The sequence below is a fragment of the Solanum dulcamara genome, chromosome 12 (genome assembly GCF_947179165.1).
Source record: "Solanum dulcamara chromosome 12, daSolDulc1.2, whole genome shotgun sequence".
NCBI lineage: Eukaryota > Viridiplantae > Streptophyta > Magnoliopsida > Solanales > Solanaceae > Solanum > Solanum dulcamara.
Window position 1 is genome coordinate 62,349,831 of NC_077248.1, and position 133,876 is coordinate 62,483,706.

General features: G+C 33.8%; 7 protein-coding genes and 1 pseudogene across 12 annotated transcripts; 4 read left to right on the top strand and 4 right to left on the bottom strand.

Annotated features, from left to right (window-relative positions):
- Positions 1-1,947: 1,947 nt before the first annotated feature.
- LOC129875912 (putative pentatricopeptide repeat-containing protein At5g08490) lies at positions 1,948-14,261 on the bottom strand. 6 transcript variants are annotated; one of them, XR_008763239.1, is made up of 10 exons: positions 14,143-14,191; positions 13,969-14,037; positions 10,814-10,934; positions 10,666-10,717; positions 9,013-9,182; positions 5,267-5,330; positions 4,559-4,768; positions 2,978-3,065; positions 2,798-2,897; positions 2,234-2,394 (listed from the first exon to the last, which is right to left on the bottom strand). XR_008763239.1 is itself a non-coding variant. In XM_055951150.1 (2 exons), exon 2 carries the CDS (start codon positions 13,717-13,719, stop codon positions 11,155-11,157), a length of 2,565 nt encoding a protein of 854 aa, XP_055807125.1. In that variant the 5' UTR covers positions 13,720-14,037; positions 14,143-14,200; the 3' UTR covers positions 11,067-11,154. The 6 variants fall into 6 exon arrangements, 1 of the variants encoding a protein (XP_055807125.1); XR_008763240.1 differs by lacking the exon at positions 13,969-14,037 and having other exon boundaries at positions 14,191-14,261; XR_008763237.1 differs by having other exon boundaries at positions 11,100-14,177.
- A 24,008-nt stretch (positions 14,262-38,269) lies between these two features.
- LOC129877433 (plasma membrane-associated cation-binding protein 1-like) lies at positions 38,270-41,955 on the top strand. The gene is made up of 5 exons (XM_055952930.1): positions 38,270-38,412; positions 39,136-39,287; positions 39,854-39,943; positions 40,488-40,572; positions 41,309-41,955. Exons 2-5 carry the CDS (start codon positions 39,177-39,179, stop codon positions 41,686-41,688), a joined length of 666 nt encoding a protein of 221 aa, XP_055808905.1. The 5' UTR covers positions 38,270-38,412; positions 39,136-39,176; the 3' UTR covers positions 41,689-41,955.
- A 3,882-nt stretch (positions 41,956-45,837) lies between these two features.
- Positions 45,838-54,144, bottom strand: LOC129876117 (oxygen-dependent coproporphyrinogen-III oxidase, chloroplastic). Its single transcript, XM_055951441.1, has 8 exons — positions 53,510-54,144; positions 52,345-52,420; positions 48,893-48,987; positions 48,350-48,433; positions 47,028-47,115; positions 46,509-46,633; positions 46,313-46,411; positions 45,838-46,200 (listed from the first exon to the last, which is right to left on the bottom strand). Exons 1-8 carry the CDS (start codon positions 54,062-54,064, stop codon positions 46,129-46,131), a joined length of 1,194 nt encoding a protein of 397 aa, XP_055807416.1. The 5' UTR covers positions 54,065-54,144; the 3' UTR covers positions 45,838-46,128.
- Positions 54,145-56,922: 2,778 nt separating this feature from the next.
- On the top strand, positions 56,923-63,542 carry LOC129877170 (jasmonate-induced oxygenase 4). Its single transcript, XM_055952658.1, has 3 exons — positions 56,923-57,593; positions 59,907-60,228; positions 63,205-63,542. Exons 1-3 carry the CDS (start codon positions 57,136-57,138, stop codon positions 63,427-63,429), a joined length of 1,005 nt encoding a protein of 334 aa, XP_055808633.1. The 5' UTR covers positions 56,923-57,135; the 3' UTR covers positions 63,430-63,542.
- Positions 63,543-70,646: 7,104 nt separating this feature from the next.
- Positions 70,647-71,104, top strand: LOC129875821 (ribosomal protein S12, mitochondrial-like). The gene is made up of 2 exons (XM_055951050.1): positions 70,647-70,655; positions 70,790-71,104. Exons 1-2 carry the CDS (start codon positions 70,647-70,649, stop codon positions 71,102-71,104), a joined length of 324 nt encoding a protein of 107 aa, XP_055807025.1.
- Positions 71,105-90,273: 19,169 nt separating this feature from the next.
- On the top strand, positions 90,274-106,792 carry LOC129877487 (endoribonuclease Dicer homolog 1). The gene is made up of 21 exons (XM_055952997.1): positions 90,274-90,522; positions 90,615-91,644; positions 91,729-91,842; positions 92,997-93,207; positions 93,472-93,866; positions 93,960-94,188; positions 97,375-97,547; positions 97,632-97,754; positions 99,064-99,224; positions 99,315-99,548; positions 99,624-99,774; positions 99,845-100,027; positions 102,809-102,970; positions 103,082-103,177; positions 103,274-103,899; positions 104,169-104,269; positions 104,353-104,552; positions 104,630-105,556; positions 105,667-105,831; positions 105,927-106,294; positions 106,420-106,792. The coding sequence occupies exons 2-21, from the start codon at positions 90,697-90,699 to the stop codon at positions 106,607-106,609; spliced, it is 5,757 nt and encodes a 1,918-aa protein (XP_055808972.1). The 5' UTR covers positions 90,274-90,522; positions 90,615-90,696; the 3' UTR covers positions 106,610-106,792.
- Positions 106,793-122,961: 16,169 nt separating this feature from the next.
- On the bottom strand, positions 122,962-126,313 carry LOC129876603 (probably inactive receptor-like protein kinase At2g46850). The gene is made up of 3 exons (XM_055952078.1): positions 124,871-126,313; positions 124,596-124,679; positions 122,962-124,242 (listed from the first exon to the last, which is right to left on the bottom strand). The coding sequence occupies exons 1-3, from the start codon at positions 125,622-125,624 to the stop codon at positions 123,158-123,160; spliced, it is 1,923 nt and encodes a 640-aa protein (XP_055808053.1). The 5' UTR covers positions 125,625-126,313; the 3' UTR covers positions 122,962-123,157.
- A 2,962-nt stretch (positions 126,314-129,275) lies between these two features.
- LOC129875823 (uncharacterized) lies at positions 129,276-129,880 on the bottom strand (annotated as a pseudogene).
- Between the last annotated feature and the right edge of the window lie 3,996 nt (positions 129,881-133,876).

The window sequence follows — 133,876 nt, forward strand, 5'->3', positions numbered from 1 at the left end:
TTTAAAATAATAAAAAAATATCATAAAAAGAAAGAGGAAAGAAAAACTAAAATAAGATTTTGATACTATTAATTAGGAGATTGATAACAATCAAAATAGTATCCAATAAAATGGAAAAAATCAAGGATTGATATATCTGACCATTTATAAAACACTAAATTTAAGAAAAAAATATATTGTTATTTAATTACTTAATAAAATATAATCAATTAATTTATAAATGAAAACTAGAGTCCTGATTGAATAGTAACTCGGTATTACCATTAATACATTTATTACCTTTTTTCTTTAATCCGTTTATTAATAAATTAATTATTGCATTATATTTTAAAATTTGTTATAATTTGATAGAGTTTTACTGCTACAACTTGAAACTTATAAAATTTTGTTATAACTCGAAATATAATATCTTAATAATGACATTTCGAAAATTTTCACTTCCATTATTTACCTTGAGGAAACTATTTTGTTCATATTTGACTTTGTACAGTCATTTTTAATTATTATTAGTCATTTTATGTTGAAAAATGGATAGTGCTGAAGAATAAATAGATATAAAATAATAAATTATCTCTTTCAAACTGAACAATTAAAAGTAAATATTTATTTTGTATTATAAAGGACAAGTAAAAATAGAGCATTTGGTTATATCTAAAAGAAACAAGTTTATCCACATTTGGAAATACACCTAGTAGGGCTGTACAGGGCAAATCGATAAACCGCACCAAACCGACAAATCGAACCAAATCGGAAAAAAAACCGACTAGTGGTTTGGTTTGACTTGGTTTGGTGTTTGGAAAAAAAAACCCGACCATTATAGGGTTAGTTTGATTTTAACTAAAAAAAGTCAAACCGACCCGATTATAGATATACTACTTTTAAATTATGTTATACATAAAAATATTTATTAAAATGTAATTTATAAATATTTTTTAAAATTTTTTCATAATTTTTGTTTTCTTTCTTATATTTAGATTTGGACTTGAGAAGTCCATCTAAATAATATACAAAAAAAGCTCATCTTATAAAGTTATATTATAAAGTTAAAACTCCAAATAGTGTTTTGCCTCCATCTTATATGTTGATATTTTGTACTAGAACTCTTTTTAAGAAGCACTGTTCTGTGCTTTTTATTAGATACTATGAAAAACCTGAGAAACCCGAAAAAACCCGAAAAACCCGATAAAAATTGATATCGAAAAACCCGACTTTTATTGGTTTGGTTTGGTTTATAGATTTAATAACCCGACACAAATGGTTTGGTTTGGTTTGTAAAAAATCCGAACCAACCCGATCCATGTACACCCCTAACACCTAGCTTGGGAAAGCAAGATATATACATGTATGTGTGTTGAAAGTCCTCCAAGGAAACATGCATTCAAGTTTTAAAAATTTGAACCCAATAAACATAGAGCCTAAACCCAAAACTAGGTATTGAACTTTGTTCTTTAAACACCACGATGAACAAATATTTAGAGCTTCACGTGGTTGGGGAACTAGTTACTCTAGAATTAGTTATCTTAAGATTGTTATTCCATTCTCGAAGTGAGATAAAAATAACACTACAATTCAAGGATAAGTTATCTCATAATTTTATCCCAATCAAACATAGAATAAACTCATCATAAAATTAATTCCGAAATTAATTATCCCCCATACCAAACAAGAATTTGTGCTCAATTTATGCCACATTGATTTTCCGTCTCTATTACGAGATCACCGGGCAAAACTCCAATAACATATGCTCTACTTTGTTATGTGTTTTAAAGTTATATACCCGTCAAATATGGATGGATTGAAAACCAATCTAACATAAAATGGTTAAAAATTCAACCCGCTCATATTTATATGAGTAAAAGTAAATTGGGTGACATAATGAGTTGGGTAAAAGTTGGATCGACCCATATTCTCACAAGTAAATGACAGTGTACTTTAGAATTCAATATCCAGATAAAACTTCAGTAATTTGATAACCAATTATATACCTAACTAGAGCATATATTTTTTCATACATACAGCTAATGATTGTTGTGTTTTTCCTCCTTGTCTCCTTTGTTGCATGTCTACTATTAAATTGAAATATATGTGGTACAAATAAGCATATAGTTTCATCAATCACTATGATACACATAAATTAGGAGGTCCCAATGCACTCATGGCCAGATCAATCTGCCCATTTTCCACAAGTGGAAAGCATATAAATCATTGACTTCAATATTATTCTTCACTGTCATCAAAGAAAATTAAATGGAGGTCAAAGATAGAAAACAATAAGGCAGGCTTCCAAAGAAGAACTACAATTAAGTAAAGAAGATTGCCTGTCATAAAGTTGAAAAGCCCTTTAGAGTCTCTTGCTTCTGCAGATAACATATTGGTCCAGATGTGGCTTGAGAACTACAAGACGCACAAGAGGAGAGACTGTTGCTTCAGTACCAATATATATAAATATCGAAATTCTCTATATATGACATGTCTAAAATGCAATGGAAATGAACTAATATCAGGTTACATTTGCATCGTGCCTTAAACTAACACTCGATCAAATTGCAGATTTGGCTCATTTAGTAGAACATTTTGTTGTTGCACCCTCGTAGTCCATAGAAAATTTAATTAATTTGGACCTTTTATTACGTCTAGATGCATTTTTGCTTTTTGGCATGGATCTTGGGAACTCTTAGCTAAACAAGGAGATGGATAAACCCAAACACGCATACAGAAATGCATACCAAGGTGGTTGGGAAAGACACTAGAACAGACTTTATTTCGATCTAAGTTGTAAGGAGTACTGGAAGCCTACCATGTCCATCTGCCAAACTCAGTGAAGATTACTTCAGATTAGACTCGAAACCAGGAGGCAGCTTTGCTAATTTAGATGTTGCTCCATGTCGTCAATGCACCTATCACCACAGGTAACTAATGTTAAATACTTTACTTGGGTAGTCATTGCATGTTTAAAACAATATAGAGAGATAATCACCTTCACCTGCCATCAAATTTCTGTTCTTGTTTAGATAAATGATACCACAACTAGGTAGCTTTTGTATATGAAATGCATAGTTTTCAATCTGCAGTCAAATTTTCATTACGAAGTATGTGAAGATGGATAAAACTGTAGAGAGATACAGAGAACTGAGGTTCCATCATATGCAAATAGAAATAACACTTTTTTTTTGAGAAGATAACATTTGTATATTTATATAAAGACCCAAAAAACTGTGTAGTTCCCCTTTATTACAGATTACAAAAATATAAAGCATCTGATCTGTCTTTCTCAAAAAAAAAAAGCATCTGATCCTGTGTCATCTCACAAGGCTTCTAATTCATCAAGGATTGATTCATGATCTACTAAACCTATTCCTTTACACCAAAAATAGAACAGCCCTAAGGACTTCATCTTAATCTTCTGGAAATGGTCAGCTTTATCTTCAAAACATATCTTTGGTTTCTCTCTTCCCAAACTGTCTACCAAAAAAATGAATTGCATTACTGCCTTCTCTATTCCAGCATGCTAGCACATCAGCTATCTTACTTGGCATGGTCCAGAGAATCCCCCTGAAGTTTAGGAACATCCTCCATAGTTGTTCAGTCAGTTTACAGTGTAAGAACAGATGATTGATTGTCTCAGCTTTCTTCGCACATAACAAACTGGAACATAAATGATGACCTCTCTTACAAAGATTGTCCTGTGTGAGTGCTTTTCCTCTAGCTAGTAGACAGGTAAAACAAGATACTTTATATGAAATTTTGACTTTCCATATCATCTTCCAAGGCCAACACCCAATCTGATTGGTGGAAAGATTGAATTCTTCGTAGCCTGATCTGACTGAGAATATTCCTTCATTATTTCCTTGCCACTTGATGCGATCCTCAGAAGTTGTGATTCCTGTAAAAAGCTCTAGATTTTTGAGAAACTCTGTCAACCTATCAATTTCCCAATCATTCAAGCATCTTCTAAAGATCAAATTCCATCATTGGTTGCTCCATACCTCCCCAATTGTTGCCTGTTGTTGTTGAGATAAAATATGGAGATCTGGAAAGAGTTGTTTCAAAGCTCCTTGACCTAGCCATTTATCCTCCCAAAAGTATATCTTCATGTCATTTCCAACTTTAAAGCTTACCTTGTTCATGAGTTTAGGCCACAAGTTCCTGATTGATTTCCACAGACTAACCCCATAAGGACCCTCCACAGTCTTGGTTGTCCATTTACCTTCCATGTCATACTTTCCCTTAATCACCTCTTTCCATAATGATTCTTCATGACTAACAAGTCTCCATAGCCACTTCAACATCAAACTTTGATTTTGGGATTTCAAATTTTTGATGCCTAATCCCCCTTCCTTCTTGCTGACTGCCGTAGATGGCACTCGAACAAGCCCTCTGATGCAAAAACTCAGTTCTTTCTCAGCGCTTTTTGATTACAACATCTCCCCCTTAGGATCATTCGTCCTCGAATGATGACCAAACTAAGAATTTACACAAGGCACGAATGCAATGCAAGGAATGAAATAATCAAACACTCAAAAAGACACCAACTCTGAGATGGGAAAAGAAGTATTACCTTCAACATCAACACTAGGAGGAACGAATAGATGCGGGTATTTAGCTTTCATATCTTCTTCGGCATCCCATGTAGCCTCTTCAGCAAATTGATTCCTTCACAACACTTTGACTGAAGCGACCGCTTTGGTCCTCAACTTGGGAACCTGACGATCAAGGATTTGAACCGGAATCTCCTCATAAGACAAGCTACCTTTCACACCAATATTTTCTGTAGGAATAATGAGCTAAGGATCTCCCAAACACTTCTTAAGCATAGAAATATGAAACACTTCTTAATCATAGAAATGTGAAACACAGGATGAACGGCTGCTAACTCTAATGGTATCTCTAACTCATAAGCTACATTACTGTCACGACCCAAGCCTAGGCCAGACGTGACACGGCAAATGAGGAATTCGGGAATACCTCACCCAAGCTTCTTAGCATTCATTTAGCCTTTCAGAGGTAGTGACAAAAATTAAACCAGCGGAAAACAGGGGGAAAGAGGGACTAAGAGTAAACATCATAATGAGAATCATAATAGTCAAGCTTTAACTTACATAAGTCCAACAATACCTCTATCTTTAGATTTGAAGGGGGTTAAGACAAGTCCCTAGCTCACCCTCAATCAAAATCAAATGAAATGTCGTAATAAATGTCTAAAGACCTCGTCGTATCATAAGCTAGAAAGATAAGGGAGTAACATTCTCGAAACATGGGAACTCACCCAATAGTAGCCTTCAACGATCCCTACTAGCCACGTGGAGGAGAATAAGGAGGAACGCCGGTCCCTACATGGTGATATTACGTAGGCAAAAGAGTATGCGTTGGTACTTTAAATGTACTAAGTATGTAGGCATGCAATATACAATGAACAACATTAAAGCAATATAAGGTAAAGTACATGAGTAGATGCATGCATGAGACATCAAGTAAATAACATTTGAAACTTTCATTTGTAAGAAGATAACTATAACCGACATTAAGACTATGTGAGCTATAACATAGAATTCAATGCAACCCCCTACATTAGAAGGGGAGACTACTTGCCAAGGGTAGAACTCCATCAACATTCATTACTTTAACATTAAATGGGCATTTGTGGATCCACTAGCCTAGCCTACAAGGGCTCATATGTTGGCACATAGTTAATGAAACAAGAGGTTGCTACTAGAATTCCTTTACCGAACCCCCACCTCAAGCCCCATTCGTTGCTAAATCAAATCCCACAGAATAATATATCATATTAACATAAACATACATATATTTTGAGACATCAAATCATCATTCGGTAGAATAGCTCCTTAAAACCTATAGTGATTCAAATATGCAAGAATTGTCCTTTCGCATAAAGAATCCATTACTTCGGGTGGGAAGGCCCCACACCAACATTCATTCTTTCATTCAAAGACTCCTGTGACCTTAAACATTGACTTTCATAAACATTTAAATGGAGTCTATAACCTTAAAATCATACTTTCATGAAAATAGAATGAAACTAGGTGGGTTCATGCCAAATCAACTTTCCAACGTATACATATTTAAAAATCATGCAGAAATACCATGTAATTCATTAATTAAAATAATGTTTTAAACAACCCACCATGAATCTCAAGAATCTTCAAGGAACTAATACTTGTAATCAATCCATCCATGCATTTGAAATCACATTGCATCAAAATAGACCAATAATCAATGGTTATATCATGATTCATGTGTATTAACAGAAATTAGGGTAACCCATAAGAATTCTTACTTGAAATCAAGGACTTAGTTTGAAAAGGGGTTTTGGGCTCCATGGGTGGAAGAACCCATAGATAAAAACCCGCATACCTTGGTCAATTTGAGTTGAGATTGAAAGGAGAACTTGATCTTGAGGAACCCTAGAAATCAGCTTGGGAATGGAGGAAACCTTGAGAGAATTCTGGGGAGGAAAGGGTTTTGTGTAGGGGAGTTAATGTGAGAATGAGAGGTTTGGGAAAGCTTAGGGTCATTACATAAGGTAGATTTTTGTCCCAAAACAACCACATTTTACTGATAAAACATAGGAAAGGGCTAAAATGACGTTTTTGAAACTTGCCGAAACGTACCCTATGATTGGTCCTTACGAATCGTAGGTCCTTCTACGACTCGTAAGGACTCGTCCTGCAAGGTCTGAGAAACCCTTGAGGACTGAGTCTCTGAAGTTTCTCTACGACTCGTTCTTACGAGTCGTCGACTTGATTACGAGTCGTACACTCGAGTCGTTCTGCAGGCCCTGAAAACCTGCAAAACTTAAGTCTCTAAAGTTCTTTGACGAGTCATTTCTACGACCCGTCTTGTCTTCTACGAGTCGTAACCTTGACTCGTGGACTCGGTTCCTTCTCTTAATTGATTTCCAGCCTCAACATAAGCCCTACGAGTCACTCCTACGACCCGTAGGAGTTTCTACGACTAGTAGGTTGAGTCGTAGAACTCCAATCCTGCCCACTTTCCAAAGTTTTTCCTTCGTTTCGACTTTTCGACTTACGGGGTCTTACAATTACCAACTCTCTCTCAAGATGTTCCCAGGGATTGGAAGTAATGACATCATATATGTAGGCAGAGCAACAAGAACTGAATTGATCAAAATCAGTCTACCACCCAGTGAGAGATATTGATTCCTCCAGCTTGTTAGATTCTTTTCAATTTTCTCCAGGACCACATTCCATATTCCTATTTACTTACTTATGGCCCAAGGGCATCCACAAATATATTGTTGGTAATTCTCCTATTCTACCTCCAAGAATGTCAGCCAAGGATCCTTGAATCTGGTTTACCCTATTAACTGGATATATAAAGCTTTTGGTCCAGTTAATATGTAAACCAGAAGTAGCTTCAGACAAATTAAATATTACCCTCAATATAGTCACCTGTTCAGAATTGGCCTCACAAAATACAACAGTATTATCAGCATATTGTAGATGTGAAATCTCCAACTCGCTGTCAGAACTCGATTTCACCTTGAATCTCCTTATCCATCTGTTTACCTGAGCAGTCCACAGCAAGTCAGGTAACCCCTCCATGGAAATGATAAAAAGGGAAGATATAGAGGATCTACTTGTCTCAAGCCCCTCTGAGATTGAAAAAATCCAGCTGGTGAACCATTGATCAATATCGAGAATTTGACTGTACTGATTTAGTACTTAATCCAGCTTACCCATCTACCACTAAATCCCAACTTCCTCAAAGTGTACAGTAGGTAATTCCAGTTTAAGTGATATGCCTTTTCTTCGTCGTCACCATCACCCCTAACCATTAGTCTCGCCCAAAGAAAAATTCCATTCTTGCTTCTAGTTACTTTCACCCCCAAGAAGTATTCCAGTTATTCCAAGTCTTTCGTGTGAAACTTATTATGCAAAAAGGACTTGAGAGAAGAAATTCATGCACAATCACTTCCTTTACGAACAATATCATCGACATATACAATAAGAAAACCAGTTCCAGTTGTTGATTGCTTGTAGAAGACTGAATGATCACATTTGCTCTTTTTCAAATCCAAACTCTTGAACTACCTCGCTAAATTTTTCAAACCAAGCTTAGGGACTTTGCTTCAAGCCATACAAGGACTTCTTTTCAAATGACAGACCTTTCCATGCTCCCCTTGAGCAACAAAACCAGATGATTGCTCCATATACACCTATTCATGATCACCATGAAGGAATTGAATGCATTCTTAATATCCAACTAGTGCAAAGGTCAATTCTCAATTATCAAAAGGAGCTAGAGAAATGAACAAGCAGACAGAAGTGAGTTTGGATGCCAGGGAGAAGGTGTGAATAATCCAACCCATAAGTTTGTGCATACCCTTTGGCCACAAGTCTGGCCACAGAGCCATATGGATTAACTTTGACCATGAAGACCCACTGCTTTCTTTCCACTAGGTAAATCCACTAAATCCCAATTGTGATTTCCCCCAAGGCATGTATTCCCTCGAGCATTGCTTTAGACCATTTAGAATTATTCAAAGCCTCCTTCATTGTTTTGGGTACAAATGGAGTCTAGAGATGCAATCAAAGATCTAGACGCAGGGGATAAACAGTAACTAAGGAAAGAAATAAAAGAGATTCCTAGAAATCTGCTATCTATACATGGATTATGTACAGTATTTAAGAAAGAGTATGTTCATTCTCTAAAAATTATCAACAACAACATACCCAGTGAAATCCCACAAGTGAGGTCTGGGGAGGATAGGATGTATGCAGACCTTACCACTACTTCATGGAGATAGAGATGCTGTTTTCGAAAGACCCTCAGCTCAAAAGTCACAGTCTCAAGTAAGAGAGAAAAACAATATATATAGCATAATGGCAAAAAACGAAAAGCGATGCAAATTTTACCAGACAAGAAAAATAACGATAACAAAGTAATGTGATAATCAAAGGCAATAACAACACAACTATAACTTAAAAGAGCTCTTTTAAAACTATATAAGTAGATGGTAGACTGGCATACCAGTATCATGACTATAGCTCCTTCCAGAATTAAACTTTGCCTCTATCAAGAGGTCAAAATAAAGTATCTTGAAAGGCTACCTTTTGGAGACAGTTCGTAAGTATGATCTTAGTAGAAACAGGGTTCTACCAACTCAGTAGCTTTGGTATGTGAAATGCATAGTTTTCAATCTGCAGTCAAATGTTCATTTTGAAACAAGTGAAGATGAGATAAAGCTTTACCAAATAATTACATTCAGGAGTTTATACTATGTGTTTGATTCTATAAGAACAACTAACTCTGCATGTTTAAGTATGCCGGGTGGGACCAACATCTCCAACAGCACTCTTACCATTGGTCTCGGGCATATCCAAACAATTGATAACTTTGCAGATAAATAGAAGGCACTTCACTTTAACATCACCTGCAGTGTATTGTGTTCTAGGAATTTTCAGACCTCCTGTTTATGTTACTCAGGCTCTTTGTTTGTCTTGGGCTCTTGTTAAACATGTGTCTATGGTATAACAGGTATTGGTACTTCTAATATCCTCCAGAATACCTTAATACTTGCTAGGAATTAGACACCTCCCATATATATCATCCAAAATGAGTCCAGTTACATATGCTACAGTTTCATGATGAGGCAATGCTTGACAACATAATCATATCTACAAGAGTAGAACCATCGTAATAAACTTATCTAAGTCATTTCAATTTTCAATTTTTCTAGTCTCCCATCATACCAGCTTCAACTGTAGATCACTCTCCTCTTAATTAAGAATCCCTCCTCAGCTAAACAAGAAGGTTTCTTCTTTAAGGTTCCAAACCTCCATGCTTAATGAACTTGATTAGAGTAAAGACAAGCTTAAAATATACACTACACAAATTTCAGAACTGCCCCAATTGGGTAAATATGTGATGTTGTAGTCCTATAAAGAGCCAAGATAAAGTTAATAAAAAAATCCTCACATATAGGTCATCTTCTCACTACACTGCTCGTGACCAATATTCAACATGTATTACTAGTGACCTAGAGAAAAAGCACCAAATTCACGAGTTCATATTTTGCCCATGTCAGCTTATCTGCATTAGACATTCTAAATTCTGCCACTTGCATTCTCCATTATGTGATTATTTCAGTGATGACCATCTCATTTAAAAGCTTAAGTTGTTAGAGAGAGCACATTTTTATTTACTTTATTATGTCTTGAACACACCCGCACATGCAGGCTTGATTTTCCTTTATAAGCCAAGCACGTAGAAATTCTTCGTATGATAATGGTGACGATGAGACTTGAATCCATGACCTATGTTTGCTCTGGTATCACTTTAAGGTGTGTGACAATCTCATCTAAAAGCTTAAACTTTTAGATAGAGTATATTTTTATTAAGTTAATTGTGTGTAGAACAATAATCTTATCAAGAAGAAAAATGGTAAGAACAGGATTACAGTGCTTGATAATGAACAGATGAACCCTGAATTCACAACATTCTCAGGAAAAAAAAAAAACTCTAGCTCAGCCTTTCCAACACAAAGGAAAAGCAAAATCACACAACTATAGACAAAATGATCAAATAGTTATTTAATTTTCTCATCAGCCATAACTCAAAACTTGAATTGCCCTATCCATCCTTCCATCATAGCATAAAGAGTAAAAAAGCACTAAATCCTACCTCAAACTGCTACAAACGAATCGTCTTCTCCATTGGACACTGGAGCTACGTTCTGGAGTTAAATAAAAGCAATGCCAGGAAAAGAAGACCAGGAATTGGGTAAGTCAGAGAAGTGGCAGCTAATAAAAGTCTTGATTAGATAGCTTACGGTGAGATCAGATTCTCCTTTAAAAAAATGAAAAGAGTATAAATGCTCAACCAGTGAGAAGACACTTGCATGCCAATGTCACGCTTTGACCTCTCTGGGAAGAACAGTGTACCGAACTGATCTGCAGTTTGCATTAGTATAAAATGTTAACATAGCTGGCCAAAACTTTGAGAAAATCTCTATGCATATCAGACTTTCTAAATTAAGGGATGCCTATTGGACAATGAAAAGAAATTCCACCATACAAATATCAAAAACTGCAAACAAAGATGGACCACTTTCTTACATAATGTAGTGATACAGTAGCTCAGTGTTACTTCACATGAGCAAAATATTACGAGCTATAAGTCATACTCATATAGCTCTTTGATTTGTTCATCTAAGACTATTAATGTTTCATATATCAGTCTTCTCTGTCGGTGAGAATAGTCACCAGCAGCAAATACACTTTTCTTCCTTTCCACTTCAATCCAACTGCAACCAACTGGCTTCTTAAGATCTCTCATTTTCATAGACCTTCTTATCTCTAAGACGTCATCCCATCTAGCATTTGCAGCATACAGATTTGACATGACTATATAATTCCCGATATCATTAGCATTAACATGAAACAGGTGATCTGCCGCAGCACAGGCCATATCAACCTCCTGATGGATTTTACAGGCACCCAGAAGTGTTCCCCATATATCCGCATCAGCTTGAAAGGGCATCTGGGTCACAAAGGAAAATGCATCTTTAATTCCACCTCCACGTGCAAGTAGATCCACCACACAGGCATAATGCTCCATGCTAGGTTTGATTTGATGCATCTTTTCCATTGAATCAAAGATCTTTAACCCTTCATCCACAAGGCCAGCATGACTACAAGCAGATAGCACTGTAGTTATTATAACATGATCTGGTTTAAAGTCCAGCTCAAGCATATGATAGAATATCCCAAGTGCTTCTACTCCCATTCCATGCATAGCATACCCTCCAACCATTGCAGTAAACATTACAAGATCTTTGACAGGATATGATTGGAAAAGCTTGTATGCATATCCTAGAGTAGCACATTTAGAATAAACATCTATGAGAGCCCCAATCAGATAAACATCATCTAGAAAAGCCTTCATCACATATGCATGGCACTGCTTTAGCAAGTTGCTTGAGGCCATTTGAGCACAAACTGGAAGGAGGCTCAAAATGGACATGGCATCAGGCCTCATTTTGTGATGCTGTAACTCGGTAAACAGACTCACTGCTTGATCAGGACAATCATTTTCAGCATAAGCTTTCACCATCAGATTCCACGAGGTAAGATCCCTCTCGGTCATCCTCTTGAATATGCCATGTGCATCTTCATGCAGACCATAATTCACAAACCCTGAGATCATTGAGTTGCATGTGATTACATTCTTGCTTCCTGATAAGCTCTCAAATATTCTGTTTGCATATTTCAAATTGCAACACTTCGCATATGCATCAAGTAAGGCATTAGCGAGAGTAGGATCATTATATCTTAACAAGATACCAGATCTTACTGAAAAACCATGTGCTTCTTTAACCTTATCCATTCTGGAAATGTTAGCAAAATAGCGCACCACAGCCAATAATGTGATGGAGTCAGCTTTCATCCCCTCTCTAAACATATCCTTTAACAAGAATATAAATTCTTCGTGAAGTTGGTTTTCTGCTAAAGCATCAAGCATAGCGTTCCATGATATCAAGTCTTTATTAGAAGTCAATGAAAATATGTGACATGCCTCTTTGATGTTTCCACATTTTGCATAAAAGCTTATAAGGGCATTAATCACAGAGATATCCCGATGGAGGAAACTATGACGAATTACATACCCATGGATCTGCTTCCCGATCAAAACATTATTGAGCTGTGGACATACTGGAAGAATGCTCATAAGAGTAACAGAGTCTGGTCCACTCATCTCCTCTTTAGTGAATTTACGGAAAAACTCCAGTGTCTTCAACCATTTACCATTTGCTGCATAGCCAGCAATTATTGAGTTCCACGATACCAGATCTTTACTTTTCATATTCCGGAACAAAGTCTCTGCTCCTTCAAAATTCCCAACCCTCAAGTAGCAGCTCAAAAGAGCATTGATAACAGTAGCTTCTGACAACAACTCAGCCCGTCGCAAAACATAACAATGCATCTGCCTTCCCAAGTGGTAACCATCTATCCCTCCTAAACTAGGATAGGTAGGAATAATATTAGCAATTGTCGCATAATTAGGTAGAACAGAACCTCTCAACATCAACCTAAACAATTCAAACGCCCTATTTGTAAGCTTATTCGCTATCAAACCTGCAATCATTGCATTCCATGAAACAACATCTTTGTCATAAATTCCACAAAAAGTAGCTTCCGCATCTAAAACATTCCCAGATTTCGCATACATGGATACAAAAGCATTTCCTACCAGCGTCTTACAATCCAACCCATGCTTCACCGCATAACAATGAACACTTTTTCCAGCACCCAAAGCTCCAGAGCGAGCAATCACAGGAATAACAATAGCAAGAGTAACAGAACTTGGCTTAGGATAATGTGCTCTTTGCATTGAATTAAACAACCTTTCCATCTCCATTACATGTAATGGCGAACAAGCAAAGCCAGACAACATAATATTCCATATCACTATATCACTACATTTAATCCTACCGAAAAGTTTTTGACATTCATCAAGATCTTTACATTTAGCATACATATTAAGCAAAGCTTTTATAACAAATTGACAAGAATGATGACCTAACTTAATAACAGAACTATGTAAAGCTTTCCCCAACACTCCATCTGATATGGTAGCACAACATTTGAGTACATTTGCCAAGATTTGGTAATCAGCAGCAAAAACTGTTGGATTTTGTAATTTTCGGACAAGGCTAGAAAGTAGTTCATTCTTCATGATTAAAAAAACCCACTTTCAAAATCCATAGAAAGTTATCATTCTTCGCGGATTATCCCCAAATATCATCAACGTTAACACTCAAACTGTACCAACTCATAGGGTCTACGGTTTCGGCCGAACCAGTAGGTTATACATTGATTATGTAATTTCGAATTCATTAACTTAAAAACGAAGAACCCATAAACTTCAAATCCCGACTCTTTCAGCAATCAATGAAGAGAAAAGAGAGAGAAGGAAGGAACTTACAGAGAGGAGGTAACTAGAAAAGCATGGAGCCGGGAAGAAACTAAATAGATGAATTAAGTCGAATTTTAACTTCAAAAAAAAAAATCCATCATTATTATTAATTTGATTTGATATTAACAAAAAAAAAAATCAAATAGAATCCAAACCAAATCATAATAATACAACAACACTAACCAAACCTAAGATTTGAAGTTTTGGAGGCACTCCATGAGAAATTCTTACCCATTGCTTCAACTCTTCGTTTTGTATTTTAATAATTAGTGGTGTAGGAATTAATTTCATGTTTGTATATTGTAGTAAGAGATAATGCAAATACTTGGATTTTGATTATTATCCTATGTTTTTGTATTAATTAAATGTTTGTTATTTGATATAATAAATAAATGTGCTCTTTAACTTGATCTTAATTAATATCTACGTCTTTTATTTTAGGTGTGCACAAATTTGACACTTAAACTATTCAAAAATTAAACAAGTAGATACACAAATTTTATGTAGCGTCCTATATGGTAATTCAAATCCTACATAATATCCTACTTGTGTTATGTTACATAGAACACGTGTATCTACTTGTTCAATTTGATACAAATTTAAGTGTCTAATTATGCACACCCAAAATTGACATAGATATCAACTGAAACCAAGTTAAATGACACATTTATATATTATGCCTTGTTATTAGATGAAGGAGTCTTTGTTTCTTTAATTAGTCTTGTTCTTAATATTTTCAGAGAGATTTATAAATCGTATGATTTGTCCATTTACTTCAATATAAGCTCAAGAAAAGTAAATAGAGGTTCAATAAAAATTTGGAACGTAAATTCTCATATAATAAATTCAAGCTAGAGATACGAGAACTGCTCGTAGTTATAGTCGTTTATTCTTAATGCTCATAATTAAACTAGAGATAGTCAATTAAGTACTCTTGTTAGTGTGTGGGAAGAGATAACATAGAATCATTATTCGAGGTAAAATACTTGAGTTATGATTAATTAGTTGTGAATAGTTATATGCAATGGATTATTTCTTGATATAATTCATTTCCCTATTTTCCATATTCTCTTGTTTTCTTTTGCTTGTGAACTCATGGATCACTTTACTCGCTTTCTAGTTAGTTTTATCTTTGTTAGTTTTTAAATCATAAATCAAATGTTGAAAAATGTTTGGCTTAGCTTAGTTAGTGATAAACCTCCTACTTTCTTAAGTGTCTTTCATTATTTTTTGCAGAATTCGACCTTAATTCATAGTTGTATGTATAAATTATATTATGACGATCGTATACAGTTTCTTTTTAAGGAGTGAATACACTCATATACAATATTATACGCTACTATACAAAAATTGATTACATTTTCTTCCTTAAATCCAAGCATCATATCCATCCAAAACACCTCAAAAATTATATCAAATCACCCTAAGTTTCCGATTTAGTTTTTCTCAAACTATAACAATGATTTCCTATAGAGTTTTTACGAGCTACACCCCTAGCAAAAGTTTCTTTTATCTTTCATAAGGACCAACAAAAACAGAAAGGGGGCAAAAAATCTTCCAAAACACATTCACTTTATTTCGTTTTGCTTTTAGAACCACACCTTTTTTTTATTTCAATTTTTGCCATGGAAAGAACAATAAAGAATGCAGAGGAAGAAAACGACTCTATTGAGTTGTTGGGCTAATAGATAAAAGTAAATTTCAATTTATAGAAATCGGGCCAAATTAGGTAAGAAGGTAAAATATGGACGAATTTGGATAGCATTATTGTCTCAACTGGCAGAAAGTGTAATTATCTCATCTTTTCTTTTATTATTTAAATTGTTGAAGCGCAAAAATTATAGACCGTCAATTTTAGGAAAAAAATTTAAAACCACATCAAAATAGGAGTATTCGTGTGAATGACCCATTAGCAACCACCCAATGAGATCCTCTATCCATGTGGGCTAACCTGGTCTAGTCCAATTCGAATTGGCCCGGTTAAACTGGGCACTCGTCAAAAGTTAGTAATTGATAATTTAAACTCCAAACTTATAAAGTTCGGTCCAATATGATAATTACATATTAAATTTGGCATCGGCTCGATTGTAAAAAATTTGGCTCTTTGTGAGCCTATCTTAATCCAATCATCAACTGTAAAAAAGAGCATTTAACATTATTTAATTTTATATGATAATCACAACATTATAAGTCATAAGTTAACAACAACAACAACCCAGTGAAATTCCTACAATGTGGGGTTTGAGGAGGGTAAAGTGTACGCAGATTTTACTCCTACCAAGATAAGACGATTGTTTTCGAGAGACCTTCGACTCAAAAAAGACATAAAAAGAAATCAATTAAGTCATAACTCATATTTTTACAGATATTTTACACCATTACATACACACAATCACATAGAGAGAGTGCATGAGAAAGACATATCACATACTCACATTTTTCTTTTTTCTCACACACCTCACCCATGTGATCAGGACTGAACCAAAATTATGAAATTACTTCTAAATATTGTATAATTCATTAAAACTTTCAATTCGGCTCGATAATTTAATTTTAGGTGATTTATGTCCACCCTTAATATCCCAACATCATTGGAAAGTGAATAAATATTCAATTTTAGGGCGTAGTCGAAGTTTATAAACTTTGTGAGCTTAGTCATTTCATAATAACTCCAGAAATTTTAAATCGATCAATCGAAGAATACAAGCAGAAGTGCGATGTATATCAATGTATATTCCATTGTATATTTATATGTCCCACCCATATATCCGTATTTATCTCCATTGTATATCTGTGTATCACACGTACATATGTGATACCATGAAATTTTATATATGATATACATTTTATATACACGTAATACACATTATTGCAGTAATGCTTTCCACGTCAATTTTAGATATGATTTTTTTTGCTTCAAACCAGTCTAAATTACTTTTAATCTTCCTCAAATTTTGTATATAACTTCGTCTACGTGTTTCCAACGAATTCCAACTATACTAACTCATAAACAATTATTAAGCTTCATTTAAAGTCAATAATTTTGTGTTATCAACGAACTGTGGCAAAATCAATAATTTTATTAAAAGTATTTAAGATTATATATATTTAAAGTAATATTTACCTATATATTTAATATAATTTTATATATACACAATATAAATTTTTGAAAAAAAAATATACTTCAACTTAAATAACTATCCTTCACTGTATATGGCTACGCCACACCGGCCAACAGTAAAATACCTCTAAGTTGCTTCATAGTAGGAATAGGTCACAGGAGTAGTAATTACATTTTCTTAGGATCTAAATAAGTTGCAGCTCCTGCTTTTAGGTGTATAATATAATGAGCTTATTTAAATTATCGTTTACGTTCCACCTCTTATAGTATTTGTCTGAATTATATATAAATATTTTAATATTTTTTTGCTTGTGTATCAAATATAAGTCTTTATGTGCATCCATTTGTGGTTATGTGCTTGCCATACAGTTGGAATAAATTTATTAATTATGATAACATCAATAACCAAATGATTATTATCCTGCTATACTAATAATTGATATTTATAATAATTGCGTCATACAGAAAATTATTTATTTTTTCTTTCAGATTTACTCAAACTGAGACTATATAAATGATGGATGTCCATGTCACAAGAGTTTGATACAAATTAAAGGAAATAAGGCACGTAGATGATGATAAACGCATATTAGAATTTACAGTTTATGAATTTTATTATGGATTTTAAATAAATATAGTAATAATAGTTGGCAGAAATGCAAGGTAAGACTGCGTACAACAGATACTTGTGGTTGGGCCCTCCCCGGATCCTGCGCATAGCGGGAGCTTAAGTGCACCGGACTGCCCTTTTTTATAGTAATAATAGTTGGATTCATAATTACTTATATTTAATGAATATTTTAATAAATATAAATAATATATATGGATGAAAATTATTAACACACTAAATCCACCTAGGTAGACAAGTGAGAAACACAATATATGTATCACCATCAAGAAATGAAAGGGTTTCGGCAGTTGCTTCCAATTAATTATGTCGTAGATTGATTTAGACTTGGGATTTAATAGACCTCGTGAAGACTAAAATCATATAACGTGTAATAGCGTTTTGATAATGAGTGAAAACTTATATTTTGTCCGATTGATATATATATTTTTTTGTCTTTCAAAGAATTTATTCAAGTTAACTCAAGAAGTAAGAATTGATAATTGTAATTGAGGGAGCTGAATAGAAAAATTCTCTTCACACATGAGGCTAAGAATCAAGTTCTCATTAAAAGAAATTTCATTGAATATCTTTAAGGGAAAGTTATGTAACTACACGACTTAAGATAACATAATTTCTAAAAATTTCTACCATTTGATTAATTACAAAAATCTCCCTTTTCTTTCTCTCTCTCTTAGCATCCGGATGCATCCGCTCCGCCTTTCTCTTAACATTCAGATACATCAACATTGTTTTAGCATCCGGATGCATCGGATACATCAAAATTGTTAAATGTTGATGTATCTGATACATCACTGTTATGTATCTATAACTAAAATGGTTTGGTACTTATGTATCTTTTGCTATATATCAGGACGATGCAACAATGTATCCGTTAGTTCTAAAAAATTCGTGATTATTGTAATTTTTTAAAAAAATGGAATAGGATATAATTAGTATCTAAATTGTTGGATTTTTGTACTTAATACTTTTTTTAATTACTTAATAATTAATTGTAGATGTATATGTGAGTACATTTGGGTTGTCACTTGACTTATGCTAATAGAAAACAAATGAAAAATATCAAATTGTTATAAAATATATTAATTTAGCAATTTAAGAAGGAGAAAATAAGAAAAAGAGAGAGGAGAAGAAGATGGAAAAACGTATGTATTTGTGTGTGTGTTTTCTTGCATTACACAAGAAAGAGGTTATATTTATAGCCATAAAATGAGTAAAAATCAAGTGGGCAACTTGCCCACTTTTAAGTGGAGGCCACTTGTAAAATAACATCCATAATATAAAACTCCCCCTTGAATGTCTATATAAAAGAAAAATTATAGTGAAAGAAATTAAAAATAAAAAAGTGGGAAAAAAGCATAGTGAAAGAAAAAGAGTACACACATCTGGTAATACGCCTTGAATGTTGCCTCATTAAAAACCTTACCAGGAAAATCCAGTGGGACAAAACCTTGGTTAAGGGAAAAAGAGTGCAGTGCATATTTTACTCCCCCTGATGAAAATTTCATTTGATATTTTGGAGACGACGCATTGTCATCTTATATCTTAGTTTCTCAAAAGTTAATGTTGGTAATGACTTTGTGAATAAATCTGCAAGATTATCACTTGAACGAACTTGTTGTACATCAATATCACCATTCTTCTACAGATCATGTGTGAAGAATAATTTTGTTAAAATATGTTTCGTTCTGTCTCCTTTTATGAAGTCACCTTTCAATTGAGTTATGCACGCGACATTGCCTTCGAATATAATTGTGGGTACTTTGACATCATTTTCTATGCCACATTTTTCTTTGATGAACTGTATCATCGATCTCAACCACACACATTCTCTACTTGCTTCATGAATTGCTATTATTTCAGCATGATTTGAAAAAGTAGCAACAATAGACTGCTTTGTAGATCATCATGATATAGCAGTTTCTCCGTGTGTAAATAAATAGTCTGTCTGAGATCGAGCTTAATGTGGGTCTGATAAATAACTTACATCTGCATAACCAATAAGGTCTGCACAACCTTTGTTAGTATAAAACAAACTCATATCAATAGTACCCTTTAGGTATCGCAAAATATGCTTAATACCGTTCCAATGCCTTCGCATTGGGGATGAACTATACCTTGCTAGCAAATTAACAGAAAATATTATATCAGTTCTGATTGAGTTAGCAAGATACATAAGTGCACCAATAGCACTGAGATATGGTACTTCAGGACTAAGAAGTTCTTTATTCTCTTTTGGAGGTCGAAATAGATCTTTTTCCACTTCAAGTGATCAAACAACCATTGGAGTACTTAATGGATGTGCTTTATCCATGTAAAATCATTTTAAGATTTTCTTAATGTAGGCAGATTGGTGGACAAAGACCCCGTCTGCTAAATGTTCAATTTGCAGACCTAGACAGAGTTTTGCCTTTCCAAGGTCTTTTGTCTCAAATTCTTTCTTTAGATATTCAATTGCCTTTTGGACCTCTTTAGGGATTTCAATGAGATTTATGTCATCAATATAAACGGCGAGTATAACAAACTCTGATTCCATTTTCTTAATAAAAACACATGGACAAATGACATCACTTATATAACCTTCATTTATCAATTACTCACTAAGGCGATTATATCACATACGCCCTGATTATTCCAGATCATATAATGATCTTTGCAGTTTCATTGAGTACATCTTCCGAGACTTAGTATATGTTTCAGGCAATTTTAATCCTTCTGAAATTTTCATGTAAATTTCATTATCAAGTGAACCATAAAGGTAAGCTGTAACTACATCTATTAGATATATTTCAAGATTTTTATGTACAGCTAGAGTGATGAGATGTCGAAAAGTTATTCCATCCATAACAAGTGAATATGTTTCTTCATAGTTGACCCCGGATCTTTGAGAGAATCCTTATGCAACAAGGCATGTCTTGTATCTTATAATTTCATTTCTCTCATTTCGGTTTTACATAAAAACCCACTTATATCCAACTGGTTTTACACCTTCAAAGGTTTGAACTACATGTCCAAACCCCCCACATTTAGCAAGTGAGTCTAATTTTGATTGAATTGCCTTTTGTCATTTTGTCCAATCACATCTACGTCGACATTCTTCGACGGATTTAGGTTCAAGATTTTTACTATTTTGCATGAGGTTAAGTGCAATATTATATGCAAAAATATTATCCATCGTAATTTTTGATAGATCTAAATTTATCTCATCACCGATAGAACTTATTGAAAGTTCTTCATTAACTTGAGTCTTGGGTTCATTGATTTCTTTAGAAATATTAAGATTAATCAAATCTTGACCTTCTTTAGGAGGTTCTTGTGTAGTATCATCTTTATTATTCCTCACGTTTCTCTTTCTAGGAGTTTTATCCTTTGAACCCAATGGTCTACCACACTTCAGGCATGTTTGGAATTCAAAAGCTATGATACTAGTAGATGGTCCTTTTGGGACGTCAATTCGGATAGTCACATTCACTGCAAGAATATGTGATTTAGTTATCCGTTTCAAATCAGTAAATGCATCTGGCATTTGATTTACTATTTTCTTTAAGTGAATGATCTTCTATACCTCCTTCTCACATATGCAATTACGTGGATCAAAATGAGATAGTGATGAAATTTTCCACACAATTTCTCTTGCGGGTTTCTTTTTCTCTCCCCCTAATGGCGGAAAAGTTGTTTCATCAAACCGACAATCTGCAAATTGAGCAGTGAATAAGTCGTCAGTCAACGGTTCAAGATATCGAATTATGGAGGGTGAGTCAAACTCAACATAGATGCCCAACCGTCGTTGAAGGCTCATTTTTGTACGTTGTGGTGGTTCTATAGGCACATATACTGCACAACTAAAAATTCATAGATGGGTTATATTTAGCTCATAACCAAATATTAATTGTGACAGAGAGTATTTATGATAATGCGTCGGTCTGAGACTTACAAATGATGCTACATGTAAGATAGCATGACCCCAAACAGTAATTGGCAATTTTGCTTTCATTAGTAAAGGTCTTGCTATCAATTGTAGGCACTTAATAAATGAATCTGCAAGGTCATTTTGAGTATGAACATGAGCAATAGGATGTTCAATTTTTATCCCAATTGATAAGCAATAATCATCAAAAGATTGAGATGTAAATTCTCCAACATTATCAAGGTGAATGACATTAATTGGATAATCTAGGAATTGCACCCTTAATTTTATTATTTGTGCTAAAAACTTCACAAATGCTAGGCTGCGAGATGATAAGAGACACACATGAGATCATCTAGGTGGATGAATAGGTTCATATATATCTCCATGTATACGCTCTAAAAAGCCAGGAGATTCGATGCCAACCTTCAGGGTCGATGGTCTGGCAATTAATTTCCCTTGATAACAAGTAGCACATGAAAATTTATCATTTGTAAGAATCTTTTGGTTCTTTAACAGATGTTCAGTTGAAATTTCAAGGATTCGTCTCATCATTATTGATCCAAGATGACCTATTCGATCATGTCATAGCACAAATGTATTTAGATCAGCAAACTTCTGGTTTACAATCATATTTGCTTCAATTGCACTAATTTTTGCATAATATAGGCCAGAGACAAAGTTGATAATTTTTTCAAAATATATTTCTGGCCTGAGACACTTTTGGTTATACCAGGATATTCAGTATTCATTTCATTTTGTGTCTCAATATGATATTCATTTCTGTGGATATCTTTAAAACTTAACGAGTTTCTTGAAGATTTAGAAGAGAATAATGCATCGTCTATAACAATCTTTGTTCCCTTAGGTAGAAATATAGTAGCTCTTCCAGAGTCTTCAATCATTTTTGAATTATCAGAAATTGTAGTAACATTTTCTTTTCTTCTAAGCAAGTTGAAAAAATATTTTTCGTCTTTAAAAATGGCATGAGTTGTTTCACTATCAATTACACAAATATCCTCGTGATTGATCATTGATCCAAATAAAATTTGAAGCATATCCATATTTTTCTTCAAAAAGAAATAAAGTAAATATTATAATTAATATATGACTCACAAATTTTATTTATTTACATGGACTAGAAATATCATTTAGTACGCACAAAAAAAGGAAATTATTTTAATATTATTAGGCTTATCAATATTCATATTGTCTTCTGAAAAATTAAAAAAATCAGGTACATCCAGATACATAGGCTCAATATTATCTTCAGAGATAAAGTTTGTCTCCGGATTATTTTCTGCCCTCTTCAAGGATGCCTGAAATAGCTGAACCAGACATTTTGACGACCGACAAGTCCACGACTAGTGCCCCATACCTCCACATCTATGACATATACTTTCTAAATTTTTCTTTGGTAAAACTTCTAGCTTTTCACTCTTCTTTTTGTACTGCTGATCATTTCTCGGTGCCAGCTGAGCATCATGATTATAATTTCTTTTTTCAATCACGACCACGATCAAGACCATGACCTCTTTCTCGTTGGTTATAATTTATTTGATTCACTTCAGGGTGTGGCAAAGAACCAACGGGCCGACTATCATAATTTTTCATTAATAGTTCATTGTGATGTTCAGCAATCAGAAGGTGAGAAAGTAATTCAGAATATTTCTTAAAATCCTTTTTGCGATATTGCTGCTACAGGAGCATATTCGCGGGTGGAAATGTGGAGTATATTTTTTTAAGTTTATCTTGCTCAGTGATTTCTTCGCATAAATTTAACTGAGCTATAATTCTAAACAAGGCAGAATTATATTCAGTTATATTTTTAAAATCCATTAATCTCAGATTTAGCCAATCATAACGTGTCTGTGGAAGGATGACCAACTTCAAGTGGTCATATCTTTCTTTTAGATTCTTCCACAATTTAAGGGGATTCTTTAATGTAAGGTAATGTAATTTTAATCCCTCGTCAAGATGGTGGCAGAGAAATATCATGGCTTTGGCACGGTCTTAACTAGATACCGTATTGTCATCTTTGATGGTGTCTGCCAGAACCATCGATTCTAGATGTATTTCGGCATCTAATGCCCAAGATGAGTAGCTTTTTCCAGATATGTCAAGAGCAACAAATTCAAGTTTAGAAATAGTAGACATTTTAAGAAAATAAAATTCTTACCCATTTTGTTACCTTCTTAAAAATATAGCTCAAAGCGATGGAGGTTCGTGCTGATAACGTGTTATAAAATATATTAACTTAGCAATTTAAGAAGGAGAAAATAAGAGAGAGAGAGGAGAAAAAGATGAGAGAAACGTATGTATCTGTGTTTTTTTTTCTTGCATTGCAAAAAAAAAAGGTTATATTTATAATCATAAAATGAGTAAAACCAAATAGACAACTTGCCCACTTTTAAATGAAGTCCACTTGAAAAATAACATCTATAATATAAAACAAATATTTTTGTGAATGGCTAAAATCAAGATCGCTTTCAAGCTGACAGAAGAGCAATTAATGTGATACTACATAATTCTCCACTCAAATATTAAAGCTACACGTCATCTTATTTGAAGATTCCTAGTTTTAGGTAATAATAATATTAGGAACTAATTTAACCAAAAATAATAATATTAGGAACTAATTTAACCAAAAATAATAATATTAGGAACTAATGATTAATGGAGTATGTTTCTTTTTATATATATAAATAAAAAGGATTGCTTGATGGACAAAAGCACGTATAAATATTTTAGGTAAAATTTTTGACTTCATCAGCATTGTTAATGGTGGATAAAATTGGTTACATGTTTGCAAAATGAAAGTTCATCATATAATTATGGTCTTCTCGTAATGAAGTAAATATGGTAATTGTATTTATGATAGTTATGTAATTGTAATAATTAGGGGGGAAATTATAGTATTTTATTAGAAGCAATTATTGTAGTCCTATTTGGATAGAGAAGTCAAGTATAAACTATAAAAAGAAAAGATAATATTATGAATATTGAATAACAAGAAGGAAGAGGAAATTTCACCTAAAAGTGCATCTCTTTATTTTAACATCTCAAATCCTTGTTAATTGTTATATGCTCCATAACCATACAAGAATAAAATTATGATAACAATAAATCGAGCGATATGATTAGGGAGAATTCAAAAAGTTAACATACTCAATTTTCTTGCATTGAGATATGAAATTTTTATTTATGATGAGAATGTAAAATAAAGATTCTTTATGGGTATTTTTATCTTTTTTTTAAGGTAACTAACTTTTTCATTATTTGGAAGAGCTATGAAATTTGAGAGAGTGATTGATTTTAATAATTTGCATTTGAATCAGATCAAAATTGTTTTTAAGACAGTAACTTGTCACGACATTATATTTGTGACAATTTACTTATTGATTCTAATTATCCAATTCTGTATCAGTTTTTTTTTTTTTTTAGTTTTTCCAACCAACGTCCATAAGAAATAATATGTAATATAGGGTAGAGTGATGCTTTAATAATCATAGTGACATGTATTTCCATTTGATCAATCGAAACAAAAAAGGGGGAAACAACCCAACAGCACATGTTATATGTGCCTTCATAAACTGGTGATCTATTAAAAACATAAATAAAAATAAAAAAATCCAAAATAAATAAAGGTGGTTTTGGTAAGACTCCAATAATATTCATGTGTGCAAGGTGTACTCAATTTGCTGTTTACAGCAAGTTAATCCAATGTATCATACTCTGTGTTTGTTGGCAGGACTACAAATACTTTGCTAAAATTATATTCTCAAAAAATTATAAATAAATGATTTTGCTACCTAAAATCTTTAAATTTTTGTTTAGAACGATTTAATTCAAAAATTAATTACAAATATTGGAGGATGTATTTACTTAAATCTTTTTGTTTAAAGCAAAAGAGTAAAACTATAGTTCCAATAAAAGTTGTGGGTGAATAGGATTCTTTCAATTTTAAATAGGAGTTTCACATTCGACTCTGAATATTAAAAAAATATATATATTAATAGAGTGAGTACCATTGGAATATTAAATATGTGGTGAATAACCAAAAGGGAGAGAGAAGTTGTTAGGTGTCCTTCCTTGTCATTAGTTCTTAATTAATCAACTCCCAACATATTAGCAAATTAATATTCGTTAATCACCTCTTTAATTTATAATCACCACCATGTGCTTTGCCAACGTATTATCATCACCTCTATGGCCCTACTTATCAAATCATTAATCAAACATATATTCATCATTCAATTATTTTGTTTGAATTAACCTTCCAATCAACCCCCATCCTCATATATAAAACTCTATTTTTAGTCATAATATAAGTAGGTAAAAGTATTATTCCTATCTTTTATTGATGGATAATCCGACCCGGGGCGGATACAGGTTTATCTGGTCTTAGTTGTAAATCTGTATATACATATATATATTTTTATATATATTTATAAGAAAAGTATAAATATTAAACATAACACCCTTAGAAATAGTGAGCCTTGTGGTACCAATGGTTAAAGCTCAAGTTTACTATCATGGGGATGCAAGTTCGAGTCCTGTAGTTTTTTTCATAGATTACTATTTAAAATAGCGTTGCATCAAGAGATTCAAAATTCTGGATAAGCCTCTGATATTCCAACCTGTTGGTTGCATTTTGTTTTGGTTAAATTTTCAATTCAAGAAATAAAATCTATTTTCTAGTATTTGATAAATAAGTAAAAAAAAAGTTTTTCCAAAATCATTTATATCTAATCTAAAATACTATGAAAGTGGAGGCGAGGAGGCAAGGGTGGGATGGTCAATGGGTGGTGCGGTGGGGTGGAGTGTTAGGCGGTTGAGGATAGAGAGGAGACGATGAATTTGTTATATTATTTATGGAACTTATTTTTTTTCCTACTCTTAAGAGAGAAGTTATTTATTTTTTAAAAAAATTCTTAGTATAATTGCTAGGGAGATAGACAGACACAATCGCAGACATGTTTTATCGACTAGTTTTTCAAATATCAGGTTCACCAGCCTTTGATAGTTTGCCCTGTATTCTTATAATATTGTAACATTATGTATCATCGTTAGTGATAAAAGAATTTATTTTTTTGATCTTTCAGGATCATCTGGATTTGATTATACCAAGAGTACACATAAAAAACCTTATAATTCCATATCCGATCATGGAATCGATCAATCGACCGATCGATGTTGGGGACGGGAAAAGAGTCCTTGGGACATGTTTTATTTAGATTGTTTTAAGTTGAAAACTGTTTATAAGTTAAAAAAAAGTAGGTGCAAACCAATTTTTTTTTTTTGACTTATAAGCTGTTTTCAACTTTCTTAAAATAAGTTCATTCAAATAACCCCAACTATTTATTGGGGCTTATTTTAAGCACAAAATGACTTTAAGTTGACCAACCAAAAACTCAAAAAAAACTGAAAACAGCTTATAAATCAATTCAAACGGTCACATACATTTTAAACTTATTTTGCTTTTTAGGCACTACTACTATATTTGTTAGCCATTTTAGGTATTTTACTTTTACCTCCTAAATCGATCCTATGTTAAATAGTTGGGTTACCTCCTTTCTGCAAATCTGTCTTTTTCATCGGAGATGGGGGCGTTTTTTGTATTATTGGAGGAAAGTTCTGATCTATCCCCAGTTTGTGTATGGCTACCTTCGATAGAGTACCTGTAAATTCAAGATGGAACTAGGAAAAGTAATTGATGTTAACTTTAAGAAAATTTATAAGTATTTCTTCGATCTTGGGATTGATAAAGTTTAACTACTCTTTTATAATTAAATTGAAGTGTAGGGGGTCTCTAGCAATATAAACCCAACGTATAAGGTCAGGGTCGAATCCCACAAGGAACAATGTGTACATTATTGAAGAAATAAAGAATTATAAGCTACTAGTTTGTATCTGAAATAAAAGATACAGTTATAATATGAAGATATCGGTAACAATTTAAGATAAGTGGTAGAGGAAAACTAGGACAAAAGCCTTTTCAAGGAAGGATATCAATGGGATTTGGAAATGGGAAGTCAATCATCATCTATACGATCCATTGCATATTAGTTTCATACAATCCCAATTAATTATAGGTCAAAAAAAATCAAATATGCCTTGGACTCTCAATTACCCACCTATATCTCTCGATTATAGGCAAGTATTTCTCAACTAGTTCTCTCGAACCTAGCTAAGTGTCAACAAAGTTAATCCAATTTTAGACAATGCAAGGGTTTTACTATTTCTATCTAGCTCAAACCCAATAAATGATAAATTAATATTTAAATTAGAACCAATCAATATTTCTCAACCTCAATTGACTCTTTCAAGTTCAATCAAAGTAAATGGGCAAGTACTGGGACTGATCAATTCCATTAAAAAACAATTAAAGCATGAAATTGATTAGATAATCAAAGACCCATTTCATATATGAGAAAATATTCAACTACTTACAAAAGTACAAGATAAAAACCAACTCAAATATTGTTTATCACTAACACAATATTCAAATCATCAAATAACAACACGCCTATAATTTAAGCATTACAAAGTAAAGAGTTGAAGAAAGGGTGAAAAATAGTTACAAATCAAGCATTCAATCTTCACTTCAAGGTGTTGATTGAGGAACCTTGCTCTCAAAGCTATGTCAAAAGTTCATAAATATCCCATCCTGTTTTTTCAAATGATTGTGCATGAGTGTATTATCAAATTTGGGATCAAAAGGAGGAACTTTTAGAATTGCCATGGACCTCTGGCTGAATTACTCTTCGCGGTAGCGAGAGTTTGACCGCAATCGCGACCTCCTACCAAGAAATCACGATCCTTTGACTACGCGGCCACGATGTACTATTTGTTGCTAGTTCTGATTTTCCATTTTGCCTCATTTTCACTTGGTTTCTTCTTCTATCTTCCCCGTCAACTTTATATTTCATTATCCTACAAAACATGAAGAAAACCACGTCAAAGGCACCAATTCTCAAATAAATAAAGCAAAAATATAAGCTTAAAGATAAGATAAATTGGTAAAAACACCCATATTGGGTCTTTTTCTTGACTTTCCTAGTATAATTAGATTTTTCTTTTCATAAAAGAAAAACACAATGTCTCCATATTTGGCTAATTATTTTTCTTATAGGAAAAAGTTTATGACTCTATAAATAGAGGCTTATTCCTTCTAATTACTTGGTAGAATTCACAATGTAGTCCTAGGGGCTTTGAGAGTTTTGTGTAGGGGAAGAAACGGTGAGACACAAGCAATGGCGGACCCACATGGTGTCTAGGAGGTTCATTCCTTCGACGAAAAATTATACTATTTATACATGGTTAAAATATTTTTTTATGTATAAATAGTAGATATCGAACCCCCTTCAGCTAGTTCGTGTGTCTACTTTTTTAGATTTTGACCCCCTTATTAAAAATCCAGGTTCCGCCACTCACACAAGTGTTACGTTAGCACTTGTGTGAACTTCTTTTTATTTCGAGTGAATTGTATGAGGTTATTTCTCTCGATTACTTGTACTCTTATATTTATAGTGGATTGCTCATCTCCTCTTGTGGATGTAGGTCGGTTGACCGAACCACGTTAAATGTTTGTGTCTCTTTTGTTATATTTATCATTTTTGTCTTCTTACTTATGATCTTTCGAAATTTGCATTGCTAGCTTCCGCATGACACCTAATTATTTTTGTTCTTAACAACCCATTTATCAAGGACTCGGCCTTGTGCCTAGATATTCCTCTTCTTTTTTGAGAAATCAATAAAAATGATGAGTTGCTCAAGTTTTTCTGCTATAATTTTGTTCGCATCTTAAGCGCCTGGGACGTAACAAGATCTCGATACTTGATATCGTTCTTTGTCTGTTTTCGCCACCTTTGGCAGCCCTTCCTCAGTTTCGTTTTGACGGGGGGCTCCAACTTCAGTAAATATTGCTATTCTTCACTCGATTGCTTTTAGATATGACATACATTTTCTTTACCGTTAGCAGGTATTCTTTGATTCGATTTACCCCAGTCGACCTAGATAACTTTAGCACTTGGTGATAGATGAAATGCATGGCCTTCCTAAGATAACATTCTAGCCTATTAATCATCAAGAACGTCAAACTATGTAGCCTTAATTACCCTTTAGGCATTTATTGACATCTCAATATCCCCCGAGTGGTCTCACTTGCCATATTGAAACAAGGAAACACTTTGGTCACCAGGATCAACTTATCTATCAACTCCATCTGCTCAAGAATTCGTTTGTGGATAATATTCGTCGAGCTATATGGATTAATCAACACACATTTTATATTAAAGTTAGAAATATTTAGAGATATTATTCGGGCACCTTGAGTAATCTAGGTCTCGTTCATCAAAAATGATTATTCCAGCGTCAAGAACTCGATCCGCTCAAGACCTTTTTCCATAACTGATGGACCCTTTTGCCTTCTTTGAGGTTGAAACTATCACTCCATTAATCTCCTCTTTTCCAAGGATCATGTTAATCTCCACGGCTAGCTAGGTGCGGCCGAGTTTGTTTCCTATACTTTCATCATCTTCCTTGCGGTCATTCAAGCTTTTGTATAGCTATTGTATATCTATGGTGTGGTGGTCGACCCTCTAAGCTTTAGTCTCCTCATGAAGGCCTCAAAATCATTCAGACGCAGGACCAACTTCTGATCCAGACGGGCATGTATCTCAGGAAAAATAGACTAATTCGCTGTGTCCTTCAGCCGAGTTATCCTATACCCCTCCCTCTACAGGCCATCATCCCAACTATCGTCCTTTGGCGTAATAACACGCTTCATTGATTTGTGAGGATGTTTGTCATAAAACATAGTGTATCATTGATTTCATTCATCTCCCCTCTCGCCGTAGTAGGTTCCTGCCAATCAAAAAGTATCTAAGCTAGTAACAGAGCAAAGTTTGTAGAGTCAAACAAACACACAGTTGCTCAGGTCCGATGGTGGCAGTTGAATTTGTATACGGCGTCAACATCACGTGTACTAATCATAAGAGTAGGCATCCTAATCTAACTCTCTTCGATTTGAATAGTAATTATCAGTTAAAGCAAAGTAAATATAATGAATTAGAGTGATATAAAGAGTAAAGAATGAGATTTTGTCGACTTAATTTGATTACGAGTGAGTCTGAGAGCTTTTGCTCTGAGAGTATCCTCGAATGAATATGTTAGACAAGAATTCAAAAAAAGGAAAAAGTGAACTTGATGCTCAACAAAATAGTGTATTGATGTGTGTTTCTTAGATTCAGAATGTCTTACGAATGAATGACGTAGATTATTTATAGATTACAACTGCAAGGCCTTAGCCAATCAAAAAGTTCCATCATTGTCCTACTAAGGCTAATCATTGGGTGACATGTGGTGAAGTCTCTACCTAGTGTTAATGAATTTCCAGTGCCAGCTAATATTCTTGTAATGCTCAGCTCATCCACACATATGAACCTTTTGACATCTTTGACTCTCTTATCTTTTTATCCACGTCATTAGGGGTATAATGCATCTCTTTTTATTTCTCGGCTATGTCTTTCCCAAAGGGTCAGTCTCCCGAGATTTTGCGTACCTTTGGACTACTTGTCAGTAGGATCGTTTAAAATCGTCCGCTATCGATAATTCAATCGCAAAATTAGTTTATTGGTATTGGATTATCGGATTAGCGAATGAGGAATGAATTTAAATTTTATAATTAATGGCTTATCGATGTGGAGGACGGATTACTCAATTTTGTTATTGGGTAAACCGTTAATCCGTTAAGAATTTATTATATTTTATCCCTAAACATATAAAATATGTATAATATTGATAATTATAATTTATAAACCTAAAATAAGGGTCAAGCCCATTTAATTAAAGAGGTCAAACCAATTTAATTAAGGAAAAAATAACTTTTTACACATATTCTAATACCATATTTATTTGTATTCCCTATTATACCAAAAAATTTCTAAAATCCTTCTTTTTTCTTTAACTCTCTCACCCTCACTGATACATCACTCTTTCTTCCTAAATCCTCGCCCTAATTCGCTCCTCTTCATCAGTTTTTGATATTTTGAATTTATGAGTACATCTGTTACTCAATTTCAAGATTCTAACTAAGGTATATTTTAATTTTTCCTTATATGGAATCTCACTTCATCCTCATTCAATCTGATTTCTCCTAAAATTTGTATCGTTTGATTTCTTCTGTAAATCTTTGAAAAATCTTCTAAAATTGAAATCATTTGCTTTCTTCTGTAAATCTTTCTGTTTTTGTAACTCATATCTTCAATGATACATATGGAATCCGTTCATGGCCTCAAACAGTCGAATAAAAATCAATGAATTTTTGTTTCACCTGGTTCTGATTCATCTTGGGAAGGTTACGACGAGGTTAGATCCAAACATCGTAACGATCCAGCAGTGATGGATAAGCTACGTGAGAAATTGAAGTCGAAAGCTCCAGTTAAACATGCACCCAAAGAACTAGACAACAAGATTGAAGGGGTTACAACACGCCCTAATCTCCCAAAGGTATGGGTTCAATTAAGGGTTTTTTTATGAAATTTTTATGAAGGTTTTTTGATTCTGATACATATCGTTTATGTATCAGCTTATCATGTATCAAGCGCTAACTTTTCTGATACATAGTGTTTTTTTTAAATGCCATTTTTTTGAAGATTTACTACTTCTGATACATCATGTTTAAATGTCAGTTTCTATTGTATCACATTTTAATATTTCTGATACATCTACATTTATGTATCAGATTATAATTTATAAAGCCTTACTGCTTCTGATACATCTTCTGTATGTATCAGAATCTCATGTATCAAATATTTTAATGCATATGATACATCGCATTTATGTATAAAGTTCAAGTTGTATTTAACCATTTTTTATATCAATGCAGGAAATGAAATACGTCATCAAGAAGATCCCATCCCACCCATTGAGATTCGGCACGGCATATAGGGCTAATTTTTTTTGATGATTTTGAATCATCAATAGGTGAAGAAGGTATAAAGTTATTTAGGCAATTCATATTTGGTCACTACTTAGATATGCCAAACTGCAATTTTCAAGGAAAACGATTATATCACTTTTGTATTGTTCATAACTAACATCGGATTGCCAAACTCCAGAATGTCTTAGTAGTATCGGGATATTCATATCGATTGATTGATGAAACGCGAAGTTTATTTTGAATTGATGCTCTGTTGTTTTCCTTGGAGTCGATGCTCTGTTTTTTGGCTTGAAACTTCATGTACATAACTGTCGCCTTCTTTAACCAATTAATCTCATTAATTAGATCAGTAATTAATTTAAAGAGCCAATCATACCTTATCTCAATCTACTATCCATAAATAACTGATGTGCATTAACTATTCTACAGCTAAAGTTGATCAGATACATAACTTATGTATCAGCAAAATTGAAAAAATAATTGAAATTGACTTCGATTTGAATTGATCCTCTGTTTTTTCCATTTGAGATGATCCTCTATTTTTTGGCTTGAATCTTCATGAATATAACAGTTGCTTTTTTTAACAAATTAATCTCATTAATTAGATCAGTAATTCAATTAAAAAACCAATCATACCTTACATTAAGATACTAATCATAAATAGCTGATATGCATTAAATATTCTACAACTAAAGTTGATGTATCAGATACATAACTTATGTATCAACAAAACTGGAAAAAAAATGAAATCGACTTTGGTTTGAATTTATGCTCTGTTTTTGGGCTTGAATCTTCATGTACACAATCGTTATTTTTTTAACCAAATTAATCCTATTAATTTGATTAGTAATTGATTTAAAGAACTAATCATACCTTATATTAAGATACTATCCATAAATAGATGATCTTCATTAATTATTCTACAGCTAAATTGATATATCAGATACATAACTAATGTATCAGAAAAATTGAAAAAAAAGGAAAATCGGATAATTTTCATACAATGAGGGATGTATAGTAATTAGACTTTTCTATTATGGAATTTAGGTAAAGTTTACTTTAATTAAATAGGCAAGCCCATTTAATTAAAGAGGCCAAATCAATTTAATTAAATAGGCAAGCCCATTTAAAGTAGAAACTAGAAACCCTACTTCTACTCATGACTCTTCTACAGAGTTCTACACAAGTCACAACTATTGTGTCTATTACTCTACTTTCGCCTCTATCGACTGTCTTTACTCTTTACTCTTTAGGTTTAGCTAGACTACTTTCATCTTCCGCGGTTCCGCCTCTGTCTCAGTCTCTCTCTCAAATTCTCATCTCTCATTCTCTCTTGCGCAGTTGCGATTTGCGCCACCTTGTCTTCTCCTCCACCGCGATTTCTTCAGTTTGATTATTTGAAGAGTGTGGAAATTGAAGAGAAGATTAATAAAATCAGATGGTGTACGAAACTCAACAGATTATTATTTCTTCTTACAACAAATGACAGGACGATAAAACTTTGGAAGGTATGAAATTCCTGTGGCATCTATGAATCTTCAAACAAGGTCAAATTGAAGAAAGAAATGATTCTGATTTAAATGACCTCATTGAAGGAACTTTTTTAATTTGAAGGCCCCACATTGTGTTGTACTATTTGTTTAGCTGTTCTATTTGGATTATGTATGATTCATCTCGCTTGAGTTAGCATACTTTACACTGGTTTACCTTGATGGATAATCCTTATTTGCATGACATTGACATTGAGTAGATGCTGAATACATAGTGTAGTGGTTTTATGACTTAAGTTGTCTTCAATACGTTTCTGATGAAAATTCCCAGTAGATAATGATCTTTTGCACCACTTCAGGAGGGGAATTGAAGTAAGTGGCAGAAATTTTACATGTCACCATACCACCGATACACCGCCCGATAACCGTTCAATAATTACTAATTCGATATCGAACCAACCGATATCTTATAGGTTGGCCAGCAAATTAGTACTTTTAAAAGCCGATAACCGTTAAGTCAAACCGCTAAGCATAATAATCTATTCGATCCGCTCGATAAGCACCCCTAGCCAACATGTGTTTATTCGAGATATCGCCACATAGCGTGGATATGCTTTTCCTAATAGGATAATACAAAGGGTAAATGGAGGAGAGGATTATAAGATGGATAATTCAATCCTCATTAATAAGGTAAAAATTTTAAGTAGTCAACCAACGAAACTATTCATATCAGTATTATATCACTACATGTTATTTCTTGTGTTTTAATTTGGTTATTATATCGCTACATGTTATTTTGCATATTTCTTATCCTAATGAAATAGTTGGAAAAAAAACGTGTAAAGAAGAATATCTGTATAACAAAGCTTTTCCAATTGGCCAGCTATCCTTTTTGTGCATTGATAGTAGATAAGATACTCAAAAAAAAATCGCATGAAGATTGGGAAAAATTTGGGAGGAAAAATTGTTGCTATTGTTACTTTTTTATTCTTGTATTTTATTTTCCAATTTCTCTAAAATATTTTTTCTTGAGTCATGGATCTATCGAAAATAATTTATTTATTTATAAAATAAAATTTATATATATATATTACCTTTTCGAATCACTAAAGGGGTCGTTTGGTAGAGTGCATCAGCAAATATAATGCATGCATTAATTTGGTGTATTAGTAATATCTTATTTGGTACACTTTTTCATGTTATGTATAACTAATGCAACATTCTATTGTATATTAAGGTGTGTATTATTAATACTATGGATTTGTAGGTATTAGTAATACAATGAGATTTAATGCATGTATTAACATGCTTAAAGAATCAATCACTCCTTAAAAACTTTTTTACATCTTTTCCACCACATTTGTGAAGGATATCATTATAAATAAATAATTTTTTTAAAAAAACATATCACGCATGCTATTTTTAATACACAAAATCAAATAATACATAAAAAATAATTAATATAAACATAATCAATACAAATATTATTAATACACTTTATTTATTCCTTTGACACTCTACCAAACACCCCTCGAATATGTTGTTATTGTATTATTGTGGTGTTTAAAATTCTTGCTCAACAAGCATCTACAAAAAAGACGTAAGTGTCATCATTCTTTTGGTACTTAAGTTTCCTCATTCATGCAAACTACAAACCATAAAATAAACCAACCAGAGTTGGGGACTCATTTAATTGGATGACAGTTACGTAATTTAGATAGAACAAGGAGGGTGAATTTGTAACGGCGAGATTTGTTCTGACGGCGTGATTTTTGTAGAAACCAGCGAAGCCACGTGAGCAAGTTGGACTAAAGGGTCCCATGCCACCTATGATTGATCCATTTGCTAGCTGTCAATTTATTTACCCATTTTGCCCCTCAATATTCTTTTTCTAATTCACCTAATCACCCACTCCAATCATTATTTGCTCAAAATTAAACAATTACTATTAGCCTATTTGAATTGACTTATTTTTAAGCAATTTATAAATTGAAAACTGTTTATAAATTTTAAAAAAAATAGGTGCAGACCAACTTTTTTTTTGACTTATAAGCTATTTTCAATTTATAAACTGTTTAAAATAAGTCCATCCAAATAAACTCAACTATTTATTGAAGCTTATTTTAATCACAAAATGACTTTAAGTTGGCCAGTCAAACACTCAAAAAAAGTTGAAAACAGCTTATAAGTCAATCCAAACGGCATCTATATCTTAAAAGGCTAAACCCAACCAATTCATAGGTTAAAATGACGATTATAACCTTGATAATATGTTCATAGGACCTTTTTTGTTTAACCACGGGCCGTTTGGTAGCTGATTAGAGTTGCGCTTGTATTAACAATATAGAAATTAGTTGCGAGAGAAATTATATATTATTTTATATATGTATTAGTTATGCAAGGATTAATTTTTTTTATGTATTTGTACCTGGATTTATTGTATTAAAGCCGAATGCCTTTTGAAAACAGTTTCTCTATCTCTACGAAGTAGTGGTAAGATCTGCGTACATTATATCCTCCATTGACTTCACTTATGGAATTTCACTAGGTATGTTGTTGTTATATTAGTTTTCACTTTCTATCCTGTATAAAATAATACATAGATATCCTCGTAACTTATACATGTATTAATTATGTAATCTTCTAAATTGCAAATGAAACATTATATTAATTTTATGCATGCATAATTTACCTCCTAACTTGATATTACTTATTCGAAATTTAATATATAACTCACCTTCAAACTAGCTACCAAACGACCCTTATTATACAAAATACGTACTCAAGATTATTTATCTTCGTTAAAATTTGATCTTATTATCTCATAGTTTTTATCCATTTTATTTTAAATTGCACCAATACTGTGAGAACTATTATCCCGGAAAAGAGATGAATAAATGATATTTTCCTTGTCGCAATTTATTATAATAAATTTTGAGAGTCAAATAAATTTTTTGACTGTAATTTTTTCATATGTTTGGAATTTGTTAATTAATATGATTTGTAGTATTATATATTATATTCAAATATGTAACTTTTATTTCAAAAAATATATATTCTGTCTAAATTTATGTTCAAAACTAAAAAGAAAATCGACTTTTGAAATTCAAAACATCACATAAATTAAAACGGAGGTAAGTATTTAAATTAATTATGTAAGGGGTGAATTTGGTATAAACATAATTTAATTTTTTTAATAAAAAAACAAACAAAAAAAATTCATGTGTGCTGTGCAAGTATCCAATGCTCAAATTCTACATGCATCCCTGTTCACAGAAAAAGCCAGAGGTGAGAGAGCATGGTAGGGTAGGTCATTTTGGTGATAGACATAAGAAATATAAAATATAAATAAATAAATACATAAAGGCTTTTACGGGAGAAAGATAATTTTAATCTTAGATATACGGTATAATTTTTCATTAAAAAAGGTTCAGATGAACTTCAAGCACTCATGTAATGGTGTGCAAAAATTAATTTAATCGACAAACCGAATAAAAAAAGACATAATTTAATTATCGATATTGGGTTATTGAGTTAACGAATTTTAAATAATTTTGTAAATTTTTATTGGGTTATCAATTTAGTTTTCAATTTTATGATTCTGATTAATGGTTTAGCTCATAACTCAATAAGATTATATTAAAATTACTATTTTATTCCTAATTATATTACAATAACTTTAATATTTTACCAACTATATTTCCTAAGTTTTAGTATTACTTTCGGTCGTAGGCAACATAAATTAGCTTCTCCACCTCTCTATTGCGACACTTTCTCCCTTTTTCGCAATTTATTACATGAGTCTTTAGAAGAAATTTAAATAATTTTATTTTAAACAAAAGCAATCAATGTAGAAATTTGTATTGTACTTCTATTCTTATTACCATTTCTATTTTATTAATATCATGTATATATGATCATATGAACATTTTCATATTGGTTGAACTGAAAATCGAATCATTAATGACAAAAAACCTATTAATCAAAAATCCAGAATAATTATCCTATTGATTTGATTGTCGATTTAATTAGCGTGTTCATAAATTAATAAACCTATTATACATAAAATCAAATCGAATCAATCGATGCACATCCCTACGTGTGGCTCGACCCTTGGGTATATGTGTAAATAATGAGAAAGATAGGGAGTTTTTGGAGTTGAAAATAAGTCTTTGTTGGTATAAGGCCTTGCCAGGTCCTTATATTTGGAAGCACAGTTGGCTACAAATAAAAAAGCTTTTTTTCTAAATTGTCCACTTATATATAACACAACAGTTATCTGTTTTTTATTATTATTAGAGAGCTAATATATAATTGCAAACAAAGAAGAAAGAGATTTCACTTTGCTTTCTTCATATTCATGTAAGTGAAACAATACTCAAATTCTTTCTTGTTTTCTTACCACAAAAAGTTAGTGATCAATTTCGTCGTTAAATTGTTTGTAGCTAACAATATTTTTGATAAGTTGTTGTTAATTCATCATTAAATAGGATTAGCAACAGATTTTGTTGTTTAGCTGTAGAATTTGTTTGTCGTTAATTCTTATTTTTAAGTAGTTTTTTGATAATATGTTGTTAATTCATCATTAAATAAGATTATTGTTTAACTACTTGATTTGTCTTTCATTTAATTCCTATTTTTTAAGTAGTTTTTTTTTTGATAATATGTTGCAATCCGTTATTAAATAGGATTAGCAATAAAATTTGGGAAAAGGAGAATGAGTAGGATAGGCTCGAGATCAATTCTTTTCTTTTAGGTGTTTTGTCCGTTGTTAATTCCTATTTATTCACTAGTTTTTTTTTTTTTTGGATAATATGGTGTTAATCCATCGTTAAATAGGATTAGCAATAGATTTATTGTTTAGCTACAAAATTCGTCCGTTGTTAATTCTTATTTTTTCAGTAGTTTGTTGCTAATTCATCGTTATATATAAGACTAGCAACAAATTGTGTTATTTAGCTATAAAATTTATCCGTAGTTGATTCCTATTTTTTCAGCATAGTGAATCTCTTCATTTTACTTATTAATCTTTTATAGTAAGAATTTTCATCATGTTTACTTTTTATTTTATTTTATTTTCTGCAGATATACATATTTTGTGAGTATTTGATTTGAAAGAAATAAAGATGGGATACTGGAAAGCAAAAGTTCTTCCAAAGATCAAACAGATCTTTGATAAAAATGGACCCAAGAAGGCTGCTGCTGCTGAGGCATGCAAAACTTTTGATGAAGCTAAGGTAAAAATAATAATAATAATAATAATAATAATAATAATAATAATAATAATAATAATAATAATAATAATAATAATAATAATAAGAAGAAGAAGAAGAAGAAGACGAATAATAATAATAATAATAATAATAATAATAAGAAGAAGAAGAAGAAGAAGAAATATATATATATATATATATATATATATATATATATATATATATATATATATATATATATATATATATATATATATATATATTAAAGTAATGGATAAAGGATATATTAGTAAAATTATTCATTTTTATGATTTTTTAAAAAGCGTGTAAAAAGAAAAACGAAACTAAAATTGGATAAAGGGAGTATTATCTCAGAAAAAAATAATTGAGATAATATTATTAGTTGAGTAACTATATCATAAAAATATCGACAAGGGCTAGGGTAAATATTTGCTTAGTTAACTAATTCTTGTAAATAAGGAATTTAGATATATTGATAGTGTAAGAAAAACTTTACATAATAATCGTGTTACTTAAATAACTTTATTTAATACACTAATTATGTAAAAAAAAATTATATTATATTTCAGGAGGAGTACAATAAGGAGTTTGAAGAGAAAAAGACTGAGCTACAACCCAAAGTTGTTGAAATTTATGAAGCTGCTGCAGTTGAGATCAAGGTTTGTTATACATTTAATTTATTTATTTATATTTTAATATGATGAAAAAAGTAGAATTATTAAATATTATTCTTTTGTACTAAAATAGTTAAAGAACTTTATAAATGCTCAATTCTGAAGAAACATCTAATAAATTGAAGGTCTTGTTCGGTCATGAGATTTTTTTACTTTTTTTTCAGATTTTTTATTTTATTTTATTTGAAAATCAATATCTGACCACTAAAATTTCAAATGCATTTAAATTCTAAATATTTATTGTAAACATTATGATCAAACACAATTTCAACTTTAAGTAAAATGTCCACTTAGTAAACTATACCTTACATTTATTATTATTTTTAATAGATGTAAAATAAACTAAAATGATATTTATTTTGACAAAAATAAAGTATATAATATGATTATACGGATTGATCAATCAATCTCTTCCAAATATGCACAAAAAATGCTTACTATAATAGATCTTTATGATCTGATTTTTTTTTCAAACTTTACCTATAGCAAAAATTTAATGCACTGAACTGTCGAAAAAATATATATACAGAGTTTAGTGAAGGAACCAAAGGGTGCAGGGCTGAAGAAAAACTCAGATGGGGTTCAGAAATTCCTTGATGAGCTTGTCAAGATTGGTAAGTATTTTACTCATTACTTTCTCCGTTTTAATTTATGTGATTTCTTCTTTTTTTAGTGCATTTAAAATTTCTGTTTCTTCTTTTCTTGCAATTTAAATATTATGTAGCATAGTTAAAACTATAGATTTCAATACAAATGTTTACTTTTTAAATTAAAAAAACTCAATCAAATAGATTCACATAAATTGAAACAATAATGTGACATAATACATTATTCTTACACCGTATAATTTAACAAGTGGTAAGAAGTTGCATTTTTTTTTATCAATATAAATAATTTTTATATATTATGTTTTTATTTATTTGTTATAGAAGATAATAAATTATTTTTTTAAGATCTTAAATCTCACATTTCAAGAAAATTCTTATTAATATCACTTGAATGACTTGGTAATATAAAAAAATTATTTATATTGATGATTTATAAAACTTAAATTCTAATAGTACTTTTTAAAAGATTTGATATATTGTATGTGTAAGGAAATTCATCCCAATATATCTGGTACGTTTCTTTAGTGTATTCCTAATTAAGAATATCACTTTTTTTATAACTATAAACAACTTTACTTTAACTATTCTCGTGAAATAGTTTTATCGTCATATAAATGGCTAAGGTTTATTTTAGATCATAAATTTTAAAATTTTTGTTTTCTTAAATTTTGTGCCTAGTCAAACAATATCTCATTGCGACTCTAATTAGATTTTGGTGTATATCATGTATATGTAATTGAAGAATTTCCGGGATCAAAAGTTGTTAGTGAAGCAAGTTCAAACTTTGGGCCTTCTTATGTACCCGGCCCAGTTCTCTTTGTGTTCGAAAAAGTCTCCACTTTTATAGTCACAGAAGATAAGAAGGAAGAAGAACCCACGGCTGCTGACGTGGCACCTGCTGATCAACACGCAACAGCCACGCCAGTTGAAGAGGTGGAGGTGAAGGAGAAGGAAATAGTTATTGAAGCTGGGGAATCAAAGAAGGAAGAGGAACCAGCTATTGCTGACGTGGCATCTACAACCAAAGTGGAAGATGCGCCTGCACCTGCTAACGTGGTACCTGCAGTTAAGGTGGAAGAAGCACCTGCAGCCGCAGCAGCACCAGAACCACCAAAGGCTTAAAAAGGTGGTCCAATGTACTAAAGTTATCGTTATGTGTGAGGTTCAAAAAAGACCTGATGAATATATATACTTTAATTTGTCTTTGTGTCTAAAAATTGCATTTTATTTTATTTTTTTACCTTTTTTATGTTTCATGGTTATGTACTGTGAGAAAAAAAAGACAAAAACTTGATTTATTATTCTTTTGTTAGTGTTCTCTCCTTGTTTATTTCCTTTGTTACTTTGTACAATATTATATCAACAATGTCTTGTGAATTTTTATTTATTTATTCTCAAACTTATTCCATTTGATTCTTCAATACTATAGTTTTTTTAATAAGTAAATTTGATTTCTCCCTTCTTTTTCTCCTTAGTATAAATGGTATGGTTCTTAGTATATTCAAACTTCTATTTCCACTTTATTATTTAATTTTATAAAACGTGTCAAACTAATATTGTAGTTGGTGATAAAAAATTACACCTATTGACCTTGACAATTGATGATCCTGAATTTTTATCGTCACTTACCCCATAAGATAAACCTTCAAGATCAGAAGTCAAAACTTAAACTTAAAAGTGTTCATCCATAAAAATTAGAGCAAATGAGGTCACCCAGGTGGCGGACATGACTTGAACCTCATATTATAAGATTTTTTTAATTGATCCTAAATCACTTTATGTATTCATATATAGTTTCTAGTAGTTAATAAAAGTCTCCTCTCCACTTCTTACTATTGGTTTCCGTCTCATTGAAACTGTCATATAATCATAGCGGTCTAGCGGAGATGGAGAGGAAGACTTTAGCTTATCCAATTTTTTTTTGGAGTACTTTCGCATTAAATTAGTAATTGATAAATTTTATAATGAAACAGTTATAATTTTATTTAGCGATTGATTAGCATGATTTTTTGTTAGTTATTTAGCGATAGATTAACGATTATTTAGTCAGCATATTTCTCTATGAAATTAAAAACTGAGACCAGATTGTAGTCTTAAGTAATTAATGACGTGGCTAATTTTTCTGCCACAAAAAATAAACTTTGAAGTGTTATTTTTCTTTGATAAGATAAAATTTAGAAAAAAGAATCTCAACAACTAATTGCGTGTAGATATTGTGGTTGATGTGACGGTATCATTTGCAAAAAAATTTAACAAAAAAAAACTGAATTAATTCAATTGGTGTAATATTTTAATTTTTCGATATATCCCTGTTGATAAGTATAAGAGAGATGATAAATAATTTTATTTTTAAATAAATGACACGTGGCAGTTGTTTGAGAGAGACTTCTATTAATCTAATTTGATTGTGTATCGTCAGTGTAACCATAGTTTCTTATATTAAAGTCGTTTTTTTGTAGGGAGTACTTTACTTTTCAATGTGTGATTTTTCGATGCGAATTCAGATTTTATTGAGGATATCGAACATCGAATGAAAAATTAAAAAATAAATATCAACACCTAGGATATGGTGGCTTATATTGAATACAACATAATTCTAATAATAACAATAACATATTCAGTGTAATTTCATTAATTAGAATTTAGAAAGGTTAAAATGTACGCAAAACCTTATCACTATCTTAGAGATAGAAATGTTATTTTCAATAGACCTCGACTCAAGAAAAAAAATACAATTCTAATAATAATAAAATAAAAATAATATAATGTAAATTATTGAGAAAGGGAAGAAGGGATACATCAGAAAATTAAATATAACTTAATACAACTAATTAATTCTGATAGAAACCAAATTTGATTGCCCACACGCAAGAAACTATAAAGTTGGACCAGTTAATGTATAATAATAATATTTGAAATTGATGTGTCAAGAAGTAGTTTGATTGAAGCACCTACTAGGCATTAAATTTTATAATCATTTAGTGCATTATATCAATTTGTTCATAAGAAAATATACATACATACATATATATATATATATATATATATATATATATATATATATATATATATATATATATATATATATATATATATGTATATTTTGCCTTGGTCCATACAGCAGGCATACTTGTTCACTTTGACCAAAATAAATAAATAAACTAAAAATAAGAAAAGACATGTGGGATGGCCTTGCAATCATTTTTCCATAAGAGTTGAATTTTTTAATTGGCTCCTTCATGTATTTCTAATATATATATATATATATATATATATATTTCTTGCTTTTCATTATTTCCCCCAATTGTGTGAACCGTCTCATCTAAAAAACTTAGATATCAAAGAGGGAACATTTTTATTTAGTTAATTATGTATTAACAACGAATTTGATAAATAAAGTTATTCAATACTTATGTTAGTGGAGGTAATAAATATTCTGTTAAATTGATCGAGGTGGCACGAATTAACTAGCACACCATGGTTATTGGAAAGGAAACAAAAAAAGATCGAATTACATAATCGAAATGACACTAAATCACATAATTTTATCATAGTTAAGTAACGAATTACGACGAGATAAAAATTTATATAAAGAATACATGCTCTATACTTCCTCCGTTTATTTCTACTTGTTCATTTTGAATTTTACACATTTCCTTAGAAACAATGATTAATATGAATATTTTATCACAATACTCAAGTTAACATATAGTTTTTAAGTCTTGGAAAATAATTAATTAATGTTAAAAATAAAACAAAAAAAAATACTATCTTTTCTTAATAAAGTAAAAGGAAAATCTATTAGTGATACTAAACAAGTAAAAGTGGAGGGGGTGTACTCATTAGTTTAATATAAATACTATGGGTTTGTATTTCTTTTTCTCTCTTTAATGACATTACGATTTGAGTTATGATTGGGGATGGGGGTTGAGCTTAACTCACAAAAATCTCAACTTGCCTTGGCCTGCATAGTGTTTTTCTATAATCTCAACCCGCCCTACTTCGCACTGCCCCCGCATGAATTTTTTTTGTCTATTTATTTATTTTGCTATTTACATATTTAAAAATTTTAAAAATTAGTGGGCGCATTTCAAATATTTGGAAATTTTAATAGCAAAGATTTAGTTTTTTTTTGGTATATGACCATACTAGTTCGTAATTGTCCTTTAGTTAGAAAAACAAAGTAGCTCGTAATTCTATTCCCAGAAGCTAATTGCTACTATCATTTAATTGTTTGAGAATTTGCTTATACATGTAATTTTTTTTAATTTTAGATTTAAAATTCAAAAAAAAATGCTTCATAACCATTTGAAGTCATTATTGAATATATATTCGCAATATTTACACAGAAGCACTATATTCTCACGTTCCAACCAAATGTAAATAGTTTGTAGTGTAATACATGTAACGTTCTAAGTATCATATAATTTCAGATAAAGCTAATATAATTTTAGGTATGTTCACGAGAATAATATTAACTTAAATTTTACTTTTTTTAAACCTACCCCGCTCCACATTAGTTTAGAGAAAAGCCATTTTAACCCGCCCCCACCCTATAGCTTAAAACCCGCCCCACCCCACCTCACTCCTAATTTTTTTTGTTTAAACACACCCCGCCCCACATTAGTTTAGAGAAAAATCATTTTAACCAGCCCCGCCCCATTGCCATCTCTAGCTATGACTTTATGGTCATGAAGTAACACGTTGAAGAAGTGGTGTTTACCATTTTTCCACCAAAGATACTTGGTATTATGATGTGATGCATGACGAGTGGTGTTTAATTGATCTTCAACTCTCACTTATCCTATTCGAATTTGAGCTGGAAGTCTCACATGGAGGGTAAATCGTTCCCAAACAAAGGTAACTCGATACTCAGAGCTAGAATCTGACACGTCTGTTTAAGGATAAAGAAGTATTTACTACTCTAAGAAAACCCTTGTTGACCCTGCCCAGGTCCTCTTGACTAACGCAAGTTCGGACAGAAAATGAACTCAGAGGCCTGTTCTGCAGTTACATCCCCCGATAAAACCATTCGTACTAGTGAAATAACTACAACAAGACTATATCGTCTAATATCTACAGTGTTGAGGACAATACGCAACTGAGGTTGTGGTAAGAAGCATGTACAAGTAATCAACCCAGCAAGACGATGTGTATTTGGTCTGTTTTCATATGTTCTCAATCAGAGTTTCCAGATAGATGTATCATCTTTCAAGGATTGAGATATCTGCAGTTTATGCTTACTACATCACCGGTAGACGCGACTAGGAATGAAGTTTGACACAACATGGATATATACATATCACCAGTAGTTTTTGGCATCAGACATGTCTAGATAACAAACTTTCCTCTCATCACATCATTAGGTTAAAAGCCTCACTTTTAGTTAACATTATGGATCCTAACATATTCCTACAACAAACATTTCCATCCTTCCTCAATCCCTTCAGGATGACCCCCAAAGGAAGGGGCTAAAAACAGGAAATCTAATCAAAGAAACGGGAAGACGACAAATATAGAAATATTGAAGGCCAAAACAAGTAAACTTTACATGGATTGAAACTAACAGATCCATTCCTTAGGGTTGATACAAGCATCCAAGAGTTTCCATTCTTCAGACCCCTCTACTGGTTTCTGCATGAATAAACAATCATTTAGTTGATATGAACTTAATTTATTTATTCGCGGTTTCCTAATTAAGAAGGATATCAGCAGAATGGACTACCAAAACAGAGAAGAAACTTACATGGTCGTACTCCCAACGTGCACTTAATGGAAGAGAAACAAGAATACTCTCAATCCTACCTCCTGTCTTGAGACCAAATGTAGTTCCACGGTCATAAACCTTCAATTCCAAAGTAAAAAAAGAACAAGTCAAAACAGTTATTTCTTGTTTTATTTTATTTTTGACAAATAAGAACTTAGGGAACAGAGTATTCCACCAAGTTGAATTCCACATAGCGCCCCCTCCGTAATTGTTGCCATGCCTTGTGTTCATCGGTGAATGGGATATCCTTCCTCTTCTCTATGATAGGTATATATGCTGGAATGACGGAGTTAGCACACTCTGCACCGAACAACTGATACATTAGGAGAGCGTATATTTATGCATTCCAACAATTGAAAAGTTTACTGTGCTTGAATTAATTTCCATCATCAGATTAATTAAACAGTTTGATGTTTCTAATTATTCAGAAAAAGGAATGGAGTGAATCTAGTCTCCAGCTATTTAAAGTTCAAGTAAATTTTTCTACTTGGAAAAAGACCAGTCAATGAATGGACAACTGAAAGTGTGGACAGCAGCTCTTAATATCTTTTGAGCAAAATGTATTTCCCATCTAGGATATACATCTCAAAGATGACAGATGCACGAACACCATATAATCCCAGCTACAAACAAGCTTTCCAGACAAAGATAGGAGTGATTCTAAATATACATGTTGTCTTTTCACACCATTTACCTGTAGAAAAGGAGAGAAGCATCTCCTGATCATAATCGTTTAAATCGTCAAAAAAAATTCCTCCAAGACCCCGCCTCTCATCACGGTGCTGCAAGACAATGAGCTCAGTGAAAACTTGATTGTGACATCACTTTAATCGGACCAAAAATGAGTAATAGGCAACCATGGAAGAGTAACCCGATTAAAAGCTTCTAGTACTTTATCACCACTAAATAACCGGAATGCAGCATTACATTCTTCACAAGGACCGTAGTCCTCAACAGAAATTCCACATATGGAATGTGAAAAAGGCAAGAGTGGATACTGATTGTTTCTATGATATTGCTTCCGATCTTGTTACAAGAAATATAAAAGAATGCATAACTACGTCCAAACAAAGGATCAAAAGCTCCTAGAAAACAGAAAAATTCAACTCAGTCATGGATCAAACTCAAACAAGTTAACCTAGGAGAAAGATGATGACACAAAGTACGGTCTGCCATTACCTAGACAGTTCCATTAAAGGATAATTTGCTTAGAAATCTCTAAGGTTTGTAAAGGTTTTCCTGAAAACCTCTGAATGCCTGGTTTATCTTTAGGAAGATAGCAACTTTAAGCAAAGGGAGGAAATTCAAACGTGAGACTCATACTAGGTACTTAAGTATGACTGCAATTAATTTAGATATTTGATCCTTACAGTACGCCTCATGAGAAACCAAAGCCTGAATTACAATTTCAGGAACTAAATATGGAGAAATAATAACTGATCAGAGGCAAACACAAAAAACAAAGAGCACTAAGGTACACCTTAATGAGGGGAGATGCTTGGAGGGTTTTGTGTAACTTGACACTTGTCCTTGGTGTCTGGTTAGAATTTTGGTTTATTCTAAAGTAAATAGCTGTTAAAAACAATTTTTGAGATTGTGTTGGATTTTCTTTTCTTTTCTTTTTTGAAAAAAGTTGTTGTTTTCTGTTTTGGCTCATCAAGGAAACTTTTGGGTTCTGTTTCAAATCAAAGTTTAGTTATCAAATTGAACATGATTGATTTCAGCTTTAAAAATGATTTCTATAATTTTTCCAATCCAAATGCCACAACTTAAATACTGTTACATGTTAGACACATAACAATGACTCTGATGCGGTTGGAAATGTTAAATTGTTTAAAATTCGATAATGATGGTTCAATTACAGCATTTTCATGTTTAGTGGGTAAATCTCCACTCCAGATTCTTTAACAGTATCTAGCACAATTACCCTATTCTTCAAGTTTCTGAAGGATAATGGGAATAGAAAATTCATATGGAAAGCAACTTCTATCTGCTAGTAAAATGCAACTCTAATACCTTTATATAGAAATAATCATCACACCACTTCTTGAAACGAGGGTAGAAACTAGCATCAAATTTGTCACAAGCACCTTTTTGCACCTGCAACGCAGACAGAGAGTTGCAATCAACTCTTAAAACATCCAAAAAAATGTCTGATAGAATATGAAGATATTTCATTCTGGCCAAGCATAATGTTGATGGTGGATAGTGGTGCTCAAAGAGCAGCAACTACTTTGCATGGAGTAAGTGTGCAAACACCAGAACAGGCTGGGAAGACTCCGCAAAAGATATGGATTCTTAGTCAGAGATGGCAGAAGAATTAAGCTCAGGTCAGATTGCAGGGCTGGACACACCCCAATGAAAGAAGCACTTCTGGACATCAGATTTGTTGCCAACCAGGAAAGACCCGGGGCTTTTCTGTCACTTTTGTGTGGATAAAGCAGTATGCAAAAAAGTCTCAATGCTTTTCTCCGTGGTAAATTTTCTAAATTAGACATTAGAAATTTTGAACTAATGGAACAAAGATCTACAAAGGTGTAATTTTTTGCATGCTTATACCGAATGGAAGTGCTTCACATCCTCCTCGAAAATGTAAGCAGGTGTCAGATCAGTACCACCTCCAAACCACCATTGCCTAGGTGCTCCAGGAGCATCTGCATTAAAATTGATCACAAGTAACTGACAATTAATATAGTTCAACTTAAATTAATCAAGATGCAGATATCACATATATGGACTTACCAAAGGTATACTTTGGCAATCCTAGCAAACGACTAAAATTCTGCTAGTATCATTTCTGATGCAGACCCATATTATGCATTAATAAACATAACCAGTGAACAGATTCATAAAATGGAAGAAGCACACAAGACAATTGGGGCAAGAACACTAAATTCCAAACAAATTTCTTAGTCAGTAATTTGGCGTATTTTCTATCTTAAAAAGGTAACAAATTTTTTAAGCAACTCTTTTAAGAATCAACACTTCTGCAATAATATTCCCACGTTAAGCTCTTCTCCAATCGTCTACTGGTGGTCTCATGCCAAAGCTTCCTCCACCACATAGCTCTGTTTTCTGTCTCCATGGTGTGCTGCTTACTGATGCAGTGCTCTGGACCATGACTGCCTACTACCATAGCCTCTCTACAGGTGCAGCCACCCTCGCATGTATCTCCCTGTCTGCACAATAATCCTTCATATCTCCCTTTGGATGATGCTGCATGCATCATGCCAGGTGGCCTCCTTCACGTCGTTGCTTATCTATTATAAAAACAAGCTTGAAGATGCTATTGAATGGGTCAAGCTATGAATACCTTAGGCAAATCGTACATCAGCAAAAAACATGGAGAGATGTTGAATATATAAGGAAGCAAGCATTAGATCACAGTAATGCATTCTGAAGCCGTGAAGGCAATTGTGTACTAGACTTTAAAAATTAATGTCAGAGCCACGCCTCATGTATCCTTGTATGTTGGTGGAGCAATCTCAGCGATGAGGCTGAGTCCCTAAGGCAAATCCTATGTCGGCAAAAATACAATAAAGTTGTTGGATATATAAGGAAGCAAGCCTTACGGTTTAGTGTCACATTCTTAAGCTATGCATGCTTAGATCCAATGTGGGGAATAGCACTGGTGAACTTGATTGTTAGACTCAGCCTCCAAAATGGTGGCTCAATTAAGCTCGAATTCAATTCGAGCCAAGCTAATAAATAATGCCCGGTTAAGCAGCATACAATTTACACCGAGTTCGGTTGCATCATATAAAGATATGGCACCTGGGCCTAACTCAACCCCAAAAGCTAGCACATGAGGGGGGATTGCCCAAATTCATATAAGCAGACCACCAGTCCATTCCCCAACCAATGTGGGAAACCCACTCTAACACCCCCCTTCACGTCCAGACCCAACAGGAGCATGGATCGGGAGTCCAAAAGGGGATGGACCTGGCTATGATACCATGTAAAGATATGGCACCACACCTAAATCAACCCCAAAAGCTAGCTCATGGGGGGAGTATTGCTCAAGTCCATATAAGCAGACCACCATGCCATTCCTCAACCAATGTGGTGCTTTAACCCACTCTAACACATCATAAACAATAGATTGGATTAGATCTTTTTGCCAATGACCAATTATATTAACCAATGAGCAGAATAATAATATGAGGGTCATAAAATTAGCGAAATAGCTAAAAATTACGCCTGATGGAAATATAATATAAATAAATAACCGTGTTGCCTCTCTATCCGTAGGCGTATTAACGCACTATGATTTCTTGTACTCTGATTTATGTTATTTATGTTATGTATGTTATGTTACCTTATTATGGTATTTATGTTATTATTTGACAATATCTACTGTTTTTTTGGTGCTTTGATTATACTATTGTTTGGAACTCTTCCGTTATCTACTTTTCTACTTTTAATATTCTTGTCTGACCTTTTTTCCTATGCTTCTATTGAGCCGAGGGTCTTTCGGAAACAGTCGTCCTACATTGGTAGGAGTCAGGTCTGCGTACACTTTACCCTCCCCAGACCCCACGATGTGGGATTTCACTGGGTTGTTGTTGTTGTTGTAACCATGTTGCCTCTCTAACAACTTAACCTTTTGGAAGAGGTGGTCACATAATTCAAGATGGTATTAGAGCAAGCAAAGGTCCCTCGAATCTCACCACCACTGACTATTAAAAAATAATCTTCAAGTGTTTGGCCCAACAAAATGAATCAAGGTTGAATGTGAGGTAACTTGTTGTAGACTAACATACCCAATAATAAGTAAATAAATGTGACATGTCTTTATCAATTTAAGCTTTTACATTGAGATAGTCACACAATTCAGCAACCTTAATGTATAAATAGAAGTTGGGCAAACAGATGTTTCATTCTTCTTCCTTATTCACTCTTTCTTTTCAACCTTTCCCCGGATCCCAGACTTCTGCCACTTGTGCCACCGCATTCATTTGGTACCGCTCTTTTTGCCCATCTCAAAATAAGCAATACATATCTTCTCCCTCATCCGCAATTCCAAATGTGCACCATCCACCACCATCTTATTCTCTTATCCCTCTCTAGCTAACAATGACGCAATCTATTCTCGTTCCTATCCCAACCAGAAATCTATCCTGCTACCCTCTTGTACACTCAACCTCATGCCCACCTCCGCCTTGAAGCCCCTGCATTTGTCAAGTGATCTATTTTCTTATCCATCTGCATTTGTCAAGTGATCTATTTTCTTATCCATCCCTGGCTGCAATCTACTCTCTTCCCCATCTCCAACCATAAGTGTATCCTTCCCATTCCCTGCAACCCCCTCCTCCCTCCCATCCCCACGTTGTTGCTACATTGCTATGGTTTTACTTTCTGACTGTATCTTCTTCTTTTAGGTTTTCTTACTTTTTTCTGTCATTTGAGGATTTTCTAATGACGGATGGAGATTAAGTCGTATATAAATAAATGGTCACAAAATTACTGATTGCACTAGAAAGATTAAATTGTGCAAAAAGTGCTTTCATTTTGAGAATAATGTTCTTATCTTGTTGTTACCCAAAAAATAGGAAAGAATTAGGATGGCATGTTATTCCATTTTAGAGAAAAAACAATCCCAGAAAATGAACTCCAAGCTCATTTTGGCCCAACAGGAAATAGGAAGCAGAGCAAAGCAAATATGCTGCACCTTGGAGCTGCATTAATTTTGATATCCAGTCCAATAAGAATTACTCTTACCGTGAGGGAAAACTGCAAAAGGTGCACATGTGCTTTGCATTTGTCAACACTACTAATTACTGTGCAAAGCAAGATAAGTGGATTTCACTCTCTAGCCTATGTCGATAACAGAAATCTCTTTTTTTAATTACTTTATTCCAAAATCTCAAAGAAAAGCACAATAGGTATCTATAACACTCATTAATCCTGCATAATATCTTCTTTTCTCATAAACTCATAGTTTCTATTCCATTTAAATCAAAAGCAAATCAGCACCACAGAAGAATAACCAAAATTATGAAGGGCAATACCTTTAGGAGCATCAGTCTCAAAGTAGCGATAATTGAAATGTACAGTTGGTGCAAAGGGGTTCTTTGGATGTATAACCTGGTAAAAGAAATAAAACCTTTATCAGAGATAATAATGTTTGGATTGTGGTTCAGGGACATATTCAAGTAAAATGGACCAAGATTTTCCCATAGAATAATACTAAAAGAAGGTGTTACTCTGGTCCATGCTGATTCTTAACTAAGCAAGTGGAATCAACCAACTACCCTCAATCCCAAACTAGCTGATGTCAGAGATATGAATAACCTGTATGACGTATGTTCCACTCTAATCCGGTAATCATTACTGAGAGTTTTAAGCTTTTGGGTGAATATTAGCAAGAGAGTGATAAATCATAATAGTAACTCTTAAGGGAAAATTTACTTGCCTCTTAAATTGATAGACATTAATCCCAAACATAAAATGTTGATAAACAAAAAGAAAAGGGAATTTTACATCATTGGACAACAGCAACCTTCTAAGTTCATAGGTGGAATTTAAGTAAGCAAGTGGAAACAAAACAAAAACGAACTCAAAACTACTAGTGCAATATACTTGTAGAATGTCATAATCTTCAGAAAGACATTCAAAAATCAACTTGAATCCCTTTGGATAACTTTTGGTTCTTAACTAAGCAGATGGAATAGATAAATTAAGCCTCAATTTAAACCCAGTTAGGTTAGGATTTGAATCTGTTTGTATATTTCATTCTATTTAGGCTTAGTACTTCATATGGATAGAGTTTAAATAAGTAAGTGGAGACAGAAGGCTAACAAACACAAAACTACTGGATGCAATATACATAAGAATTTCATATCCTTCAGAAAGGCATCACAAAACCAATATGAATCCCTTTGAATCACCAAAATCTGAATGTGACTTATAACAGCTTGTTTGATGGTTGTTACTTGTTGTATAATATTGTGTTGTTAGTTTAAATACAATGTTCGTTTTGATTGTTACTTAAATTTTATTGTTTGGTATCATTAAATCCATCTTTAGGTAGCAATGAAAAATCCCATTTTGTGTAATCGCAAAATTGTATTCATTAAAACTACACATTATGGTACAATACAACACAATATGATACATTGTGAAACAATATGTCACAACCATCCAATCAGAGTATAGCCAAAGTAAGAAATTTACCGAGCTAACGCCAGCAGCAAAAAAGGGGATAGGCCCAGGTTTAGTATTTCCATTATCAACTGGCCTAGCAGCTCGATAAGCTTCAGGAGGCATAACACCATAAACAACAGATACATTAACACCAGCCTTCTCAAAAACATCCCCATCTTGCAAAACCCTACTAATCCCACCACCACCACCAGGTCTCGACCAAACATCTTCCTTAAATTTCCCCCCTCCATCTACATCTTCCAAAGCAGCACAAACACTATCTTGAACCTCCCTAATCATCTTCTCAAAACGTGCTCTAACCGAATTCGGCTTTGATAACTCATCATCCCCTGATAGCCCTTCATCCGATTCTCTTAAAAATGTATGTGGGCGTTCAGTTTCTGGGGTTTCCTTCTCAATCATTGCTTGAACTCTTATAGAGTAGTTGTTGTGTGTTGATCTTTTACTTGTTCTTCTGCATCTAATAGTAAGTGGAAGTGATGAGAGATTGGTTAAAGATGAAGGAGAGGAATATCGGAGTGGGAAAGTGGAGGTGGAAGAGGATATCTGAATTGCAGGAAGCATTGTAGATGAATTGTCAAGAAAAATTGAGAGAAGAAAAGAGTAGTTGACTAAATTGGATTTACAAAGTGTGTGACCAATGGGGAGATAAGAAATGGATTATTGGGATAAGAAAAAAAACTTACCAACTTTACTACAACTAGGGCGGCTTATTGGAAGGGTGGATAATTTTATATTTATTTTTAAATTTATTAATCTATTAGTTAATCTATAAGATATTGATTGATTCGGTAATGGATTAGCAATTATCAGATGGTTATTGAGTAGTGTATTGGTTAATCTCTAATTAATTTTTATGGTACTTTCTCCGTTTCAAAAAGAATGGTCTAGTTTGATTTGGCATGGAGTTTAAGAAAACAAAGAAGAATTTTTCATCTTGTGGTCCTAAATTAAAGTTATGTCAAATGTACCAAAATATCATTTAATCTTGTGGCCTTAAACATGACATGTGAAAAGTTGAAATTAAAGTTTTACAAAAAAAAATGGGTCATTCTTTTTGGAACAAATTATAAAGGAAAGGAGGTCATTCTTTTTTAAACGGAAGGAGTACATTTTTTTTCGATGAATGCACCTTACAAAAGAGATCACTTCTTTTCACTATTTTAAATGAAGTGAGTCAGGGGCTTCTTTACGCTTGTGCCTCTTTTAAACTTTAATGTTTTTTGAGTTTACTGATTTACTCTCTATTCTTGAAGGCAAAATATATAATTATAAAAAAGTAAATAACTTTTCTTGGCTTTACGGCTTTAGCCTTTCGGAGTTAGAACTAACAAAGGAAAAATATATAATTACTCTTATATATTATGGTAAAATATTAAATGAGACTAATATACCTAAAATGAGGCTAATATACCTAAAATAAAAGTGTAAGTATGGTAACTCTTAACGGGTTAACGATTTACCTGATAAGAAAATTGAATAATCCACCTTCACACCAATAATTCGTTAATTATAAAATTTTAATCTGTTCTCAATCGTTTATTCGATAATCCAATACCAATAAGTCAATTTTGCGATTGGCTTATCGGTTACGGTTCAATTTTGAGCACCCCTAACTAAACTATATTTTTTCTTTAAAAATAAGGATGAAAAATATTAGAAATTTGTTTCTATTATATGATCTTATAAGTGTATTTATTTCTGTTAAATGTAGTTTTACTATGAGTTGGTCTTGTTGCATCCAAATTAGATTCATTTATGTTCATTTGAATGTGTGTTACTAACTTCATTGTTATATGATTATAATAGGAATTTCTGATAATTTTACTTCTGATTTACTTCTTAAGCTCTTTTTGGAGCTTGCTTTAAAGGACTTAGGTCAGTTGTATTTGAAGTTGCATCTAATGTTCATGATTTGATTATTTTTTTCTCAAATAAAGTACATTAAAAACAATTGTCCAAACATGGTAGCTAACACCTTGTTTGGATGGTTGTTACCCGTTGTATTGTATTGTATTGTTAATTTAAATACAATGTTTCTTTTGATTGTTATTCAAATCCATCGTATCGTATCATTTAAATCCATCATTAGGTAACGACGAAAAGACTCATTTTATGTAACGACCGATTTGTCTCATTTATGTCATTTTATGAGCCTTTTCTTTAAAAAAAAATGACATAAATGAGCCAAATTTTTAACGGATGGCATAAATGAGCCTTTTTCTCAAAGTTCGATGGCATATTTTAGTTTTTTCCCTAATATTATTTATGTAATAAGAAACAACTCAATCTACTTCTCCTTTTTAGTCTAATGATTTTTCTATAATGCCTTGCGTAGTAACAATTTCTTTCAAACTCCTAATGATATAGTATATTCAAAAAACAAACGTGACAGAATTTCATGTGTGTCAATACAAAAAATATATTTGGCATCCTTCGAAATTGATTAGGTATAGTTAATCTAAGCATAAAAAATTATTTAGGTGACCTTATATTGTGGCTGATTAATTTTCTCCATGAAACTTTATTGAAAATGCCTCTGAGTTGTTCATACATTTTTTTATTGACATTGGACAACCAACGTTATGTACTCTAAACTAGCAAATTTCTTTTGATATCTTAACTCCTCCAGTCCAAAGAAAGCTCTTGCACATAAAATCAATTAGTTTAGTAATCTTCTTCAACAAAGAGAAATTTAAGTTCAACAAATAGAACACTCTTAGCCCGTTTGGATAGACTTATAAATTGTTTTTGGTTTTTTTTAGTGTTTGACTGATCAACTTAAAATTATTTTTTACTTAAAATAAGTCCAATAAATAACCTAGTGAAGTATTCCAAGGCAAACATAAATATGAATAAAAATATGTCATCTTCATATCCAACCCCTTTTAAGCCCAAAAAGAATTTGTAGACTTACAATTGATGACTATGGGCTAAGACACTATACTCTAGCATTGTAATATTTAATTAATGAATTTCATTGAAAAATTCAAACATTTAAGTATCTACTTTAAGTAAACTTAGTTAATGGAATCATAAGTTTTATGCATATCAACCTTCAACATACATTCAAGAGAAATATTTATTTTTTTCCTATGTTTTTTACAATTTCACGATTCAATATAACACTGTCAGTGATGCCTCTTTGATACAAAAGCAGGCTAGCCATTATCCATCAACAAATTCATTATCACAATTTTTTTTGATCAAAAACTTTAAAAATGATTTTATAACGGCTAATACAATATCCCTAAGTTATTTATAATTTTAAGTTGACCCAAACTCTTCTCAACGAGTCTTTCTAATATTGCAATATAGAATATTATTCATAAAATAAATAGACAAAAAAAGGCCTAAAAATGAAAGGGCTACACGATTAAATGGAGATGTTTTGCCGTTGACTTAAAAGTTTATTGGGTGTAAGTTGTAACCACAACAAAATAATGGATCTTTTCATAAAATGATTTTCTCGAGAAACATGTACAAAATTTCACGTGATTAATTTCAGATTCAATCTCAATCCTCCGCCGCGCACGGCCGTTTCCGGTAACGGTCTAACCTCAATCACCGCCGTTCAACCACTGAATTTCAATATTCCGATCATTCCTACCTTTGTAAATTGTAACTAAAAACTCATGGAGACTCTGAGAGTACAATTATTGGCCGAAAAAGGTGAGACCTCAATACCATCACAGTACGTACAACCACCGGAAACCAGACCACAAATAGAAAAACCTAATGTAAAGGTAGGAGTATCAGTAATCGATCTCAAGTCACGAACGAACCTTCTCGATGAAGTGAAGAAAGCGTGCAAAGAATGGGGAGCATTTCAAGTGATAAACCATAAGGTTCCGATTAATTTGTTGGATGATATGAGGCGAGTTGGTCGCAGCTTTTTTGAAGATCGTAAAATGGAAGAGAAACTTAGGTATTCTTGCGATTCTGCTTCTCCTGCTTCTGAAGGATATGGCAGTCGCATGCTTGTAGCATCAAATGACACGGTTTTGGATTGGAGAGATTATTTCGATCACCACACTTTGCCTTTATCTCGTCGCAATCCTTCTCATTGGCCTGACTCTCCGGCCGATTACAGGTTTTGCTGACTACTTCTCCTAATACAAATACTCCCTCCGCGGCAATTAATTGGCCTCTGTTCACCTGACGCGACACACCAGAGATATACTCTGTTACTATTTTATGTAGTTATTTAATACTAAGCTTAGTATTGAAAAAAAAAGTAATCAAGTAAATAAAAAACGTAGGGAGTAGCAAATTTTGTGGAAATTTTCTGATTTTTGGGAATGAACTCTCAAGATATGCCAACCATGCTAGATTTGGAATGAACGTCCCTGAGTAGAGTCAAATGGATTTATATGATTCATATAAATGACTCCAACTAATTTGGATTGAAACTCACTTGATTAATTGATTCTGTATCAAGGATAGCTTGTAGTTTCCTCGGTTAGTGCACGGAAATGGGGTACACTATTGTCTCTTATCGAGCTGACTGTGAACAGAATTGGATCCAGGGGACAATAGTTCTGTTCTTTCTTCTTATTGAAAAAGTAATTTGTTTCAACCCCGATGTTGTGGCCTAGCGGTCAATCAAGTGGATGAAAACCATGAGAAACTAATCCCATCTACCTATGCCTTGGTAGACAGAGTTATGCGACTTGAGTTGGTGGGAGGTAGGATGCACCAGATAGAATAGTTGAGGTGCTTGTATGCTGGCCCAGATCCTATATATTTTCCTGTTAGCACTTTTTTCTTACTTGAGTTATAAGAAAAAACCTTTTTTTAAAAGTTGATGATTGCTTTACTTCATCAAGTAGCTCATGGTGGCTTTTACTTTCACAGGCTTTACGATTTAGCATAGAATACTAAGGAAATGCAAGTGCAAAGATTTTGCAAAATTTTGGATGTTTCAAGTTTGCTTTTTTGATTAGTAGGGAGAAACTTGAGTCATTTTACTACTTCCTTAGTGTCTCTGTTAAGAGTCTGTAATGGTCATTTTATGTTTTTAAGACTGTTATACTGGAATGATCACTTCCTTTTTTTTTTTGTAAGTACAACATTAAATATATAAGCTCCATTGCCACGAACCAAAAGGTAATTGATAATTTCTCGGAATTCCTGCAGTGCTAAAATGTCTCTGTAGAAGTGTCAATAAAAAATTTTACGAGAAACTAATTGAAGTAATAGTGATTGGAAGTTGTTCAAGATATGAATACCAATCATTTCCTTTCTAAGCCCGTTTCATGCAAAAAGCTCGCCTAATCTATTAACACAATAGAAACCTCTTTATTCCAACAATTTCCATTCCCTATGAGCCCTGATTTGCATTGTTTTGACCCTAAAGCTGCTGCACACTTTGCCCTAAATCACCACCATCAAGCTTCTTTAGGGGTCGTTTGGTAGGGTGTATAAGAATAATGCTAAATATAGTGTATTAGTAATCATTAGTTATGCAAAGATTATTTCTTATACAATGTTTGGTTTAGTGTATTAAAAATAAAATGCATTGCATAACTTCTACAAAAAAATGTTTGTTTACAGGAATGCCCTCCACACTCTTTAGCTTTGGGAACCGTCTTGAGATGGATTTGAGGGGTAATTATGTCATTAATCAATCTGATGCATGTATTGAAACCCTTTGTATTACTAATACATGGAAATCCACAATATTAGTAATACACACCTCCATACACAATAGAGTGTATAACTAATGCAAGCATTAATCATACGTAGGCTAAAAAAGTGTACCAAACAAGGTACTAATAATACACAAAGCTAATGCATGCATTATTTTTTTAATACACTCTACCAAATGATCCCTTAGTGTACTCATGTTCCTACATTTTCCACACCAAACTAAATATGAATGAAGATTCTGCTCTTCTTCCTTCATGAAAGAAGGTACTTGTGTGTGTATGTATGTAATGTATGCATGTTCAGAGTAGAGCAATATTAAGCTCAAATCTCAAGTAAATGGCTCCTAAAAAAAGTACGTGCTGCAGTTAGTTCTTGAGCCATAGTTACAGTCACATCAATTGAGAAGTCTAAATTGAGAGAAGAAAACAAAACTGAAAAGGCTGAAGGACAAGATATAAAGAGACAAAACAATCGAATCCTAAGCCTTGTCATCCTTACATGGATCTTTCATTTGGCTTGATATACCCGTACTGAAAGGATGTGACTTTGGTATGAGTAGGTTTTGTGGATTCTCCAAAATACACTAAAAAATAGTAAAAGAAAAACTACACATATCTAACGCGGATATTTACACACGTATGTCAGATATGTACCTGTAAACTTCTGCATTGAGTGTCCATCTGTTCATGCGTTTCCTAATTCATCTTTTTTCGATCATCACTTAAAGTTGACTGACAATATCAATTTGTTGCAGAAAAGTTGTGGCAGAATATAGCGATCACATGAAAGCCCTTGCACAGGAACTTCTTGGTTTAGTATCTGAGAGTCTAGGCATGACATGTCAATGCATAGAAAATGTTGTTGGGGAGTTTTACCAGAATATCACTATTAGTTACTATCCACCCTGCCCTCAACCGGAGCTTACACTTGGACTGCAATCACATTCTGACTTTGGTGCTATTACTCTTCTCATCCAAGATGACGTGGGAGGTCTTGAGGTTTTCAACAATGGAGAATGGGTTTCGGTAAATCCAATTTCAAGTGCTATCTGTGTGATCTTAGCAGACCAAACTGAGGTACTGTTTCTCGCAATGTTTACTGATTAATTCATGCTTCTCGCATTGTTTTTGCCATGTTTTGCTTTAAAATTCAAAATAATACTATCGTACTGAAAAACTTTCTTTAGTTATTGATCAATGAAGAAAAAGCTGTACATATGAAGCTGAAATTATTTTCAATAACAATCGTGTATAAGTGAATTTATCAATGTGTATGCTAGTGTTGTTTATGACTTTGTGGTTTCTGTTTCGGCCACTTCCACCCTGCTGCACCCCAACCATGTGACAGGCTGGTTGTGGGGTTAACCCTAATCCAGTTGGCATTCAAATTGAGAAATTTATGGTCCTGGACCAGAATCCGAAGGAAAGGTATGGATACTTGATGCTTAAGGGATCACTAATAAAGGAAATTACCATTTGTTGAACAAATATTTTCCATTCTGTTGTAACTGTTAACCCTATTCCAGTTGACTTTTCTATTGAGAAATTCATGGTCCTGGGCCAAAATCCTGAGGAAAGGGATGGATATCTGATGCGTAATGGGCCACTAATAAAGGCCAATGCCACTTTTCAAGCGACATTTTATAAATGTCTGTTAGTAGCTATGCTAGTGTTTCTTAATCCCAAGGGGTCATGTTTGTTGAATTTGGCCTTGGAGAAAAGCTAGAAATTTACAATTCCCCAGTCTGCTTTCTTTTTTACTGCATCTGCTAGCATTTTTTTGGTCCTATTTTTTCCTTTGGGGTGGGGTGGGGGGGCGGGGGTTCATTTTGTTTGTTTCATGTGAAAGTTTTAGGACTTCTGAAGTTTCTAGAGAAGATTGAGGAGAAAAGACCTGGTGAGTCTCGAATTAAAAAGAGACGAATTGAGTGGCCTTTTTTCCTTTTACACAAAACATCACCTTTGAACACTGATTAAAAGAGATGAGGGCTGAATTATAAGTAACTAAACACCTAAAATATATAAAATACCACATGTCTCCACACCCAAGCCCACTCATTCGAAACTCCTCTTTTGCTTAACTATTATTTCCAGGCCTCTCGTTCCCTCTTCTATTTTGTTGTTGCGATTTTCATGTTTCTTCTACCATGTGAACTCGATTGATGACATTATTAACGTTGTTCACTTTCAACAAATTCCGCCAAGGCACTACTAAGGTAAATTCCTTCTGTTTTTTTATTTTTTATTTTTTAAAGTTCTTTTGAACTGATAGAGAGTTTAGAGAGAATACAACTGAACCAAGTGGTTAATGAAGAAGAATAGAAGATGCCTCGAGAACAGTGCACCTGTATCAAGTCAATTGTCACAGTGTATCTAGTATAGATGCCCTGACCCTTTTTTGTACTGGCTTTTAATGCCAAATTCCCCCGTTTTGTTCCCACAATGACACTGCCGGGTTGTCTATGTTAAACAAATAGTGAAATTGTTTATACAACAACTGAATTGTTGTTTATTCAAAGAAATAACATGCAACCTTTTTGAAACCCCATACAAACCATAGAAACCTCTCTAAAAAAGAAATTTACCTTAGTATTGCCTTGACAGAAGTTGTAGTAAGTGTTTTCGGAGTTCGCAATGGAAGAAGAAAGATGAAAATCGCAATATCAAAAGAGAAGATGGAACAAGAGGCCCAGAAACGACAGGTTTTTCAAAAGATGAGTTTAGAACAAAGTGTGTTTGAGTGTGGGGACAAGGGCATATTGTGTTTATAGATCAGTTTGCATCTCTTTTAATCAGTGCTTAAATGATATAGTGTGTAATAGAATAAGAAAAAAAAGGCCAGTCAATCTGTTCATCTTTTTTAATTCGAAATTCGCGGGGTCTTTTCCCCTCATTCTTCTCCGATATTTACTTGGGCATTGTGCTTCTCATTTTAAAGCAGGAAGGATCTTATCCTATGGGTTCTATGAATTTGTCATGACATTCTGTTTCTTCCTTTTCAAGTTTTTTGGTAAATAAACATTTTATTTATTACCAAAGTGAAAGTGTTACAGCTCAAAAATTACACAAGAAAAAGAAGAGAAAAAAAACTATCCGGTAGCCTTAAAACAATGTCATACTTGTTTACTACAGACCCTCCGGAAAGTCGCTACCTAGCTAAGATAGAAGTTTAAATCAACCAGGTATCTGCTCAGCTTAAACTTTAGACTCCTCCCCCTCTCCCCCCCACCCCCACCCCCCCCCCCACTCCAAAAAAAAACTTCCTGAATAAATTTTCTGATAATCACAGTTGTATCAGTCCCTTTCCCCTGAAAAACCAGTTGATTCCTCTCTTGTCAACTTGCATGGATGCATCCTGCTAGAGCTGTTCTATGCATAACATCTGCTGCCACTGTTTCCATTATGATGCGCTATTACCCATTGAGGTTCATCTGCCCATTCCATTGCTGCCTTTGGATAGCCATCCATTGTAGCACCTTTGCACACACTATTGCTGATATAGGACACTTGAATAACAAGTGAGACATAGATTCAGGTTCTAGATTGCACATAGGGCATATAGTGGCTGATATACCCCATTTAGCCAGTCTATCCCTTGTGTATATTCTTCCATGGGCCAACAACAACACAATAAACAACCATTTAGGACGTGCCGAGGTATTGCATATGCATTTCCTCCGTCTTAACTTTGGAAGCACTCCTTCCAACAGGTTGTACATCTTTTTGACAGGGAAATGTTGTAAACCTTGGAGTTCATTGATGGAGGGCTAGCATCTTCCATATATCTCCTAGCCTTAAAAATCTGGTTTGCTTGGTGTTTGCTTCCCATAGAGACCGTCCTTTGCTATAGGAAATATGTATCCATAGTAGAAATGTTTTCTTCCTTTTCAAGTTAAATGTGTTATTTTACACCTATCCTCTCCAGACTCGCACTTGTGGGACTATACTGGGTATGTTGTTGTCTAGTGAAGGGTGTGTTTGGTAAATTTTTTTAATCTCAATATATGTTGTATTTTCGTATTAGTACCGTTTTGAATAACTATTTTCCTGCAGATCATAACTAATGGTGAGTACAGAAGTGCTCAACACCGGGCAGTGACGAATGCTGGAAGATCCAGACTTTCTGTTGCCACATTCCATGACCCTGCCAAGACCAGGCAAATTTCTCCAGCCTTCCATCCGCCTAGATATCACCCGGTGATTTATGGCGACTATGTATCGTCATGGTACACTAAAGGGCCAGAAGGGAAGAGGAACCTTGATGCACTTCTAATTTAATTGTTTACTCTCTTTCTGCGATTATTCATTCAATATAGAAAAGAGTGATCTTTGTGTTACTTTGACCAACACTTATGCAGATTTTGATGAATAATAGTGTGCAGTTGTTAGAAGCGGCATTTAGTCATGATGGATTGAATCAATAAATGAGTCCTTGGCCAATTCTGTCAACTTGAGCTAAGTTAAGTTAGGTCAAGATGGGTAAAAACACCTCAACTTGAACTACTGTTCATTTTTTCTCTGAAGATATCAATAAATATTCACAAACTATTATAAAATAAACAAAAGGGAGAAAATAAATATCAAGTTGAAAAGGAGAGAGAGAGCTATTTCTTCTATATATTCCTTTCTTTTCCACACAGTAAATATACAATGCTATATATAGCCAATAAAATGAACTTGTAGCAGTGAAAGTGCTACAGTACTTCGTTTCTTTATCGTCAAGAGTAGAGAGCCAATTGGCATTTGAAGAGATGCCATAATGGGTGGGTCCTTACATGGACATTCACCCTCACCCTTATTATATAACACTTTCTCTTGGATGTTCATGTAAAAGAACAAGTGTATATATATATAATTATACTTAATACGCATTGTTAGCTGTCTCATTAAAAATTCTTTTAAGAAAAATCTAGTTGAATTTTTTTTGGTTAAGAAAAAAAAAGTACAATGCATTTTCTCACTCCCCTCGATGAAGACCGCGATCCAAGCAGTGGAGTCTTCACATTCCAATCTTGTGTACCATTTTCTCAAGAGTTAAAGGTGTTAAAGATTTGGTGAATAGGTTCGCTGGATTATCATTTGAACAGATTTGTTGTACATCAATATCACAATTCTTTTGGAGATCATGTGTAAAGAATAATTTTGGTGAAATATGCTTCGTTCTATCCCCTTCTGTGAAGCTTCCTTTTAATGAGCTATGCACTCAGCATTGTCTTCGAACATGATCGGGGTACTTTGATATCAGACTCCAGGCTAAATCTTTCTTTGATGAATTGTATCATTGATCTCAATCACACACATTCTCTACTTGCTTCATGAATAGCTATTATCTCAGCATCATTTAAATAAGTAGCAACAATGGACTACTTTGTAGATCGCCATGATATAGCAGTTCCTCCGTATGGGAACAGATAGCATTTGAGATCGAGCTTTATGTGGATATGATAAATAACCTACATTTGCATGACCAACAAGATCTGCACAACCATTGTTAGTGTAAAACAGACTCATATCAATAGTCCCCTTTAGATATCGCAAAATATATTTGAGACCATTCCAATGTCTTCGCATCGTAGAAGAACTATACTTTGTTAGTAAATTAACCAAAAATATTATATCAGGTCTGGTTGCGTTAGCAAGATATATAAGTGCACCAGCACTAAGATATCGTACTTCAAGATCAAGAAGTTCTTCATTTTCCTTCTAGAGGTCGGAAAACATTTTTATTCACTTCAAGTGATCGAACAACCATTGGAGTACTTAATGGATGTGCTCTGTCCATGTAGAATCGTTTTAAAATTTTCTTAGTACAAGCAAATTGGTGGATAAAGATCCCATCTGCTAAATGTTCAATTTGCAGACTGAGACAATGTTTTGTCTTTTCATGATCTTTCATCTCAAATTCTTTCTTTAGAATTCAATTGCCTTTTGGACCTCTTCAGGGGTTCCAGTGAGGTTTATGTCATCAACATAAACAGCGAGTATAACAAACTTTGATGTCGTTTTCTTAATAAAAATACAACGACAAATAACATCATTTATATAAGCTTTATTTATCAAGTACTCACTAAGGTAATTATACCACATACGCCCTGATTGTTTTAGACCATACAATGATCTTTGTAATTTGATTGAGAGTATCTCCCGAGACTTAGAATTACATGTTTTATGTAATTTGAACTCTTCTAGGATTTTCATATAAATTTCATTATCAAGTGAGCCATAGAGATAAGTTGTAACCATATTCATTAAATGTATTTCAAGATTTTCATGTACAACTAAATTGATGAGATATCGAAAGGTTATCGCATCCATAACAGATGAATATGCTTCTTTGTAGTCGATGTCGGGTCTTTGAGAAAAATTTTGTGCAACAAGTCATGCCTTGTATCTTACAATTTCATTGGTCTGATTTCATTTTCACACAAAAATCCATTTATAGCCAACTTATTTTACATCATCGGGGGGTTGGAATACAGTTCCAAAAACCTGACGTTTAGCAAGTGAGTCTAATTCTGATTGAATTGCCTCTTGTTACTTTGGTCAATCATATCTTTATCGACATTCTTCGACAGATTTAGGGTCAAGATTCTCACTGTCTTACATAAGATCAGTGCAACATTATATGCAAAAACATTATCCATTATAATTTTTTATTGATCTAAATTTATCTCATCAGTAGTAGAATTTATTTAAAGTTCTTCATTCACTTGAGTCTCGGGTTCATTAATTTCTTCAAGAATATCCGGATTAATCAGACCTTGAACTTCTTAATGAGATTCTTTTATAGTGTCATCTTTATCATTTCTCTCGCGCTTCTTTTCTAGGATTTTTATCATTTGAACCCAACAATCTACCACACTTCAGGCATGTTTAGGATTCAGAAGCTATAATCCTAGTAAATAGTCCTTCCGGGACATTAATTTGGATAGATACATTCACGACAGAGATATATGACTTAGTTATTCATTTCAAATCAGTAAATGCATCTGAGATTTGATTTGTTATTTTCTGTAAGTGGATGATCTTCTGGACCTCTTGCTCAGATATAGGGGCACGTGGATCAAATTGAGATATTGATGAAACTTTCAACTCAATTTCCCTTTTGAGTTCATTTTTCTCTTCCCTAATTGCAGAAAATTCGTTTCATCAAATCGATAATCTACAAATCGAGCAGTGAATAAATTTCATGTCAACGGTTCAAGGTAGTGAATTATAGAGGGTGAGTCAAACCCAACATATATGACTAACCTTTGTTGAGTGCCCTAGTGCTCTAGGGTAGTGCTACAGGCACGTATACCTCATAATCAAAAATTCATAGATTAACTATATTTGGCTCATGATCAAATACTATTTGTGACAGAGAGTACTTATTATAATTTGTCGGTCTGAGATGAAAGAGTGTTGATGCGTGTAAGTTAGCATGACCCTAAATAGTAGTGGGCAATTTCGTTTTCATAAGTAATGGTCTTGCTATCAATTGTAGGCACTTAATAAATGACTCTGCGAGCTCATTTTGACTATGAACATGAGCAACAAGATATTTAATTTTTATTTCAATTGATAAGCAATAATCATCAAAGGCCTGAAATGTAAATTCTGCAGCCTTATTGAGGCGAATAACCTTAATAGATAATCTGAAAATTATGCCCATAATTTTATTATTTGTGTCAATAATTTCGTAAAAGGCAGGTTGCGAGATGATAAGACACACGCGTAAGTCCATCTTGAATTTGCATCTATTAGGACCATAAATTAACTAAAGAATCCACTATGTGGATGAATAGGTCTACATCTATCCCTAAATTTTAAAAAAGTTAGGGGATTCTATGTCAACCTTCAGTGATGATGGCGTGACAATTAACATGCCTTGATAACAAGCAGCACACGAAAATTCACCATTTGTAAGAATCTTTAAGTTCTTTAATGGATGCTCAGTTGAATTTTTAAGAATTCGGCTCATCATTATTGATACAGGATGACCTATTCAGTCATGTCATAACAAAAAAAATATTTAAATCAGTAAACTTCTCATTTACGATCAAATGTGTTTCGATTGTACTAATTTTTGCTAATATAGTCTAGAGGTTAAGGTTGGTAATTTCTACTAAACATATTTCTAGCCCGAGATACTTTTAGTTATACCAAGGTATTCAACATTCATTTGATTTAGTGTCTCAGTATGATATTCATTTTAGCGGATATCTTTGAAATTTAGTAAGTTTCTTAGGAATTTAGAAGAGAACAACGCATCTTCTATAACAAGTTTTATTCCCTTAGACAGAAATATAATAGCTCTTTCGGAAACTTCAATTTTCAAATTATCAGAAATTATAGTAACATTTGTTTTTCTTCTAAGCAAGTAAGAAAATTTTTTTTTATCTTTAAATATGGCATGGACTGTTCATTATCAATTACACAAATATCTTCATGATTGATTATTGAAATAAAATTTGACGCATATCCATATTTCTTCAAAAAAAAAAAGATATAAACAAAGTAAACATTACTATTTAACATGACTATTATACAAACTTTATTTATTTACATGGATTAGAAAACCATAAACATATCAACTAACACAAACAAACAGAAAAGAAAATTATCTAGTTTATAGAAGGCTCATCACTAATCATTTTTCCTTTAGGAATTTCAAAAAAGTCTGCTACATCTAGATGCATGGGCTCAACATTATCTTCAGAGATAAAATGTATTTCTACATTACTATCCACCCTATGTATGGGCTCAACATTATCTTTAGATATAAAGTTTTCTCTTGAATTATTATCACCCATTTTCAAGGATGCCTTTAAAGCTAAACCAGATGCTTTGAGGATCGACAAGTACAAGACCAGTGTCTCATTCCTCCACATCTATGACATACACTTTTTAAATTTTTCGTTTGCACAACTTTCTATTTTCACCCTTCTTTTTATATTGTTGATCGTTTTCAGGTGCAAGATGACCATCATAATTAGAATTTATTTTACGACCACAACCACGATCACGACTGGGGCCACGACCTCTTTCTTGCTGGTGATAATTTGTCTCATTCATTTCAGGGAGTGTCATAGAACTAATGGGGCGACTTTCATCAATAGGTCGTTATGATGTTCAACAATAAGAAGATGTGAAAGTAATTCAAAATATTTTTTAAAATCCATTTCACGATATTGCTGCTAGAGGAGCATATTTGTGGGAGGGAATGTGGAGTATACTTTCTTAAGCTTAGCATATTCAGTGGGTTTTTTCTCCGCATAAATTTAACTTTGATATATTTTTATACATGAAAGAATTATATTCAGTTATACTTTTAATATCTAGTACTCTTAAATTAAACTAATCATGACGTGTATGTGGAAGAATAACCAACTTCAGTTGGTTCTATGCCACTTCCTGAAGTGAATGAGGTAAATTATCACCAGTGAAAAAGAGGTCGTGGCCCTAGTAGTGATCGTGATTGTGGTCGTAAAAGAAATTCTAATTATGATGATTGTCTTGCACCTAAAAATGACCAGCAATATAAAAAAGGGTGAAAACAGAAAGTTGTGCAAATAAAAAAAATTTAAAGTGTATGTCATCGATGTGGAGGAATAGGGCACAGGTCTTTTACTTGTTGATCCTCAAAGCGTCTGGTTCAGCTCTATAAGGCGTCCTTGAAAAAGGGTGATAATCCAGAAGCAAACTTTATCTCTGAAGATAATGTTGAGCTCATACATAGGGGTGGGTAATAATGCATAAGCAAAATCTCTGAAGATAATGTTGAGTCCATGCATTTAGATGTTGCTAAATTTTTTAAAATTCCTAAAGGAAAAATGATTAGTTATGAGCCTGCTATAATCTAGATAATTTTATTTTATGTTTGTTTGTGTTGGTATGTTTATGTTTTTCTAATCCTTGTAAATAAATAATGTTTGTATAATAGTCATGTTAAATAGTAATGTTTACTTTGTTTATAACTTCTTTTTGAAGACAATATGGATATGCGTCAAATTTTATTTGGATTAATAATTAATCACAAAGATATTTGTGTAATTGATAGTGACCAACCCATTCTATATTCAAAGATAAGAAATATTTTTCGTACTTGCTTAGAAGAAAAGCAAATGTTACTACAATTTTTGATAATTCAAAAATGATTGAATACTCCGAAAGAGCTACTATATTTCTGCCTAAAGGGATAAAACTTATTATAGAAGATGTGTTGTTCTCTTCTAAATCCAAAAGAAACTTCTAAGTGTCACGCCTTGATAGGGTACTCTAGGCGTGACCGACACTTGAATACCATTGCTGGCCCCAAGCGAACCACTTGGTTTGATCACTCATTTAAATCACTCAGTGAAGACTCGACTCAATACATAATTAAGTCAAATGGGCATTTAGAAACATCATCATTAATAAATAAATAATAGATTGAAAATACTCAAAGTATAATATAACTCAATGTTATAAACTTAATAATGAAATTATGATTTTAAAAACAGGCTTTGAAGAAATATTTCTACTCAACTCTACTCTATCTATGAAGCCTCTAACTGACTCATAAACAGGTGCCAAGACAAGTCCACGGCTATCTCAAATAATTACTAAATAATAAAGAAATGGCTGGAAGAAAGGAGTTCCTCCGAATCCAAAGAGGTCTCACCAATTCCTGTGTCTGCATCATAAAATGATATAGGTCAAATGACATCAGTACATAGAATGTACGAGTATGTAATATAGCTGAAAGAAAACTTACTCAAAGACACTCAAATCAACTCGACTCAACTCATGAGACTCACTCTGAAATGACTCAATTCAATAAAGCATGAAGTAAAATAACACAAATGCTTTAAATAATTTGCAGTAAGATATGTAACTCAATGTATAACAATATAATATTTTACTCTTAGAGAGTTTCTCTAATCGACAACCATCACTTATGAGCTAGTGATGATACAATGCTTAAAACTTACGTTGTCGCAGCCGTCCAGTACCTTTCTAAGGCAAAGGACGCTCAAACTCATAGATCCAATATAAAGTCCTCTTTTGGGACAAGAGAGGTTTGGCCTCTATCCTACGCTAGCTACGTAGTTTATGGGCTCACCCCATATCGATACTCAATACTACTCCCAAAATAGTTTATTATGCTTATATACATCAAGTGAGTAAAATATTCAAAATATTCATTTAGTCTTTTTTGGACTTAGCTCAAAACTCAACTCATCTCAATTCAAAGAATGCATTTAAAATAAAAATATAATGTAGCTTCTCAATTCAATTTCAAAATAGACGTTTAATGAAATATTGCTCAACTCATTTATACTCAAAATACCCATGCTTAAGATGCTACTCAGGAGATTTCTCAGCTCATGCTCAAACTCTTTCTCAATCAAAGATGACACTTGTTATTCTTTGACTCAAAATAAATGCATAAAATATTTAATGCAAGACGTTCACGACTCGTTGTCTTAACCACCCGCCTTTCCCTTCTTTTGTTTGTTCTGGACCCAAAAATGCCAGCCGTTAGTACCCGACTAACTCAAAAAAAAAGCTTGTTGCCCGCTCTAAACTAAAGTAAGTAAACTACCTTTGAAATCTCCACGGGACCACCTACCACTAGTTCTAGAATTCTTTCTTTGATAAGCAATGGAAATAGAAAAGGGATCAATTGATTTCTCATGGTAGAAAAGAAAAACGGCGCACAAACCGTACTCGAGCTTTGGATCAATGTCCCCAGAAGCAAGGAGTATGCCCGCGTGTTTCAACAAGAACACCAAAAAAACCTAATTCAGCTCCACGTAAAATAGCCAAAGTACGGTTGAGCAATCGACATGATATATTTGCTCACATTTCAAGCGAAGGTCATAATTTGCAGGAACATTCTATGGTCTTAATAAGAGGAGGTAGAGTGAAAGATTCGCCAGGTGTGAAATTTCACTATATTCGAGGAGACAAGGATTCTGAAAGCTAAAAGCCTAGAAAACTAGATTGTCAGACTCGGAGGTAGCAGTAAGATCTCTGTCTCCAGAGAAGGCATGAGGGTTGTGGCCCATGCCTCCTATTTGTTCAGGACGGGCGGCGTGAACTCTAATTCGATCTGGATATTCATAGCTTATGTAACAACCCCTAAAATGTTGTATGTCGGTATTTCAATTCTCGATGAAAATAATATAGCCTCTGTATTTTGGGCATAACTTTTCATAGGTTGGTCCACATTAGGTGATTCAAATTTATGGGTAACCACAATATCCTTACCTACAACTTTCATGAAGAACATATCTTAAGATTCGGAGTATAAGTAGGTCAAATAAATTAATCTTTGCAAGATATAGTACTTTGACGGAATTGAGTGTTTATAGAAGAAAATTCATATCTCATTGTAGGTTCCTCCAAATTGGTTGATTCTTGAACGATATGAAACTAGACTTCCATATCTACAATTCTTATGAAGACACCAAATCCTAATAAGGAATTTATCTTATTCAAACGCAGCTTCGAAAAAGAGTATTCTGTTAAAAAGAACTCATCTTACCTACCATGGAAACATCTAGATACATTTGACATCATTGATGACATAAATTGTCCTCCATTTAACATCATCCATGACATCAATATATTCCATTAAATTTTCAGATTTTTTTTGATAATTATTTTATTTATTGTTAGGTCCCTCTTTCCCACCTATAAATACCCACCTTATTTCCTCATTTTATTCATCAAGCTTTCTTAAGCATTTCTTCTCTCTATATACTTCTTCTCAAATATAGTTCTAGTTTTAGTAGTATAAAAATACTACTCCGGTGATTCTTATACTCCGGATAGTACACAAAACGCTCCGGCGAGAAGAAAAGGCTAGGGGTCCAAGAGTGTTCCAATTCGGAGTAAACCTTCGGATTTAAGGTATGTAAGGCTTTCATAGCATTGGATTGAGTTCGTCCATGCGCCCAATATTTAAATTTATTATAATTGAGTTATAGTTGAGTTTTATCCAAATCTTGAATTCTAAATAAAATAATTCTTTTTCTATTGAGTTTGATATATTATGCATTAATATTATTATTATTCTTATCTCTCATATTATTGGAATTATTGTTCATGACTACTTTCCCATGAATCCTAATTGATTTGATGTTCATGAATATTTTTACACATATTTTGAGTAAAGATGTTGGCTTTTTATTATTTTCATTGATAAAAAGAGAGTTATATGAATTAATACTATATATGTATTTTATTGAGTTTTGAAAGAGCAAAAGAGTTGAATTTGAATGAATTTGAGAAAATAATATTTTGAGCAAGATGTTTTGATGAGATGTAAATGATGTTTTTGGAAGTATAATGATTGATGAACATGAAATGAGATGAGTTTGATGATTTAAATTAAAGTCCAATGAGACTAGATGATGAGTTTAATATGAGCACATATTTTGGGAGTAGTATTGAGCACCGAGTTGGGTAAGAGTTTAATTGACTCAAACTCCAGAACTACGTAGCCAGCGTAGGATGGAGGCTATGCCTCTTAAGTCCCAAAAATAGGACTTTGATGAGTGGATCCAAGATGGTGATGTCCTTTACCCTGGCAAGGTATTGGATGGATGTGGCAACGACATCGCTTCGTTGTATCATCGCTAGCTCATAAGTGATGGTTGTCGGTTAGAGAAACTCCCAACTGAGTAAGCATTGCTTATTACTATTATTTTTATTATTATATTTTAAACTTGGATTACATATTGATGTTGAGATGATGTTGAGTTTTGAGCTGAGTTTTCTTGAGAGGAGTTTATTGATATCTGTCCTTATCTTCCTGCCATTTTACATACTCGTACATTCCACGTACTGACGTCATTCGACCTGCATCGTTTTATGATGCAGATACAGGTGTTAGAGATCCTCAACAGGCGTTTCGTTGAAGATCATTATTTTTCAGCTATTTGGTGAGTCCTTCTTGTATTCGGAGGAACTCTTTATCTTTTAATTATTGTTGAGTATTATGTTTCTTTTAAGGTAGCCGTGGACATGTCATTGGCACCATCTAAGAGTATTAGAGGCTTCATAGACAGAGTTTGATGATGTAATCGGAGTAGTTCTCCTTAGAAACTACTTCTTCTAAGAATTATCTATTTTTCCTTTGATTATGATAAGCCCACATTAGTATTCTTAAGTCTTCCGCTGATGAGTAAATAAGAAATGAGACTAAGTGGTTCTCTCGGAAGCCAGAAATGGTTTCTGAGTGTCGGCCACGCCCAGGGTACCCTCTCGGGGCGTGACAGCTTAGAGTGACTTACTGTACCTTACATCAAAGAGGAATTGAACCTCTTCTACTTTTTTGAAAACTCTAATCCATTTGATGTTCTTTAAAACCCCGTCAATGCATAATATACAATAAAATCTCAATTAGGGTTCATATGGATACAAATACGAACCCACATTCCTAACAAGACTCAATTCAAGAAACTCACCAAAGTATATCATAATACATGTACAATAACACAAGGAAATTTACATACGAACTTAATAGGAATGATAAATAATTCAAAAACTCGATTCATGGAACTTTGAAACTAATCTTAACTAAGAAAACTGAAGATGTAGGGCACGTGGATGAACTTAATCCACTTTATGGGTAGTCTTACATACCTGGGATGAAGACAAGACAATCAATCTTGTATTTTTTGAACCCTAACTTCTTCTCCTCTCCTTAGCCCTAGCTCTTAAGTTAAATTAGCGTAAAAGACTTAGGAATACAATTAGTACTCTTTTAAGGTCGAAAATGACCTATTTTAGTCGTGGATTAAGTATAAGAGGGCTGCAAAAAAGACCGAAATACCCTTCTTTAAAAATTAAAAACGGACAGAAAATTAGCCTGTGGGGGACCAGGTCCGAGACGCGGACTGGTTCCCTTATAGTGCAATTTTTTTTCAAATTTTTTTTGATCGAATTCTAACCCCACAGAAAATAGAATTAAGTCCAATCCGCGACAGGTCCGCATCTTTATTTTCGTCATTTCACTTCAAAAATTTATCTTTTGATACGATTGGCCTAAAATTCAATCAAGACCATTTTTCCACACAATTTTCATCCTGATCACTATTCTGACCTCAAATTGACCAAAAAAGTTAAAGAAGATGTGTTGTACGAGCATTCTTTAGTCTAGGGGTATTTTGATAATTTTTATCGGGTGTAACATTATCTCCCCATGGAATTATTCTTCCTCAAATGAAGAGCAACTAGAGGTGGACTCCGAGGCATGAATAACAATCAAGACTCAATCAAATCAACCAATCAACCAAATTAAGAAATCTAGACAATCAACTATTTGAACTCAAGAATAAACAAATCAGTTTCAAGTCTAGAGTAGGGATATTACCTTCAACATTCTCATCGTTGGGCATGAATAAGTACGGGTATTTAGTGTTCATATCATCCTTAGCTTCCTTTGTGGCTTCCTCAACAAATTAATTCCTCCATAGGACTTTAACTGAGGTAACCTCTTTGGCCCTCAATTTTTGAACTTGCCGATCAAGAATTTGAACCAAAATTTCTTTGTAGGACATACTATCTTTAACTCCAATACTATAAATAGGGACTCCCAATGAAGGTTCATCGAGCTGTGAAATATCAGATGAATAGCGGTTAACTCGAAAGGTAACTCCAACTCATAAGCGACACTTCTAATCCTCCTCATAATCTGGTAGGGAAAAATGTATCGAGGACTAAGCTTTTCCTTCTTCTCAAACCTCATGACACCTTTTATGGGTGACACTTTCAAGTACACCCAATCATTCACTTCAAACTTTAGCTCTTTCCTCCTCACATCGGTGTAAGATTTCTGGCAGCTTTGCGTATCTTCAGCCTCTCTTGAATCACCTTCTCCTTCTCCATAGCTTGGTGAATAAAATCTGGTCCAATTAAGTCACTTTCACAAACTCCAAACATTCAATTGGTGATCTTATCTCCTTCCATACAATGTTTCGTAAGGAGCTATCTGAATACTTGCATGATAGCTATTGTTGTATGCAAACTCAATGAGAGATAAGTGGTCATCCCAATTACCTTTGAAGTCAAGTACACATGTCCTCAATATATCCTCCAACGTCTGAATGGTGTGCTCTGTCTATCCATTTGTCTGGGGTGAAAGGTTGTACTAAGATTCACCTTTGAACCCAGTCCTTTCTGAAAAAATCTCCAAAATTAAAAGGTGAATTGGGCCCATCTATCCGAGATAATAGACAAGGGAACCCCATGTAATTTGACAATCTCCCGGATGTACAATCTCGTGTAGTCCTCTACAGTGTCAGTAGTCTTAACTGCCAAGAAGTGGGTTGATTTAGTCATCCTATCCACAATCACCCAAATCAAATCATGCTGCTTATGGGACCTTGGCAAACCTGTAATGAAGTCCATATTAATCATCTCCCACTTTCACTCCGGAATATTTATATTTTGAGCTAACCCGCATGACCTTTGATGCTCAACTTTACCCTGTTGATAAGTCAAGCATTTGGAAACAAACTCAACAATATCTCTCTTTATTCCACTCCACCAATAGACTTCTCTTAAGTCATGGTACATCTTTGTAGAATTAGGATGAATAGAATATCTAGAACTATGAGCTTCGATCATGATCCTTTCTCAGACATCATCAATATTCGGAACACACAATCTATCCTGGTACCTCAACACACCATCTCCCTCTTTAGAGAAAACCATCACCTTCTATTTATGGACAGCTTTCTTCAATTGCAGAAGGACAGAATCTTGATCTTGCCTCTCTTTCACCTCTGCCACAAAGGATAATGCGGATCCATTCTAAATATTAACTCCCCCTTCATAATTCTCCTCAAGTTGAACTCTCAATCGAGCCAATCTATGCATCTCTTTAGACAATTTCATTTTTGCCTCTCTATATGGGCAGTACTACCCATAGACAACTTGCTAAGAGCATCTGCAATAATATTAGCTTTACCTGGGTGGTAGAGAATGCTTATGTCGTCCTTGAGCAACTCCAGTCATCTTCTATGCCTCAGGTTGAGCTCTCTTTAACTGAAGACATATTGTAGATTCTTGCGATTGGTGAACACATCAACATGCACTTCATACAAATAGTGGTGCCAAATTTTGAGTGCAAATACCACAGCTGCCAGCTCAAGGTCATGAGTTGGGTAATTTCTCTCATGATTCTTAAGCTGTCTCGAAGCATAAACTATTAATTTTCCCCTCTGCATCAACACGCAACCCAAACCAACTCTATATGCATCACAATATATTACAAAATTCTCTGTTCCATCCGGCAAAGTCAAAACAGGAGCGGTGGTCAGTTTGTTCTTCAATTTCTGGAAACTTTCCTCACAAGCATCGGACCATTGAAACTGAGCCTTCTTTTGGGTCAGCTTAGTCAAGGGTGATGATATGGAGGAGAATTACTCTACAAACCTTCAATAATAGCCAGCCAAACCCAAGAAGCTTTTTTTACAAAATTCAGGTTCTATATTCATCTCTAATGCAATTTCTTTAGCTGAAATCATAGCAGTTGCAAATCATTCTTCTCTATATGTTTAAAAAAAAGAAACTAGACCTCTTAATTGATCTATGGTGACATCAATATGCATATCTTTTGATTGTAAACTTTTGCTAATTGAATTAACAACAAATAATACATCATATCAAATAGTCATACCCAATAAAAATTTAAAATTTTCAAGCTCGAAAATTGCTAATCAATTAGCTTCACTTTTAATTTTTGGATCATCGCTAATTTCTACTAATTTAAATAAAGCATCTCTTATTTGTGGAGTTTAAAATCTTATTGCTTTAATACTTTCAATACGACTTTCCCATCTTGTTTGTGACAATGATTTAAGAGTTAAACTAGGTACACTATCTTTTAAAATTTTCCATCGCTTAGTGGATGAAGAAAATAATGAATATATACGTTGTACCACTCCGAAGAATGATATAGCTTTTGTACAAGAATTAGCCATATCACAAAGTACCAAATTTAGATTATGACAACCACATGGTGTATAAAATGATCTAGGATTTATATCAAGAAGTCTTTTTTGCACTTCTTGGTGTTTTCCCTTCATATTAGATCCGTTATCATATCCTTGTCCTCTTAAATTATCAATATCAAGTCCAATACATTTTATTTCATCTAAAAATAACTTCAAAAAGACATTTTCCACTTGTATCATCCACTTTTAAGAATTCTAAAAAATATTCAGTTATTTTTATTGGAGTTGCTGAAATATCTACACTCCGTATTATAAAAGACATTTGGTCTTGATGACTTATATTCGGCGTGCAATCAAGTATGATAGAGAAATACTTTGTTTTTATAACTTTTTCAATAATTTTATTCTTAATTTCATTTGCCACTAAATTTATTAATTTCTTTTGTATATTATGTCCAAGATAATGATTATGAATTTCATCATGTTTGATTCGTCGAATATGTTCTTGCATGATTGGATCAAATTCTGTAATCATTTCAATAAGACTTAAGAAGTTTCCGTTATTTTCTTGATAGATTTTTTCATTTTCCCCTCTAAATGCCAAATTATTTTTTCCAAGAGTTTTTATGACAGAAATAATTCTTTGACAATACACTTTTCCAATGTTCTCTATCTCTATTAATTTGATCTAGAACATTTTTATCAATTATTTTATTGTTACGCAATCTAGATTCTAAATCAATCCACGAACTCATATTAGTAATATGTTGGTTGGTTGTTTCATGAGTTCTAAGCTTAGTACTAAGATTTTTCCAATCTCTACTACCTTCATTCGCTAATTTATTATTCTTAGTATTAAAAGTCGTATTAAACAACTTATAACAAAAACAAAATATTTTATTCAAATCTTTGGAATAAACTAACCATCTTCTTTCATTTCTTTCTCCATGTGCCAACTTTTAAAAATAATGTGTAGTAGAAAAGTGCCTAAAAAATTATCCTTTGAAAAATATGTGTCGGTAATTCTAATTGGTCCCTTTTCTACTAATAGATCTCTTAACTTTGTATCAACATTATTCCATTGACTAGGATCATATATGTTTTTAGGAGTATGATTATTTAATTCATTTATAAGTTCTTGATTTTCTTGGGAATCTACACCCGATTCTTCATTAGTTTCCTCCCCTTTTTCTTCTTCTTCTTTTTGGATTATATCATTACCTAATTCAACTTCAACTAAGTTAGTGATTTGTTCATCTAAAGAGCAATTTCCTATATTTTTTAATCTTATTTTGGTATTATTTTCTAAAAATTTATCAAGAGCACCTTTTTGAGATTTTATCAAATTATCAACTTTTCTTTTTCTTTTAAGTTTTGAATGACTGGATACATATTTTCTAGTAGACATATTAAAATTTTAATAAATATATAAACACTATCTATAATATCAAATAAAAAAAAGTATAAGAAACAAAAGACACAAAAATAATATTAGAATTTAGAATGATATTACCCGATTCAAGAACTATGAAGACTTAATTTCCAAAAAATATTTGGCTGCCTCGATATTTTTTTCCAAAATTTAAATCATAAACTATCTTCTCTTCAAGTTGAAATTATCAATAAAATGAATAAAAAAATTTAAGCTTTAAATGAGAGAATAGAAGAATAGAATGGAGAAAGAGAGAAGAAATAGAAAAGAGATAGAGAGAAGGAAGAATATATCAAATATAAAAAGAAATAATAATAAGGTAAAAAAATGAAAAACATAATTTAAATATTTTTTTAAAAAGTATACTTTACTTTTATTGGAAAGATAAAAAGTGTGTAATTATATCAATGTCAATTCAATGACTCATTTGAAATTATGAATTTTGTATTATTTTTTTAAGTCTAATCCTAAATGGTACATCAAAATGGGGCCCCATATTTTGGGGCCTAAGGCCAATGATTTTTTATTTACATAATGCAGCCGCCCCTATGAAAAGGGACAAGGAAGATTGTCGGACGTCAATCAATTACCTTTCAAAGTCACCTTGAAGCCTTGAAGGATAAGAAATAACTCAAACTCACTATTCGGTCTCAAAACCTACACAAGTGTAGAAGCAAAGAGTGAGTACCAAACAACACGGTACCCAACAAGCCAACTAATAAAACTATGCAACTATCATAAAATTCGAGAACTCCTTTAATCCCGGCCGAACCTCCATAACTACAACCTGCACAGAAAATCAGTTTAACCTAGAGTTTACAATACACAGTTCATATAGATTCCACAATCAGAATTAAGTCATCACAAGACAGAATCACAAATATCACACGGATCATACACAAAAGTCAATACATCACACAAATAAATATGCAAGAAAGCTCATACATAAAAAATAATTAAGTATCAATCACATTCGCTGGTAATGACCTCGGCATCACACACTCGCTGAAAATTACCTTGGCAATACAGTCTCACCGGAAATGACCTCGACAATACACTCTCGCCGGCAATGACCTCATCATCGCAACTCTTATCTAAAATGACCTCGGCATCATACGCTCACCGATAATGACTTTGGCATCACACTCTCGCCGACAATGACCTCGACATCACACTCTCGTCAAAAAAGAACTCGGCATCACAACATGTCCGTCTCATCACAGTGTTCAAGAAGTTCACAATTACAATAAAACTATTAAAGCATTTTATCAAATATACACCCATATCAAAATCAAGGCATTTCACACTTTCACATCACAAGATTAACACACATTGTCTTTTTTGTTAATTCTGTCTTTCAACTTAGATTAATTCATGTAAGAAACAACAGACAACCTCTTTCCCATTACTCCCAACACAAAACAAAAAAGAAATTTGAGAATTCTACAAGATTTAACGGAGTTTTAAAAGTTAACTTGCCTTAATCAAATCACAATCAATCAACCTCTTGAGCCTTCTCCTTCTGAACAGTATCCGAAATACCACATATCTAATCAAATAAATAATCACAAAAAAATTTCAAAACTAAGAACACCCATATCACTATATGTTTAGTGTAGACCCCAAAACTCACCAAAATCTATAATCAAGTTTCTAATCTTGATGTCAATTAATCTGTCAACTCATATTTTCCATATTTCAAACCTAGGGTTAAGTCTCTATCTCTCTCAATTCATAAATTTAATGATGTTCATATAATACAATTAATTGCATCCACCAATATATCAAAACTTGAATCATAATGTGATAATCATAAGAAAATTTAAAAATAATATTAAATAAATTAATAATTTAGCCTATCAATTAAATTAATTATCTAACAACAACAACAACCCAGTGAAATCTCACAACGTGGGGTCTGCGGAGGGTAAAGTGTATGCAGACCTTACTCCTACCAGGATAGAATGGATGTTTCGGAGAAATTAAATCACCAATTAATCGTAGTTATCGAATAGTCCAAAATGCGTTGTTTAAATTTAAAGAAAGGATCTTTTATGAAAGAGAGATGACTCATTCTCAAAATGACTTAATGGGTCATTACATCATCCACCACTAAAAATTATGTTCGTCTTCGAACATAAAGTGAAACAAAGAAGCATGCTCGACGTTATTAAGAGTCGGAGGCATAATTTCCAACATCAGTAATTGGTTCTCCAAATGAACCCATTCTTAATACCACACCATTAGGATCCACTATCAAGAATTGAACTTTCGAATCGAACTTTGACAAATCTATAAATTAGGAATAATTTTCAAATCACAAACTAACCCATGGACCAAATCTGCACCAAAACCCTCTATACCATAGCATAACCACAAAGATAATTTTTTATCACATAACCACGAGAAAATTATGAACCAATACCGGCTACAATCAAAACTTAACCTGAACCAACCACTTCACTCATAATACACAGACCATCACAGATCTTGTCATGATTGTATTCTCACATCACTACCAAATCTTTTCAGGGTTTAAGCTATACAAATCTAATCTTTAGACATTGAATACTCATCACTGGTGAATTAAATTTATCTGACCCAAAAAATAAAATGATTGAGTAACCACCTAGCGATTGATACACCTGAACAGACAAAATCTCTAACAACACTATCAGAAATGTTAGATCAGTAGTTGTGGTTGTAAACAACACTTAAGAGATGCAGAACTACATTCAATGATATCGATACTTAATCATACATAGTAGAACGTGTCCCCACTAACGAGATAATTTTTAAAATTGTCGAACAACTGTAAGTATTCATGGTAGCTCTTCTATAAATTCTCATAAGTAAAGTTGTGCATGTAGAACCACTGATATACTTCAACTATCCCAAATAACACTAAGTCTGACCAAGAATGCCATCCTATCATGAGGACAGTCACAAGATTGGTACACCCAATCAACCACTAGAGAATCACCCATAAATCTGAAAATACGTGTAGACATATGTAGTGAATCATACCCTCCAAATCATATCCAAAATGAAGTAGGTGGTCACATAAGAATGTACAAAACCAAGTTCGAATAACATAAGATATTCCTTCCATAGGAGTATTACGGTCGATGAGGCTAAATGTGTTGTTCGTAGTTAGCGCTGGGGAAGAGCGACCGGACCTGACGAGATCCTTAGAGAATTTTGGAAGAGTGCGGGCTCGGTAGGTTTGGAATGGCTGACTAGGTTATTAAATGTCATCTTTACGACTACAACGATGCCCGTAGAATAGAGGTCGAGCATCATGATCCCTCTATACAAAAACAAAGGGGATAGCCAGAGTTGCGACAACTATAGAGGTATCAAGCTTCTAAGCTATACTATAAAAGTGTGGGAAAGAGTGGTGGAGATGAGGGTGAGGAGGGGAGTGTCTATTTCAGATAACCAGTTCGGATTTATGCCGGGGTACTCAACTACGAAAGTCATCCATCTTATGAGGAGACTAATGGAGCAATATAGAGAGAGGAAGAGAGACTTGCATATGGTATCCATCGACTTAGAAAAGCCTTACGATAAAGTCCCATGAGAGATACTATGGAGATGTTTGGAGGCTAAAGGTGTACCGGTAGCGTACATAAGGGTGATCAAGGACATGTACGAGGGTGACAAAACCAGGGTAAGGACAGTAGGAGGGGACTCAGAACACTTACCAGTTGTGATGGGGTTGAATCAAGGATCAACTCTTAGTCCATTTCTATTTTCCTTGGTGATGGATGTATTAACGCGATAAATTCAAGGTGAGGTGTCATGGTGTATGCTTTTTGCGGATGATATAGTCCTCATCGATGAGACTCGTAGCGGAATTAACGCTAAGTTGGAGGATTGGAGACGCACCTTGGAGTTTAAAGGGTTTAACCTGAGTAGGACCAAGACAGAGTACCTAGAGTGCCAGTTCAGTGAGACACCTCAGGAGGTTGGCGCGGAAGTTAGGCTCAGAGACCAAGCCATCCAAAAAAAAAGTAGTTTTAAGTACCTTGGTTCTATAATGCAAGGCAGCGGGGAGATCGACGAGGATGTCACACATTATATTGGGGTAGGATGGATGAAATGGAGGCTCGCCTCCAGTGTGTTGTGTGACAAGAAGGTGTCATCACAACTTAAGGGCAAGTTCTACAAAGTGTTGGTTAGACCAGCTATGTAATATGGGGCGGAGTGTTGGCCAGTTAAGGTCTCCCACGTGCAAAAGATAAAAGTTGCTGAGATGAGAATATTGAGATGAATGTATGGGCATACCAGGAACGACAGGATTAGAAATGAGGCTATTCGAGACAAGGTAGGAGTGGCCTCGGTAGAAGACAAGTTGCGGGAGACGCCACTGAGATGGTTTGGACATCTGAAGAGGAGAGTCCCAGATGCACCAGCATGAAGATGTGAGAGGTTGGCCATGGATAATTTCAGAAGAGGTAGGGGTAGGCCAAAGAAATATTGGGGAGAGGTGAGCAAACAAGACATGACGCATTTACGACTTACCGAGGACATGACCTTAGATAGGAGGGTGTGGAGGACACACATTAGGGTAGAAGGCTAGTACATAGTGGCATTATTCCCCCTTACCCGTAGGCATATTAATGCACTATAATTTCTTGTACTCTGATTTATGGTATTTATGTTATTATCTAATAATACCTACTGTTTTTTGTGCTTTGATTATTTCGTTATCTACTTATCTACTTTTAATATTCTTGTCTGATCTTTTTCTATGCTTCTATTGAGCCGAGGGTCTTTCGGAAACAGCCGTTCTACTTTGGTAGGAGTCAGGTCTGCGTACACTTTACCCTTTCCAGACCCCATGATGTGGGATTTCACTGGGTTGTTGTTGTTGTTGTAATTGTTGTATTCCTTCCATAGTGTATATATCTAACATTTTCATTCATCTAACTCCATCTATTTGATTTTTAGCTACCCACAGTCAACCACCCTGGTCTCCATTACTATCATACATACACTCAATTTATCAACCCCTACATGCTCCTCATAGTGCTCCATTGAAGCCAAGATTCTTAATACTAACAGAATATCATAATCACACCGGCTATTTAATTTACTCTCAAACTATCATTACTATCAAAGTCCTCTTAGCAACACATTGTTGTCTCCAAAATTTCAAACAATGGCTCTCTCTCCTTCCATTTAAGCATTCCATGATAGGTAGGGGTCAAACCCAAGACTAATAGCACTAATTTCAAATTTGATAGTACTTTCCGCAAGCATCTTTATAGAAAGAGAGTAAAGGAGAAGGAGGGGCACCTAAGATTGATCCGCTCTAAAAAGTCGAGTTTTTCGGTTTACATCTATAGCCTTCAATTTCGGGTGTGCACAAATAAAAATTTAAACTTGTATAAAATTAAACAAGCAGATACACGCATCCTACACATGACATTATGTGAGTCCTACATGGCATAGTACAAATCAGTTTAAATATATCTCATGAGAATTATTATTTAGCAAGCGTGTATCTTCTTATTCAATTTTATACAAGTTTGAGTTTTTACTTATACACACTCGAAGTTGAACGCTATAAATGTTGGTTGAAGCCAAGTTAAAGGGCAAAATTTATGTATTATGTCTATCTCTTATTTTCTATTATTTGTGTAGATAAACAAAATTTGATTGACATTAATAAAAATATTTTTTAAATTATAATTTAAATTTATTTACAATATAAATAGATATTTTTAAAAGAAATTGTTATGAAATATATATATATTTTTATTAATTACTTTTGTATTACTTGCACCGAAATGTGTTTATTATGTTCACCTAGTTCATTAAAAAAGACATTAGCTTATATACCCAATCAATATTTCTCAATCTTTTTTGGATGAAAATTATATTTTTATAGGAATTTTTTTAATGTAAATTACACAACAAAACTGTTATGATCTTAAACCGGAATAAAAAGAGAAGATAAAAATTGTAAATACAAGGGTAAAATAGATATTTAAAAAATCAATTAGGAAAAAAGGGGGGAAATGACTATTTTTCAAAGTTAAGGGGGGAGTTTGATTTTTAAAATAAAATTGGAGGTGTAAATGATTCACCCTTTAATCTATTATCTGCATAATATTCTTTATTTATGAGGCAATTAAAGTTTACAAAGATAACAATAAAAATATGTCATTTAAAAGGCGTCAAACATGTTGTGTAGGTACAAATAGTTTAAATTATCGGGATTGAGCTAACTTTTATCATGAATTAAGACAGACTATATCCAAACTTAACTTATTTATCACGTAGATTTTACGGTAAACAACACAAATATCATTAGTTTAGTAGCTCATTATCTCTTTTTCCTAAGTTTGCGATATTACAAATATTATCATAATTTGCACTTCAAATACATTTATCTGGTGCGTTCAGATACAAGTATCTAAGATATAGGTTAGCCAGATACATATAATTAAATTTATTTAAATAGAAAATGTAATTAAAAGGCACGATTTAAGAAAGATCATGTGCTTTGGTGTATTGTGGTATCACAACTCCTAAAAATATTTAAAAATTCAAAATTCTTCCAAATATTTTTAGAAAATAAACAAACTTTACACTTTTTCTTCCCCCAAATTGTTCTCCAATAATTTCAAGATTTTTTTATTTAACAAATGACGAATATCACTGTGCTGTTAAGAATCATGTATCTAGGATTTAATAACATATATATACATATCTAGTTACCTATTACTAGAGGGATACAACTCAAATACACAACCAAAGTTACTGGTTCTCTATTCATAAACTTTTACTTAGATACATATGTAAATCAGACAAATACATGAAGACTCGCACAAAATACACAGATAAAAATTAGATATATTTAGTCTTAACTCAGATACATTGCTACTATAAAAAATATATGAATATTTATTATGTACATACTTTGCTGTTCAAAATACACTAGATACGTGTATTAAATACAATATAGTCTTAATTACTATTGCTACTTATTAGATAAACATGTCAAATTTCTCTTGTTCTCCTTGTGAAACCTTTATTAATTAGCCATCATCATTGATATGCCTTTTAACTTCCTTTGATGGTTTACAACTGATTATCGAAGACCCTACCTTTTTAAGTGTCTTTAAAATTGTGTTAGTATATTCACTCGTCTTTTTCATCTATTTTACTTTATTTATTTATCAGTTCATGTTTTTTTAATTTATATAGTGAACTGCCTCTGTGGGATCTGTCACGCCTCGAGAGGGTACCGTAGGCATGACCGACACTCATAGGTCATTGATGGCCCCGAGCGAACCGCTTGGTCTGATCCTCATTCAATCACTCAACGGAAGACTTAACTTAAGGGTAATAGGACTCAAGTGGGCAACTCAACATCATCCATAATAGATAAATACTAGATTTAAAATACTCGAGGTGAAATATAACTCAACATCATAATTCAGTAATGAAGTTATAATTTAAAAACAAACTCTGGAAGAATCATTTTAACTAAATTCGACTCTATTTATGAAGCCTCTAACTCGGTACTAGAAAGGCTCCAAGACAAGTCTAAGACTATCTCAAATGACTATCAAAATAATGACAATTGAAAGAAATAAAATAAAATCCTCCGAATTCAAGGAGGTCTCACTAAAACCTGAACAAAATCTGGTCTTCAACGATGCGCCTGTTGAGAACCTCTATTATTGGTATCTGCATCATAAAATGATGCAGACCAAACAACGTCAATACATGGAATATACGAGTATGTAAAATAGCCGAAAGAAAAGAATAACTCAAAGTATACTCAATGACAAGAACAAAGCTCAACTCAACTTAATAACGTATGCAAGTTTTTAAAAATAAAACAATGCCTCAACAATCGTATTTAAAGGAATGCAACTCAGTGGAATAATGTATATGTACTCATTAGGAAGTTTCTCTAATAAAAAACCATCACCTATGAGCGAGTGATGATACAATGCTTTGCACTGCCATTGCCACAGCTATCCAATACCTTGCCAAGGTAAGAGGCAATCAACCTCAATGGATTCAATATAAAGTCCTCCTTTGGGACAAGAAAGGCTTGACCTATATGCTACGCTGGCTACGTAGTTTATGGGGCTTGAGTTACTCAAACTCTTACCCAAATCGGTGCTCAATACTACTCACCAAATCAATTCACTATGCTCATATTTATCATGTATCACATTTTAATCATCTCATCTAAAGTCTCAATAGAACTCTCAAAACTCAATCTTATCACAAACCATCATGCCCTTTCATTTAAAATATACTTTCTTATAAAATCATTCACATCTCGTCAAAACTCATTCTTAGATCATTTAAATCAATACTCAAATTTGTTAAACTCAATGCCACGCTCTTTCAAAACCCAATAAAATATTCATAGACTTAGTTTAAAATCAGATACTTCATTTAATGCATGAAAACCATTTTCATCAACTTAATAAATGCATGTTAATATAATGATTATCAACTCAACTGGGATTCATGTGAATGAAATCATGAATAACAATCTCGAGAATTCAAGGTGTAGAAAAAATAATAATCCCAATGCATAATTATATATAGAGAACTCAAAGAATGAAGAAATTACTCATTCGAAATTCAAAGAAACTAGGGCTAAAACTCAACTCAACTCTTTGACTGTAGAATTTAGATGTAGGGCACGTGGATGAACTCAATCCAACGCTATGATTAGCCTTACATACCTGAAAGAAGACCAATGACTTGAAACCTTGAACCTTAGCTTCTTCCTTGAGAGAACTTAGAACGTGCGAATGTGATGTGTTTGAGGGTTTGAACTTTGAAATAAATGGAGAGGTTATAAGGCTATAAGATAGGCTTAGGGAAGTTAATTGAGAGTAAAAGGTCAATAATACCATTCTGAGAATGTAAGAAAACCATAAAAATTTGATAAAATGACTTTTTAATGAGTCTTGTTGGCCAAGTCGACAATCTAGAGGTCTCCTCGTCGAACTATTCGGTGAGTTGTCGAAAGCGTGCTTTATATCGCCTAAAATAACAATTTTTGGAGGTTTTGGGGTTCATTTGGCGAGCTCAATCAGTGAGTCGCCAAGCCATTTGGCGAGTTCCCAAATTGGTAGATGAGCTCGTCGAATTGTCCGGTCCAAACATGCTTCAGTAAAACAACAATAACTTTCAACTCTAAAATTCGAATGGCATAGACTTGGCGGAGTTGCAAAGAAGAATCATACACCTTTAATTTTATAGGACGTGGGCCACCTAATTCTTTATATGCTGAGAGATATGGTCGTTTAAATTTACCTCTTATATGAACTCATGCGACAACTTAGTCGATAAGAATGTTTTTAACTTGACTTAGTGTTTGAGGTTCCTTATAGTCCTAAACCACATCCAATACACTTCAAATACCTAGGAAAGTACCTTAACATTTATGCACAACGTAGAAGTCATCAAGTTTAGACCTATATGCATATGAAGAATGTTTCAGATCTTAGCTTAATTTTTTTTAAGTGTTACAGATTCTATATGTGAGATTTCATCTTGAATTGATTCGAGATGCTCACTGTTTGTTTATTGTATTACCATATTCACAATTTTGCTTTTCTTGTTCAAATTTTTTTCTCAGTCATCATCTTCTCTTTCATTCACTGTTTTTTAAAATTCATTTGGGCCTTATGGGCCGAATTTATTTATTTTGTAATGATGAAAACAAGTTTAGCAAAAAATGAGCTGGTCCAAATTGATATTTGGTTCAAATAAAATAAAATATTTACCCTACTAAAATATAAAACTACGATAAAAACAAAACAAAAATTATTTGTGTTGTGTCTAGGAGCCCGTTTGGATGCAAAATCAACTTAAAGTCCATTTTTAGCTTTTGAACGTGTTTGTCTAATGCTAACTTTAAGCCATAAAGTTCTTAAAGTCAGTCAAAAATGAAAAGTTAGAATTTCTAACTTTTTTTTTCTAAGTGCTTAAAGTCATTTTCTTTGACCATGGAAATTACTTTTATATCCCTTATATTTTAACTAAATTTCCAAACTACCCTTTTTATTCTTTTAACCGTAAAATTCACATCATTTTCCTCATTTAAACACTTTTATCCAAACACTCAACTGCTTATTTATAAAAATAACTTTCAACACTTCAAAGTTCTAAAAACACTTTATATATAAAAGTTATTTTTTTAAGCCCATCCAAATGGGCTCTAGGTCTAGAAGCTCCTTCCTTTATCTATCGTGTTCTCCGCCGTGAAGCTTCTTGTAGTCATCGCCATTGATATGCTTTTCAACTTTCTTCGATGATTTATCATTGATTATCGAAGATACTAGCTCTTTCGGTGCCTTCAAAGTTATGTAAGTACATCCACTCTTCTTCTTCATCTATTTTACCTTGTTCATTTATTGATACATGTTTTTTTTTGCTTTATATAGTGAAGCAACTCTGTTGGATTCAATCTTTGAGCTTCTATCTTCAACTGATTCGAGATGCTTATTATTTGTTTGTTGTAATACAACAAATAAGTACCATAGATCTGTAATAATTGTAAGATACATGTGTAGATCTCTATTTCTTGAGTTTTTTTTATTTCTTTCTATTTTCTATGTTTTAGGTTTTTCTTTGTCGCTCGACATGCATTAATTTTTCTGAATCTTTCTTATCCTTACTCAAATTGTTAGTACTTGTAACTTGTCTATATTTAAGTCCTTTACTCATCATAAAAGATTTTTCTCCCTTGCTTTACATGTATTAATTTTGCTCATTTTTTTGTCCTAACTCGAATTGCTGATTGTTATATCTTATCTATGTTTAAATCCTTCACTTACCAAAAAAGATTTTCCTCCCATGCGGTGCATGTATTAATTTGCTGAATCTTTCTTATTCTTACTCGATTTGCTCAATTTTTTTTGCTCTATATAGTGAAGCACCTCTCTTGAATTCAATCTCTGAGCTTCTATCTTCAACTGATTCGAGATCCTTATTATTTGTTTGTTGTAATACCATATATCTGTGACAATTGTATGATATATGTGTAGATCTCTACTTCTTGAGTGTTTCTTGTTTATGTCTTTCTATTTTCTATGTTTTAGATTTTCCTTTCTCGCTCGACATGTATTAATTTTGTTGAATCTTTCTTATCCTTACTCGTGTATTTTGTCTATATTTAAGTCCTTTACTCATCATAAAAAATTTTCCTCCCTCGCTTTACATGTATTAGTTTTGCTCAATTTTTTTGTCCTTACTCGAATTGCTGATTGTTATATTTTATTTATGTTTAAATCCTTCACATAACAAAAAAAGATTTTTTCCCATGCTCTATATGTATTAATTTTGCTAAATCTTTCTTATTCTTACTCAAATTATTATTTTTTATATCTTGCCTAAATTTAAATCTGTCACCCATATAAAACTTAAATGCTCAAATAACAATTTGCTTATTCATAAAAAAACTTAATTTATTGTGGATTAATAATAATAAAAAAACCAACTTAATGAAGAGATCAAATTTAAAACCAGACAAAGAGAAAATCTTAATAAAAACACAAAATGAAAAGATCACAATATTAAAGTCCATAAAGACAATTTGATGGAGTAATTAATAGAGAAAATTGGTTCATGGGGTTGAGTTATTATTATTAAACATTAGAGGAGCAAGATAAAATATACAATTTTAGGTATTTTTACTAAATACATTTGGATCAATTACAAAAGTCTATCTTATCACTAAACTAAGTTTGACTTGAACATGTCAATTTTTAGAGACTATAAATATTTTGCCTTTTTTCCTTTCATGTATTCTTATTTGTTTGTTGACATTTGGTTGCTAGGTCTACAGGAGAAAAGAGTGTACTTTCTTCTTGACTAGCAAAAAATCAAGAACTCGCCGCCCCTTCCCCCTTTTCAGAGAGTCCAGTGAAGCCTAAGAAGAATCTGAACAAAGTGCGAATCTCTGAATCGAATAAATTGAATTGATCTTTTAGCTCCACTATTTTGCAGGTTCTATTCTATCTATAGCCCATTTTATTCTAAGATTGTTCTAGTTTATATGCGCATATATTTATAAAGTTTGATTCTTTGGTTGAATACAGGATCTGGGTTGGGCTTATTTTTGTTGAGGGTTTTTACTCATTTTGGGGGTTCTTGAATTGGGTAAAATTATAGTATACTGTAATGGATGGTAATGATGATGGAGTTTCTGAGAAACCCTCTTATTGGATTGATGCTTATGAGGACATCTCATGTGATGATCTTATTCAAGATTTTGTTGGGTCGAACACTGTACCCGTTGCGCCATTGAATCAATTGGGTCCGGATGGGAGTCTTGATCCTTGTTTCTTTGGTGGTATTGATGGGATTCTTGAGAAATTAAAGAATGGTGATGGTTCTGTACCTTCTGTGGATGGAAACAACAGTAATGTACATAGTGAAACTTTACCTGCATCTGGAATTTGCAAGGACAATGTGCCACAAGTTAATAAGGATGTGGAGCACAATAGAGGTGATGGGGGGAAGAAGTCTTTACATGAAGAAAATGGATTTTCCAGGCATAAGGAACGAGGTTATAATGATAAAGAAGAGAGAAATGGAAAAAGGGCGCGGCTTGGTGATGATAGCTACCAGAGGAGAGGCTGTGATAGACCTTTGGCTAGGAAGAGACTTCGGGAGAGTGATGAGATCAATAGAGTAGGGAGGGATCAAAGAAGGAGAAGAGAAAATCATGGTGGTCGTGGTGGAAGAGATAGGAACTGGAGGGAAGGGAGTGGCTTTTGGGAATGGGACAAAGAAAGGAAAGAGATGGTCTATCGTGTGGGTTCATGGGAAGCTGATAGAAATCGAGAGGGGAAGTTATCAACTGAGAGAAGCCGTGAACCTTCTGGAGCTATTGAGAAGAAAGATGACAAATCAAAGGAACAAGCTCCCAAGGAGGAAGCACGCAAGTATCAGTTGGATGTACTTGAACATGCCAGAAAGAACAATACAATCGCTTTTCTTGAAACAGGAGCAGGAAAAACGCTTATTGCCATCCTCCTCATGAAGAGTCTATGTAGTGACTTGCAAAAGAAGAACAAGAAAATGCTGGCAGTTTTTCTGGTTCCTAAAGTTCCACTTGTTTATCAGGTACTTCTTCAGCACGTCTCCTGTTTCCCCATTTTCACATCTGTGAAAACTGGAGTTGAATGTGATTTTTGTTTTGGAACACAGCAAGCAGAAGTTATTCGTGAGCAAACTGGTTATCAAGTTGGCCATTATTGTGGTGAAATGGGCCAAGATTTTTGGGATGCACGGAGATGGCAGCGTGAGTTTGAAACTAAACAGGTTGCGTCAAGCTTCTCTCTTCTAATCTTGTGCTTATCATGACTTGTCTACGTACAAGTTTGTGTTTGCTGAATTTAATTATATTCTTATCGACCTTGTCATACATTTTTTACCACTTGGAAGTTTTAAGTAATAGCTGCTTATGAAGTCATCATATTGGTGGAAGTTAGCTGATCAAATGTTTTTATTATCTTTTATATTCTTTTTGGGTGATTGTTTGTGAAATCTGTAATTCTGTTTTCCTTTTGAGCAGTTTTCATAATCTGCTTGCTTGTCTGTAGTTTTTATGTTAAAAAATTAAGCTTTCCTCATTTGTGATCAGTACATTTTGTGAAAACAATAAAGGTTTCATCAGCATGTAAGTATTCTTTTTTATGTCTGTATCGCACATTGACTTTTCGTCACAAACATCAAATAAGGCCACGGGTCTGTATTTTTGATGAAGTAAAGGTTTCCATTGCTGGCAATACAGCCATGGGTCTAACCAACAGGAAATAAATGCAAGAACCCGATGGGAAGAATATAACAGTGTTATAATACATTGAACATCAAATTGCAAATTGCATTCACTGTTATATCGTACCTGGTATGATCATATCAATTCATGTTCCGATGTCTTACAAACCACATACTGATACTCCTACTAAAGAAAACCACATATTATCCGATTGGTGTTTCTTCTCTTTCTCTATCAGCACAAGCCATAGTTATGTTACTGGAAGGCTGATCTGCTATTTGTATTCTCGATCTATATTCCAACCTTCAGAAGGATCACAATTGCTTCAATTATGTCCCAGTTCTTGTTTTCAGCTAGAAATCTAGCTAAATTCTTCTTTTGATAAATAAAGAACCACTTTTGACTAATAATATATCAAGATAGTGTCAATATTATTTAACAATATGGATGTTGGTGTAATCTCATTCTTCTATTGAGCTTACCCATCCATGCAAAGAGGTATCTTTTCTTTAGTCTTAAGTTGAACAAATAGCTAGAGTTGTTTGCTGCATGCATCAGTGTGATCCCATTTTCAGGTTGCTCATTAACCTCTGTATACGAAACAAGATGGAGTAACTGTCCCATCACTGTGTTGCGGGAGTTGGTTGATGGTTGAAATTCCCATTCCTTCTCACTCAAGTACTTCTGTCTTTTGCAGGTCCTGGTTATGACTGCTCAGATTCTCTTGAACATCTTGAGGCACAGTATAATAAAAATGGAAGCAATTAATCTCCTTATTATGGATGAATGCCACCATGCTGTAAAGAAGCATCCATATTCTTTAGTAATGTCTGAGTTCTATCATACAACACAAAAGGAGAAAAGGCCATCTGTTTTTGGCATGACTGCTTCACCTGTTAACTTGAAGGGTAGTCTTTCTTTTCCCTAATAGGGTCTTCACTACTTTGTTACTAAATCTCAAACTCGGCTTGGTCATGCTCTTTCCTTTTCTATTTTTCTGTATTTCTGGGTTGGATGAATTCTGTCGAAAGTGATGGCCTTGTGAACAAAGTTTCCTGTTCCTTTTTTGTATTAATTCTTAAACTTGGCTTTATTCATGTTATTTTTCTCTGTATTCTTATTGCAAGATAGCTATTGCATTTTATAAACTTGTCTTGTCTCGATTGATGCAGGTGTTTCCAGCCAAGTTGATTGTGCAATAAAGATTCGTAACTTGGAAACTAAATTAGATTCTGTCGTCTTTACCATAAAAGACCGCAAGGAGCTGGAGAAACATGTGCCAATGCCGTCAGAAGTAGTAGTGGAGTATGATAAAGCTGCTAGTCTGTGGTCCCTTCATGAACAAATAAAACAAATGGAATTAGCGGTTGAAGAAGCTGCTCTGTTAAGCTCCAGAAGAAGTAAATGGCAATTTATGGGCGCTTGTGATGCTGGAGCTAGAGGAGAGCTGCGCCAAGTCTATGGTGTTTCTGAAAGAACTGAAAGTGATGGGGCTGCTAATCTAATTCAAAAGTTGAGGGCTATCAACTATGCTCTTGGTGAACTGGGACAGTGGTGTGCCTATAAGGTAGCAGATGTTACCTCTTTTGTTGTGCCTTATTACCTTGTAAATGTGATGTTCTTGCATGCAGCATCTCCTGAAACTCCTTTTATGTTGTAGGTAGCACATTCTTTTTTGACAGCTCTACAAAATGATGAAAGGGCAAGCTACCAGCTTGATGTCAAGTTCCAAGAATCCTACCTGGATAAGATTGTCTCTCTCTTGCAATGTCAGTTATTGGAGGGAGCCGTAGCACAAAGTAACTTGAATGGTGAGATGGATAAAGGTGACTATCTGAATAGTGATAGGCCTGACGAGATGGAGGAGGGCGAGCTTCTAGAAAGTCATGGTAAGCACCTATTGCAGTCAGTTTAATTATGTATCCATATTAAAAAAAATTGTTTACAACTCATACATTGAATTTTGTGAATGCGGAGAACATATATTTGATTCTTAGTCAGATATTAATGTGTACCAATTGGACTTCGGACTACACACCACCATGAAGAAAGTTTTTTTTTTTTTTGATTGGAGTGTGGAATCTTCGTGATCTTTCCACGACAAATGGTTGCAGGAAGGCCCATCTTCCGAAATATTTGGAGTTTCCTTTGGGAGGGAGTTTAAAGACATCGAGTTTTCAAAATCATATGATTTAGCCGATCAATTAAACATCGGAGAGAATAGAAAATATAGTACTTGTTCCATCCCATTTTATGTGAAGGCCTGGACACATAGTTTAAGATATAAAGGAATACTTTGGATACATAAGATAAATATATGCAAGTATTGGAATTATGCTTATTACCTATAATAATTAAATGTGTGATGCTTAGAGTTCCACGTCTTTTTCATTCTCTCTTCTAGTAAAAGAATGAACTTCTATATCAAGGGGCCCAAACAAGTCTTGTGGGTAATTTGGATGTTAATTTTAAATGGTTTCCTAATTGAGAAAGGTGTCATTTTTTGGACAGACTAAAAAGATAGTATGTCACATAAAATGGGACAGAGGATGTATTGTTTAAAAAGAAATGTCTCCTTAATAGTGGACACTCTCAAGTATAAGATCTGTACTTCATGTCTTCGCTTACTATTCCAACTTCAATTAGTTAAATAAATTGATAAGTTGATTAGGGAATTTTTATGAGGTAGAACATATTATGAAGGACGTTACCATAGGCATCCTTAGATTCTTTATTATGATCTTCAATTGTAGATATCCCTTCCCCAAGATATTATTGAGAAAGGTGATTCTAGCAAAATTATGGGTTGTTCCTTGAGGAGATCACAACCTCACATGAACAAGTCTTTATTAGAGGTATTATGAAGGTATACTCATAGATATTATTCCAAATATTTGAAACAATATTTGCAAATTATTCATGTAAGTGCTTGTTTAGTAATTTGATCCATCATTTCAACCTCAAACTTTAAATTGTGAATTTCATGTTTGAAAGACAAGTTTGAGGAGTTAACATTCAAAAGAAAAAAAATTGAGGAGTATTTCAAGTGAATTAATGATCTTAACTCTCAAAACTTCAATATATTTTCCAATTGAATTTCATATCCAAACATAACTCACTTCGAATCCCTTTTTCAACTTCAACTTCAAATACTCTTTATTTTCTGAACTTCAACCAAATCATGTCCAAACGCCTACTTGTTTCACATTGAAGAATGACAGCGAAATTCGGTTTTGGTTGGATATCGAGTGTGGATGCTCAACATTGAATGATGAGTCCTCTTGTTTATTTCTGGTCACACCGTAATAGAGAAGTCACAGTATGTAGCATCTCGGTTCAATAGATGTATGCCATGCGACATGGATTTATGTTTCACGGGGGTTATGCAAATGGCATATAAGATTGGGTGTCATTCGTAGAAAACAATATCTTTTTGTGAGGCTTCTCTACTTTTAGTATACTTCTTAGTCTTCTTGTGTACGGATATTTATGCCCTTCACTAATAAGATCTTATTACTTAATCAAAAAAAGAAAGAAAGATTGGGAATGACATCGACATTTGCGGGCTTTTCAGTACATGTACCGTCATACTAATTTTGGGGAATTGTCATAGTTATGGCGATTTCATTCAGCACGTTCTTTCTTAAGTTGTATTATGAGTATGACTATATATTTACTAGTGAATCGAAGCTAGTGTGGAGATCGGTATGAGGAAGAGACTCGTCAAAAAAGTAAAAAGCTAAAAGGGGATACTTGAACAGTTGATCTTCTTTGCGTGGTATGCAGGAGGAGGATAAAAGTTAGCTGGTGCTACCTATGCTAGAAGGATAGGAGAGATGCAGACTGTGCTTTTGTTCTTCTAAACTTTAACTTTTGGTCAAACTTGATCCTTGGTGTAGGCCATGTTTGATGTCTTCTGAGTGCTCCCTGTCTCTGTGACAGAAGCACATATCAGTGGACGATGAAGAGACTGAACGTCAGGAGAACTTCTTGCTCCTCAGTTTTCTTTTTTGGTTGATATGGAGAGAAAGGAATGGAAGAGTGTTTGAATGAATTAAAGTTCCTGTAAGATCTGAACGCCTTGACCAACATCATTAGGTGTAAGAATAAACAAATCATACATGAATCAAAACCATACGACTTCAAGTATTGGATTCTGGAGGCTGCAGTAGACAGATTGCAGGGACAAGGAATAGAGAGTCAAAGCAATGTATGGAGATCTATGTTTACGTATATTTTGGACGATTTGGTTGGAACTCTTAAACTTTAAAAAATGCCTTATCGTTGTGTTTTGCTGTAAATGATTTTGAAAAATGTGTTGGAATTCATAAAACTCCTTTTAATAGGAGTGAATTCCACAAATACTTTTTGTCAACTTACAGTACCTTCATGGTGCTGTATTTTGTTAATCAAATTTTTCCTTATCTAAAAGAGAAGGAAAAGAAGTATTGTAGCGAAATGTCAAGGGAAGATGTTTCTGAAATATCACACTATTTCTAGTAGAATTATTATCTTTTATCACAGTGAACATATTCCATCAATTGGATATTAAGTATATATGCCCTTCTGTACTCATTTTGTGCTTACTTCATTTCATATCTTACCATTTCACAACAGAGCTGATGTGCCTTAGATTTAACACTTGTGCTTAGTATGCTCTTAATCAAGAGAAACATAAGTTTGTAACAAATACTAAAGAGTTCATTACTATGCACCCAAGGGTGTGAAGTGGGGTGAGAACCATGAGGTCTCAGGCTCAAATCCCAGTAGAGACAAAAAAATTAGTGATTTCTTCCCATCAGTCCTGTCCTAGCCTTGTTGAACAAAGTTACCTGGTACTTGTTGTTGGTGGAAGGTGGAAGGCATTCCGTGCAATTAGTCGAGGTGCGCGCAAGCTAGCCCGAATACCATGGTTATCAAAAAGAAGTTACATTACTGTTTTTTCCTGAAAGTGAGATATTGGCCAATATCCTTTTGCGCTGAACTTTTGTTCCTTGAATTTTGTCTGAAGTCTATGCTTCTAATGTTTAGGCTATTTACCACGAATGTACTTGTGATCTTTGACATAATTGCAGTTGTATCTGTTGGAGAGCATGTAGATGTGATTCTAGGAGCTGCGGTGGCTGATGGGAAAGTGACACCTAAAGTTCAATCATTAATTAAGATTCTTCTCAAGTATCAGCATACTGAGGATTTTCGTGCTATAATATTTGTTGAACGCGTTGTGACTGCATTGGTTCTTCCAAAGGTGCATTGTTGCTACTTTCATTTTCTTAACAGGATAGTCAATTGTCGTAGCACTATGCTATAACTAGTTTTGTTAAGCATGCAGGTTTTTGAGGAGCTCCCTTCCCTAAATTTTATCAATTCATCAAGTTTAATCGGGCATAACAATAGTCAAGAAATGAGAACAGGCCAAATGCAGGACACAATAGCCAAATTTCGAGATGGTCGTGTATGTCTCAGTACCAAGCTAGCACTAAATTTCTTTGTTCTTAGTTTTACATCAGTGACCTATCAACAATATTTAGAGTGCTTGTTCTGTTTTGTATTGGCTGTAGATTGTTGGAATTATATGATTTTTTAGATTAGTCACCTTTACTTATTTATGCATTTTCAAGTTGGAGTCATCTCTTATGTGTTACATGGCTACTTAAAAGCTTTACTGCCTGCCTTGCTACTCTTGAGTTCTTTGCTGAAAATGCTGTTGAATTTTAAATGTAAAGTTTGTTTTGTTTTATGTTTTTTCTTCTTGTTGTAAGAGCCTATTTGGATTGGCATATTTTAGGTGCCTTCAAAATCAAAATAAATTTTAAGCACTTTTATTGTAACACCCCACCTTAAGATAAGAAGTCCCACATCGGCAAAGCACAAGAGAGATGTTGGGTATATGAGTAAGCAGGCCTTACCTACTAGTGACGCGTTTTAAAGCTGTGTGGGCCTAGGCCCGAAGCGGACAATATCACTAGCGGGCTGGGTTGTTATAATTGTATCAAAGCCACTCCTGTGTCAGCCTTGTCGATGTGGGCCAGAGTTCAATTGAGTTTAGGCAAATCCCGGTAAGGTGGGGCAAACCTTAGTGCTGAATCTAGGCAAATCCCATGCGGTGGGGGCAAACCTCAGCGAGGACGCCGAGTCCATAGAGGGGGTATATGTAACACCTCACCTTAAGATAAGAAGTCCCACATCGGCAAAACACAGGAGAGATGTTGAGTATATGAGTAAGCAAGCCTTACCTACTAGTGACACGTTTTAAAGCTGTGCTGGCCTAGGACCAAAACGGAAAATATCACTAGCGGGCTGGGCCGTTACATTTATAGTGTTTGGGTAAGATAAAAAAATGCTTTTAAGCACTTGTTTTTTAAGCCAAAATAAGAAAAATATCCAAAAGCCATAGGTTATAAGCCCATAGTCTCTAAGTTGATTAGTTACTTCTAAAACTAGATATAGTTTGAATTATCTGCTGCAACATATTCTGTTGGAATTTTGAAACAGAGTACTAATTCCTTTTCTTTTTTTGGTCAAAAGCAAGTACTAATACCTATAAAGAAGTAATTTTAGTTGTCTTCCGATGGCCAAATATTATTCAAATTATGCTCTCAGTATTGCATCTTACTGTTGAGGATTCCTAATTTCTTGTGGTCAGCTCTATGCACAACTGAAACTATGGATTTTTTTTAAAGAATCTGTGGCTGTGTGCCAAAAGCAGCTCATATATAGTTGATAATTCTATTTTCTCCTAATTGTTTGCATGTTTTTGTCAGATTAATTTGTTAGTCGCTACTAGTGTTGCTGAGGAAGGACTTGACATCCGGCAATGCAACGTTGTCATTCGGTTTGACCTGGCCAAAACTATTTTGGCGTATATCCAGTCTAGGGGCCGTGCCCGTAAGCCTGGATCAGATTATATTTTGATGGTTGAGAGGTATCTGCATCCTTATGTATTCCAGCATGTATAGTCCTCATCCTTGTGCACTATGTAGATTCTAAACTGTTATAATAAATCATTTCTTAGAGATAATTCATCACATGAAGCATTTCTGAGGAATGCCAGAAACAGTGAAGAAACGTTGCGGAAAGAAGCAATTGAGCGGACTGATATTAGTCATCTCAAAGATGCCTCCAAGTTGATCTCTGGGGAGGCACCAACAGATTCAGTTTATCAGGTGGAGTCCACTGGAGCTGTGGTGAGCTTAAATTCTGCTGTTGGGCTGATCCACTTTTATTGCTCCCAATTACCAAGTGACAGGTGGAATTACATACACACACCTCATCAGAAATTTAATTTAATGATTGGTTTAACAGGTTTTCTGTCTCATTCCAGGTACTCGATTCTCCGTCCTGAGTTTATAATGGAGAGTCACGAGAAGTCAGGTTGCCCAACTGAATATTCATGCAGGCTTCAACTGCCCTGCAATGCACCTTTTGAGACACTTGATGGCCCTGTATGCAGCTCAATGCGCCTTGCCCAGCAGGTCTGCATTTCCTTTTGTTCTCAATTACCAATCTTGATATAGCAAGTATTAAAAAGTAGTTTTGATGCAGGCTGTTTGCTTGGACGCTTGCAAGAAGCTCCACCAGATGGGGGCATTTACGGACATGCTCTTGCCTGACAAGGGAAGTGGGGTGGAGTCGGAGAAAGTTGAACAGGATGATGAAGGTGATCCAATTCCCGGAACTTCCAGGCACAGGGAATTTTATCCTGAAGGTGTAGCTGATATTCTGAGGGTTAGTGCTTTAATTCTTCTCTGGTTTATTAATCTTTATTTATTAGTTTTCTTGATAAGGTATTCATTATTAGTTATTTTGCTGTACACTTTTCTTGTTTACAACAACAACAACAAGCCCAGTATTTTGACAAAATAAAATTATCAAATGAGAGAAGTCGACTGGCATAGGGGAAGAAAACCCCAAGTAGTTGAAGTATTTGATGGTCTCAGGCTCAAGTATATTTCAGAACTTGAGGCTTTTGGTTGGAAAGCCACTTTTTGTAGGTCTTCAGTTTTTCAGAGAAGTGGACTTTTTCGAGTCCGTGTTTGAAAGTGATTTACTTTCTTTTTTCATAAATCTTTGGGTACAAAGTTTGCAAAAGTTGAAAATCTTTGTGCAAAAAATTGTATCATCTTTTCAACCAAACGTCAAACTTGTTTGGTCAATCTTCAGAAAATCTATATAGATAATTGGTTGCGTGTAAATGAAGTAATTTAGAAGGAAGTCATAGGTAGAATAAGACAACAATCGACATTTATGAGGATGGTTAATAAATCAGGTTTGGATGCCTATATGATTGCGAAGGTATGAATAGAATAAGGAACAAGTTTTAGCACTCATAAAATGAGTAAAATGTGGGTGAAATTTTTTCAATTGTTGGTAAACTATCATACACAAATTTTGTAATAACCGATGGAGTCCCACATCGGTGGGATAAGGGATCCTTGGTCTTCTTATATGGTCTTGGGCAATCCTCCCCTCATGAGCTAGCTTTTGGGGTTGAGTTAGGTGCAATGTCCATTTCATTTAACTTGGCATCACAACCAGACTAATCCCAATCTTGATTCATCCAATGTTGGGGCCCATCTTATATTGTCCACGTTCCAGATGTCCAATCCTAGGCATGATGAGGGAGGGGGTTGAGTCTCACATCGGCTTACTTAGGGATGAGAGGTCTCTTTATGTGGTTTTGGATAATCCTCCCCTGATAATCTAGTTTTTGGGGTTGACTTAGACTCAAGATCCATAACATGGTGTTAGAGCAGGCCAGATGTCTAGTCCTAGGTATGGGGGAGGGTGTTGGAGTCCTACATCGGGGGGATAATGGATTGTTGGTCTGCTTATGGTCTTGAATAATCCTTCCCTCATGTGCTAGCTTTTGGGGTTGAGTTAGGCTCAAGGTCCATTCCATTTAACAATACCTAACATGAAATATACATGCCAATGCATGTATCCAAGTGCTCATTTAAAATTGGACAACTTTTTTACCTTTTAATCAAACGTTACTCCTATGACATTTTTGTACAATGAAGCACCCATTGGAACAAACTGACGAAAAAATCACTGGAGTGGATAAAACCCCTAAACGTGATTAATATTTATTATTTTGGAACTTGCAAATTTTTGTTAATTTCTATGTTATAATGTAAACACATCGTTTATATATTATTTAAATTGTTTTAGAAGTTTTTTCTCATTGAGAACGTGTGTATACATACTGAGACTAGTAATTATATAATTACGAAAATGTTTTTCAGAGAATTGTGGCAAAAGAGTCATGTTTGAATAGTTATAAATTTTTTTCTTATTATGAGTGTTTTATGTGTATATGAAGATTTCTTAATTGCAAAAGTGCCTCAAGGCATTCTTCCACCCAAAAAAAGTTTCTGTTTTTTTTTTAAAAACACAAGTATTTTGAAAAAACTTTTTCAACTATTTCATGAAATTCCTACACCCAGATGCCACCTCCATCTTTGTAAGACTTCAGATATGAACTGTCAATTCATTTTATTGTGAGCATCATATTATTAGAAGAATAATCTCCCTAGCATTTTCTGGCATCCTTTACCCTTATTGAGACTCTTTTCCCTCCACTTACTTGCCCTGTTAATTCAAGGGATTCTGTTGTTCACAGTTCTCCTTTGAGAAAAAGTTTATCCGTGCTTTCTTTAGAAGTTTTGCAGATTCTACTTAGTTCTCTGTAAAGGATGTATTGAGTCCTACTCTGCCCCGTCACAAAAAAAACAGGAGAGCAATGATAAAGAAATTAGTGGTGAATGATAAAGGCGTAGTTTCTATTCTCGTGTTTTAAGAAAGTAGATGCTTTTGTGGGATGTGTTGAAATAGTAAATATAGCTGTAGAAGCTTCATTGGAATATGGTGGTTTAGTGGCAGCTTCAGACACCAATCTAACTGATCCTAAAGTTTAGTCTTCTATTTTGTAAATTCTGGGCATGGTAATGTACGAGTTGAAGGAGTGATAAGCGTGTTCTTTCATCAGACCTGTAGCATTAACCGGGGAGCTTGTAGAAAAAACAATTATTAAGAATCATATCTAATCTTTCTTATGTTTTCTACAAGATCTAATATATATATTGCATCCCTGGGTGTGGCCTACTAGTTAAACATTGGAGATTATGGTCTAAATCCTTGTTAGAGAAGCTGGATGATTTCTTCGCATTTGCCTAAAAAATTGGTGGTTATCTTATATCTGTGCTATTGGGAGGTAGCAGGTACTCAACAGAATAGTCGAGGTGGCACACACACTGGCCAGGATACAACTGTTATAAGAAGTAAATCTAATCTATTCAAGGACCCTGCTAACACGGGATGCTTTGTGCACCGGGCTGCCCTACTATGTTTTTTTGTTTTGATAACTGAAGATCTAATCTATACTATGTTATGACAATGGAAGAGTTTTTATACATTTTTTTCACTTGGTGAACAAACTTCCGTTTAATCGTTGTCTTTCAATATTCTCAGCACACTTACGGGCAACTCGTTTTTTTTTCCCTGAAGGGTGATTGGATTTTGTCGGGAAAAGATTCTCTTGTCAGCTCAAAGTTCATTCACCTTTATATGTATGCTATCAAATGTGTGAATATTGGCCCCTCGAAGGATCCGTTCTTAACTGATGTGTCAGAGTTTGCAATTCTGTTTGGCAATGAGCTGGATGCAGAGGTTCTCTTTCTTTTTCTTTTTATATCTTAAACATGAACATCTATTTACCAAATGTGAATTCTGTTTACGTTTCCTCAGTTAATAATCATTTTGATCTTTTATCGGGTACAGGTATTATCGATGTCGATGGATTTATTTATTGCTCGAACTGTCGTAACGAAGGCGACTCTTGTCTTCAGAGGGCCAATAGATGTTACAGAGTCTCAGGTTGAGTTTCCTATTATTATCTTAGTTATAATGAACTATTGTTAAGCTTAGCATTTAACTACCTTGAACAAAATTCTAATTTCTGCTGACTGGCAGTTGGCGTCCCTGAAGAGCTTTCATGTAAGAATGATGAGCATTGTTTTGGATGTTGATGTTGAGCCATCCACCACTCCATGGGACCCTGCAAAGGCATATCTATTTGCCCCTGTTACTGGTGGTGAATCTGGAGATCCTATAAAAGATATCAACTGGGATCATATTAAAAAAATTACTGAAACTGGTGTATGGAGCAATCCTCTTCAGAGAGCTCGCCCAGATGTATATCTTGGTACCAATGAGCGTGCTCTTGGTGGAGATCGAAGGGAATATGGCTTTGCAAAATTGCGACATGGCATGGCTGTTGGACTGAAGTCTCATCCTACATATGGTGTTAGAGGTGCTATTGCACACTATGATCTGGTCCAAGCATCTGGATTGGTCCCTAACCGGAGTAGCCTTGATGTGGTTGAAGTTGATTTGAATAAAGACAAGATAATGATGGCTGATTGTTCTCTTAGAGCCGAAGATATTGTAGGAAGAATTGTCACTGCAGCTCACTCTGGAAAGAGATTTTATGTTGATTGCATTCGTAGTGATATGACTGCGGAGAACTCGTTTCCAAGGAAAGAAGGTTACCTAGGTCCTCTTGAGTATAGCAGTTATGCTGCTTATTATAAGCAAAAGTATGTTTCCACTAATATCTTAGTGTTTCCTGTTTTTCAGTATGTTTCCACTAATATCTTAGTGTCCCCTCTTTTTCCATATCCTTGAAAGTTTGAACCACGGATTCTTGATTTCTTCTTCTAACAAATGCTTAATTATTTGCAAGGATTGGGTGGTTCCAGTGCACCTTGGTTGTACTTGAATAACAAAAAGCTTCTCATGTGGAAGGTTAAATTGTTTTCAAGTGCAACCTTGGTGCAATTGGCTATCCAGTCCAATTTGTATGCAGGTATGGAGTTGATTTGGTCTATAAAAAGCAGCCTCTAATAAGAGGACGCGGTGTTTCATATTGCAAAAACCTTCTGTCACCACGATTTGAACATTCAGAAGGTCTGCTTATACTTGGCATTCTTTTTTTTAGACTGCTTGTCTCTTCTCATGCCTTAAGAGTGTAAGTTTGGAACTTTTTGTAGAACACGAGGGTGAACTCGAAGAGGCAACTGACAAAACGTATTATGTTTTCCTCCCTCCTGAGCTCTGTGTTTTACATCCACTTCCTGGATCCGTTGTTCGGGGTGCTCAGAGATTGCCCTCGATCATGAGGAGGATTGAGAGCATGCTGCTTGCTGTTCAGCTTAAGGAAATGATTGGTTACCCTGTCCCAGCACTGACGGTAAAATAAACCTCTGATTATTTTGTGGAGTTTGTCTTGCAATTTCACTTGATGCCTAAACCATTTTTTTTGTACAGATCTTGGAAGCATTGACTGCCGCTTCTTGCCAGGAGACTTTCTGCTATGAAAGAGCAGAACTTCTTGGAGATGCATATCTAAAATGGGTTGTTAGTCGCTATCTTTTCCTTAAGTATCCCCAGAAACATGAAGGCCAACTCACCAGGATGAGACAACAAATGGTAAGCAACATGGTGCTGTATCAAAATGCCTTGAGTAAGGGACTCCAGTCATACATCCAAGCAGATCGATTTTCTCCATCGAGATGGGCCGCTCCTGGGGTGTTGCCTGTCTATGACGAGGACCCCAATGAGGATGAAACATCCATATTTGATCATGAAACAACAGAAAATGGTACTGTAGCAGCAAAGGCTCTAGCTGGTGATGAGTTTGAAGATGAGGAAACTGAAGAAGGTGAGCTTGATAATGATTCAGGGTCGTATCGTGTACTCTCTAGCAAGACTATGGCTGATGTTGTGGAAGCACTGATTGGAGTTTATTATGTTGAGGGTGGAAAGTATGCTGCAAACCACTTCATGAAATGGATTGGGGTTGAGGTTGATTTCGATTTCAATTTCAATGAGACTGAATACTCTATTAGGTCTTGTAGCATTCCCGAGAATGTACTCAAGAGTGTGGACTTTGATGCATTACAAGGTGCTTTGAACATCAGCTTCAATGATAAAGGCCTACTGCTAGAAGCAATTACCCATGCTTCACGCCCATCTTCTGGGGTCTCCTGTTATCAAAGACTGGAGTTTGTGGGTGATGCAGTATTAGATCATCTCATCACAAGGCACTTGTTCTTTACATACACAGATCTTCCCCCAGGCCGATTGACTGACTTGCGAGCTGCAGCTGTCAACAATGAAAATTTTGCACGTGTTGCTGTTAAACACAGTCTTCATTTACACCTTCGTCATGGGTCCAGTGCTCTAGATAAACAGGTTCTTTAATTATGCTTCCACTTTGTATACTCATTTTTTAGTCAGTGTTGGGCTTTCTCTGGTTGCAAAGAATATTTACCAATGCCTGCTTTACCTTACATCTTTTCCAGATTCGTGACTTTGTGAATGAGGTTAAAAATGAACTATCAAAACCAGGTTTCAACTCCTTTGGTTTGGGGGATTGCAAAGCTCCTAAAGTTCTTGGTGATATTGTTGAATCAATTGCTGGGGCGATTTTTCTAGACAGTGGGTGTAATACTAAATCTGTATGGGAGGTTAGTTTCAAGGGCCTTGTAATATAGTTTGCCTCGTTATTGGCAAATGGATTTGAGTTGGATTGTCGGCTCACTTAATTCGTGAAATTTCTCAGGTTTTTCAACCACTGTTGCATCCAATGGTTACACCAGAAACACTGCCAATGCATCCAGTTCGAGAATTGCAAGAACGTTGTCAACAAGATGCTCAAGGCTTAGAGTACAAAGCAACTCGAAGTGGGAATATGGCTACAGTTGAAGTATATGTGGATGGTCTTCAGGTTGGAATGGCGCAGAATCCTCAGAAGAAAATGGCACAGAAGTTGGCTGCCAGGAATGCCCTTGTTGTGTTGAAAGAGAGGGAGGAAGCTGAAGCTAAGAAGGCTGATGATGGGAAGAAAAAGAAGAGTGGCAACCCGAGTTTTACTAGGCAGACACTGAATGATATATGTTTACGCAAAAATTGGCCTATGCCACTCTATCGGTAAGGAAGAGTTTTTACAATTTTAGCTTTCTACCTTACATGCTATGCCATTGTTGTTATATTACTGGTGAACGTCCCCTGACTATGAATTGCATACTGTATCAATAATTTGGTCTTTTTTTCAGATGTGTGCACGAGGGTGGTCCAGCACATGCAAAGAGGTTTACATATGGTGTACGCGTAAATATTTCAGATAAAGGATTAGACAAAGGATTTACAGATGAATGTATCGGAGAACCTATGCCGAGTGTAAAGAAGGCCAAGGATTCTGCAGCTGCTCTTCTTTTGGAACTCTTAAATAGACGGTACTCATAAAATCTTTTGTAACTCCAGTCTTCTGTCGTCGTGGCGTTTATCTCTTTATGTTTCTTTCTGGGCTGTGTCCCTAGATCTTTGTACTCAGCTCCTTGGCTATGCTCCTGTGGTATTCAGGCTGTTTTACTTCTTGGGGTTTTAAGGTGTGTACAGTAAATAAGAAAAGATACCTTTTTGATTGCACATTTCTATTTACTAGTCTTTAGGTTTGTGCGTAAGCAAAAAATCAATAATAGTCACTCAAAAATGTCCACTTGTTTTTTTATTTGACCAACTTTTAAAATCTATTTATTTTGAAAAGTGTTTTTGTTGAGTGACTGTTGGACTAGTCAGTTTGGAAAATACGTCTAGTTGTACCTTGTGCTTGACTAGTGTTCTAAAGTACATTTTGGAAAAAGCTAATGTTTCTAGCTTTTGCAAAAAACGGTCTCTACTACCACTTGAAAATAATTCCCCCCCCCCTAAAAATTTGGCCAAACAAATTAATTTTCTAAAATAAGTACTTGTGAAAAGAAAAGAAAACACTTTTGACTTCTCAAAAATTTGGATGGAATTTAATCAATCAGTATTATTAAACGTGTAAAAATTCTCAATGTACGTGCGTTAATCTATAACCTTAAATATCAATTTAAATAATTTATATTAAATAACCTTAAATCTTAAAAATATTTAGGAGACATAAAATTCAAAGCTCATACACAATAGTAGAATAATGAATTGCCAAATTAAATTAAGCAAACGATGAAAGATTAAATCAATAAATTAGAACAAAAACAAAGTTATTAGAAAAAGGGACCCATGGTAATAGAAGTCATAAATATGATAAACAAAAAATATAAGTATTTTAAGCAAAATAATGAAGACTCTATTAGTATTTTTTTAGATGAAGGAAATTTTAATTTAAAAGGGCAAATAAATCAATCAATTTTCAGCAGATATTTTGGGCAACCAACATTTATAATCACGCTTTTATAATAACACAAATAGGTAGATTGAATATATATTTTGATGTCTTACTTCAGATTTCAGACACTGATAATATTGAGTATCTGCAAACTTTCTCCCCTCATTTCTACATTGTTCTATTTTTAAAGTAAGTGTCATGTGATTCACTCCTTCATTTAAATTTGTTGAAGTTTTGTAATTTGTATTGCTGTTATTATAAAAATGTTTTTTGTTTTATCTTGGAAGAAAGTAATCCAAATACCTTGATAATAGTCTGAGAATTATAATTTCTTGAGCACACAAGTAACTTGTGAGCTCGAACTTTTCCCCTGGTTTCTTCTAACCTTTTTAATTTGATGCTCCGAACACATTCACAAGTTTAAGGAATTATATTACTATTTTTCTTTTGGTGTTGTAATTTGATTGGAGATCAAAATCATAGTGATTTTACTACTATTTTGAGAATAAATTTTTTGTGACTTTCTACTCATTTATAATACGGTTTGAAGATATTTTGAAAAATGTTTTTCAAATCAACTTATTTTTTTCAAATTTAAGAAAAATAACCTGCCTCCAAAAAGTAAAGGAAAACATTTTTCAATTTTTTTTCCAACCTCACACACCTTAACTTTTTACCCTAACGCAAGTCTTAGATATCGATTTGTGATACTAATTCAAAATCCGACTCCTGATTTTTGATTTGGGACCTGACTGCCGACCTAGATTATATCTTTAAAATGGGTTCTATGTTATTAATAAATTTTTACTCTTTGTAAAATAATAAAGCAAGGAGAAGAATATTGCAAAGAAAGGTAAAGAGAAGACATAAACTTCTTATTTATCTCGAAAAAAATATAATGAATGAAAATTCATTTATTTATAGGGAAAAATTTAACTTGGTTCCAAAGTTAGAGTTCCTAACTTTTTTCTAAAGAAACATAACATTCACTATAACACAAATATGTTTATAATACTCTCACTTGGATGTCTATTTGATAGATAATAAATTATCTAACATGCCTCATTAAAGTCTTACTAGAAAAAATATAATGGGAAAATTCTAGTGAAGGAAAAAGAATACATATATCTAATAACACACATTTTGGTTGCCTCATTAAAAATCTTACAAGGAAAATCTAGTGGAACAAAATCTTGTCCGAAAAAAAGAGTACAACACGTACTAACTTTCCCTGATAAGAACATCAATTCAATTATCAAAAGACCAAAATCTTCACATTTCAATCTTGTGCGCCATCTTTTTGAAAGTTGTAGTAGGTAGAGATTTTGTGAATAAATCAATCATATGATCACTCGATCGAATCTGTTGCATGTTGATATCACCATTCTTTTGGAGCTAATGTATGTAGAAAGCTTTGGTGAAATGTGTTTTGTTCTATCTTATTTTATGAATCCTCTATTTAATTGTGCTATGTATGTTGTGGGCCATCTTGGATATAAAAGTTTCCAATCAACCACAAAGGGCTCAAAGTGTCATGGAAGATTCATTAAAAGCACTTTTAAAGTTCATAACATGCTCAAATGGATTTATGCGTAAACCAATGACAACCACATAGGTCATCAAAGACTTTGGAACATCCTTCCTACCATCTTGAGTTTGGAATAGTCAAAGAAAGCATGTAAGGAAGACTTCAATGCGACAAATCTGCTCAAGTGGTTATTTTAATAATTTGGTCATTATTGTAATATGACTATTTTAACAAGACTGATATATATAGTCTTTAAGATCTTTATTTAGGGTTAGCTAACTTTGAAGATAGAGAAAATACTCTTGGTGTGAGTTTATGGGAGGATTCTCTTTATCTCAGCTATTCCCTTAGTGACATTAGCATCTTTCTTTCGAATATTTTGACATTGTAGGAAATCGTCGATTGGGTTGGTCCGCACGAAGATGTACAGGATAATCTGCCCACACTATTGGTGGAAAGGTGCTGCCTCCCGTGAGAGTCCGGGCCGTATCTCAGTCCCAGTGTGTCAAGACCAATTAGTGGAAGACATACTGACTTGTCTTAGCCTTAAGTCTGAACCTTCACTCCAGAAGTTCCTTCGTTCTGTTTCAATACCAGTGGAGTTCATAAAAGAAAGCAAAGAAAGGCCCGCGACAAAGTTGTCCCCTCTCTCCATATCTCTACTTACTGAGTTTTTGACTTAATCCGCCTTTACTAAAGAAAAAAGAGTACACTTGTACTCCGGCTAATAAGGAAAAGGTTTGTATGAGATCATTTCTTTTCTCCTGTGGATTAAATATAATGATTAATTTATTTTAATTTTTAGATTTTCCTTCTTTTCTTCTAAAATCTATTCCCTCTCATTTCTATTTCTTAGAGCCCGTTTGGATAGGCTTAAAAAAAGTAACTTTTATGTATAAAGTGCTTTTAGAACTTTGAAGTGCTGAAAGTTATTTTTATAAATAAGCAGTTGAGTGTTTGGATAAAAGTGCTTATGATGTGAATTTTAGGGTTAAAAGAATAAAAAAAGGTAGTTTGAGAATTTAGTTAAAATATAAAGGATATAAAAGTAATTTCCATGGTCAAAGAAAATGACTTTAAGTACTTTGGAAAAAAAAGTTAGAAATCCTAACTTTTCATTTCTGACTGACTTTAAGAACTTTATGGCTTAAAGTCAGCATTAGGCAAACACGTCCAAAAGCTAAAAAGGGGCTTTAAGTTGGTTTTGACCAACTTAAAGACAATCCAAACGGGCTCTTAATCATATCTTTGTATCTTATCTTTTTTGTTTGATAGGATGAATGTGCTAACTGTGGATATGGACCAAATTTATGAGATCAAAACTCGAAGAAAAGAGGATAAATCAAGAATTGCAGAAGATTGACTAGACAAAAGATTGACATCAAGAAGGAAAGAAAATAAATCAAGAATAGTAGAAGATCAACACTACTGTACCAACAATGACGACGAGAAAGATTTGTTGGAAAAATGCGGACTAACACAAAAATATATATGGTCAAAATAATAGAAATAAAATGGAGAAATAATGATACCAAGAATTTTATGTGGAAACTCTTTTAAATAAGGGAAAAACCACGGATCAAGAGGAGCAACTGATATTACTATAGTAAGGAATTTACACTGGGTGGTACCAAGTATAATACTAAAAAATGACTACCACACACTCAAAAGGAATAACACTTTTTTGATCTTCACCTTACTAAAAATATCGCTCACACTTTATTTTTTCTTCACAGACTATTTTCTTACATATAGTCTATGAAAACCTCACACCTCTCTAAATATTTTTCTCTCTGGCTGTGAATTTGATGTGTTAAATGAGGAGCTGAAGAGTTACTTTTATAGGAGAAAATTGCTCCAAAAATTCAACCTTGGCTGCATTTGTTTTTTGACAATTATTGGCTGCAATTGAAAAAAATATTGCAACTAATGTTGACTACAATTGCATGGGGTGGACTCCAAAAATCTCCTTCTCCATTCCCATGCACTAGAATGAGGTATCTTCATCTTATCAGAGAGAGCTTATGCCAACAGATTCTTTGCACAAATTGAACTTGTCCCTTGTTACCACTTTGATCAGCATATCTACATGATTCTCATTTGTAAAGATCTTTTCAATCTGCATAGATTTGTTTTCTACCTTTTCTCGAATCTAGTGATATTTCACATATAAGTGTTTTGTCCTTGCATGATACATAGAGTTCTTGCTCAAGTCTATTGCATTTTGACTGTCACAATAGAAGACATACTCTTTTTGATGCAAACCAAGCTCTTGAAGAAATTGTTTAAGCCATATCATCTCCTTGCCATCTTCAGTAGACGTAATATACCCAGCTTCAGTTGTAGACAGTGAAATACACTTCTATAACTTTGACTGCCATGATATAGCTCCCCCTCCTCCGAAAAAGTAAACAAATATCCAATAGTGAATTTTTTATTATCAAGGTCACCTTTCATATTAGCATCTGTATAGCCGTTCAAGATTGAATTTATTCCTCCAAAACACAAACATTTATCTACGCTTCCTCTCTGATACTTGAGTATCCACTTTACAGCTTCCTAATGTTGTTCAACTGGATTGTCGAGAAACCTGCTGACAACACCACCTACATGAACAATATCAGGTCTAGTGCATACCATTTCATACATTAGACTTTCATGACGGAGAAATATAGAACTTTAGCCATGCTCTCTTTTTCCTCCTTAGCTGTAGGACATATCTTCTTGCTCAACTTCATATGACCATCAATAGGTGTGCTAACAAGCTTAACATTCTTGATGTTGAAGTGTTCCAATACACGTTTAATGTACTTTTCTTATGACAGATAAATCTTCATTTCATCCATGAGATGAGTAATTCTCATGCTCAAAATTTATTTGGCATGACCCAATTCTTTCATAGCAAAATACTTACACAATTCTTTCTTCAACTCATCAATCTTGGAAGTATTCCTGCCCACAATCAACATATCATCCACATATAGCAAGAGGATGATAAAATCATCATCAGAAAATTTTTGTACAAATACACAATGATCTGAAGAAGTCTTCTTGTAGCCTTGCTCCCCTATAACAGATTCAAACTTCTTGTACCAATGTCTAGGAGCTTGCTTTAGCTCATAGAGACTCTTTTTGAGTTTGCACACAAAATTTCTTTACCATTTACTTTGAAGCCCTCAAGTTATTCCATATAAATCTCCTCTTCTAGGTTATCGTGAAGAAAATTCATCTTCACATCCATTTATTCAATCTCTAAATTTAGACTAGCAGCCAAATCAAGAAATGTACGAATGGAGGACATTTTCACAACAGAAGAAAATATTTCATCAAAGTCAATACCCTTCCTTTGACCAAATCTTTTAACAATAGTCTAGCTTTGTACCTAGGATTTAAGCTGTGTTCTTCAACTTTAACTTTGAACACCCACTTGTTCTTCAAAACTCTCATGCCTTTAGGCAATTTTACCAACTCATAAGTGTGGTGCTAATGCAAAAATTTCATCTCATCTTGCATGGCTTCAATCCATTGATTTTATATTCATCTTCCATGGCCTCCTCATAACACTCAGGTTCACCCCCGTCAGTGAGTAACACATAGTCATTAGATGAATAACGAGTGGAAGGAATACGTTATCTTGTGGACCTCCTAAGAGAAATATTTGATTCGTCCACAACTTCATGAGTAGGAGCATCATCAATAACAATATCATTGTTATTATCAATATCAATATATTGATCTGGGACTTGATTCTGAGCATTAACATGATCATCAAGCCCACCAACGTCATGCACACTTGTATGAGGAACTTGATCAAGATGGACTACACCATTAGAACTTGAAGGTTCTAGCTTTTCCTCTTTGTCAATATCTTTAATGGTTTGTTCTCTATGAAGACGATATCGCGGCTTCTCACAAGCTTCTTCTCAATTGGATCATATAGCCTATAATCAAATTCATCAAGGTCATATCCAACAAAGATGCACTGCCTTGTCTTGGCATCTAACTTTGACTTCTTATCTTTCGGCACATGTACAAAAGCTTTGCAACCAAATACTCTCAAATAGTCATAAGAAATATCTTTTCCATACCAAACTCTATTTGGAACATCACTTTGCAAAGTAACAGCAGGGAATAGATTAATAATATGTGCAGCGGTCAATAAGGCTCATCCCGAAAGTAGTTTGACAACTTTGCTTCAGAAAGCAAATATCTAACTCTTTTCATCAAGGTCCGATTCATCCTCTCAGCCAACTTATTAAGATAAGGAGTCTTAGGAGAAGTCTTCTGATGTCTAATATCTTGATGCTTGCAGTATTTTTCAAATAGTCCACAATATTCACAACCATTATTAGTATGAATACATTTCAGTTTCTTTCCATTTTCTCTTTTAATTGACGCCTGAAACTGCTTAAAGACACCCAACACTTGATCTTTAGTTTTCAAGATATAGACCCAAAACTTTCTTGAGCAGTCATCAATGAAAATGGCAAAGTAGAGTGCACCACCTAGAGTCTTTGTCTTCATTGGACCGTATAAATCAGAGTGCACCAACTCAAGAAACTCTGTCTTTCTTGAAGGAGGATTAGACTTAAAGTAAACTCTATTTTGTTTTTCAGCTAAGCAGTGCTCACACTTTTCTAATTTAGCGCTTTGGAAATCTGACAATAATTTCTTCTTGGTTAGAATATTAAGTCTTTTCTCACTGATGTGGCTTAGCCTCTTGTGCCATAACGTTGAAGAGTTTTGCTTTCAGCGGCATTCACCATATTAACATAAGTAGAAGCTATAATCCATTATATACCACGGCGTTTGTTATCACGAGCCACAACTAAGGAACCCTTAATTAGCTTCCACTTTCCACCACTATTGGTACTAACATATTCTTCATCATCTAGAATACCAATAGAAATTAAGTACAGACGAACATCAGGTGCATGTTTTACATTGTTCAAAATCAGTTTAGTTCCAATACTAATTTTCAAATAAATTGTACCAACACCAACCACCCTGGATACGGTCTCATTACCCATTCTCAAGGTTTCAAAGTCACCAAGAGTATAGGAAGAGAAAAATTCCTTCCTTGATGTCATATGAGATGCGACATCAGTGTCCACAATCCAGCTTGACTCATCACAAGCAATATTTATCAGATCTGCATCAAAGAATGTAACAAGATCTTCGATGGAGACGGTGGCTAGACAATTTTCATTGCCATTTTTTTTATTTTCCTCTTTTACTTTGTTCTCCCTCTTCAATTTCCAGCAAAACCTCTTTGTGTGCCCTTTCATGCCACAATGATAGAACTTAATATCCCTAAATTTACCTCTGGATTCGCTCCTGCTATGTTCTCTATTCTGAGAACTACAATTTTTATTTCTCCCCCTAGGACAAGTTACCAGGACATTCGATGAAGAAGAAGAACATTGAGATTTTCTTCTCATTTCTTTGGCATGATCCATAGAGATCACACCATCTGGAGTAGAATTTGACAATGAAGTCTAAATGTTTTCCAAGAGTCTGGTAGAGAACCAAGTAGAAGCAAGCATTGAATTTCTTCGTCAAATTTAAGGCCCATAGCAGACAACTGATTCATGATTTTCTGAAAATTATTCAGGCAATCTTTCATCAGAGAACCATCATGATATTTTAAACTTAACATTTGCTTTATTAAGAATATTTTGTTGTTTCTAGTCTTCCGAGCATATAAGCTTTCAAGATACTCCCATAAGGTAGGATCATGTGTCTCCCTAGAAATATGGTTCAACATATTATCATCAATCCATTGCCTAATAAATTCACACACCTTTTTATGCAACAGATTTCACTCTTCATCTGTTTTATTATCATGCTTTATAGTGGTGAAGACTGGTTGATAAAATTCTTGACATAAATCAAGTCTTCCATTTTTTCCTTCCAAATGACACAATTAACACCATTCAAAGTACATCTTTTTTGATGTAAAAGTTCAAACTATGCTGCAACCACTGAGCATACTTAGATATAACCTTGCTCTGATACCAGTTTATTGGAAAAATGCGTACTAATACAAAAATATATATGGTCAAAATAGTAAAAATAAAATGAGAAATAATAACACCAAGAATTTTATGTGGAAACCCTTTTAAATAAGAAAAAATCCATGGGCCAAGAGGAGCAACGAATATTACTATAGTAAGAAATTTACACTGGGTAGTACCAAGTACAATACTAAAAAAATGACCACCACACACTCAAAAAAAATAACATTCTTTTGATCTTCCACCTTACTAAAAATATTGCTCACACTCTATTTTTCTTCACAAATTATTTTTTTATATATAGTCTATGAAAACCTCACAATTCTTTAAATATTTTTCTCTCTATTTATGAATTTGATGTGTTAAATGAGGAGCTGAAGAGCTCATTTTATAGGAGAATATTGCTCCAAAACTTCAACATTGGCTGCGTTTGTTTTTTCGACAATTGTTGGCTGCAATTGAAAAGGTGTAGCAACCATTGTTGATTACAATTTGGTGCATTTGAAAAAATTATAGCAATCAATGTTGACTACAATTGCATGGTGTGAACCTCACAAGATTTGCCAACTATTAGGAATAATCAGATGCATGCACATATCTAATATGGACGTGCATAGTCAATTATCTTTAATAAAGGAATCATTACAAATCCTTGACTGAAAGAAATTTTTCTCAAGTCAGACCTCTATAAAAAGCCCGCTTTATCATCAGAACAAACTACACGACTTCACTTGAACTTGTATTCTATCTTGTTCTTTCATCTTTCATAATACTCTGTAATCTCTCAAAGACTGCAATTGTAAAACAAAAGAAAAAGAGGAAAGCTGTGCAAGTTATACAGGTAGAGGCTGTGTCAAAAGTTGTATGTCTAATATAAATCAGATAGAGTTAGGATTAAAACTTCTTTACTCCTAAGTTTACTCAAAAGCTCTAAAGGAAATCATTTGTCTCAATTTACTTTCTATTGTTATAAAATAAACGAACTTAGCAAAATAAGAAGGAAAGAGTAAGAGAAAATAGAAAGGAGCAGATGAAAAAGAGAGATCATAATTCGTATTTGTGTGTATGTATGTTTTCATTGCCAGAAAATGACAATTTATAGCCAGAAGGAGAAGAAAATTATTGTCAACTTGCCCACTTTAAGTGGGCCCCACACAAAAATAAAGTAGCAACTAAAGTGGACAACCACTTGCTCTCTAACACTTTCCCTTGGATGTCCACATGAAATGTGCCTCATTAAAAACTTTATAAGAAATAGTATACATAGCTATCATAAACATCCATAAATATTGTGCCTCATTAAAACCTTACTAGGAAAAACCCAGTAAAAAAAAGCCAGTGAAGAAAAAAGAGTACACACATCTCATAATACACCTTGAGTGCTGCCTCATTAAAAACCTTACTAGGAAAACCCAGTGGGAAAAAACCTTGGTTAAGGAAAAAAGAGTGCAACGCGTCTTTTACTCCCTCTGATGAACATTTGATAGTTTGGAGACGACGCATTCCAACCTTATTGTCACGACCCAAGCCTAGGGCCTAGACGTGACATGGCGAATGAGGAACCCGAAAGTACCTCAAACAAGCCTCTTAGCATTCTTTTAGCCTTTCATAAGTAATGATGATAAATAGACAAGCGGAAATCATAAATCTTCAACTTACATATGTCCAACAATACCTCTAATTATTAGATTTAATGGGGCTAAGATAAGTTCCTAGCTCACCCTCAATCATAATAGAAGAAATGCCATAATAAAATATCTTAACATATCATAAGCTAGAAAGATAAAGGAGTATTGTTTCCAGAATATGGGAACTCACCAAAAGTAGTCTTCAATGGAATATCAACTAGCCACGTGGAGGAGAACGAGGAGGAGCACCGATCCCTATATGGTGATATCATGTAGGCAAAAGAGTATGCGTTAGTACTTTGAATGTACTAAGTATGTAAGGATGTATGAACATTGAGGAAACATTAAAACATTTATGTAATATGAAACATAATTTAATGTATGCATAATAAATCATATATATATCCTTTAAAACATTCATTTTGTGGGAAATTAACCATAACCGACATTTAAGACCATGCGAGCTATTACATGGAATCCAACATAACCCCCTACATTGGCCGGGGAGACTACTTGCCAGGTAAAACTCCGTCAACTTCATTCATTTCTTTAACTTTAACTTTAAGGGCTATTTATGGATCCATTAGCCTAAGCCTACAATGGCTCCTATGTTGGCACATAGTTAATGAGACAAGGGGTTGCTACTAGGATTCCCTTATCGAATCCCACCTCAATGACCCATTCGGTGCTAAGTCAATCTCACGGAATAGTTTAATACTTCAAAATAGTCATAACATATAGCTTGAGAATTCAAAACATCATATTCGGTAGAATAGCTCATTAAAACATTTGGTAATTCAAATATGCAAGAATTTTCCTTATTGCATAAAGAATCCATCATTCATATCATTTCATCATTCTTTTATTTCATAAGACTCCCTTTTGATCATAGATATTGTTTTTATAAACATTCATTTGGAGTCAAAGCTTTCAAGTCAAACTTTATTAAAAACATAGTAAAACTAGGTGGGATCAAATCACTTCAACTTGCAAATATGTATGTAAATAAATATACATGAATACTTTAAAATTCATTAATTAAAAATTATGTTTTAAATAACCCACCATGAATTTCAAAAGTCTTTAAATAGATAAATAGAGAAATTACTTGCAAACCATCAATTCATACATATGAAATTATGTTGCATCGAAATAGATCAATAATCATTAATTTAACTATAATTCATACTATTAAATAAAAATAAGAATTACTATAATAAAATATTACTTGAAATCAAAAGAATTAATTGAAATAGTTTTTGGACTATATGGATGAAAGAACTCATGGATAAACACCCACATAACTTAGAGTAAAGCTTAAAGAAAATAAATATAATTTATCATATAATCAAAATAATTTAGACATGAGAGTGGAAGGAATACTCTCATTGAAGCCTTATATACCTGGAAACCGAAGCTTTAGTTGGTACCGAAAGACTTAATGAACACTCTTGAGTTCTAGCTTCTCTCCTCGCCGGAACGTTTTGTGTACAACCCGGAGTATATGAATCACCGGAATAGTATTTCTTCACTACTAAAAACTAAAACTATATTTGAGAATGTGTAAAAAAGTGTATAGAGAGAAGATTTGTTTGAGAAAGCTTGATGAATAAAATGAGGAAATAAGGTGGGTATTTATAGGTGAGAAAGAGGGACCTAACAATAAATAAAATAATTATAAATAAAAATCTAAAAATTTAGTAGAATATATTGATGTCATGGATGATGTTAAATGGAGGACAATTTATGTCATGAGTGATGTCAAATGTATCTAGATCTTTCTATGGTAGGTGAAATGAGTTATCTTTGACAGCATACTCTTTTTGGGAGCTGCGTTTGAATAAGATAAATTCCTTATTAGGATTTGGTGTCTTCATAAGAATTGTAGATATGGAAGTCTAGTTTCATATCGTTCAAGAATCAACCAATTTGGATAAATCTACAGTGAGATATGATTTTACTTCTATAAACACTCATTTCCGTCACAGCATCCTACCTTACAAAAATTAATTTATTTGACCTACTTAACCTCCGAATCTTAAAATATGGTCTTCATAAAGGTTGTAGGTAATGATCTTGTGGTTACTCAGAAATTTGAATCACTCAATTTGGATATTCCTATGAAAAGTTATGACCAAAATACAGAGGCTGTATCATGTTTAGGCAAAAATTGAAACATCGTATACAACGTTTTTAGGGGATATTACACTTATATCTTAGCTATCTCAAAGTTGATGTTGGTAATGTCTTTGTGAATAAATCTGTAAAATTATCACTTGAACGAACTTGTTGTACATTAATATCACAATTCTTCTGAAGATCATGTGTGAAGAATAATTTTGGTGAAATATGTTTCATTCTGTCTCCTTTTATGAAGCCACCTTTCAATTGAGCTATGCGCGTGACACTGTCTTCGAATATAATTGTGGGTACTTTGACATCATTTTCTAGGCTGCATTTTTTTTGATGAACTGTATCATCGATCTCAACCACACACATTCTCTACTTGCTTTATGAATTGCTATTATTTCAGCATGATTTGAAGAAGTAGCAACAATAGACTGCTTTGTAGATTGTCATGATATAGCAGTTCCTCCGAGTGAAAATAGATAGCATGTCTGAGATCGAGCTTTATGTGGATCTGATAAATAACCTGCATCTACATAACCAATAAGGTCTGCACAACCTTTGTTAGTATAAAGCAAACTCATATTAATAGTACCCTTTAGTTATCCCAAAATATGTTTAATAACGTTCCAATGTCTTTGCGTTAGGGATGAACTATACCTTGTCAGCAAATTAACAAAAAATATTATATCAGGTCTGGTTGCGTTAGCAAGATACATAAGTGCACCAATAGCACTGAGATATGGTACTTCAGGACCAAGAAGTTCTTCATTCTCTCCTGGAGGTCGAAATGGATCTGTTTCCACTTCAAGTAATCGAACAACCATTGGAGTACTTAATGGATGTGCTTTATCTATGTAAAATCATTTTAAGATTTTCTCAGTGTAGGCAGATTGGTGGACAAAGACTCCATCTGCTAAATGTTCAATTTGCAGACCTAGATAAAGTTTTGCCTTTCCAAGATCTTTCATCTCAAATTTTTTCTTTAGATATTCAATTGCTTTTTGGACCTCTTCAGGGTTTCCAATGAGATTTATGTCATCAACATAAACGACGAGTATAACAAACTCTGATTTCATTTTCTTAATAAGAACACATGGATAAATGACATCACTTATATAACCTTCATTTATCAAGTACTCACTAAGGCGATTATACTATATACGTCCTAATTGTTTCAGACCATATAATGATCTTTGCAATTTCATTTAGTACATCTCCCGAGACTTAGTACATGCTTCAGACAATTTTAATTCTTTTGAGATTTTCATGTAAATTTCATTATCAAGTGAACCATAAATATAAGCTGTAACTACATCTATTAGATGTATTTCAAGATTTTTATGTACAGCTAAACTGATAAGATATCGAAAAGTTATTCCATCCATAACAGGTGAATATGTTTTTTCATAGTTGATCTCGAGATTTTGAGAGAATCCTTGTCAACAAGGCGTGCCTTGTATCTTACAATTTCATTTCTCTTATTTCATTTTCGTACAAAAACTCATTTATAGCCAACTGGTTTTACACCTTCAGAGGTTTGGACTACAGGTCCAAAAACCTCACATTTGGCAAGTGAATCTAATTTTGATTGAATTGCCTTTTGCCATTCTGCCATTCTGGCCAATCACATCTACGTCGACATTCTTCAACGGATTTAGGCTCAAGATTTTCACTATCTTGAATGAGGTTAAGTTCAACATGATATGCAAAAATATTATCAATCATGATTTTCGATTGATCTAAATTTATCTCATCAGCGGTAGAACTTATTGAAAGTTCTTCATTCACTTGAGTCTCGGGTTCACTAATTTCTTCAAGAATATCAGGATTACTCAAATCTTGACCTTTTAGGAGGTTCTTTTGTAGTATCATCTTTATTATTCTTCACACTTTTCTTTCTAGGATCTTTATCCTTTGAACCCAATGGTCTACCACACTTCAGGCGTGTTTGGATTCAGAAGCTATGATGCTAGTAGATGGTCCTTTTGGGACATCAATCCGGGCAGGCACATTCGCTGCAGGGATATGTGACTTAGTTATTCATTGCAAATCAGTAAATACATCTGGCATTTAATTTGCTATTTTCTATAAGTGGATGATCTTCTGGACCTCATGCTCACATGTGCGGGTGCGTGGATCAAAATGAGATAGTGATGAAACTTTCCACTCAATTTTATTTTCGGGTTCTTTTTTCTCTCCCCCTAATTGCAGAAAAGTTATTTCATCAAACCGATAATCTATAAATCGAACAGTAAATAAGTCTCCTGTCAACGGTTCAAGGTAGCGAATTATGGAGGGTGAGTCAAACCCAACATATATGCCCAACATTCGTTGAAGGCCCATCTTTGTACGTTGTGGTGGTTCTACATACACGTATACCGTACAACCAAAAATTCATAAATGAGCTATATTTGACTCATGACCAAATACTAATTGTGACGGAGAGTATTTATTATAATTTATAGGTCTGAGACATACAAGTGCTGCTGCACGTAAGATAGCATGACCCCAAATAATAATTGACAATTTTGTTTTCATTAGTAGGGGTCGTGCTATCAATTGTACACGCTTAATAAATGACTTTGCAAGGCCATTTTGAATAAGAACAAGCAACATGATGTTCAATTTTTATCTCAATTGATAAACAATAATCATCAAAAGCTTGGAATGTAAATTCTTCAACATTATCAAAACGAATAGCCTTAATTGAATAATCTGGGAATGGCGCCCATCATCTTATTATTTGTGCTAACAATTTCACAAATGCCAAGTTGCGAGATGATAAGAGGCACACATGAGACCATCTAGATGATGCATATATTAGGAACATAAAATATCTAAACAATCTACTAGATGGATGAATAGTTCCATATATATCTCCATGTATACGCTCTAAAAAGTCAGGAGAGTCGATGCCAACCTTTAGAGTCGATGGTATGAGAATTAATTTGCCTTGATAACAAGCAACACATAAAAATTCATCATTCGTAAGAATCTTCAAGTTCTTTAACATATGTCCAGTTAAATTTTTAAGAATTTGTCTCATCTTTATTGATCCAGGATGACCTATTCGATCATGCCATAAAATAAATATATTTTGATCAGTAACTTCTGGTTTACGATTAAATGTGCTTCAATTGCACTAATTTTTGCATAATATAGGCCAGACGATAAAGTTGGTAATTTTCCAAAGTATATTTCTGGCCTGAGACACTCTTGGTTATACTAAGGTATTCAATATTCATTTCATTTAGTACCTCAACATGATATCCATTTCTGCGGATATCTTTCAAACTTAACAAGTTTCTTGGGAATTTAGAGAGAATAGTGCATCTTCTATAACAATCTTTGTCCCCTTAGGTAGAAAAAAAGTAGCTCTTCCGGAGCCTTCAATAATTTTTAAATTACCAAAAATTATAGTAACATTTGCTTTTCTTCTAAGCAAGTTGGAAAAATATTTCTCGTCTTTAAAAATAGCATGAGTTGTTCCACTATCAATTACACAAATATCCTCGTGATTGATCATTGATCCAAATAAAATTTGAGGCATATCCATATTTTTTCTCTTGTTACCTACTTAAAATAGCTCAAAATGATAGAGGTAAGTGCTGATAACGTGTTATAAAATAAACTAACTTAGCAAAATAAGAAGGAGAAAGTAAGAGAAAATAGAAAGGAGCAGATGAGAAAGAGAGATCAAAATTTATATTTGTGTGTATGTATGTTTTCATTGCCAAAAAAATGACAATTTATAGCCAGAGGGAAAAGAAAATTGTGGGCAACTTGCCCACTTTAAGTGGGTCCCACACAAAAATAAAGTAGCAACTAAAGTAGATAGCCACTTGACCTTCCACTAGTCGACTAACCTTATACCTTAAATTTGACTAAAATAAAAATTTCAATGCCCTCCCCGCCTCTCGAGTTTTATTAATACAATATATCACATTTCTAGGAATTAGCAATTTCTTAAGGAGTGTATCCAAACTAAAAACACCATTTATTTTTAAATGGAGGGAGTAATTTGATAAAATACAAAGTGCTATAAACTGCTGAGAGATCAAAACTATACAATACTATAAGGATGTATGACTCACAATCATGTGTACCAAAATAAAAGAAACACTTGTTCAATGTGATTTGAAAGTTTTATTGAAACAATAGGCTTCCTTGTTTATGCATAAGAAGAAGGAAATAAAAGAAGCAAGTCATTACTGTACATAATTACAATATGTATTTTGATCATGGTAGTGTGAGAACCTTCCTCTTTCTCCAACCAATTTAATGAACTACTAGTTCTGGAGGATCTGACAGACATTTTTGAAAAGTCGGAAGCAACATAGCTTAAGAGAACCCTCTGGCAGCAGGGACATGTATTGAATCAGGAGACATAGATATCATCTGAAGAAGGCTTGAATTGGAAAAAGTCTCTTCAAGATTATGAGTTGATGGACATCTCCTACTTCTACCATCAATTCCATCTTTTGTTATGTGAACAAGTTCTCGTGAAACATCTCCAATGTGAAATTTTCCATTTTGGGAACCAAATATTATGCATCTTGTTGCAAGGTCTGCTACTATCTCTATCTGTTCCCTCCGGAAAATAGGCTGCTCATGATAGTAAAGACGTGGATCGACTATCTCTTCTAGCTTCCCACTTGTTATTTTCTGTAAAGCTGTCTTTGATGGAAGATGATCTGAGCTGCTACCTGTAATAACTTCCAAAAGAACCAAGCCAAAGTTGTAAACATCGCTATGCTTTTTGTTATCGGTGTTTGCATTCGTGGGGAGCTCAAGCCCAAAAAGTTTTACAGTCAAGTCCTCATCTAGGAAAATGCAATTGGCGTTGAGTTCATGATGTACGATGGGGGGACAAACCTCAGACTGAAGGAATGCAAGAACATTTGCTGTTTCAGCAACAATGTTTGTTCTGTGGTGCCAATCGAGGCCTCGTTTAGTCTCATCTTTAGTTTTATAAAGATGTTCTCCGAGCGTTCCATTAACAGGATACTCGTACACCACTAACGGGGTGTATCCAGAATCCACAGACCATCCAAGAATGTGAGGAATATTCTTGTGTGAAACAGCATGTAATGCCTCCACTCGGGACAGGACCTCGACGAGTTCTCTTTCGCTATCACATTGGAGTCTGTGTACAGCTATTCTTGATCCATCTACTAGAGTTCCAGAATATAATGTAGCTTTGCCACCACCATGATCAATAAGTATTTGCTCATCTTGAAAACCTTTTGTGGCCTGTTCTAGCTCATGGTACGTAAACATTCGGATTGTACAAGGTTTCTGGAACGAGACGTTACCCTGACTCCGTGTCATACTAGGATGATCGAATATATCCGTCTTCATAGGCCGTCTTAAAACACAGAAAAGTGCTGTTAAGGAGGTAATGGTGAGTGCTGAAGTGAGAACTCCTGTGGGATATATGTACACACAATTGCTATGAGTCATTCTTCTCCAGAATTGGAAGAAAGATATAACATATATACATGAAAAAACACTCAAACTTGGCCTCAACGGACAAGTAAGCACTACAACTTTGAGTATGCACATCTAGACACCTCAAACTTATCTCCACTTTGTCCATTAAACACTCCAACTTACACATTGATCATCTAGATAGTCCACGAGACACAACGAGGACAAGTTGGAGTATTTAGTTGCCAGTTGAGATCAAGTTGAGTTGTCTAGATGTGCACTCTCAAAGTTGGAGTTAAAAACGTGCCGAATTCAATTGAAATTACAGTCACTAGTACAAAGTACAGACCAGCTAGAATTTCTGTTTTCCTTCTGCCATGACTAGTTGAGTAACATGCTTTGCCATATGCTTCCTTTCCTTCTTTGATGCAAGCTGTCAAAGAACTCACATTCTGTTACTAGTTAATCATATGATAATATGTTGTGTGGGTTTGTTTGTTCAACTTCTAATTATACACCATAAAGTTAAGATGACCTACAATAACGCCTAACTGTTTATAGTAATTCTATAAACATTTATAATCATTAAAATATAGGTAACCGCGGTTAGTTAAATGAACTCACATTTGAGGCAGCCTACTCCAACAGCAAAACCATCACCTACATATCCATCTTGGCATTCACATCTAATCCCGGAATCAACAGTTGTAGCATTGATGATATCTGCATTGGCAGCACAACTAGCTGTGGTTGAATTACCTGGAACAGCCCACTCTAACTTAACACCGCGTTTTCCTATTTGATTGCCAGGTATATCAACCCAAGACGAGAATCCCCTGCATCCAAACTGCGAAAAAACAGAAAAACCATCTCTTGGATTCTCATCATTCCAAGCACTCCTATCAGTTAACGGATAGCAACACGAAGGGTAGCTGTTTCTACCCGGGGATCCATCACAACGAGGCATTATGCTTTTTTCGCAATCTGGTTTGCACAATGATGAATCCTCACAATCATACAATCCTAAGATATTATCTCGAGATATACCAAAGTAGTTATTTCCATTGAATCCAAACGACTTTAGGTCGTTGTACTGACGACAATAAGTTGTGTTTGGGAAGTCCACAAGCACACCATCAGAGAAGAAGTGGAGAATTCGATAGCTTTGAGAATCAATGTTGAGGAAAGGTGAGGTTGAGTTGATGCACGAAAGACGAAAATCATCTGAGAGTGAAGAATTACATATAGATTGGTTCATGTAGAATGGAAATGGTATGTGAAAATTACCACATTTTTCACCACAAGAAGGTTCATGTGAGAGAGAATGAGCAGTAATAAAGAGAATAGTGAAGACTAGATTAGAATGCAGGGACAACATCTCCCTGGTGTAGAACTCTGCTCCAACCAAGTGAAACTAATGTTCACGATATAATTTTATGAAAGTATATTGGTCAAGATTTGTGTCCTTTCAAGTGACACAAATCTTTTCTTTCTTAGATGAAAGAGTAAAGAATGTACAAAATCACTTGGATAAAAGCATGATGGGAGCGATGGAATGATGAAAGAAAGTATATCTTTTCTTTCTTTCAAATCGAACCTAGTCAAGCAATGAAAGAACGCATAATCATACCATATTTTCACCAAGTTCCTCCTTTTCCTAGAGTAGATACACTGATTACACTGATTACTCTGATTGGACGTGGACGAAATAAGTAGAGCATTAAAGGGAAAGCTAATTAATATCTTCCCTATAGATTATTACCTTGCTACCTCTTTTTGATATGATATGATATGACTATGGATCTTGTACTAAAAAATATATTGCATGAAAATACTGAAACAATTACAAATGGGTCGGAAGAATTGCGTGAATATGCTAATGGACTATAAATTAACAAAAGATATTCACTATCTTTCTCGTATAACTATCAAAATTGTATGGAAATTATGAATGTTAACTTGAAATTGAGGAGTCTATCTTGGAAGAAAGGGCCTTGAAGACAATTGGTCTGAGTAATAGGGTACATCTTTTTAACTGGACTTGTGCCAACTGGACACGTGGCAAGTTGGGAGACTCAACAGGCTCGAATAACGAGGTTTCATTTGGAGGAGAAGAAAAAACTATACTTTCTCAGTCCCAAAACAAGTATTTCCTCTTATTAAATTAATTACCTTATATTAGTTATCCATCTTATTAAATTAAGAAAGCATAATTAAATTATTCTTGCAATTAATTTCTTTTTGAAAGAGTTCTCATTGTTTGTAAGACTCCCAAAAAGTTTTTAAAGAAGTGAAATAATAAAATTATCCTTTTATTTATAATTTTTTAACATGCGTGTAAAAAGGAAAATGATCAATTACTATGGAACGGTGGGAGTATGACTTTAGAAAAAAAATAATTAATAATCTCAAAATAATTATCATTTTAGAAATTCAAGATAAGGAACAGTAATTAAAGAACTATTTTTCTTAATACAACTCAATTATAAAAAAAAAAATCTAATAAATATGAGTAGATTTATTACACTACCCTCCCTCTATTCCATATTAAATAATTTTTTGAGACTTTTTTCATAGTTTAAAATAAGTGAATTGTTCAAAATTCAAGGTAAAAGTTTGAACTCTTTTTCAATTTTGCCCTTCATTACATTTTTTAGGTGATAAATTCAAAAGAACTAATTTCTCATGTTTATGATTTTACTTTGAATTATTTCTATTTTCAAGAGTAGTTTGATAATAACTAAAAGGGCAAAAGTAAAATGTGGTGTTCAATTTATATCCTAATTTTTTTTAAATAGGTGTGCATCGCTTCACAAGTTTATTTATTATGGACTAGAGGGAATATAAAGTACCTTCTATTTTTTAAAAGACCTGAAATAAGCTAAAACGATACTTATTTTGGAACAGAAAGAGTATTGCACTTGGTTTTGCATTAATATGACCGGAATTAAATATGGGACACCATATAGTGTTAAGGCTGTCAAATGGGCCAGGGGCGGTCGGTCCATTAAGACCGGCCCATTAAGGGCCCGACACTGATTAGCCCGGACCGGTAGCCAATTCATGTTTTTAACAGAGTGGGCTGATCCGATCCTTTTTTTGGTCTGGTCCAGTAAAACCGGCCCAGTAGCCAATCCAACGGCTCAATATATATATATATATATATATATATATATATATATATATATTTTTTTTTTTTTATTTTTTTTTTAATTTCTGAATTAGCCGTTAGGCCACTTTTCAGAAAATGGGCGTTGGCCCAACGGCTATATAGCCCATAGTCGTTGTCTACCATAATCACTGGAGGAGAAGATATGGTCTCGAGTCTGTGAAAAGACGAACCACTCCTGAAGCAAGTGGGGGTAGTTGCAATAACCAGAACGATAATTTGAAAGTGTAACATGCAGCTGGATGGGCAAGTTAATCTGGGCCAATGGGAGATTTTGGGCAGCGGGAATACGATGAAGAAGAGGTGAAGACATGGCAGTAGGGTGAATATAATTGTCTACTTGGAGCGGCATTATACATGTACAATAAATGGGATTGATGTGGTGAAGATGACTGTCTCTTGAAAGAGGTCTGCAGCTTGTTGATCGAGGAGTCATGCTGTTTGGTATCACGACAATGTTAATAAGATATTGACAAGTATCATTATATTCTACCTCTGCATGAGTTATTCATGCCAAAAAGCAGCTTTGGTGAGCAAGGTGTCCATGACAGCCTTTGACAAAGATAATGATGTCTCTGGTACAATTGTGATCTGAATAGTTTGCTAAACGATGTTTATATAGAATCCACTCTCTCACGGACCAAATTGAATATGTTACAAAATGGATATCATACAATCAAAGTAACGGAGTCACTTCTTAAGGTTCAGAGATGCTCGCCCGTCTACCGAGATAGGAGAAAGAGAAGATCTCAGTCATGAGCAAGTTTTGCTTATCATTCTTATGAAGAAATTAAAGGACTAAGATTCGAAAGACAAATAAGAAAGGTTAGATATTGTTTTTGGTACCTACATTAGAGTCCGACTAAATTTGAATTCGCGCTGAAAAGTCCTAAATCAGGGTATCCGTTATCCACATTGGAGCCCGACAAAATCCGAATTTGCATCGAAAAGTCACACATTAGGGGGTTAAATGCTACCTAACAAAGACGACTTCTCACGAAGTCCCACATTGGGATATCCTGTACTCATATTGGAGCCTGACTAAATCTGAATTCGTACTGAAAAAGGGGGTAAAACGTTCCCTAACAAAGACGACTATGTAATCAGGGGGACTCTAACCCCCAGACCTCTGATTAAATATGAAAGATTATTTATCACTCTATCACAATCCTTGTTGGTAAGATATCTATATTGTATGTATTTGATGTAAAATTCTTGCTAATTTATAACTTTTCTAATTCCAATCCTAAAATTAGTTTTCCTAGTGTGAAAATTTTTGAGTCTTTCCGAGGTCCACATCAGAGACGGATTCATGATTTGTAGATTTCGGATGTCGCGATGTTCTAAATAGGAACATGGGTCAATTTTAAGATAGATCTGTTCCTGCTCCACATTGATGACAAGCAATATTAATTAAAGAGGTTGTAATTAAGGGAATCGATGACTTGATGAAACAAAAATAGTTTTAGATTTCAAATGTTTTCATTACCAATTGACATCCTATTAACAATACTTAAAAAAATGTATAAAAGCAACGTACAAAATTACTTTGTCCTTCGCTTTTTTTACAACATTTTTTTACAGCAAAAGCTAACATTTTTTGCTGTTCACCTGTAAATTAAAATTCAATTCTATTTAATTCAGTCCATTCATAACATATCAAACAAGAAATACTACACAAAATATATAAGAAATTTTTTAATTAATCATCCAAAAACACTAAAATTACGATTTAAAATTTTATAAATTTAATGCTCTTAATTCCAATATCCCACGCATAGCTAAGGGACACAATTAGCACAAAAACATAAAAAATATTCATTTTACTACATACAACACAACACTAGTATCGGACCCTAATTAAAAGAAATTATAAGTTTTGACGCAGTTAGGTGAGCTTCCTCAATGACAACATTGCAGATTGGGCTTCGAAGTATGTTGCTGGGGTTGAGTAGGTGATGAACATCCTTCCATGACATGTCCCCATTAGCAGGTTGAAGTAACGTGTGTGCAATGATGAACCACTCTTGAGGCAAGGCCAATTGGAGATCTTGGGCAGCGGGAATCAGATGAGAGGAGGTGGAGACATGGAAGTAATATGAATATAATCGTTTACTTGGAGCGGCGTTATGTATGTACAACAGATGGGATTTACGTGGTGAAGATGACTGAGTTACTCTTGAAAGGGGTCTGCAACTTGTTGAGCAGTTGTTTGGTATCACGACAGTGTTAATAAAATGTTGACGAGCATCATTGTATTCTACCTCTGCATGAGTTATCCATGACAAAAAAAAAAAAACGTTGATGAGCAGGGTGTCCATAACAGCTTTTGATGAAGGCAATGACATTTCTGGTGAAATTGTTTGAATAATTTGCTAAATGGAAATCTTCCAAACAAATCATGCAGGTCCTACCACAACGAGGTCAAGGAAGGGGAACCTAATAAGATCATTATTAGCAACCATTTGGTATTAAAATAGTGCAAGCAGTAGAAAATCAAAGAGATGTAGTAGATAACATGAAAACACATAAGTTTATATAAATACCACTCTCTCACGGATCAAATTAAATATGTCCCAAAATGGCTATCATACAAGCAAAGTTACAGGGTCACGAGTAAGTTTTGCTTACTATTATTACGAAGAAATTAAAGAACTAAGATTCTTTGTAGAAGAAAGACAAATAAAAAAAGTTATTACTCATGATATTTTTTTGGTACCGAACATAGGAGCCCGATTAAATTGAAATTTACACCGAAAACTCTCACATTGGGTATTTGATACCCACATTAAAGCATGATTAAATCAGAATTCGCGCCTAGAATCCCAAATTTAAATACATAATTATGATCGTCCATTTAGGTCGGAGGCCGTCTTGGATTCAAGATGGTCTATCTAATGGGCAAAACACGCCTTGAGTGTTAGGTCATCTTAGGTCAATGCGCTAACTCAAAGTTTTGATTTACCTCTACGCTAGTTAATTAAGAGTGGGCTTTATATGAAATAGACTAATAATCCAAGTGAACAACTCAGGCTGGAGGACGTTAACGACAGTTGGTCATCCAGTGGCTAGCTCACTTCATTAGGATATCCCCGATAAGCATTTGAATTTTCAATAGCAGTGACCCATATAACCATCCTTTAGGCTTTTAATTCAAAATGTCGATTGGCGGAATAAATGCTATGCATGCAATGAGCGTTTAATATTTAGAATTAAATATATAAAGCACAAATAATGAAAGTAATTACTAATTATTACAAATCTGAATAGATAATCAAATAAACCTAATAGTTAGAACGTAATTAAATCTCTAGTAAAGTCGTCATTTATGTTATTATTAGAAAAAATATGGTTATGTTTTATAATTATTTAAAAGTATCGCATACAAAAATGTCTCAATAGCGTCCAAGTACAAAAAGGACATACTCGTTCTAATATTTTTTACTTGTCTAATATATTAATAATAAATTTTACTTATTAATTTAGCAAATTGAGAGAGAAGTAATGATTTTAATTTTCTCTCTATTAGTAAATCACAATTTTGCAAACTTTTTGGAATACTAGTAGTTAAATTTATGTTTCCAAATCATGGTTAATAAGGTCCATTTTTAATAATAGAAATACTTAATCAGTGTATTGTAAGAGAAATGCAAAATAGAAACTAGACAAGTAAAAGAGAATGACTAAAATATTGTTTTTTCTTCATAATAAAATCGAATAGTTGTTTTTTATATGAAAAAAATAAAATTTCCCGCATTACTCTCCGTATTTCATTTTTTATAACATTTTTTTAGTTCATTGAGGAAAAACATATTTATATATTTGGTAACTCTTTCCATGTTACCCTAAATGATATTATATTATTATAATTGTATATTGTGACATGCTTAAGATATACCTTTTAAGAGTACTTTGGTTTTTGGTAAAAGTATGTGTATTTTCAATTTTAATTTCATTTCTAGTCAAATATTGTAATATAAAATGAGATAAAAAAATAAGATAAGAAACTATATCTTTTTCTTTTAAAGGTAGTACAAATATCAATTTTTCTAATTAAAAACATTTAAACAAAGGACAAAAATTTAATTTCTCAGACAATAATAGTCAAATAAAGTTATAGTTGATTAGAATCTCTGTTACGTAGAGCCGTCAATAAGGGTTAGGCTCGTTGGGTCAATTCAATCTAATCCGTGATTTAATAGGGCTGGGCTATAATTGTTAGAGTCCATTTAGTAATAAGGCTTTTTAGCCGGCCCGGATAAGCTTGCTAACATATATGGCTTAATTAATGTGGGTTGGGCTGGCTTATTTATGAATTTGAGACTTGGTTAACAAATAGTAAACACCATGTGATATAGGCGTGTTTGGAGCAAAAATAGACTTGTGATGGAGTTTCGAAGTCTTAGCAGAATGTTAGCACTAATGTGTTTTGATAATATCTCACTTTTGTAGGAAGATGATTGTTACATAGTTTTCTTTGATACATGAAGCCTATCACTGATTGATTGAAGGAAAACAACAAAATAAGAAAGGAAAGAAAAGCTTGGAGATTGCTGATTGACGCTACTAATTGATTTTGATCGAAGAATAAAAAGAAAAGAAAGATCAACACTCATCCTTTGGAGATTGACAGCATTGTTGATTGAAGATTGATAGATGGAAGATCAAATCTAAAGTCGCTATACAAGGAAAGGAAGCTGATTGAATATCAACACTCACCCGTTGGAAATTGACACCATTGCCACTATACAAGGAAAGGAAGCTGATTGAAGATCAAGTCACAAATCAAGAAATAAGACCTCTGTACAAGGCAGAGAATCACTCCAAGAAGAAAGAAGACATCGCATGAACATATCTGTATGGACATGCATTATCAATCAAGGAATCCCCATAAATCCTTGATTGATAAGTAAAATCTCTTGGGTTTTCCTTTTAGAGCAGACATGGCTATTTCATCTTTAGCCATATAAAGTCATCCTTACCTAGTTAGATAGTTACGTACTTCACTTGAACTTAGTCTATTGTTTTTTCTCATCTTTCAGAAAAAATTTGTACTCAGTTGAGTGTACAATTGTAACAGAAAAGAGAAATAACTATCTCTAGCTTAGGTTATACAAGTAGAGGTGACGTCAAGTCAAAGGAGTCTGATTTGCACATCAGACGTGTTCTTTTTGTTCTACAACTGTACCATTAAATCAGTACGCTCTAAAGGAAATTCTTGTAACCCAAGGGGACTGGACTAGGCACCACATCAGTGATCCAAACCATGTTAAACTTATGTCTTTTATTTCATTCCTGCACTCTTATTTCCGCTTTATACTATTCATACTAACCTGCAGGTTAATCGACTGTCAAACCTAAGTAGTTGACTAAGGGATACTTTTTAATTCACCCCCCTCTTAATCTTCACAGAAGTCCAATAAAATGATCAAGATTGCATCCGATAGTCATTGAGCTAGTCACATTAGAAGTAAACAGATTCCATCCCGCGGGATTATAAGTGCATCATTTCTGAAAATTATAAGGTCCATTTGTGCTTCAATGTATATATATAAGGGACTATTTTGAGTTTCCTCCCAAACTTAAGGGACTATTTTGAGTCTTTTCTCTTCAGTTTATCATATAAAATGTCGAATATGCTTTAAGTTTAAAAGTATCTTATTCTTGTTATAAAGAATATGAAAAAAGGTCAAAAATATTCCTAATCTATCTAAAAAATTCAAATATATCATATGTTAGATCTATTTTGCTATAAATATTCCTAATCTATCGAGCTGACTGCATGCCCTCATTCTAGAAAATCAGTAATTGACTTGATTGTAAAAATTGGAGACTCTTTAATCTTTAGTATGCTCGAATCAAAGAAGCAAACTATTATATCAAGAAGTTCAGCAAAAGCATAATACAGAAGTATTATAGCTACAATTTAATTGAACGGAATCCTTTTTTTTGGGTAAAACAAAGATAAATATATTAATTTAGTTAATATGCGTCATTACATGGGAATGGTGATGCCGGAACGCCTACTAGTGGTGTTAGGGGAGGGGTATACAAATATTAGTACTATTACAATTAGCCGCATCAAAAATTGGCTTTTAAAACATAACAAAAAGAGTTCCTTCTTCGTCTGCTACTATTTTATCTGAAACAAACACAGGAAGAACTTTCATGCACAAAAACAAATTATGTTGAGTCAGTTTTGCACCCTCCTTTGGTAGAGCATTTGCCACTTGATTCGTTGAACACTACTCTAGCTCTAGTATATTAGGTATTCGAAATTAAATTACGATAAATAACTTGTCAATTGCCTAGTATGGCAATGTTTTGTCAATTTTTTTTTAACAACACGTGAGACATAACTCACGATAATATCCTACTGAACATAATGATGATATTAAGCACAAAGACACTCAAAGATTATATCTTCTGAATTGTCTATGTATATTATTCATCAAAAAATT

What these genes read in the sequence shown, in the direction of transcription:
- LOC129877487 (XM_055952997.1), top strand. Translation starts at nt 90,697, where the DNA reads ATGGATGGTAATGATGATGGAGTTTCTGAGAAACCCTCTTATTGGATT. An exon ending in GTGAGTTTGAAACTAAACAG is followed by an intron (nt 91,843 to 92,996) that starts GTTGCGTCAAGC and finishes TGTCTTTTGCAG; the next exon opens with GTCCTGGTTATGACTGCTCA. An exon ending in CTGCATTGGTTCTTCCAAAG is followed by an intron (nt 97,548 to 97,631) that starts GTGCATTGTTGC and finishes TTAAGCATGCAG; the next exon opens with GTTTTTGAGGAGCTCCCTTC.
- LOC129876603 (XM_055952078.1), bottom strand. Translation starts at nt 125,624, where the DNA reads ATGTTGTCCCTGCATTCTAATCTAGTCTTCACTATTCTCTTTATTACT. An exon ending in TGGAGTAGGCTGCCTCAAAT is followed by an intron (nt 124,680 to 124,870) that starts GTGAGTTCATTT and finishes GTTCTTTGACAG; the next exon opens with CTTGCATCAAAGAAGGAAAG. An exon ending in GAAAACAGAAATTCTAGCTG is followed by an intron (nt 124,243 to 124,595) that starts GTCTGTACTTTG and finishes TATATCCCACAG; the next exon opens with GAGTTCTCACTTCAGCACTC.
- LOC129877433 (XM_055952930.1), top strand. Translation starts at nt 39,177, where the DNA reads ATGGGATACTGGAAAGCAAAAGTTCTTCCAAAGATCAAACAGATCTTT. An exon ending in AAACTTTTGATGAAGCTAAG is followed by an intron (nt 39,288 to 39,853) that starts GTAAAAATAATA and finishes ATTATATTTCAG; the next exon opens with GAGGAGTACAATAAGGAGTT. An exon ending in TGATGAGCTTGTCAAGATTG is followed by an intron (nt 40,573 to 41,308) that starts GTAAGTATTTTA and finishes ATGTAATTGAAG; the next exon opens with AATTTCCGGGATCAAAAGTT.
- LOC129876117 (XM_055951441.1), bottom strand. Translation starts at nt 54,064, where the DNA reads ATGCTTCCTGCAATTCAGATATCCTCTTCCACCTCCACTTTCCCACTC. An exon ending in TTGCTGCTGGCGTTAGCTCG is followed by an intron (nt 52,421 to 53,509) that starts GTAAATTTCTTA and finishes TTCTTTTACCAG; the next exon opens with GTTATACATCCAAAGAACCC. An exon ending in ATGATTATTTCTATATAAAG is followed by an intron (nt 47,116 to 48,349) that starts GTATTAGAGTTG and finishes ATTGTCTTGCAG; the next exon opens with CACCGTGATGAGAGGCGGGG.
- LOC129877170 (XM_055952658.1), top strand. Translation starts at nt 57,136, where the DNA reads ATGGAGACTCTGAGAGTACAATTATTGGCCGAAAAAGGTGAGACCTCA. An exon ending in GACTCTCCGGCCGATTACAG is followed by an intron (nt 57,594 to 59,906) that starts GTTTTGCTGACT and finishes AATTTGTTGCAG; the next exon opens with AAAAGTTGTGGCAGAATATA. An exon ending in TCTTAGCAGACCAAACTGAG is followed by an intron (nt 60,229 to 63,204) that starts GTACTGTTTCTC and finishes ATTTTCCTGCAG; the next exon opens with ATCATAACTAATGGTGAGTA.
- LOC129875912 (XM_055951150.1), bottom strand. Translation starts at nt 13,719, where the DNA reads ATGAAGAATGAACTACTTTCTAGCCTTGTCCGAAAATTACAAAATCCA.